A 144,179-nucleotide genomic window follows, 5' to 3' on the forward strand; every position below is an offset into this window, starting at 1 on the left:
AAACATAGTGACAATATACAGCTTTGATGTACTCCTTTCCCAGTTTTGCACCAATCCGTTGTCCCAAGTCCAGTTCTGTTGCTTCTTGTCCTGCACATAGGTTTCTCAGGAGGCAGGTAAGGTGGTCTGGTATTCCCATTTTTTTAAGAATTTCCCAGTTTGTTGTGATCCACACAAAGTCTTTAGCATAATCAATGAAGCAGAAGTAGATTTTTTTTTTTTAATTCCCTTTTTATATGATCCAATGGATGTTGGCAATTTGATCTCTGGTTCCTCTGCCTTTTCTAAATCCAGTTTGTACATCTGAAAGTTCTCGGTTCACGTACTACTGAAGCCTAGCTTGAAGGATTTTGAGCATATTCTTTCTAGCAAGTGCTATGCTGTGCTTAGTCGCTCAGTCATGTCTGACTCTTTGTGACATCAGGGACTATAGCCCACCCGACTCCTCTGTCTATGGAGATTCTCCAGGCAAGAATACTGGAGTGGTTTGTGATGCCCTCCTCCAGGGGATCTTCCCAACCCAGGGATCAAACCCAGGTCTCCCCAGTTGCAGACGGATTCTCTACTGACTGAACCACCAGGGAAGCCCAAGAATACTGGAGTGGGTAGCCTATCCCTTCTCCATGGGATCTTCCTGACCCAGGAATCAAACCTGGGTCTCCTGCATTGCAGGCGGATTCTTCACCAGCTGAGTTACCAGGGAAGCCCGCTAGCATGTAAAATGAGTACAGTTGTACGGTAATTTGAACATTGTTTGGCACTGCCTTTCTTTGGGATTGGAATGAAAACTGACCTTTTCCAGACCTGTGGCCACTGTTGAGTTTTCCAAATTTGCTGGCATATTGAGTGCAGCACTTTAACATCATCACCTTTTGGGATTTGAAATTGCTCAGGTAGAATTCCATCACCTCCACTAGCTTTGTTCATAGCGATGCTTCCTAAGGCCGACTTGACTTCATACTCCAGGATGTCAGGCTCTAGGTGAGTGATCACACCATCAATGGTTATCTGGGTCATTAAGAGCTTTTTTGTACAGTTCTGAGTATTCTTGCCACCTCTTCTTAATCTCTTCTGCTTCTGTGAGGTCCTTGCTATTTTTGTCCTTTATTTATTGTGCCCATCTTTGCATGAAATGTTTCCTTGATATCTCCCGTTTTCTGAAAGAGATCTCTAGTCTTTCCCATTCTATTGTTTCCCTCTATTTCTTTGCATTGTTCACGTAAGAAGGCCTTCTTACCTCTCCTTGCTATTCTCTGGAACTCTTCATTCAGTTTGGTATATCTTTCCCTTCCTCCTCTGCCTTTCTCTTCTCTTCTCAGCTACTTGTAAGGCCTCCTCAGACAACCACTTTGCCTTCTTGCATTTCTTCTTCTTGGGGATGGTTTTGGTCACTACTTCCAGTTCAATGTTACGAATCTCTGTCTTTAGTTCTTCAGGCACTCTGTCTACCAGATCTAGTCCCTTGAATCTATTTATCACCTCCACTATATAATCATAAGAGATTTGATTATGAAGTCATAAAAATTCTTTGAGAAGGCACCTTTCAAATGAAAAGGTGCTTTCTTGATAAGTAAAGCTATCTTACGTGTAAAATAAAAATGACTACCTTCTAAAAATTTCCATAATATCTATGACACCCTCCAAGCATTATAAAAGTTGCTAAAAAGATTTATCTGCTACTACTTTTGAGGTATAAAACGAATACAACTTCTAGCCAACAATTCTTATCATAGTTGAATTACTGGCAAATGAATTTTAGCAAATTTAACAATATAGAATGACACTTCCATTTTATATCTAATATAAATAATGCATTCTGCAATGAATATGAGGATGCAGATATCTTTTTGAGCTAAGTGTTTTTATTTCCTTCAGATAAACACACAGAGGTAGGATTCTGAATCATAGAGTAATTCTGTTTTTAATTTTTAGGAATCTCCATACCACTTTCCATAGTGCCTGTGCCAGTGTTCATTTCTACCATCAGTGGATGAGGCTTCCCTTTTTCCTACCCCCCCATCAGCACTTGTTATTTTTTTGTCTTTGATATCACCTCACACCTATTAGAATGGCTATTATCTCACTGCGGTTTTGATTTGCATTTCCCTCATGTTAGTGATGCTGAGCACCTTTTTATGTACTTGTTAAGTCAGTTTTATATTTTCTTTGGAAATATGTCTATCCAGATTCTTTGCTCATTTTAAAAATCTTTTTTTTTTTTGGCTCTTGAATTATATGAGTTCCTGATATATTTTGAATATTAACCCCTTATCAGATAATATGATTTGCAAACATTTTATAGCATTCCATAGGCTGCCTTTTCATTTTGTTGATAGTTTTCTTTGCTGCATCAAAGTCTTTTTAGTTTGATGTAGTCCCAGCTGTTTATTTTTGCCTTTGTTGTCTTTGTTTTTGGTGTTAAATGCAAAAAGTCATAACCAAGACAGATGTCAAGATGCTTACTGCCTATGATTTCTTCTAGTTTTTATGATTTCAGGTCTCATCTTCAAGTCTTTAATCTGTTTTGATTTTTATGTATAGTATAAGGTAGTGGTTCAGTTTCATTCTTTTGTATATGGCTGCCCAGTTTTCCCAACTCTAATTACTGAACACACTGTCCTTTCTCCATTGTATATTTTTTGCTCCTTTGTAATAAACTGACCATGTATGCATAGGTGTATTTCTGGGCTCTTGATTCCATCCCATTCATCTGTGTTGTTTTTATGCCAAAAATACACTATTTTGGTTACTATGATTATGAAATACAGTCTTTCTCAAGATTGCTTTGGCTACTTAGGGGTCTTTTGTGGTTCTGTGCAAATTTTAATTCTGTGTAGCGCTGGAGCAGTGAGTGGCCGAGAGGACCTACCCCACTTCCAAGGTCAGGAGCGGGAGCAGGGAAGAGATACCCCATGTCCAAGGTAAGAGAAACCCCAGTAAGACAGTAGGTGCTGAGAGAGGGCATCAGAGGCCAGATAGACTGAAACCACAATCAGAGAAAACTAACCAATCTGATTACATGGACCACAGCCTTGTCTAACTCAATGAAACTAAGCCATGCCGTGTAGGGCCACCCAAGACGGACGGGTCATGGTGGAGAGTTCTGACAGAATGTGGTCCACTGGAGAAGGGAATGGCAAACCACTTCAGTATTCCTGCCTTGAGAACCCCATGAACAGTATGAAAGGGCAAAAAGATAGGACACTAAAAGATGAACTCCCCAGGTTGGTAGGTGCCCAATATACTACTGGAGATCAGTGGAGAAATAACTCCATAACGAAGGGATGGAGCCAAAGCAAAAACAACACCCAGTTGTGGATGTGACTGGTGATAGAAGCAAGGTCTGATGCTGTAAAGAGCAATATTGCACAGGAACCTGGAATGTTAGGTCCATGAATCAAGGCAAATTGGAAGTGGTCAAACAGGAGATGGCAAGAGTGAACGTTGACATTCTAGGAATCGGCAAACTAAAATGGACTGGAATGGGTGAATTTAATTCAGATGACCATTATATCTACTACTGTGGGCAGGAATCCCTTAGAAGAAATGGAGTAGCCGTCACGGTCAACAAAAGAGTCCAAAATGCAGTACTTGGATGCAATCTCAAAAATGACAGAATGATCTCTGTTCAATTCCAAGGCAAACCATTCAAGTCTATGCCCCAACCAGTAATGCTGAAGAAGCTGAACAGTTCTATGAAGACCTACATTTCCTTTTAGAACTAACACCTGAAAAACATGTCCTTTTCATTATAGGGGACTGGAATGCAAAAGTAGGAAGTCAAGAAACACCTGGTGTAACAGGAAATTTGGCCTTGGAGGACAGAATGAAGCAGGGCAAAGGCTAATAGAATTTTGCCAAGAGAATGCACTGGTCATAGCAAATACCCTTTAACATCATAAGAAGACTCTACACATGGACATCACCAGATGGCCAACACCGAAATCAAGACTGATTATATTTTTTGCAGGCAAAGATGGAGAAGCTCTATACAGTCAGCAAAAACAAGACCAAGAGCTGACTGTGGCTCAGATCATGAACTCCTTACTGCCAAATTCAGACTTAAATTGAAGAAAGTGGGGAAAAACACTAGACCATTCAGGTATGACCTAAATCAAATCCCTTATGATTATACAGTAGAAGTGAGAAATAGATTTAAGGGACTAGATCTGATAGAAAGAGTGCCTGATGAACTATGGATGGAGATTCATGACACTGTACAGGAGACAGGGAGAGAGACCATCCCCAAGAAAAAGAAAGGCAAAAAAGCAAAATGGCTGTCTGAGGATGCCTTACAGATAGCTGTGAAAAGAGAAGCAAAAAGCAAAGGAGAAAAGAAAAGATATACCAATCTGAATGCAGAGTTCCAAAGAATAGCAAGGAGAGATAAGAAAGGCTTCCTCAGCAATCAATGCAAAGAAATAGAGAAAAACAATAGAATGGAAAAGACTAGAGATCTCTTCAAGAAAATTAGAGACACCAAGGGAACATTTCATGCAAAGATGGGCTCAATAAAGGACAGAAATGGTATGGACCTAACAGAAGCAGAAGATATTAAGAAGAGATGGCAAGAATACACAGAAGAGCTATACAAAATAGATCTTCACAACCTAGATAATCATGATGGCATGATCACTCACCTAGAGCCAGACACCCTGGAATGTAAAGTCAGTGGGCCTTAGGAAGCATCACTATGAACAAAGCTAGTGGAAATGATGGAATTCCAGTGGAGCTATTTCAAATCCTAAAAGATGATTCTGTTAAAGTGCTGCAGTCAATATGCCAACAAATTTGGAAAACTGAGCAGTGGCTGCAGGACTGGAAAAGGTCAGTTTTCATTCCAATCCCAAAGAAAGGCAATGCCAAAGAATGCTGAAACTACCACACAATTACACTCATCTCACACGCTAGCAAAGTAATGCTCAAAATCCTCCAAGCCAGGCTTGAGCAATACATGAACCATGAACTTCCAGATGTTCAAGCTGGTTTTAGAAAAGGCAGAGGAACCAGAGATCAAATTGCCAACATCTGCTGGATCATCAAAAAAGCAAGAGAGTTCCAGAAAAACATCTATTTCTGCTGTATTGACTATGCCAAAGCCTTTGACTGTGTGGATCACAATAAACTGTGGAAAATTCTGAAAGAGATGGGCATACCAGACCACCTGACCTGCCTCTTGAGAAATCTGTATGCAGGTCAGGAAGCAACAGTTAGAACTGAACATGGAACAACAGACTGGTTCCAAATAGGAAAAGGAGTCCGTCAAGGCTGTATGTTGTCATCCTGGCTATTTGACTTATATGCAAAGTACATTGTGAGAAACACTGGGCTGACTGAAGCACAAGCTGGAATCAAGATTGCTGGGAGAAATAGCAATAACCTCAGATATGCAGATGACACCACCCTTATGGCAGAAAGTGAAGAGGAACTAAGAAGCCTCTTGATGAAAGTGAAAGAGGAGAGTGAAAAAGTTGGCTTAAAGCTCAACATTCAGAAAACTAAGATCATGGCATCTGGTCCCATCACTTCATGGCAACTAGATGGAGAAACAGTGGAAACAGTGCCTGACTTTTTTTGGGCTCCAAAATCACTGCAGATGGTGACTGCAGCCATGAAATTAAAAGATGCTTGCTCCTTGGAAGGAAAATTATGACCAACCTAGACAGCATATTAAAAAGGCAGAGACATTACTTTACCAACACAGGTCTCTCCAGTCAAGGCTGTGGTTTTTCCAGTAGTCATGTATGAATGTGAGAGTTGGAGTGTGAAGAAAGCTGAGCGCTGAAGAATTGATGCCTTTGAACTGTGGTGTTGGAGAAGACTCTTGAGAGTCCCTTGGACTGCAAGGAGATCCAACCAGTCCATCCTAAAGGAGATCAGTCCTGGGTGTTCATTGGAAGGACTGATGTTGAAGCTGAAACTCCAGTACTTTGGCCTTCTGATGCAAAGAGCTGACTCGTCTGAAAAGACCCTGATGCTGGGAAATATTGAGGGCAGGAGAAGGGGACGACAGAGGATGAGATGGTTGGATGGCATCACCAACTCAATCGATATAAGTCTGAGTAAACTCCGGGAGTTGGTAATGGACAGGGAGGCCTGGTGGGTTGCAAAGAGTCAGACACAACTGAGTGACTAAACTGAAGTGAACAAATTTTAAGACTGGTTGTATTGCTCTGGAAAATGTCATTGGAATTTTGATATTGCAGAGTCTACAGATTGCTCTGCGTAGTATGGACATCTTAACAATATTCTTCCATCCATGAGCATGAAATGTCTTCCCATTTATTTGAGACTTTTCAATTTTTTTCAATATAGTTGTTAGTGTACAGGTCTTTCACCTTCTTGGTTAAATTTATTCCTAGATACCCTTTTTTGATGCAATTGTAAACGGGATTGTTTTCTTAACTTCTCTGACAGTTTATTACTGTGTAGAAATGGAACTGACTTTTGTGTATTCATTTTGTATCCTTCAATTTTACTAATTTATTAGTTCTAACAGTTTTTTTTTTTTTGGTAGAGTTGTCAGGGTTTTCTATATATAACATTCTTGCCTAATGGCTTTGGCTAGAGCTTCCAGTGCTGTGCTAGATAAAAATGGCAAGGATGAGCATCTTTATCATGATCTTGATCTTAGAGAAAAAGCTTTCAACTTTTCACCATTGAGTATGCTGTTAGCTTGTCATACATAGCCTTTGTCATGTTGAGGTACTATTCCTTTGATACCTACTTTCTTAAGAGTTTATTAAGAATAGATGTTGAGTTTGATCAAATGCCTTTTCTGCATCTATTCAGATGATCATTTTTATATTTCATGTTTTAAAATGTGATTTGTAGATGATTTGCAGATGTTGAGCCATCCTTGCATCTCTGGAATATATCCACTTGATCATGGTATTTGCTCATTTTACTGTATTTTTGAATTTGGTTTGATCATCTTTTGAGGATTTTTGCATTTCTCTTCATTAGGGATATTGGCCTGTAATTTTCTTTTCTTATATTGGCTTGTAACCTTCCTTTCCTTGACTGGTTTTTGTATCGGGGTAACACTAAACTCCTAAACTGAGTTTGGAAGTTTCCCTCTTCTATTTTTCGGAAGAGTTTGAGAAAGGTTGTCATCTGGTCTTGGACTTTTGTTTGCTGAAGAGTTTCAGATTACTGAGTCAACCTCCTTACGTGTAATGGGTCTGTTCAGATTTCCTGTATCTTACTAAATTGTATGTTCTAGGAATTATCCTTTTTTCTCACTTATTCAATTTAAAGTTTTATCAATTTTGTCTTTCCAACAAACCATCTAGGTTTCTGTTGTCTTTTTAGTCTCCATTTCATTTATTTCTGCTCTGATATTTATTATTTTCTTCCTACTACTCTTGGACTTTGTTCTTGTTTTTCTAGTTCCTTTAGATGTAAATCAGGGTGTTTGAGAATTTTGTTTCCTGTTTTCTTTTCCTGTAGGCTTTTTATCACTGTTTGCTTCTTAGAACTGCTTTTGCAGCATCCCATGACTTTTGGTATTTTGCATTTCCATTTTCATTTGTCTCAAGTTTTGATTTTCCTTTTGATTTCTTCTTTGACCCATTTGCTGTTCAGGAAAATGTTGTTTAATCTCCACACATTTGAGAATTTTCCAGTCTTCCTTTTATACTTGGGCTCTAGTTTCCTACCATTTTGGTCAGAGAAAATGCTTGATATGATTTCAAACTTCTTAAATTTACAAAGCCTTGTTTTCATGGCCTAACATATGATCTACCCTGGATAATGTTCTATGTGCATTTGAAAAGAATGTATTTTTCTGCTTTTGGATGAAACGTTAACTCCATCTACCCTAACGTGTTGTTTAAAAGCCCAATGATCACATGAAATGTTTTCCTATCCCTTAGGTTTGTAAAGTAATGCTCAAAATCCTCCAAGCCAGGCTTCAGCAATACATGAACTGTGAACTTCCAGATGTTCAAGCTGGTTTTAGAAAAGGCAGAGGAAACAGAGATCAAATTGCCAACATCTGCTGGATCATCGAAAAAGCAAGAGAGTTCCAGAAAAACATCTATTTCTGCTTTATTGACTATGCCAAAGCCTTTGACTGTGTGGATCACAACAAACTCTGGAAAATTCTGAAAGAGATGGGAATCCCAGACCACCTGACCCGCCTCTTGAGGAACCTGTATGCAGGTCAGGAAGCAACAGTTAGAACTGAACATGGAACAACAGACTGGTTCCAAATAGGAAGAGTATGTCAAGGTGGTATATTGTCACCTTGCTTATATAACTTCTATGCAGAGTACATCATGAGAAACGCTGGGCTGGAAGAAGCACAAGCTGGAATAAAGATTGCTGGGAGAAATATCAATAACCTCAGATATGCAGATGATACCACTTTATGGCAGAAAATGAAGAGGAACTAAAAAGCCTCTTGATGAACGTGCAAGAGGAGAGTGAAAAAGTTGGCTTAAAGCTCAACATTCAGAAAACTAAGATCATGGCATCTGGGCCCATGACTTCATGGGAAATAGATGGGGAAATAGCGTCAGACTTTTTTTATTTTTTTGGGCTCCAAAATCACTGCAGATGGTGATTGCAGCCATGAAATTAAAAGACTCCTTGGAAGGAAAGTTATGACCAACCTAGACAACATATTAAAAAGCAGAGACATTACTTTGCCAACAAAGGTCTGTCTAGTCAAGGCTATGGTTTTTCCAGTGGTCATGCATGGATGTGCGAGTTGGACTGTGAAGAAAGGTGAGCGCCGAAGAATTGATGCTTTTGAACTATGGTGTTGGGAGACTCTTGAGACTCCCTTGGACTGCAAGGAGATCCAACCAGAACCAGTCCATCCTAAAGGAGACCAGTCCTGGGTGTTCATTGGAAGGACTGATGCTGAGGCTGAAACTCCAATACTTTGGCCACCTCATGCAAAGAGTTGACTCATTGGAAAAGACCCTGATGCTGGGAGGGATTGGGGGCAGGAGGAGAAGGGGATGACAAAGGATGAGATGGCTGGATGACATCATCGACTTGATGCACATGAGTTTGGGTGAACCCCGGGAGTTGGTGATGGACAGGGAGGCCTGGCGTTCTTCGATTCACAGGGTCGCAAAGAGTCGGACACGACTGAGCGACTGAACTAAAGTTTGAGACTACCTGTGTCCTTAAGGCTGAAATGAGTCTCATCAGTAGCATATAGTTGGGTCTTGTTACAAATTACATCTTTTTATCTTGTATATCCATTAGGAAATTATTCTAGTTCATTATGGTTACTTTTAACCTTCACAACTAGATTTGTAAATGATAAATTCACCAGTGTTAGAGTATTCCAAATTAACTATATATTTACCTTTACCAGTGAGATTTATATTTTCATGTTTTCCTCTTACTAATCAATGCCATTTTGTGCATGTTCAGTCATGTCTGACTCTTTGTGACCCCATGGATTATAGCCCACCAGGCTCCTCTGTTCATAGGATTTTCCAGGTGAGAATACTATAGTGGGTTGCCATTTCCTTTTCCAGGGGATCTTCCTGACCCAGGTATCAATCTTGCGTCTCTTGCATCAGCAGGCAGATTCTTTCCACTGTGCCACCTAGGAAGCTCTACTGCCATTTTAGTTCGGCTTAAAGAATCTCCTTTAACATTTGTTATGAGGCATATCTAGTGGTGGTGATGTCCTTAGCTTTTGCTTTTCAAGAAAACTCTTCAATTCTGAAGGACAACTTTTGCCAGTTTTTTTTCCTTTCAGCATGTTGAATACACCATGTCACTCCCACATGGCCTGCAAAGTTTCTACTGAAAAATCCATTTATAGTTTTAGTGGGGTTCCTTTGTAGGGAACAATTTTTTTTTTTTTCCTCTTGCTGTTTTTAAGATTCTGTCTTTTGCAATTTAATGATAACTCTTCTTAGTATGGGTCTCTTAGATCGTATTTAGAACTTTGAGCTTCCTGGATCTGGGTGTCTTTCTTTTCCCAGGTTAGTAAAGCTTACAACCATTTCTTCAAAATTTTCTGTCCCCTTCTCCCTTTCCTTTCTGGGACCCCTGTAGTGCAACCTCTGGGTTGCTTGATGGTGTCCTATAAGCTATCTTCACTCTTAATTCTTTTACTTTTTGCCACTCTGATTGAATTCCACCATCTGGTCTTTGACTCCATGTAACCATTTTTCTTAGTCTACTGTTGATCCCTCTGTTGAATTTTTCAGTGATTGTATTCCTCAATTGTGTAATTTTTATTTGCTACATTTTCTATTTCTGTGCTGACATTCTCACTTTGTTCACCTGTCAGGGAGTACCTTTATGGTGATAGTTATCATTTATTTCATTAAGATCTCTTTCTGAAGTTTTCTCGTGTCCTTTGTTTGGAACATAGTCCTTCTTTTCTTCATTTTCCTTGACTCTGTGTTGGTTTCTCTGCATTAGGTAAAACGACCTCTCCCAGTTTTAAAGGAGTACTTTTGTGTAGATAACGTTATCGTTTAACCATGCCCTAGCCCTTGGCTCTAATACCTTTGTGATCATTGAAGCAGACTTTTTTTCTCAGTGGCTCTCAGTAGTGGAGGTGTACCAAGACCTGTCAGTGTCCCAGAGGGGAGGGTCTTATTCAGCACTTGGATGCAGGCTGATTGGAAACTGTATTCTCTGGCAGCGGACTGTAGAGTATACAGACAGACCACTTTTATGGGACGATTGGGAGGCGGTCTTTGCTCTCTTTGCACTGAGGCTTGAAGGGACAGCGCATTATGGACTGTTTGCTACAGTCCTACAGGATCCACAAGCACTGCTGCCCCCAGAGCCAGGTGATCAGTCCCATGGGTGGCAACCACAATAGCTGGGGCACCAGATGTTTGCACAAGCTCCTTCCCAGGAAGTTCTGGTGATCTGGTGTGAGGTAGAGGGACAGCACATGCCTGCACCGTCCACGGTCTCTGGAGAGTAACGAAGTGAGCCCTAAGAAGCCTGTTCTTCAGACTAAAGCATTTAAGATAAGCAAATAGGCCTGTTTTACATTAAGACTGGGCAGCTTCAGGATATCTCCTTTGGGCTAAACCTTGGGGGATTAGCCTCAGTGAGTCCATACAAGCCTGTGAGGAACTGCTTCTCAGATTGCACTAGCTCGCGGGTCTGAGAGAAACCCTTGCTGGCTTTCAAAGCTACATTGTTTTAGGGGCCCATCTCTCCAAGTCTTAAAAGCTGCAGCACCAGCTGTAGGGTCCAAACCTTTTGATCCTTAGGAGAAACTTGTAGTCCTGAGATCCCCCTGGTTGGGTCACTGTGTCAGGTGGGATTTATAGTGAGACCATGTCTTCAGCCTCTCCTACCCATTCCAATGTGGGCTTTTGCTCATCCACCTGATGTGTAAAACGTTACTCAGCTAGACTCTGGATTTCTTTCAGAGAGAACTGTTCTGTATGTAACTGTTATTTAATTTGTCCATGGGAGGAGGTGAATTTGGGAGTCATCTTGTACTGGAACCTGCTGATTTTTTTTTTTTAAAAATCCTTTACCTCCTCAAAATGTTTGGAATAGCAGTTATTTAATGAATTGTTCATCAGTAGTTAAATAACATATAATAATATTTTTGGTGAACATTAGCACAGACTCTTAACAGACTTGTTGGCCCAGAGGGTGGACTGATGAAGAGCATGTTTCTGGGTTTTCCTCTTTCCTACTGTGTCTGGTCATGATGACTAATCCTTGGGTGCTGTTAAATGTGCAGTTGTCTCAGGAGCCCTTGATGGAACAAGTTTCTCGACATACCAGGATCCTTCTGTTGGACTTATTTTTTCTACTGAGCTATTTTACTCATCCACTTTTGAATCTTAGGTAAATTAATTTAGAGCAGAACAGATTGTTTCAAATATGATTACGAATTTTCAGAGCAGGCTGCTAAATCATCCACTCCAGTGACAAGATAATGCAACCAAATGATCAAGACACCACATTTTGGGATTTATTATTGATATGGCCCTGTCTGACATCAGCTTCCATCCATTATTCTGGTGAGTTACTGCTCACAAGATATACCCATCAAGGAGACTGGATGATAGTAGAGCTGTCCCTTGAATAATGTGGGGGTGAGGGGTGCCAAGCTCTAGCAGAGTCAAAAACCCATGTATAACTTCAGAGTTGGCACTATGTATCTGAAATTCTGCATTTGTGGATTTAGCCAACCATGGATTATGTACTGTAGAACCTATTTATTAAAAAAGATCTGCATGTGACTGAACCTGTGTTATTGAAAGGTCAATTGTTGTTGAGTCACCCAGTCGTGTCTGACTCTTCGTGACCTAAATGCAAATCGCGTGTTAAATATATATATAAAAAAGGACTCAATATTTTTATATATGATCAATAATTTATACTTAAGTCACTTCAGTGGTGCCTGACTCTTTGTGACCCCATGGACTGTAGCCTGCCAGGTTCCTCTTCCATGGGATTCTCCAAGCAAGAATACTAGAGTGGGTTATCATTTTCTTCTCCAGGGGACCTTCCCAACCCAGGGATTGAACCTGTGTCTCTTACATCTCCTGCACTGGCAGGTGGGTTCTTTACCACTAGCGCCACCTGGGAAGCCCCAAAATATGGAACAATTCATGAATTTGAATGTCATCGTTGTGCACTTGCAATTAAAACCACTGTCTTTAAATACTGAATGATACTGATATGATTGCAGAAAATTCTGATGTATGTTACTTTTATGATACATATTACTTAATATGTCTCCCAGGTAGCCCTGGCTTTTCAGCTAATTAATTCCACAGGCACGCACTTAGGCCTAATTATGGGGTAGATAATATTTACTATTTCATTTACTGTCTAAAAGATGTTTCTCAACAAGTAAGTCTGGAATTCCTTATATAAATAATACTACAGGTACCTATAAGCTTGTTTATGGATTCTGTGTCAGAACTGTGAATGGACAGACACTAAGGAGACAGGGCTAAGTCTTGTGATTAGTTTACTTTTGCACACTCCTCAGTGTCCAGCATGGTACTTGTACAAGTTCAGTAAATATTAAAAAAACTTCTCTAGGTATTCCATTTTGGAATTCTTGTAGAAACAAGTCAATTTTTGAAAATCTTCTAGTGTTTGTAAATTTAATAAATGAAATACACTTGCCATTACTAATCATAAGTTAAAAAAAAAGCCGATGTAAGATTAAGGTTAGAAGTGACTGTCCTGTATGTGCTTACACGTATAAAGTGGAATTCAAGAGAAGTTAAAAGATACATGAGAAATTATATGGGAGAGAATATGAAGAATAAGGTTAGACTTGATGAAAAAAAAAACCTGATCACTTTTTGGATAAGTTGCACTTGTAAATTAAACCTTTATGAGGACACTTTGGGGAATGGGGTAAAGTGATATTAAAAAAAAAACACCCAAAACTCCCAATATAATAAAGCATAATTCAAATAGGTTTTGGGGAAATTTTAAGTTTTTTAAATAATTTGTTGACCTCTTGATTAACTGGGATTTTTACCATTCCATATACTCTGCAATATAACTAAATAACTACATGTTACAATGTTTTGTTAACGTGTAAGGAAAAAGTAAACAGATTCTTTGACTCTGAACAACTAAGAAATGAAAAGATCCCATTCTTAGATTTTGATATTTGATTTTCTTACAGAAATAACTTCAGTTATTATGCCAATATTTACCTGAAAATGGCAGCCTCCAACAGTAAATAATTAAAATAACCACAGTATCATAAGGAGCTATAGTGAAACAAACAAAAATTTTCCTTCTTGACCAATAAAGTTTTGAAGAATGAAAAACCACAACTATGAAGGAAAAAAGGCAATTGTAAATGGAGGACACGCATCAAAGCCCAGGAGCTAAAAATGAATTATTAGAAAGATGCTTCAAAAAATCAATTACCATCACAGGGAAAAACTATTATGAAAGCAGCTCAAAAAATAAATGAACACTTATCTTTAAAACAGAAATACTTGAGATAGTTTACAATGCCCAGTTAATTACTATATATATTCCACCCCCTCAGATATTTATGAATACTGTATAAGTCAATAGGATTTGTTTACTTACTGTTAGAAAATTTTTTGTCATATGTGAAAAATTACAACCAATTCTTCAACCATTAGAAAGATGGTTTTCCCACATTTTGAATGTTTTTTTAAATGAAATAATACATGGTCAGAGCATCAATCTCAGAGATTTTTTAGAACAGGTGACTAAAAACCAAGTTCTCCTTACAGGCCAGCCCCAAAATGTTAAGTGATAAAATACACTTTTATCTCTTAGGCCAGCCAGCCAAAACACCTTTCTGGGAGTCAGCAATCTGTGGCCCACAGGCTGAATGTGGCTTGTGGCCTATTTGTACACAGCCCTGAGTCGAGAATGGTTTTTACATTTTTTAAGGGGTTGTAACCAAAACCAAACCAGAGAATATGTAACAAAAAACCATACATGGTCTACAGAGCCTAAAATATTTATGATCTGGCCGTTTATAGAAAAGTCTGCAGACCTTTCATTTATATCAATGTTGTACAGATTCAGGCAGTGCAATATTAAGTCCAAGATAAGGTTCATTTATTCCCATCAGGAATATAAGTAACTTTCTGAAAAGGTATCTTCTGATGTCATCTGTCGATTTCTTTTCAATTTTTTCTTCATTTTCAACGTCATTAAAGTTCGTCCTACAATAATAATGTAAAAGTGATTGAATTCTTTTCTCTTAAACATCTAATGTTAAAAGGTAAAAATAATTAACTGACCTAAGTTTTACTTTTTCAAAAATAATTACTTAATATTCTTATTTTATAGATCACATGGAAGTATTCCTTGTCTAACAGTGGGAAAAGGATATCTCACAATTCTCACCTGCCCATGGCATGTAATACAATTATAACTTACCACTTTCAAAGTCATCCTTTGGCACGCTCTTTAACTTAATTTCAGTTATTCTACTTTTGACTAATGTTTGATTTCAAATGTCTAATGAGCTAAAAGTCAGAATTCTAAAGATAAAACATTGTGAGAAAACTTAACATATCCAAAATGTCAGAAAAAATTGTTCACAAAAAATGAAAAAAAAACCTTTCATTTCTATCTTTTAGATTTGGATAAAATAGAATTCTTGAAGTAGGCTGTAAAGCTTTGTATGTGAGGGTATCGTTCTAACATGGCTCTGTAAAGCCAGATTCTCTGGCCCTCTAGAAGCTGTGCTCTTCTTTTGTCCTTTCACCTTACAGGGGAAAGAATCCAAGAAACCTTATACGTGAATGTATTAAATTCCATTCAGAAAGGATTCTACCATTTGTAAACTTGCTGGTCGGTTTCTAAGTGTCTTACAATGATACTGATTTTAAAAAAGGAAAACATGAATAGCCCTCTTTAGAAGAGCAAGAAAGAGGTTGTACCGCTTCTTGATAGATTAGTAATTCAAGGGGGTGGGGCAGGTCAAGATGAATACGGCTCCTAATATATCCTGACTATACCAAGAACAAAAGAAAACTTGCTCTCCAAGAGGTGTTTTAAGGCTCAAATCAATGCTTTTACATTTGACCAAAATTTATGACCATAGTTACTATTTTTCTGTTAAACAGCTTCACTTGTCCACATTTCTAAGCATTTCAGAAGCTACATTCTGATTTTCATAGTTTCCAAAGAAAAAGTTTCTAACCACCTTACTGTTTTTTGAAGCTTCGCTTTACTGTTTGATACATATACTGTACAGTAAGAACACATTTAAATAATGTCTGTCAAAGTCAGTTCTAGATTTAGTCCTTACCTTATCTCTTTTCTCATGATTTTGGAGCTTTTCCAATTTTTCATATATTAAGGTAGCAATCTCTTTTGCATCTCTGGAGTCTATTTGCTCTCCCCAAGTATTTCTCTAAAATTGAAAATACTCTTCTTATAACCTTTTAAGTATCTAAACAAAACTGACATTTCCACCTAAGAAACTTGATTAAATGTTTAAAACTTAAAACTTCTTCAAGGAAATGCTGCTGGCAAAAGCAATCAACCAATAACTTACCAGAAATAAATACTAACAATACTGTTATGGAAACATGTAATTAATTGGTTAAAATGCATTGCTAACTCCAAATGTATCAAAACATCTAAACTGTATAAGAAAAGATGTCCCCAGAGGACTCAAAACATTCTAAAGTCACTGGTTGGCACAGACAAAACTTTGACCAATTACAACCATGCAAAGCCATGTATTTCCTGGTTCTCATCTGCCTATGGCAGGAAGGTGGCTGAAAAGCAGGGGGAAGGGTCAGGTCAATACATCCAGGTCTGTTTATTTTGGATCTGGAGCCACCAGTTTCCTTCTTCCTGGTGGAACTTCAAACTGTGTGCTAGGATTCTGTTTCTGTGAATAGCTGCTCACCTGGTTGGTACTTCTCACTTTGATCTTTATTCTGCTGTGGCCTTGTCTGCTGGACTTCTGGATTCTACCCCTGCCTTTCCATTCGGACATATGGTGACATCATGTTTTCAAACAGTTCCCTGTATGGCTTGGTTAATTCTGTGACTGCTCATTATACTGATATTTCCCTAACATCATTCTACCTGAATAAGACACCTATTTATATATCTAATTCTCAAGGTGTTCTGAGAACTCAGAAGCCAGAGGAATGAAGAGTCAGGCTTTGGTATAAAGTTCCTTTACTCTGAGTTCTGCTTACCCCAGACTTTGTTGAGAGAGAGATACCTTCATCATAAATAAGAATCCTTCACTGAAAAATGTAGGTGTCTGACAAGTCTAGAATTCTGAAATTCATCATCTAGTTTCTTTAGCTCTATTTCAAAATGTATTATAATCACAAATAAATTGCACAAGATCTTAATCTGATATACTTTCTCAAAAGTTATGTATCAAAACATTTGAAATTATTTATCTCAATGTTTTACCAGAAAATGTATGCATAACAAATACTTGTCTATCACAGCTTTATTGTCAAAAATGTCTCAGTCTTTTACTTAGGAAGATGGCAAAGGTCGTGAATCCTTTCGGTTAGCAGTTACACTGGCTAAAAGGTATACACTTTTGTAATAGTGACCATAAAGACTTGGATCTGGAGCCACCAGTTTCCTTCTTCCTGGTGGAACTTCAAACTGTGTGCTAGGTCTAATGGGTTAAACTGTCTTTAAAAAGAAAGTTAAAAACCACAGTGTCAGTGGCCCAAAAAAAAGAAATTATGAATGAATCACAAAACCCTAACTTTAACAGTCTAAACCATTAATGCATATTCCTCAAGATAAATTTTCAGGTACTAAGGCTATTTCAGTTATGACAGTATTCTCTTTTTTTCTTTTTCTTTCCTGGAAGAACTAATCATAAAGGTAATATATGTTAATTCTATAAAAATAGGAAACACAAAACTTCACAGAAAACAATTACCTTGAATTCTACCACCCACACAAAACCACTGTTAGTGTTTTGGTATGTGTATTTAGTAGTTCCCTATTCACGAGTTCAGAAATTTTAAGGCCCTGGAGACCATCGTATCAACTGTGAGGCAGAACAAAATTTTAAAATCACTTCGTGTGTATGTGAAAAGCAGCTGTTTCAGTGGCACGCGACACAGTGAGAAACGACAAAAGGAAAGAAACTAGAAACGCTTTACCTGCTAAAGAAAAGGGACACAGAGGAAGGCATGTACATACCTTTGCCCTTTCATAAGGATACAATCTCACAGTCGGATAGGCTCTGATACCAGCTTTCTGGCAAGTTTGAGCATAAGCCTGACAGTCTACTTTTCCAGCTTTTACTTTTCCTTTAAGTGTCTGAAAAAAGAATAATACGCTTTTGTTGTTATTCTCTTTGGTATCTACTACTCTGGCAACCACAGAGCAATATGATACTAAAAATTCTAAATATTTATAAATGCAAGGATTTGTTACTTAAAAAACCCCAAACCAAAACAACATAGTTTTAATCTTTTCCATTTAAGCAAGACTGCTTCCAAATTCTTACTAGCTCTGAACTCTTATTTACCTAGCACGGCCCCTCCAATAGCAAATAAACTCTCCTTTGCCTTATCAAGAAAATTGAGAAGCTTTACCCTGAAGGACCTCACCTTCTTCCTGTCACCCACAACGCATCTGTCACCCACAAACGTCTGAGATTCTGTCTTTCTGTTCCTCCTATCTCCAGTCTCATCTGCTGAGGTGAGCAACTTCCTCCCATGGAAGGCTGACTATCTCAACATTCTCTGGTCCCTCCCCATCAGAGCTCTTACTCACTCGTGAGCATATACTGTTGCTGTTGTTTAGCATATATACATATGACCAAAAAAGAATCCCTTCCTTAATGGCACTGATTCCTCTAACTGCCACCCTGCTGCTTTTTCAAATTTATTCCTTGACCACTTCCCCATCATCTACTTACTATCAACACATTTTAGCTAGCTTCTGTTCTCACTGCTCCCTCTGCTGAAACTGCTGTAAGTTCACCAATGACTTCTACTTGACCAAACTCAATGAACACTTTTCAGTCTTCTTAGTGACTGTCTGACATGACTGATCACTCCTTTCTCTCCTCTTTTCTTTCCTGGCACTTATCACTAGTCTCTTGGCTACCCGATTCCTCTGGTTACTGTTTTTCATTTCCAGCAAGGGGCACTCCTCCTACACCTGCCCCTCGAAATGTCCAACCAGAGTTCCGTATTTCATCAGCATTTTTTCCCACTGTGAACAATCTCCCAGGGAGATTTTATACATCTATATGCTGCTGAACCCCAACATTCCCTTGATTGCAGTCAACTATGTACTGGCCTGTCTCAGCTAAAGCACCTTAAAGATACCATTTCTAAAATGACTCCTTTCTCCCTTAACCTATCAGCCCTTCTGTCCTACTGTTCACTTAATTCAGGCCAGAAACTAGGGCCACGCTAGACTCCTTTTTCTCCTACACTTATCACAAATAAACATTAACTAAATCCTAGTCATTCTTATCTCTCATATTTGTTTCATTCTTTGTATGACCACTGCCATAATCCTGGTTCAGGTTATCACCTCTCACTTCAGGACAATTACAATATCCCAGCTACCTGTAATTTTGCCCCCAAGGTTGGGGTACTAAAGGCAGACTAACCTGTGCTAGGGCACCGGCAAGGCTGCATGCAGAAGCACGCGTGTGCACGCACGCACGCACACACACACACACACACACGCACACACACACACACTCTCTCTCTCTCTCGCTCATAGTGAAGGTCAGAGAAATCTAGCTGGCTTGTACTCTCAGTTACAGAAGGACACTATACTGGTTTTGGTGCTCTGATCTTTCTCTCGTCTTGACGGCCAGGTTCAGTCTGTTCAGTGTGATCCTTTTACAATATAAAGTGGATCCTGACAAATCCAACAGCTCTCCTCCCATGCGTCTATAGAATACATTCTGAGCAGTATGAGCAGCGAGGAAAAGTGTACAGTGTGAGTGCAGGCAAGCTGACCAAACCAGCTTGTCCTTGCCTGGCCAAGAGCCTCAGTTTTGGCCACGCCCCTTTTATCTCTATCCTCTGGTGACACTGGACCAACAGAGGACAAGCCTGCGCCCGCTCCGCTGTCTGTGTGCCCTGCGTCTCTGCAAATCCTGGCTTCTCTGTTTAGAGCAGCCGAGTCAACCCTTCCAATGGCCACCGTCCTAGCCATGCTGCAATTCTCATCTCAAACACTATCTTTTCCGGGGAGCCTTTTGTCTCCTGGTATGACTCTGACCTGCTCCCCATACTCCTGTTTTGCTCTAATTTCACTAAAGATTCTACTGATTTATATATATTTGCATTTTACCTTCCCAATAGATTAAAATCTCATTTAAAAAACATGCAATATTCATCTTTCCATTTTTTCAGCCCTAATGTTTGGCATAGTGTTTTTTACTTGGTGCTCAGGATTTGCTGAATGACCTTTTAAATAATTTCTGCTATATTCAAGATACAGCTGCATTACAAAATAGCTAAATTAAGTTTTTCAGTACTTAAGAGATAAGGGAATAAAACATTTTTGTTAGGATTACTGGAGAAAAAGAAGCATAAGAGGAAAAAAAGATATAATATGTAGAAAAAAAAAAAGAATAACCTTTTATTTCAAAAACCAGTCAATAACTAAAACTATCTCTTATGGCTCCACAGGAGTTTGAAATCTCTCTGGATGCTCAGCTTCTGTTTCAGGCTGGTGGAACTAGTGCTGGCTTTCTCATTCTAATGAATGTTCTGTAGCCAAAGGCAAAATTCCTTGAGTACAGAGGTGGGGAAGCTAACAATTTAGGACTTATGACAGAAACACCAAAATAAACCACGTTTACTTTCATTTTGTAAGTGTTCATCGAGTTAAGACACCGGGGATATACAGATAGGTACATATACTGCTTTCAAGAAGCTCACAGTTTCTGGAGGAGACAGATATAGTTAACATACAATGTGTAAGCATCCTGAAGGGGTACTGGGAAGGGGAGAGAATACAGAAATCCCACTGGAGCTGGGTTTTGTAGATTAGAGACAAAAAAACAATCCAGATGGCCAAAGTAAGGAAAACGCATTTTAGAGAGGGAACAGCATGTATGTAAAAGCACTTGTTCAGAGAACCTGGAGTATGTTGTCGTGCCTGCAGTATACTGTCAGGGAGAGGGAAAAAGCTAAAGAGGTCAGGAGGGTCAGATTAGACAGCTGTAATCAAGAACGCATGTCAAGAAATGTGGTTAACAGAAAGCTAGAGAAGGCAATATTTCAGAAAGATCATTACAGTGGAACTGAAGAGGGAAGACTGGCAGTATGAGACTAGTTAAGAGGCGCATATAACTAAGTCTAGATGATGAAGGCGTGACCAACAGGCTAGCAGAGGGATGACAGATTTCAAAGAAGTTTAGGAGACTGAACTGACAGGATCTAGTGACAGGACCTAGTGACTGCCTGGAGGGCAGCAGGAAGAAAATAAAGAACAAGGGAAGAAGTGAGGTTTCTGGCTATTTTGGTTAAGTAGATGTTTTCAATCAAGATAGGTAGGTAGGTAGTTACAAGCTTTAGTGAAGAAGCAAGAACCTACTGCAAAGATCAAAATCACAGAAATGGAACAGAGTTTTTAAATTCAGAGGAAACTTTTAAGGAAAAAATTATTATTTACAAAATCTTATCTAATTATTAAAACATGAGTGTGACTACAACTTATTTCAGTAGATAGATAAGACTTACCCTAGCCAAGAGCTCAAACTCTGGAGCAAAGTTCTGGCAAGGTCCACACCAAGGAGCATAGAAATCAACCACCCAATGGTTTTTCCCTTGTAAAACCTTTTCATTGAAAGTCTGAGGTGTTAGATCTATAGATGCTTGAGGTAAAAATCTGTGACAAGGGATCAAAATTATTTATTATACAAGTCAAAGCAAACATCTAGAACAGACTATTGCAAATCTTTTTAAGTTAAAAATAGACTTCAAAGAACGACAATATAATAAAGCACAACCTTATCTTGGTAAATTAGTCCTTCCTAAGTGCTAGAACTTTCCTAAGTAAGTGTTACTTAGGAGAAAAGTGCTAGAACCTTAACTGAGTAAATTTAGCCACAGACATAAGAGGAAGGTAAAGAGCATTGAATATAATTTATACAATTATACATAATTTAATTACTCACCCTAGACCCCAGATTCTTAGAGAATAAGCATCTCTATTCCAACCATTGTAACTACTGAAAGAAGAAAAATATGTAAGTTGTAAACCGTTATTTCTATTATTGGGTATGTTCAGAAAACAATTCCTTTGTAGCAATTTAAAAGTTTAGTTGACTGACTTTATCTGGCACCTCTTTTCTCAGATATACCTTAGCCACAAATACTAAGCTTACAAGGCTTACATTGCTTTCCAAACATATTTTTTCTAGTCTCGACGTTTTTGTGTGTGTGTGCGCTCAAAACAGACCTAAATGTTTAGATGTCTGCTGGACATCTCCCAAAGACCTACAGTAATGGCAAAACTCAAAATCTCCAAGGCTTTGGTTCTGAAACCGTTACCCTGGTTATTACAGTCCATCAAATTCCTATCCACTTTTTAAGACACATGTCAACAGGGACAGCATAAATGCAGCCTCATGATTTCCTCTCATGGTTGTGATCCTTTTCTCTGAAATCCATGGTTCATTTCTACTTTTTAATAATATTTATTATATTCTGTCTTGTATTTGAGTTTCCTACTTGAAATGCCATATGGTGTTGTCGAAACAGCATGGGTGACACCGATCTGAGCTCAAAGCCCAACCTCAAACCTTCGCAGATGTGTGACTTGGGAAAGTTATCCAAGGTCTGTGAAACAGTTTATTTATCTGTAATAGGAAGGGTAATAATTCTTACTTCTCAAGAGTATGTGTGAAGACAAGTGGAAATAATGTGAGCAAAAAGTCTCTAGTACAGTACCTGAAACCAAAGAGGGGCTTAATAAATGTTCCTCCTCTCATTTCCTTCTATACCAGACTGTCAGCTTCACAATCGGTGTGCCCAGGCAGTCCACTTTTCGCTTTGTAAATTCCTCATTCCCACACTATTTTAAATAAGGTGTGGGTTCTCCCAAAATACTGGGTGGTTTAACTTTTATTTAGTTAGCATAACTTTAAAATTTTAACTGTATAAAAATAAATGATTATATAAATGCCTTCAAATTTTAGAGAATACTTACTGATATTCATAAGCTTTATTTGATTTCTGGGGAAAAAATCTTATCTCAGGGTATCTCCGAACATTTTCTTGGGCACAAAAAGAATGATACTGTTGGCAGTCTATACTGCCCACATTGATCAGTCCAATTAATGTCTATAAAAGAAAAAAAAATGAATAGATCAAAGTAATTAGAATTTTTTATGTTTACAATAGAGAAGTAGTTACTGTTAGATGGTTACTATATTATCTACCAGTGATTTTTGCCAAATAGTTTTTGCCAAATGGTTAAGGGCTTAAAACATAATAGAACATTTACAGTAATGAATTGGAAATCTAATTTTGTAGTCAAAAACTTACTAAAATTATTGTAAACTAAATAACTGATTTCATTCATCTATTACATGGGGAAAATTACATATATCTAAAATTTGATGTGTCAGAAACCAAGAACTAATGAATTTCTTTGCAACAGTACTTTAAAATTACTTTTTAAAATGGAAATGTGGATTGCAGATAGCATACTGAGTCATGCCCGAATTTAAAAATTTTATTGAAAAGAGTGGAAAATTATATTATTATGAATTTAAATACTAGAAAGAATGTTAACTCTTAGGTTTATTCATTTTTTACCTTATAAATAAAATAGTAATTGCGTTTTCCATTCTGATATTTAAATAATTTGTTTCCAATCTTTCATGATTTATAATGCTCTGTAGGAAATTTAAAAATCTAACTATTTCATTGATCAAGGCCATTTTTTTCTTTATTATCTTATAATACTGTGAAGAAACTGTATTTCTAAGCTCTAACAATGAAGAGGTAGAAAAAATATTAATATGAAACAAAGAGGATCTTTGTGTTGATGTTGGCAGAAATTTGGTCAAACCAAGTGACACAGAAAAAAGGGTCATTATTGTATACTATTCAGCACCAGACAGAAGTAGAGCTGAAATCTAATCGTTATATAAAAAATGATCAAAACTCTTATTAAGTGACAATCTGGTGGTAGGTTCATTCATCTCAGTTTCAAAGTAATTGTTAAATAAACATTCTTAGTAAATGTTAAGACTTGGACAATAAATTCTTTTACTATACCCGGGCCATTCTTTTCCATTCTGGCATTAAGACTTGACATGGATGACACCATGGAGAATAGAAATCAACCATCCAGACTTCATCATGCTTTCTTTGTTTAACCAGTTCGTTGAAAGTGGTAGGTGTCAAAGAGATCACTGAAGGATTCATAAGATCCTAAAGAGAATATACCATTCATTGTAACAGATATAAAAAAGAGTAGTTCACATAGTCTTGGGCAAATTGTTGGTATATGTCACTTGGAAAAGTTTCTGCTTTTGAATGATCAAAGGATACATTAGGATATTTAAAGAGAATCTATAGTGGATTATTTTAAAAAAGGAAGAAATGATCCTTAATTTACTTTTTAAGTTTGGATTCTGCTCATCAGTCTTATTAAATCAAGGAATATTTTCTTATCTCTATGTATCACTAAAACCATCTTAGGCAGAGAAAAGTGGCAACTTTAAGGTTGTGGGTAGATGAGGCAAGAGATTCAAGAGCTGCCCAGATGTCTACATAGGCCACAGAGTTCTTTTTGGAACCAATAACTGGTTTGGAAAGGACCCTTTAATTATTAATGGAAAGCCTACTATCCTATTTTTCTGACATTCCCACTTGAGATACTGCACAACCTCAGATCACTTGTTTCAAATGCTGTTTTGTTAATAACAAGCTTCAGTCTATCATGACTGGGTAATACTAATCATGTTAGCTTCCCCTGGGGAGACAAAGAACACAAAACAAAACGCTATTATTTTTCAGGAGGAGGAAGAGAAGAGTAGGACAGAGGCTGGGAGGGCAACTGCATAGATAATAAGCTACGATTGCTCATGTTTTTAGGAGTCCCCTGTTAACTATTTTAGTCAATTAAGATTTGTAGTGATTAAAAAAAAAGGTGGGTAGATGCTCCAGTAGAGCACTTCTGGGCTAAGAACACAGTAGGCTTGGCATAAGCTGCTGAGGCGTGCAGAATCCTTCCATTGGTGGCTGAGGTAAGACTGTCCTTAGCCACGTATTTCTTGGAACTATCCAAGAATGGGATTCACTGCTATCTAATCTATATGGGACCAAAAAGAAATAATCTGTGGTAGATTAGAGAAAACTAGAGAAAACGGGGGCGGGGAGAGGGGTGACAAGGCTTTATGTAGAAGTTTTAATTTCACGTATTTAATTGTGTCCACCAAGTACAAGGCCCCATACTAGGTAACAAACAAAACACACACTGGCTATGAACTCTGAGAATAAGTCTATTAATAAAAGAGTAGAAAAGCTAAAAAATAATTTTGTCAGAAGATGTTTTTGGCATAAAAATAACAAATCCTATTATTAAACATTACTAAATACTCATATGAAGTATATACACACATGGAAGGATTTATAGCTATATAGGCTATAACTTAAAATACCTCTACGAACTCCAAGATCTGTTCAGCAGAGTGATGTCCTTCATATTCATGAATGTTGGACTGGTTGAATACCACTGTTGTTGGATAAGCCTGAATGTTATACTGTTAGGAATGAAAATACAAATTAAACATAAGATTCTACATATTTTACCTATTTGCTTCAAATTTATAACCAGCTTGCCTTAAGTAACAGCAACAAGATTTTAAAAGACTCAATGCCTAACTGATGACTGAAAAATTTTAGCCTAGCCAAATTTAACAAAGGAAATAGATTTACTGCTGTATCCTCAGCAGCTGATTCTTATGTATAGTTACTCCATTTGCCATAAAATCCATAGGCACCGAAACACTGAGAAGTGAGCACGGGCATTTATTTATTTATTTTTTTTGATAAAAACAGTCCCACAGCATTTACTGTCATCTGGTAATAACATAAGGGTGAGCAGAACAATATGAATACATGTTTTAGAACTACATCTCTAACAAAGGACACCTAAAAAAACCAACGGTATTGCCAAACAATTTCTCACTTCATCTGTCACTTCTAGTTGGAGACACTTTGGAGCAGAGTAATGTTACCTCCTTTTAGCATGATCCGACCCAGTTGTTTTCTTGACTTTGTTTTAGAATGAATCTCTTCTGCGTCATCTAATACGAGGTTCATACACTCATCAAAACCAATGATACAGCCCTCTATCCGCATATTCACTTGCTCATAAAGCCACACCTGAATCCGCGATCTATTTTGCAAGTATCTGAAGATGAGATTGATGGGCTGCACCATCACCTTCTGCACCTTCTGGCCCTGGCCCGAGCACGGGCATTTATGAGTGCAGTCCTCTCCTACTCGCCTGAACCAGGATGGATGGGATAACAGCAGACTGGGGTCTCGTTTGAGTGTTTTATTATTATTTTTTAAACCATAATAAACACTCCAATTTGTTCAGAAGTAGAAGAAAATCAAGGACATAAAAATAGCAAGAATAAGGAAATAAACTAATAATCCACGTTCACACAGCCATTTTTAGAGAATTATGAATCATGTGCTAAAAATGAGGTCACTTTTTATTCTTTGCACAAAACAGCTTTTATGGCATGTGTGTGTATATATATATACACATACATACATAAACCACTATAATTTCCTTCCTCAGAATTAACATGAGCACTAATTCAGGAAGCACTTCTCAAGCTTTTTATTTTTTAAAAGGTTATAAACAGATCCCTATCTCTAAATTTGCTGTAGCTGAACTATATGAATCCTCAATGCTGACAAGCACTCATTAGCAAACTGAACTTCAAAAATAATTTTAGAAAAAGCAATGGAAATATTTATCAAACTTTTGTAAATGAGCACAAATAACCCATTAGATGGAAAAAACATTTATCTAACATTTGACAAGTCCTTACTATGTGTTGAGCACCTTTTTAGCACTGAAATGTAGTTTCTCATCTGTTCCTCACAACAAGTCTATTTGGAAGCTAAAATTACTGAATCAACTTTATAGATGAGGAAACTGAGGTACTGAGAGGTTCAGGGACTTGGTGAAGGTTAACCAATTAGTGAGTAAGGAATCCTGGCCTCTATTCCAGGTGAATTTGATACCTTGATATTTGATATTTCCAGGTTTAAATATCTACACTCTGCTTACTTATCTACAGAAAATTAAAAACTGAGATGAAAAGTAGAAGAACCATAGGAATTCAAATTACTGTTGAACACAATTCTTCATTTTTGCGTAGCAACTTTTTGAAGTCCCATACAAGACATTTAAAACCAAAGGCCCTACTTATTTCATTTTTTAAACTTATTTTAATGAAATTTCAAACATGATATAGAGAGAGACTCATCTAACAAATACGTATCTCTACTGCTACATTTAAGGACAATTAACTTTTCTGCTGTTCTGGCAGATTTTAGGAGGTTCTCCTTTTTGATCCCATTTCCTTCCCTTCCTGATGCTAGGAGTAACCAATATCCTGAAATAAGCATGTATCCAATCCACTGATGTTTTACACTTTTGCTACATGCACGTGTATTCCTAAACAGTATACTGTAATGTCCGAGCACTTATGAACTTTCTATAATTTTATCACACTCTGTATACTATTCTACAATCTGCTTTTTTCATTATAGTCTTGAGATTTACCAAACATGCTGGTAAAGACAGATCTAGTTTTAAATCCTCTATGATTATTCTACTGTATGACTGGATAATTTATTTATTCATGTACTTGCTACTACACTGGTCAGCTACATTTTTTTAATTTGACGGAGGGAGGGTATATGACCATCGTAATAATTTGTACTTTCTTGAGGACCAGTAAAGTTGAACGTTTTTCACATTTATCGAATTTCTGCCTTTATAAAATGTCTAAACCTCATTCTTTTGCTATTTTAAAAAACTGATCTGTAGTCTTTAAACATTCTGGACAGTAAGGCTTTGTCAGTTGTATGTGCTGCAAATACTTCCTCAGTCTGTTGTTTCGACTTTATAATGTCTCTTTCTTTGGCAATAGTTTAACATTCAGTGAAGCTAAAATCATTCATAACTTCTATCCTCAGTGGATGTGTGCACTGGCAGGCATGAGCATCTCTGTGGAATGAATTATTCCTCACATAGATGCATAAAGATTTCACCCTACATTTATTTCTATTATGGTTTTAAAACACATTACTTCCTAAAAAAATTGAAATATAGTTGATTTACAACATTGGGTAGGCTTCAGTTCTACAGCAAGATGATTTAGTTATATATATATATATTTCAGATTATTTTCCACTATAGGTTATTACCACATATTGAATATAATTCCCTGTGCTGTACACTGTCTTTGTTGCTTATTTTATGTGTAGTAGTGTGTATCTGTTAATCTCATACTTGTAACTCATCACCTCAGGCTTTGCTAACAATGTTTGTTTTGTTTGTGAGCATGTCTCTGTTTTGTATACAGGCTGATTTGTGTAATTTTTAAGATTCCACATATAAGTGATATCGTATAATACTTGGCTTTCTCTGTCTGACTTACTTCACTAAGTATAACATTCTTTGGCCAAGTAATGTCCTTTGTGTACACACATCACCGCCCCCCCCACCCCGCCCCCAACACACACATCTTAAGCCAATTGTCTGCTGATAGCCACTTGGGTTGTTTCCGTATCATGGCTATTGTAAACAGTGCTTCTATGAACTGTATCTCTTCAAATTAGAGTTTGTTTTTTTTGGATATATACCCAGGGTTAGGATCGCTGGATCATATGGTAGCTCTATTGTTAGTTTTTTAAGGATCCTTCATATTCTCCATAGTGGCTGTACCAATTTATATTCCCATCAACAGTGTAGGAGGGCTCATTTTTCTCTATATCGTCTTCAGGGTTTACTATTTGTAGATGTTTGGGTGACAGCCATTCTAAATAATGTGAGGTGATACTGTGGTGATTTATATTTCTCTAATAACCAGAGCTGAACAACTTTCCATAGACCTGTTGGCTATCTGTATACCTTCATCATGATAATTACTGAAAATCATCAGAAATTCAGTGCTCAAGTTTCTCCAATTATATTTTTTTGAGTTGGTTTGTTTGAATACAAGGCCTGAACACTGTATTTGAACGACAGTCTTATCAGTCCTTTTAATATCTTTTTTCCTTCTTTCAATGTGTATGTCCAGTAAACTGCTATTTGTCCCAAAAAGTTCTCTACATGCTGGGATTTGAAGATTGTATGCATACCCGCATATCACTTACTATGTCCTGTAACTGGATTTCCTATACACTAATATCTGTAGGCTTGATCTGATTTAGGATTCCCCCCCCAAGAATATTTTATAATTTCTATTTCTTCCTAAACTGAAGAGTAAACATTTATTAACCTAAGAAAGTATGTTATGTAAATAAAGGTTTAAAAAAGCCTGCTTAATTTCTATAAACTACATTTAGAAGACAAAGAATAAAAACTATGGGTTGCCAAAAAGAAAGCATAGTGAAAGTGTTAGTTGCTCAGTCCTGTCCGACTCTTTGCAACCCCATTGACTGCAATCTGCCAGGCTCCTCTGTCCACAGACAAGAATACTGGAGTGGGTAGCCACACCCTTCTCTAGGGCATCTTCCTGACCCAAGGTTCAAACCCGGGTCTCCTGCATTGCAGGCAGATTACCATCTGAGTGACCAGACACGCCCATAGATTGAAAAAGGTAATATTAAATTAAAAAAAAACCTTAAATATTTGTTTAATTCAATCATAATTTTATATCATTTTGATGAAATTATTTAAGTAATATGTTACTACTCTAAATGTTAGATGTACTTTTGAAAGTTATTTTATTGCTTTAGTGTGAGGTTGCTGAAACATTTTACGAAAACATTACAAGAAATATTTATACTTTGCCTTACCATGTTACAGAGTCCTTCATGAACTGTACAGTCTAATGTACCAAACTTAAGCTGACCATAAAGATGCTTTGATGCTTTTCGCAGCTCTGGCAATAAAGCTCGACATGGTGGACACCACTATTGAAGAAAAAATATTCATAAGCACCAAGCCAAATGAAACCAAAAAACCACATTTTTTTGCAACAAGCAATATGCTAAGATAAACAATATTTATTACTGTTACAAATCTTAAGCATTTATATACTCAGTCCTTGGAAGGGCAAGTATGTCAGCCTTTCTTACAAACAGTATGTAACAGCAGCCAAATTGAGTAACATGATTCTAATATTCATTGTTCAAGGTTACCTAGAAAACGCTTTTTTTTTTTTTTTTTTTGGTCATAACAAGAGAAAACCTGAAAATGTTTAAATATGACAGATAAATATAACTTACAGGGGCAAAAAAATCAACTAGCCACGGTTCTTTTTCATTGGCAGGAAAATTTTGAGGTCCAAGTGTGGTAACATGAGAATTGACACTTTCCTTGGCAAAGGCAAGTATGTCATATAGAATCTTCTTTCCTTTGAAACAGAGAAAAAAGAGAAAAATTAAAATCTACACTTTGTCTTTTTATCCATAGAAACATTTCAAAGCTTTTATACTTGAAATATTGAAGAGAAGATAAACTTATGAACAAACTGATTTGGTGGAGGTTTTAGTGTTCTGTATACTACGTTAAGTTTGCTCTGCCAGAGAAACCTTTGCTTTACACTCTGCTTCTTGCAGGATCAGATAAAACGTCAAGACCTCTTTGAAAATTTCCTTCATCCTCAGTAGGAGAATTATTTCCTCCCAACGTTCTTGGAGTTCTTTTTGCTTGCCTGAACTACTGTTATGGCTTAACTCTGAAGTCAGTTTCTTCAACCTCGACTTCTCTTATGAATTCAAGACCTGAGTTAACCAGTGGAAATATTTACCTGGATGTCATATGGACATTTCAAACAAAATATACACAAATCAAAGTTGAATTCTTCTTCCCTAAACTTGCTCCTTTTCTCACCTTTCCTACCTTGACAATAGTGTAATCATCCACTAGGTGCTAAAAAGATTTCCTAGAGTGATTCTTGCTTTCTCTCTTTGCCTGTATCACAGCTCCAACCATTCTATCTCTTACCATCTCCAACCCCGATTTAGGCTACTGCCTAAATGTAGTCTAGCCTACTGAAATAACCAAGCTGGTCTTTCTATTCTGCCTTCCTTAACTAATTCATTTTCTACACTGCTACCAGAGGCAAGTTACAAAAACATTAATCTGATCATGTGGTCCCCTTGCTTAAAGGCCACTGCTTAAAGAATATACTCCTTGGCTTCGCAAATACTAGCTTTCTTAGGACCACAACATAATCCATTTTCCCATGTGCCCTCTGATTTATTCACTCAATAGTTAATATTAAGTAAAGCACCTATTATGTGTCAGGTCCTGTTTTAAATGCCATAGCACATGCAAAATAAAAGATACACACTTTCTCTTTAAGGAGTTCATAGGCCAATAGAAAAGAAACATTTCATAAATATTTAAACGGTGATAAATGATACCACATTGTCCTGCTCTTTCCTTACTCTTTAGCTACTGCTGCTTGAATTGCTTCATAAATTCTTCTTTCTTTGACAGTCTTAAAAATGATTCACAGGACCCCAATCTTGTCTCTGTATTCACTTTTGGACAAGGTCATCCTCACCCAAGACTTCAATTACCAATGAAAGAGTTTTAGCCCAAACTCTTCTCCTGAGACCAGGCCTATATTCAACTGTGAACCAGGGGTGTGTACTTCATGTCACCTTCTCCCCCAGTGCTCTCTTTCTTACAGAATGGTGCAGTCAGTCACTCACTTGCCAAGTCAGAAACTTGAGTTTCTTTTTCTTATCTCCCTACATTTAAACACAATCATCAAGTTATACTGATTCTGCATTCATTTAAAAACTGTCTACTTCTCATCTACATTACCAATCTTGTCTTACATAAATGACTACATCAGACTTCTACTTGCTTTCCCTCCCTCCAATTCTAGGCATCCAGTTAACTTTCTAAAATGTAGAACTAGTTAAGGCACACCTCTGCTTAAACCCATGAAAGCCTTTGCTCTGTTGCCAGGATAGAGTCCAAACTACTTTATTACCTGACAGATGAAACACACTATTGGGACCCCAGTGCCATTTCCAGCCTTAAGTCTCATTCCTTTCCACACTCCACATTCCAATTATCCTAAAATTCTTGCCTTCTAAAAATGAATAAGGCTCTCTCTTATTTCAGAGTCCCAGAATACACTTAACGGTTCCTGTGCTTGGAACGTATTTAACACCTCTTTATTTGTATAACCATTATTTTTACTTAGATCTCAATGAAGAGACTGCTTTCTCTAACCTCAGAAAATTACTCCATCTATGTATTCTTCCTAAGTGTAACCCATGCTCATATTAGGGTAGATATCTCCAAGATCGCCTTCAATGACCCATACAACTGTTGTACCAGGGCTGGTGTATATAATCAATAGAATATGGTGAGTGTGCTGGTTTATACTGTCTGAGATCAGATTATAAAAGATATCATTGCTTCTGTGTATGTGTGTCTCTCTGATCATTCATTCTGGGATAAGTAAGCAGCCCCACAGAAAGGTCACCTGGTGAGGAACCAAGGCCTCCTGGCTATGCCATGAGTCAGTCTGGAGCCAAATCTGCCAGCCACAGTCCAATCTTCAGATGACTATAGTCCTTACTCACTGGGATTGCAACCTCATGAAAAAACCCAAGCCAGAACCACTCAGCTAAGCTGTTTTCAGCTTCCTGAACACTAGAAACTGTGTTGAGTTAATAAGTGTTCATTGTTTTAAACTGCTTAGTTTATACAATGGAGAAAAGACAATCTCTTTAACAAGTTGTGTTGGGAAAACTTTTCACTTGTAAAAGAATGAAACTAGAACACTTTCTAACACCATACAGAAAAATAAACTCAAAATGGATTAAAGATCTAAACGTAAGACCAGAAACTATAAAACTCCTAGAGGAAAACATAGGCAAAACACTTTCTGACATAAATCACAGCAGGATCCTCTATGGCCCACCTCCCACAGTAATGGAAATAAAAGCAAAAATAAATAAATGGGACCTAATTAAACTTAAAACCTTTTGCACAACAAAGGAAATTATAAGCAAGGTGAAAAGACAGCCTTCAGAATGGGAGAAGACAATAGCAAACGAAGCAACTGACTAAGAATTCATCTCAAAAATATACAAGCAGCTCCTGCAGCTCAATTCCAGAAAAATAAATGACCCAATCAAAAAATGGGCCAAAGAACTAAATAGACATTTCTCCAAAGAAGACATACAGATGGCTAACAAACACATGAAAAGATGCTCAACATCACTCATTATCAGAGAAATGCAAATCAAAACCACAATGAGGTACCATCTCACGCCAGTAAGAATGGCTGCGATCCAAAAGTCTATAAGCAATAAATGCTGGAGAGGGTGTGGAGAAAAGAGAACCCTCTTACACTGTTGGTGGGAATGCAAACTAGTATAGCCACTATGGAGAACAGTGTGGAGATTCCTTAAAAAACTGGAAATAGAACTGCCATACGACCCAGCAATCCCACTGCTGGGCATACACACTGAGGAAACCAGAATTGAAAGAAACACATGTACCCCATTGTTCATCGCAGCACTGTTTATAATAGCCAGGACATGGAAGCAACCTAGATGTCCATCAGCAGACGAATGGATAAGAAAGCTGTGGTACATATACACAATGGAGTATTACTCAGCCATTAAAAAGAATGCATTTGAATCAGTTCTCATGAGGTGGATGAAACTGGAGCCTATTATACAGAGTGAAGTAAGCCACAAAGAAAAACATCAATACAGTATACTAACACATATATATGGAATTTAGAAAGATGGTTAACAATGACCCTATATGTGAGACAGAAAAAGAGACACAGATGTAAAGAACAGTCTTTTGGACTCTGTGGGAGAAGGCGAGGGTGGGATGATTTGAGAGGGTAGCGCTGAAATGTGTATATTATCATACATGAAGTGGATTGCTGGTCCAGGTTCGAGGCATGAGACAAGGTGCTCAGGGCTGGTGTACAGGGATGACCCTGGGGGATGGGATGGGGAAGGAGGTAGGAGGTGGGTTCTGGATGGGAACACATGTGAGTCTGTGGCTGATTCATGTTGATGTATGGCAAAACCACTACGATACTGTAAAGTAATTTAGCCTCCAATTAAAATTAATAAATTAAAAAAAAAGAAAAAACGTTTTGCATGTTCTAGTATGAACAAAAAAATAAATCAACTGCTAAGTTTTGGGGGCAATTTACTACTCGAAAATAGATTAATACTCCTCACGTCAGACATTCAAAAAGTTGCCCATCTACTTGTCTGTTTTCTCTACTTCATAATGTTCTTTAAGATACAGATAAGGATAGTACCTATTCTTTGCCTACTCTCTAATATTGCACCTGGCACATAAATAATCTATTTAAATCCAAAGAAATACTACAAGTTATGCTGTAAAGTTAGTGATAACACACAAAAGGAAGTACTTGGGTATTTATGGTATATTCCAAGGGAGAAAGGCAATGGCACCCCACTCCAGTACTCTTGCCCGGCAAATCCCATGGATGGCGGAGCCTGGTAGGCTGCAGTCCATGGGGTCACGAAGAGTCGGACACGACTGAGCGACTTCATTTTCACTTTTCACTTTCATGCATTGGAGAAGGAAATGGCAACCCACTCCAGTGTTCTTGCCTGGAGAATCCCAGGGACGGGGGAGCCTGGTGGGCTGCCGTCTATGGGGTCGCACAGAGTCTGACACGACTGAAGCGACTTAGCAGCAGCAGCAAGGGAGAAAATGCTTTAAGTAAAGTTTTGAAGGGTGACTTGGAGTTTGCTAAATATTTTGAGGGCCAAGAGATAATGATTACATTGCAGGAGGAAGAAAAAATCTGTGTCAGGCACGGGAGTGAAAGAACATGGTATTTTCAATGATTCACAAGTAGCTGGAGCTAGAATTATTTGCAGCGGCAGAGATGGGAGATGAGGTTGGAAAACCAGGCAGAGGCAGGTTAACTTTTAACAACTGTTTACTGAATTCCTGTTATGCACCACCATTCTGGGTGCTGGAAACACAGTGGTGACTGAGACAAAGTCATTGCTCCTATGCTAGGGAATCTGAAGTTTATTCCTAACGAGATCAGAAGACTCAAGGCAGAAAAGTGACATATGAAGGTATTCTATGGTAATTCCAGGTATTCTATGGTAATAAATCTGCCAAGAAAACAAACAATTGTAAACAAAAAATGCTATGAGGCAGATAATTATACTGGAGGATATTAGACAAGATGGAGATGATGGACCTGAAATAAGGCAGCAAGCATAGACTAGAGAAGGAATCTGAGAAATATTTCACAGGCGGAAAAGAACAGAACACTATGAAACCTTAGGTCATTGCCAGCACTTTTACGAGGATAAAAGTGCTGGAAAAACTGTATCATCTACTGCCTGGGGAAACTGAGTGTTCAAATGTCACCTTAATTCAAATATCACCTCCTGATGCAAAGTCTCTTTATTTGATCTCATAATTTATAATGACTATTACAATGTCCTTCATATTTTCCTAAAAATCTCCCTTTTCTCACCACCCCCTGCACTAGATGATATGGTTTGCATAGTTTAGTGCAGCTATACATCTAGGCTTCGGAGTCAGACATATTTGGATACAACATCTACCTGCACCAGTTATTTTATCTTTCTGAGCCTGTTTTCTGCCTTGCTGTGAAGATATAAATGGATATGCACAATATGCAAATACCTTTAGGAAAACATCTCATTTATAAAAAACACTGAATAAACAGTAGTTACTGTTAAATTTATCTTGTCGTCTTTGCTCACATAGTTCCTTCAGTCTAGGGGACTTCACTTGTTTTCTTGTATTTGCCTGGGGAAACTGAGTGTTCAAATGTCACCTTAATTCAAATATCACCTCCTGATGCAAAGTCTCTTTATTTGATCTCTTAATTTATAATGACTATTACAATGTCCTTCATATTTTCCTAAAAATCTCCCTTTTCTCAGCAGCCCCCACACTAGATGATATTTTAAACTTCCTGAGAGCAGAGTTCATATCTTACAATTTTGCATTCCTAACACCTATAAGAATGCTTGTCACCCTACAGGCACAGTATCAATATCTGTTATTTACTAACTGTTAATGTTGGTAGTTTGTGTCTATCTTTTGCTACACTTGACCTTTTTCAGGACAGAGACAATGATGTATACCAAACTTCAGGAACTGGAACTGTACCTACATGATGCAGGGCTACCGTCCTGAACAAGCTGAAATGCAGAAATACAAATTCTAAATTCAAGAAAACTAACAAAGCAGTTAACGGAGATGTTTGGTTATCAAGTGTTGGAAAAACATCTAATAGACTATCTAGAAATTGCCCATAATGGTTGAGATGCTACATTAGGTACACTGAAATGGAAACAATAGGTGTTGCTTATTTTTGTCAACCAGCAAGACCCTTAAATTCTTTACTAGCCTGACAAGTCACTAGAGTTCGTACTGAAACACTGATCAAAATATTAGGTAGAAGAAAGGGATTTATTTTAAAAAGAATAAAGAAGATAAAAGAACTATATATAATTCAAAATATCTTTCCCTTTAAGAAACGTTTACTAATAAATGAAAGCAAAGTTATTTTATAATAATCATGTCCATATAAAACAAGGTAAAAAGTAAAATTAAAAAATGAAGAAATTTTTTAACCATTTTTTTCCCCCTCTTACCATGATGAATTTCAAATTCTTTGGTTCCCTGTCCTTTAAATACTGCTAGACATGGCTGAAAAACATAGAAGTTACTACAGACGTCTGGTGCAGAGGAACAGTCAAACTTGCCAATCTAAAGGAAAGAGAAAGTTCAATATGTTGAAAATAGAATCTTATCCATTCAATTAAATATTCATAAGGATAATCCGAAAATGACATTTCTATAAAAACAACACAGCTTCTAAACAAGTTAATGGACCACGAAAATAGGAAACAGGAATCATTAATTTACATTTAACACTGAAACTACATTTAGTATAAATAATGTCTCTTGGAGATCTCAAAAACCTGAGTGGAAATTACCAAGAAAATATTAAGTTGTTTATGAAGCCCAACCTTCTAAAAACTTAGAGGATATTTATATTATCTTGACAAGGGGGAAAGAAAGAACGTTTTAAGACTGCAGAAGCAGAGAGATTTCATACAGTGTGGGAACAAACCTAGCAGGCAGATGATAAACCAGGAAAAAATATTTGCAGCATTTAAGATAGAGGATTCCTATTAAGAAATAAAAGATAAACATCCCATCAGGAGAAAGAAAATGGGGCAGAGACATACATAGAAAATAAAGTAGAAAGCAAATAAATAAAAATTAGTAGTATTAACATATCAATTTTGGCCTATCCAAACAGTGCTGATTATAAAGAATGGTAATACCAGGGCTGGCTCTGGTGTAGAGAGGAAATGACTCACTCCCAAGCTGTCAGTAAGAAGGAAGGCTCTGATAATGAGGATAAAAAACTTTTAAGAAAATATAACCTTGGTTCAAAAAATTCCTCATAGTGCATTTTTCCCGTGTATCTTTTTTGATATAAAAATGGAAACAACTTAAAGTTACCAGTAAGAGAGAATAGGTTAAACAACCATAGTGTAGCCATACAGGGAGAGGCTGCTTAGTCTTTGGATGCTGATACATATACATACACAAAAATATACGTATCAATATATACTACACTGGTATGCAGAAAAGTTTTAATCACTAAATGGAAAAATTTACAGAAGAGAATAAAAGCATACACATAAATTTACATGTGTACAATATGCACAGAGGTGCGCATGTATACATATGTGCCAACACATACCCACGTTTACAAAGCCTCAACAGTTTTAACAGTAAATTCTTAACAGTGGTGAAAATATATACAATTTTTAGAAATCTCTAACTCATTTTTGTACTTATTTATAATATCATAATTAAAAATAATGAACATGAATTACTAATATAAAGAAACAAGTACTTAAAAAAAGCTATAGTTTTCTGCATTCCAGAAAAACTGTATCATATAGATTTATCACATACCAACTGCTCAAGAGTAATGAAGGTTTAACTTTTTCAGATATCATTTTAATTTTCAGTAGAAAAAAACAAAATAGAAGAACAAAAGCATTTAGGGGTTTCTAAATTTAGAATTCAACTAAACATCTTTAATGTTATTTAAAACATAACTTTATGTACTAAATTAAGACAGCACAAAAGCAGAAGGGTAGGCAGAATAAATTTTTCTTACTTGAATATGTTCATTTTTAAGTAGAGTTTTTAGTTTCTTCAACTCAGGATCATTTGAATTTTCATTTTGTCCAAATTGAAAAAATAAGAGCCACCGATGATGAGCTAAACGATCCTTAAAAGTGATTAAAAAAGAAAATGATAAAGGGAAAGAAACATCAGAGACGCAAAATCCTAAGAGTGCCAGTCTTTCTTTCTTTGACTTAATTTTAACTATCCTACCCATTACTTCAAAATACTGTCTAAAATTCAGACCCAGTCATATTCTTATTTTGTAGTTTATTTGGAATGATGCTATATAAACCAATTATACAGTATTACAGAAAGAAAAGAGCCACTAAATCATAAAATCTTAAGGTAGATGACTGTGCTAAGAAAAACACAGTTTTAATGACACAGAGCTAAAAAGATGAAAGGTGGGGAAGCCAGATTGCTTTCAGATTTAACATAAAGTTTCAAAGGGATATAGACTTATAAAACTCTGGGATCAATAAGTAGAAGAAACTAATTGATTCTACTACAAACTGAATGCTTCTGAAGCTGCTCTGTAATTCTCAGTGAACAACACAAACTGTTCTGTAGGGAGGAACACAGAGCCCCCGCACAGATTCAAAGCTGCTTTGCGATCAGTATCTTGTCTTTTCTGGTGCTCCTCCTGAACTTGCCTTCAGGACTAGTTACACAAAGCTATAGATCCACTCTCAAGTTGCAATCCCAGCAAATCTGGCATTAGAGTTTAACCTGGAATCAACTGATAAAATTTATCAATATTTGTTACTATTTATTATTAAAAAAAAAATTACCTGTAGTGAATTTGCTGAAAGGAGTTCAAAATCTGGAAGATTATGCATTATTTCCAAATAAATTTCTTTAGCATCCAATGAACTAAGAAACTAAAATAAGAGAATCATATTGTTATTTTTTAAATCAACATTTGAGTATTTCAGTGTCTTAGTTTTTCAGTTTTCAGAGAAAGAACTTTTAAAGAAAAAAACCAAAGAAGTAATACAGTTTTCAAGCTATTTATCCTAAATGTTTTCCTTTTCAAAAAAAGACAGTGTATCATATTTTGGCAATTATTAAAGAGTTATATAACTGGGTTGTTCTTTAAAAATAGTGATGCAAAATAAATTTCATTATTAGGTGTTTTCTTACCTGGAATTTTCTGTTAACTGTGCTGGGTATTCTATGATGGTCCTCAAAATAACCTTGAGTGACCTCTGGCTCACTGGCGGGAAAAGCTGTTATCATATTCAATCTAATTTTAATGCTAACCATGTTTTACAGAATGCCAGTGCTTTAGAATTTTCTAAACATTGTTAGAAATTTAACAATTTTCTAAAAATTGTTAAAACAATAGAATATTTGACGATCTAATAAGATGCTTTATGGGCTTCTCTGGTGGCTGAGTGTTAAAGAATCTGCCTGCAATGCAGAAGACCAGGGTTCGATCCCTGGGGTGGGAAGATCCCCTGGAGGAGGGCAAAGCAACCCACTCCAGTACTCTTGCTTGGAGAATTCCATGGACAGAGGAGCCTGGCAGGCTACAGTCTATAAGGTTGCACAGAGTTGGACATGACTGAAGCAAGTAAGTAGCAGCAGTAGCAGCAAGATGCTTCATATCCCAATTAATAATGGCAGAAAGTGCGGAAGAACTAAAAGTGAAAGAGGAGAGTGAAAAAGTTGGCTTAAAGCTCAACATTCAGAAAACTACCATCATGGCATCCAGTCCCATCACTTCATGGCAAATAGATGGGGAAACAGTGGCTCACTTTTTTGGGGGGGCTCTGAAATCACTGCAGATGGTGACTGTAGCCATGAAATTAAAAGACACTTACTCCTTGGAAGAAAAGTTATGACCAACCTAGACAGCATATTAAAAAGCAGAGACATTACTTTGCCAACAAAGATCCGTCTAGTCAAAGCTATGGTTTTTCCAGTAGTCATGTATGGATGTGAGAGTTGGACTTTAAAGAAAGCTGAGCACAGAAGAATTGATGCTTTTGAACTGTGGTACTGGAGAAGACTAGAGAGTTCCTTGGACTGCAAGGAGATCCAACCAATCCATCCCAAAGGAGATCAGTCCTGGGTGTTTGGAAGGACTGATGTTGAAGCTGAAACTCTAATACTTGGCCACCTGATACGAAGAGCTGACTCATTAGAAAAGACCCTTATGTTGGAAAAGATTGAGGGCAGGAGGAGAAGGGGACAACAGATGACGAGATGGCTGGATGGCATCATCAACTCAATGGACAGGAGTTTGGGTGGACTCCAGGAGCTGGTGATGGACAGGGAGGCCTGGTGTGCTGCGGTTCATGGGGTCGCAAAGATTCAGACATGACTGGCGACAACTGAACTGAACTGAATGGAAGGAATTAAGAAAAACTTACAGGAAAACTGGAATGGACCTTGTTTATTATAGAGGTTTTTAGAAATAAAGTCCCTGAACCAAACCACTGAGGAGTTTTGCAGGGTAAAATGTATATATGTAAAATATGTATTTTAAAATTAAATACACTTTAGATCTAGGTCTCTTATTTAAAACACAAACAACTGAAATAGACACATCTCAATTCTAACAACTGTCTATTTCTGTCCATATTTTATCCTCAGCATATTTTTTTCATGGAACTCTCTTTGCCAGTCTAATTCTCATGGAAGCAGCTGCTATTACCATAAGTATAGCAACAGTTACACCAAGAAAATGTATACAGGGGTTGATCAGTTTACTGTCTATCTTTAAACTATTTTCTTGACAATTCAAATATTACCTCAAAGACAAAACTCTATTAAAAACCTGTAGAAACTATTACTGTATTCAGTTTAATTATGTTCAACATGAGAACACAATCAAATGGATAGAAACAGTGTCTGTAAGAATAGAAAACTCGGTTTTTCTGCTTAAAAAAAAAATCTGTAGCATACTCTCAAAAATATATGAAATAATTTGTTACCAAAGGGCTTAAAAGGTCAAAACAGAAAACTTTCATGTTTCAGTACTATAAAGCTCATTCACTTTACTCACATTCATCAAAAATTTTATGTAATTTATAAATTCACTAGAACTTCATTACAAACCTGTTTTAGAGTAAAATTTGGTAGTTTTATTTACAAGGGTATTGTGCAGCCTCTAAATTTCACCTGCCAAACGTATTTAGCTAGCATAGTGTTTTACATTTTTTAAAAACTTGAATGCTTTCAGGAGGGACAAGGACTTTAATTCATCACCCTGTGTTATCACACTTCTAATATCACTTACTTATGTTTCCTGAGATCATTTCTGAGCTTGCTGTTTTAACCAAAAAGTCCCAAGATCTCACTGAAAAATGAGATTGTTGTACTGAAGGCAAGAGCCTATGTTTAGTGTTAACCAGAGTACAGGTAATCCTCATGAGCTAATGGCACAGTGTAAAATAAACCCAGGTCTTCTGGGAAATCTGGCAACATGAATTGACTTTGCAATTGCTACAGCCATCTCATTCTAAATAGATAATGGAAGAATTGCACAAAGGTGAGCAAGACAGTACATTATAACACTGCTTGTAATCATGAAAAAGTAGAAATTTCAGTATCTATCCAGAGAGGACTGGTTAAACTCATTGTTACATTTAGTCAATGAATTAGTTTCTAGGATTGTTGATGCACACATTCACAGGAATTATTGTATATACTACTATTCAGGGACACACACACATACACACACAGTATAAAGCACTTAAGCAGGCACTAAATGGGCTTCCCTTGTGGCTCAGCTGGTAAAGAGTCCACCTGCAATGTGGGAGACCTGGGTTCGATCCCTGGATTGGGAAGATCCCCGGGAGAATGGAAAGGCTACCCACTCCAGGATTCTGGCACTATATGTAGTACTTATGTGCCAGATACTCTTCTAGGCCCTTAGGATATGTCAGTGAAAAATTCAAACTTAAAATTTACTGCAAGAGAAAAATAAGGAAAGAATAAATATATAAGGTGAGAAGTACAATGAGGTGGATTATGAAAGATTTTAAAGAGATCCAACTATTTTCCTGATGAATAGGGTATAGGTTATAAGGTATGAGAAAAAGAGGGATCAAGAATGACTCTAAGGTATTTGGCCTTAATCATAAAAGATGAAGCTTTCATTAACTGAGATGGGGAAAAAACTAGGGAGAACAGATGTATGGGGAAATATCAGGAATATAGTTACAGACATCTAAATTTGAAAAATTAATTAATATCCCAGGGGAGACACTGAACAGGCTGGAGAATAACCACGTCTATAGTGGAGGGCAGAGGCCTGGGCCAAAGGCAAAACTGGTGAGTTGCTGCATGAAGTCGTAATTTCACACACATATAAGCAGAGAGCTGGAAGGGCATGTACCAAGACTTGATGGTGCTTGCCTACGGGTGATTTAGTTTTAATGAATTTCACATCTTTCTTTACACATTTATATATCAAATATGAATTTCTATAATGAATACATGCAATCTATGTCAATATCAAAAAAAGAAAAATAAAAACAGAAAACTACAGGTAGTTTGTCTTATATTAAAATCTTTTTTTGTGGGTGGGTTCTCTAGAGACCTGTCTGATATCCCAGTATTTGTTTCAGCTCCTTGACAGCTACTTGAACCTCAGCTTCTTCATTTATAAAATTAGGAAGGTGAACCAGACCAGTAGATCATCAAACTAAGTTTATATCAGAGTCAAAGAGGAGGCTTTAAAAAAACCAGATACCAGATTCCAGCTAAACCTACCAATAATCTATATTTTAACATTAGAAAATATAGAAATAAATGGAAACCAATAAATATTCATTTAACCCAAGAATGTATTCCTTACCTTTGGGATTGTTAAAAGTGCAGTTTAAAAATAATCCTTACAGTTTAACTTTTTAAACTGAAGTATTAAACAGAATCCCAAATATTAAGTATTTGTTCTAAATAAATTAAGCGTTCCATAACTGGATGATATAAACTGGTTCATTTTTTTTTTTTGCTCATTGTTTACAAAATGATATATTTGAATACATGTGTTATGTATTTATATGTAAAGAAATTAAAGGGATTCATACCAAAATACCGCTTTTCTCTTTGTTATTTAAAGTGGCTCCAGGAGGAAAATAGGCAGTCGTACTTGTTGTAATATCCAAACTTTTACAAAGGTTGTCCTGGGTGGCACAGTCCACCCATCCCACATTAACAAGACCATCCTAAAATGAAAAGAAAAAATAATATTGTAAGTTGAAAAAAAAAGTTAAAAAGGATTTATAGTTCGCAAAAATACAACTGCACTACCATAAAAATTAAACTTTTAAAAAGAACACAAAAAATGATGCAGATTTGAATAATATGATTAATAAATTTGATCAAATAGATATAAAAATTACACCTCACATAGGAAACATTTTAAAGCATACATAGAACACTAACAATCTTTGCAAAACAAACAAAATCTTGGCAAACTCCCAACACACAAGGACAGTTTTAATAGTGTTAAAGTATCAACACACAAGACTGTACTCCCTGACCATAATGATGAGAGCTAAGTAAGTAAAATAACAAAACAACAAAAAATTAAGGTTTGGAAATGACAAAAACACTAACTCTCTGGTTAAAGAGGAACTCATAATTATGGAATATTTAGGAGTGAATGAAAGCACTACATGTTAAAATATACTGAACACAGCCAATCAGAAAGACGCTTATAACTACTTATAACTATGAATATATTGATCAGAAAACAAGGAAGATTACAAACAAGGGAGTTAAATGTTCAAGAAACCAGCAAAGAAAATATCTGGAATTAGTTTTTAAATGTGTTTCTTAACATGGTGATACAGTTTTGCAAAATAATTGATGCTTACCAACATACCACTTAACCTGAGACGTGTCTGTGAGGTCAAACAATCTGGGGAGGGAAAAGAAACTTATGAGGAAATTTCAGCTATTAAGTATTAAATCTATACTTTCATTTGCTGCAAACCATGATGTTGATTCTAAGGCAATTAACTGGGCTGTGCTGGTAAATACTGAGACTTGTATCACTAGGTAGACACAGAGGTCAATGTCTCATTCTTCTCCCTCCTCCTGACCTCTTCTCCCTCCCTTCCCTTCCCCTCCCTTTCCTCCCTCTACTCTTCTCTCCCCTTAGTGTCTCAGGATTTCTAGGCAAGGAAAAAAGAAGGCATTCCTTCTCAAGCACCTCTTTAAGATCTTATTCTAAAATAGCTCCTCCTATCAACAAACAGCCCCTTTGAACCAAGGAATCTCATAATTTGGGATAATAAAATGTAATGGACCTATCTGATTAACACATATGGCAAATTCTTAAAATACAGTACAATCTTAAATAGCTTCTTCACTCTCTCTTCACCCTTATGGCAGAAAGCAAAGAGGAACTGAAGAGCCTTCTTGATAAAAGTGAAAGAGGAGAGTGAAAAAGCTGGCTTAAAACTCAACATTGAGAAAACTAAGATCATGGCATCCAGCCCCATCACTTCATGGCAAACAGATGGGGAAACAACTGCAACAGTGCTCCAAAATCACTGCAGATGGTGACTGAAGCCACAAAAAAAGATGCTTGCTCCTTGGAAGAAAAGCTATGACCAACCTAGATAGTATATTAAAAACCAGAGACATTACTTGGCCAACAAAGGTCTGTCTAGTCAAAGCTGTGGTTTTTCCAGTAGTCATTAATGGATGTGAGAGTTGGGCTATAAAGAAAGCTGAGCGCCAAAGAATTGATGCTTCTGAACTGTGGTGTTGGAGAGTCCCTTGGACTGCAAGAAGATCCAACGAATCCATCCCAAAGGAGATCAGTCCTGGGTTTTCTTTGGAAGGACTGATGTTGAAGCTGAAACTCCAACACTTTGGCTACCTGATGCGAAGAGCTGACTCCTTTGAAAAGACCCTGATGCTGGGAAAGATTGAGGGCAGGAGGAGAAGGGGATGACAGAAGATGAGATGGTTGGATGGCATCACCGACTCAATGGACATGAGTCTGGGTAAACTCCGGGAACTGGTGATGGACAGGGAGGCCTGGCGTGCTGTGGTTCATGGGGTTGCAAAGAGTTGGACACGACTGAGTAACTGAACTAAACTGAACTAATTTTTGCTGAATATAGGCGCAAAAATCCTCAACAAAAGATTAGCAAACTGAATCCAACAACACTGAAAAAGCATCATATACCATGATCAAGTTGGATTCATTTCGGAGTCACAAGAATGTTTTCACATATGCAAAGCAATCAATGTGATATTAACAAAAAAGACAAAAACCATATGATCACATGATCATCTCAATAGATGCAGAAAAATCATTTCACAAAATTCAACAGCCATTCATGATAAAAACTTTCATAAAAGTGTATGTAAAGGGAACACATTACAACAAAATAAAGGTCATTTACAACAAAGCCACAGGCAAAAACATAATACTCAACAGTGAAAAACTGAAAGCCTTCCCTCTAAATTCGGGAACAAGATGAGCATGCGCACTCTCATCGCTTCTATTCAAGTATTGGAGGTCCTAGCCACAGCAATCAGACAAGGAATTGTTCAGACCAATCCTAAAGAAAAATAAAGCAGGAGGCATCATCCTACCAAACTTCAGACAATGCTACAAAGCTACAGTAATCAAGAGTGTGGTATTGGTACAAAAACAGATATATGGATCAATGGGACAGAATAGAGAGCCCAGAAAGAAACTCACACACCTATGGTCAATTAACTTTCAACAAAGGAGGCAAGAATATACAATGGGGAAAAGATGATCTCTTCCTCAAGTGGTGTTGGAAATGCTGGAGAGCCATAGGTAAATCAGTGAAGCTGGAACACACCCTGTCACCATATATGGAAATAAACAAAACAGCTTCAAGACTTAAATAGAAGATGTAACACCATAAAACTCCTAGAAGAAATCACAGGCAAAACATTCACTGACATAAATCATACCAATGTTTTCTTAGGTCAGTCTCCCGAGACAATAAGAAAAAAAACAAAAGTAAACAAATGGGACCTAATGAAACTTAAAAGCTTTTGCACAGCTAAAGAAACCACAAACAAAACAAAAAGACAACCTACAGAATGGGAGAAAATATCCGCAAACAGCGCAGCCAACCAGGGCTTAATTTCCAAAATGTACAAATAGTTCATAAAACCCAACAGCAAAAAGTCAACCCAATCAAGAAACGACCAGAAGACATAAAATACACATTTCTTCAAAGAAGAAATACCAATGGCCAATAGACACATGAAAAGATGCTCAATATTGTTAACTATTAGAGAAATGGAAATGATAACTGCAGTGAGGTACCACTTCCAGTCAGAATGACCATCATTAAAAAGTCTACAAATAGCAAATGCTGGAAAGGGAGTGGATTAAAGGGGACCTCTGACATTACTGGTGGAATGTCAGTTGGGACTGCCATTATAGAGAACATTATGGAGCTTCCTCAAAAAACGAAAACTAGTATTACCATATGACCAGTAATACCATCCCTAGGCATATATCCAGACAAAACTCCAATCCCAAAAGATGCGTGCAGCCCTATGTTCAGAGCAGCACTATTCACAACAGCCAAGACATGGAATCAACCGAAATATCCATTAGCAGATGAACGGATAAAGATGTGGAATGTATACACAATGGAACACCATTCAGCCATAAAAAAGAACGACATAATGCCATGTGCAGTAACATGGATGCAAACAGAGATCATCATACCAAGTGAAGTCACTCAGAAGAAAGAGGAAGACAGCGTACGATATGGCTTTTATGTGAAATCTAAAATATGACACAAATGAATCTATCTATGCAATAGGGTCACGGATATAGAGAGCATACTGGTGGCTGCCAAGGAGGAGAGAGTTTGGGAAGAGGGACAGAGTAGGAGGTTGGGGTTACCCAGAATGAATGAACAGCAAGGTGCTATTGTACAGCACAGAGCACTGTATTCAGTATCCTATGATAAACCATAATGGAAAGGAACAGAGAAAAAGGATGCATACACATGTATACTCAATCACTTAATTACGGCAGTAGTTAACACAACACTGTAAAACAACTATACTTCAATTAAAAAAAAAAGCTTTAAAGACCTAAATATAAGACATGACATCAAATAACTCTTAGAAGAAAACACAGGCAAAACATTCTCAGACATAAATTATAGCAGTATTTTCTTAGATCAGTCTCCCAGGGCAAACACGATAAACAAGCAGAAGTAAAGAACTGGGACCTAACCAAACCTACAAGCTTGGTTTTCTAAGTATGCACAGCAAAGAAGTCATCAGTAAAATGAAAAGACAACTTAAGAAACAGGAGAAAATATCTGCAAATGATGTGACCGAAAGGGGTTAATAACTAAAATACTAAATAGCTCACATGACAGAAATAATGAAAAAACAAACGACCCAATCAAAGAATTGGCAGGGACTTCCTTGACTGTCTAGAGGTTAAGAATCCACACTTACAATGCAGGGGTCACGAGTTTGATCCCTGGCTGGGGAACTAAGATCCCACATGCTGTGTCGTGCAGCCAAAAAAAAGAAAAAAGGCGTAAGACCTAAACAAACATTTCTCCAAAGAAGACATATACACAGATATCCAGCACATGAAAAGATGCTCAACATGGCTACTTATTACAGAAATGCAAATCAAAACCACAAGGAGGTTCATCTGACACCAGTAAGTATGACTATTATCAAAAAGTTTACAAATAAATGCTGGAAAGTGTGGAGAAAAGGAACCCCACCAAATTGTTGGTGGGAATATAAACTGGTACTGCCACAATGGAAAAGAGTATGGCAGTTCCTCAAAAAAACTAAAAATAGATCTACTGTATAATCCAGCAATTCCACTCTTGAGTATATCCAGAAATGACAAAAACTCTTAATTTGAAAAGATATATGCACCTGTGTGTTCAAGCAGAACTATTTACAATAGCCAAGATACGGAAATAAACCAAGCGTCCATTAACAGACAACTAGCTTAAGAAGATGTGGTATGGATACAAGGAGTAGTACTTGGCCATAAAAAGAATGAAATGGTGCCATCTGCAGAAACATGAATGGACCTAGAGAATATTATACTTTGTGAAGTCAGACAAATATATGATATTTATATGTGAAATCTAAAAAATAATACAAATCAACCTATATACAAAACAGAACCAAACTTGGACATAGAAAACAAACTAACAGTCACCAGAAGGGAGAGAGACGAGGGAAGGGACAAATTTGGGATGTGGGATGAACAGATACAAACTATTACACATAAAACTGATATGAAGGATTTACTGTATAACTACAGGGAATTTTACCCAATATCTTGTAATAACCTATAATGGAAGGTATCCCACAAAAAAGCAAACTGAATGCTGTACACCTGAAACCAACACAATATTGTAAATACATACTTCAACTTAAAAAAAGCAATTAATAATTATACAGCCGTATGTGTAAAATAATAAAGATATTCATTAAATAAAAATTGTAACATTAAATTAAAAAGTATAAATTGTACTCTGAAAATAGACAATAATCAATTATAGTAGCATACTTAAGATTTTCACCTAGTCTAAGAGTACATACTTCCGATTATAAGACTAGTAGCTTCTGAGGACCTAATATACAGCATATAGTGATTATATCTAATAATACTGTATTAAATCCTTGAAACTTGTTCAAAGAGCAGATCCTAAATGTTCTCATGACAAGAAGGAAGTGGTAATTATGTGACAAGATAGAGGTGTTAGCTAGTATTATGGTGGTCATCATCTTCTAACATGTAAGTGTTTCAGATCAACAAATTGTACACCTTAAAGTTACACAATGTTCTATGTCAATTATATCTCAATAAAGCTATGGGAAAAAAAAAGACTGTCACCTAAAAATCAAATGTCATGGTCTCTTCATCATAACAAAACAACAAATAATATTACCGCTTCCTTCGGAACAAAAAGTGATCAGCCAGCCAATACCAGCAGCAAATGCAGTTTGTATGGAGTTAACAAAATTTCCTTAAAAGAAAATAAAGAAAATTTCTGATCACTTACTACTCCACAATGGAAACCATTTTCTAAATGGGATTTCCCATCTAATCTCACCCATTTCCAATCTACTCGAGTAGTTTTCAGGATTCCTAAAAATCCTCTTGAGCATGTCAAATTCCTACCCTGACTTTTTTTTTTTCCCAATCATATAAAATCTAAATTCATTATTAAGAAAGAAACTCAAATTGGCAAGTTAGGCCCCTTGTGATCTGAGCTTTGTCTACCCATTCAGTTGGTCATTCCTTCCCCAAACCACTCTACTCTTTACCCATCTTTTGTCAGATTCATGAAATATTGCCAGCTTCCAAATACGGTGACCTTTTAAGGATTCCTCTTCATTTTCAAGACAGATTGGATCTGATTTCATTCAGGAAGAATTTCCTAACCCTTCCTCCTTTCCCCACCTGAATTCCTTCATATCCTTCATGCTTCCCTAAGCTTACCTCTATCATAGTAGTCACTACTCTGTATTTTAATGGTTTAATAATGGGGTCCCAGAAGGCAAAGATTATACAGTTTATGGCTACAGCCCTAGTACTTAACAGCTTTGGAGACATAACTGGGTTCATTGAATGATATGAGCATCCCTTTAGGGCTTCCCTGGTGGCTCAGATGGTAAAGCGTCTGCCTACAATGTGGGAGACCTGGGTTCGATCCCTGGGTCGGGAAGATCCCTGGAGAGGAAATGGCAACCCACTCCAGTATTCTTGCCTGGTAAATCCCATGGACGGAGGAGCCTGGTAGGCTACAGTCCATGGGGTCGCAAAGAGTCGGACACAACTGAGCAACTTCACTTTCACTTTAGAAGTGAATACTATCATTTCATGGGTAGTACAGAGTAATTACATAACTCCTCTAAAGCCACTTGATGAATTAAATGCCTGAGATTAGAAGAGTTCTTAAACTTCAAAATTAAATTGAATAGGCATAAATTTACACCTGATATAGTATACTTACGAAATCAATAAAACACTTGTTTTACTGAATATTCAGTTGCACTTTCAAAGTTGCCTTTTCACCTAGCCCCATCTCATATCCATATCCTACATCAAACTTGTTTTCATTTCTGTATAAGTTAAATTTATGAAAGGCCTATTATTTAGCAGAGTTCAGAACAAATGACATAATTCCTTTCTAAGAAGCATGGAAAAGATAATATGATCAGAACACTGATATTACTACTGAAAAATCTGAAATACCAATTCAAAGTATCCTTGAAAATTAAGCAAATTATGAAGACAAAATTACCTGTCCATAATTCTGTCACTGTGCTTCTAACATGCTGCATGGCGAAATTCATTAAACTTTCCTTTGATCTGTCACCATGGTATTTCACTGCAGCCTATATTTTCATTTATAAAAAGAGAAACATCTTTTACTTTTTAAGACTCAAACAAATACCTTGATTCTCCATTATTCTGAATAAGTAAGATATGTCTTTCAATGGTAAAGTGTTTTTCTAAATGACATGCTAAGAATCTTGATTGTACAGATTCCCTATCAGATATGTGAATAATATTATTTATAATTGTTTTAGTTTCAGATTTATCACTTAACACTGGGGAAAGAAAGGGAAATTAGAATTTTATATTCAATGAGAGAAAACACCTGTAAAATACTTTGTAAATTATAAAGTACAACATGCATATTGGTTATCATTATATTCCTTAAGATGGAAACTGAAATTGGCAAACATTTCATTTTGTTAAAGTAATGGCATCTAAAAGTATTTACAGTATAATCAAAAATGTTTATTATGACTAGAGCATAGTTAGCACCTAAAATAAGAAAAACCAAAAGAGTCTACAAATTCACATATTGTGTTTTCTCTAGTATTCCTCTTGTTATAATGTTCCATCAAATAAAAAAAAAAAAGCCAATTTTATATCTTACCATTCCAGACCTAAAAATGAAAAGGCTGGGATAACTGTTGACTCCTTTCATTCGGCAAAGCATTCTATCATCGCCACAGTTAACTGCTCCAATTCGAAGCAATCCATCTACTTCTTTTGCAAAGTCTCTCCACTATGAGGGAAAAAAAAGTAGTTCTCTGATAAAATAATTTACGTTTCCTTGAACATTCTTCAAACTATACTTCCTTAAAGGAGAATATATTCATGAAATAAAACCATAAACGTGAAAAAATATGATAGCTATTTCTGATTGTTAAATCCTAACATATTTTTAAAAACACTCAAATAATAGATACACTGTAAATAGTAAAATTTTAATAATCAGGATGTAAAAAATACTTACTGTGGGAGCTAAATCATGGCAGTGTGAACACCCTGGGGAGTAAAAGTTCACAAACCACAGTTCTCCAGAATTAACAGCAGCATCTAAAAATACATAAACCAAACAACTTGTAATTATTTACTAAAGGTTTGTACATGTTTTAGTTCACAATTTTCCTTGAGATCAAAATGAAAAAAATGAGTCATATCTCTCAAATTGCCTTTATCTTTTTCTATACATTTTTAAAAGAAGAAAACATACTATTTCAACTGTCAAACACCACCTTTAAACAAAAAAACAACAAAAAACCTCTTCCAAGCTCTACTTCAATAAGATGCAGTCTTGAACTGCATGATCTATGTCACCAAGAAGCTGTAAAAATAAAGGAAGCAACCTAAGGAAGCAACAGTCAAACCGCACATGAGAGGTTGTGTGGATGAGAAATGGAGAAAGGACCACAGAGACTGGGGTTTAAGGCTGTTCTATCTGCAGCACCGGTTAAGCATACAGTCAAATTCTGACAGCTACTCCAATTACAAAAGAATGTGTTAAGGGACTTACATGACAGTAAGGACTGTGGAGATTAAATCTAACCTTTGCTCTTAATAGGGGTTTCCCTTGTGACTCAGCTGATAAAGAATCAGCCTGCAATGCAGGAGAGCTGGGTTCAATCCCTGGGTTGGGAAGATGCCCTGGAGAAGTGAAAGGCTACCCACTCCAGTATTCTGGCCTGGAGAATTCCAGGGACTGTATAGTCCACGGGGTTGCAAAGAGTCAGACATGACTCAGCTACCTTCACTTTCACTTTTTGCTCTTAATAAGACATTTTCCTTGGAAAACTGCGTTATCTGAAGTATTAGATCAAGGCTTTTAACAATTCAAAACATGAATATATATTTGCTAAAATAATAGACCAAACACTACATAATATCTACTCCACAATTACATGTTATAATCTAACCTATAAAGGACCTGATACAAACAAAATCCATTCATTTAAAAATTTTATGATTGTAAGGATGTGCTCTAACATTCAAGACAAAAAGTTTAAGACAATTTGCTTTTGGCTAACGAGTTTCTATATAATTCCACACTAAAATCAGCAATTTTAAAAGAAAAATCCAAAAGTCATAATAAATCATACTAAGACATCAAAACACACACACTATTCGAAATACATATAACTGATTCAGTTTAATTAGTAGTGTGTGCAGTAATTTTCACCTACATTTCAATGCCAAGATACATGGGTCTGTGGGAAAAATTATAGGCAAAGTGTGTACATTAGGATTTTATTGGCTGTTCTTTGGCAAAGTTTATAAAGTCTGATGAATAGACCACTCTATCTAGGTTGTCAAAATAACTGCCATGCTGCCTTGGACCACCAACTGGTAGGAACAGAGGTAAAATCGTACATGTTCTCGGCCCCATTCTTCTGGGATCTCTATAATGCAAGTGTCAGTATGGACGATGACATCCCAGGGGTTTCTTACACTGTCCTCATTTCTGTGTTCATTTTCCTGTTCAGTTTCAGTGGTTTCCACTGTCTTCCTCTGTATCATATAATCTACTTGTTGACCTCTTTCAGTGTATTTTTTACTTAAGTTATTGCATTCCTCACCTCTGTTTAGTTGCTCTTTATGTTTTCTAACTCTTTATTCAAAAACTTCTAACTTCTCACTCTGTTCATTCAATCTTCTCCTAAGTTCTTTGAACATCTTTAAAGTGATGAGAAGGAAAACCTACAGCTAAGAATACCCAGCAAGGCTGTCATTAAGATTTGAAGGACAGATTGAAAGTTTTACAGAGAAGCAAAAGCTAAGAGTTCATCACCATGAAACCATATTTCCAAGAAATATGGGACTTCTTTTTTTTAAATAGGGACTTCTTTTTTTTAAATTTTATTATTTTTTTTAACTTTTCTTTTATTGGAGGATAATTGCTTTACAATATGGTGTTGGCCTCTGTGATATACTAACATGAGTCAGCCACAGGGGATTTATCTAAGTGAAAAAAGAAAAGGCTACAACTACAAACATGAAAATTACAGAAGGAAAGAATCGCACTGTTAAAGCCAAATATGCAATAAAGGTAGTAAATCTGTCATGTATAAAGCTAGTAGGAAGGTTAAAAGACAAAATAGAAAAATCATCTATATCCACAATAAGTAATTAAGAAACATACAAAAATATGTAAAATATGATGTTAAAATCTGTGAATGTCATGGTGGGAGGAGTAAAATGCAGGGTTGTTATAATGAGTTTGAACCTATGAGATCAGAAAATTAAAATAATCATACACACATATACAGACTGCTATGTAGTGTGAGGTGTATCCTCAGTAACTATACAGTTTCTGTGTATGGTGACATATTGTAATTAGACTTACCATAGCAATCATTTTGAAATGCATAGAAATGACAAATCTCTGTGCTGTGTAACAAGAGCTAATATAGTGTTGTAGGTCATTATACTTCAAAAACAACCTCACAGAAAAAGAGATCAGATTTGTGGTTAGCAGAGGCAGAGGTGGGGGAAAGGGGTAACTGGATGAAGGTGATCCAAAGAAACAAACTTTGAGTTATAAGACAAATAACTACTAGGGATGTAATGTACAATATAATCAACAATGCTGTATATTACATATAAAAGTTGTTAAAAGAAATCCTGAGAGTTCTCATTACAAGAAAATTGTTTTCCACCTTGGTACTTTGTTTTCATAGAGTACTTCTAATTTGCCCAGTTCCCACTATTGTTGACAATATCTGTAAAATTCTATTATCAAAGCGCAATGAGATGTTTTTGTACAACTCAGTGACCCAGAAAAGAAGAAGTATATTTCAAAATGTGATTTTCAATTTCTAAACTATACAGCTAATGTTTGTTAACATTTATACAATTATAGCTAACAGCTTCTGTTAGCCCCAGAAAAATGTTTAAAAAAAAAGCTGAAGTGCTTTGAGTTCCTCTTTCATTTCTTGAGTTTGTCTTCAAAAGAATGCATGTATTGTGTGGGTAACTACTCCAAATAACTGGTGTTAAGTGCAGGATATTCTCTGTTTTTGCAGATACTATCTAGAACTTGTTTTTAGTAACGTTTCTGTGACTTATAAAAAGATAATACAAATCACGTTTAATGGGAAGGATAAGAACTTCAAAGTCAAGTGTATTAATCACATTTTCTTTTCTGTATTACAGTTGAATTCTACTCCTGATAAAAGTGAACTATGTAATTCGAAGAATTGATGCTTTTGAACTGTGGTCTTGGAGAAGACTCTTGCGAGTCCCTTGGACTGCAAGGAGATCAAACCAGTCCATCCTAAAGGAAATCAGTCCTGATATTCATTGAAAGGACTGAAGCTGAAACTCCAATACTTTGGCCACCTGATGTGAAGAACTGACTCTTTTGAAAAGACCCTGAGGCTGGGAAAGATAGAAGGTGGGAGAAGGGGACAACAGAGGATGAGATGGTTGGATGGCATTACCAACTCAATGGACATGAGTTTGAGTAAACCCCAGGAGTTGGTGGACAGGGAGGCCTGGTGTGCTGCAGTCCATGGGGTCGCAAAGAGTCAGACATGACTGAGCAACTGAACTGAAACTGAGGTAATTTGGATTAACTCTCCCACCACAATTGCAGAATTGGACAAAATACAGAAGACTTCTGTTGAAAGCATCAGAGTTACCAATGCAGTTGAAGAATTACGGGACCCCTAGGAACAGGAGGAGGTAGAAATCAGGGGGTTAATGTTTGCCACCTCTTGACAGGCAAGAAACTATGCAGCTTTCAATAGATTCATGAGACAAGAGACAGAAGAATGAAGTTCAGGGCACACGTAGAGAGGGTTCTATATATAAAGGTGAACTGAAAAGAGACTAGTCTTGTATAAGTCCAAAGCTCAGCTTTCCAATCATTTCAATCCCTGGAAAAAACTGATCTAAGGTTGTTAGTGACTTTAGTCAAAAGAAAACAGAATTTCTCTCTGGAGCAAATGAACACAAAATACCTTAAAAATAACCTCATAATTATTAGTTACACAAAAGATAAATTAGGTAAACCAAACCAATAGAAACTACTGGTAATAGGAAGAGACCCACACCAAGTAGGCTAATGTGATATTTACATAAGCACAAACTGATAAGGACTATCCATCCTTTTCCTCCTCCCTTGGCTTCTTCAACTGAAACTCTGGGATCACCCTGTCTTAGTCTAGTCACACACAGGGTAGTATTTGAGTTCAAATGGAATATTGGCCACTTTGCACTGAACCTGTCGAAGTCATTTAATTATTTCTGAATAACTGTCTCTAAGATTTTGTGACTGTAATCTATTTTTAACTACTATTTGGAGTTCTACATGAACTATTAGCAGTTCTTAACCTTTTCTCTGTAATGACTAATCTGAAAAAGTCTGAACCCATGTACGATACAGCCATCAGGAAAGTCTTTCATTCTGGGTAAATTCATGATTTAATCAGCTTGCAGGTTTTGTTCGGTTCCTCTATCTCTAATTCCAAATTTTCTGTCCCATAGGACAAAATACTTACTGATAGACTAGCAGATGAGACAATAACGACATAAAAAGCAATAGGTTCATACAACTACCTGCCAGTAAGTTATGATTCTGCCAGCATGTGATATGAGTATCAATTCTGTCTACCAATAATACAAATAAAATTTTCTTTCATTTTTTTTTATAGAGAAGATATTATTTAATGTTCCTTAGAACTTATTCAGGTATTCACTACAAGACTTTAAACAAAATAATGTACTGAATAGCTATCTCGTAGACCTGAACTCACTATGTTGTAGAAAATACGAATATGATGCAACCTTTGCTTAGAAGGAACTGTACAAAACCCACTGGTTTTAACACATTATTAAAATGAGAAATTACATATACATTTTGCACCTAGTAAGTCATTTTAGTTAATTAAATGAAACTGTAACAAAGCAAAATAAAATTGAAATATGATTTAAGGTAAAATATAGTTTTAAAGTAGAATATTTTACTAAAAGTGTACTAGTTTGAAAGTATTAAGAATACTGAACGTTTTCTAAAGTACACTGCAAAGTACAGAAGTATATTTTTATATCCATTTTCACACAAATCACAGATTAAAGTAAATCTACTTGCAAAAATGACCACATACTTATTTAAAACTCTGAAACACAAAACCAGAAGTATTTCTGCAAGTTTTTTTTAATGATGTGAAAAAATATAGAAAAATAGAATAGATACTGGTTCATTATCTCAAATATGTCAATTATACACAAACACAAGTATAGAATGTTGAGGATGTTGCTAGCACTTCTATGGTTTCAGCTGCCAAATAAGAGGAATAATAGTAGCTAATACACAGGAATGTTCGAAACATTCATTAACATAATAGAAGGAAAGTTGATGATATGCTAAAATCTACAATAAAAGAAACTATGTTAAAATCTAGATGATGATTATAAAACATTATTTAAAATACAATATATACCATTTTGGAGAAGGCAATGGCAACCCACTCCAGTACTCTTGCCTGGAAAATCCCATGGATGGAGGAGCCTGGTAGGCTACAGTCCATGGGGTCATGAAGAGTCGGACAGGACTGAGCGACTTCACTTTCACTTTTCACTTTCCTGCATTGGAGAAGGAAATGGCAACCCACTCCAGTGTTCTTGCCTGGAGAATCCCAGGGACAGGGGAGCCTGGTGGGCTGCCGTCTATGGGGTCGCACAGAGTCAGACACGACCGACGCGACTTAGCAGCAGCATATACCATTTACCTTGCTAAAATTAGAAAAACTTCTAAATTCTAAATACATTTGTCTTTGAGGGAATTTTAGTTAAAGAGACTGGTCTTAAACTAGTTTTGGAAAATCATAAATGCACAAACTTACCAAATTCTCTTCTATCCAATGTTATGATTTCAGGATCATCATCATAAATACCTAATTTTAGAAGTAAATAAAATTATGAAATTAAAACTTCATCATATAAATAAACACATTAAAAATGTCATTTTCTTTCAATCATCAAAAATCAAGATTATTCTAAATCTCAAGTTGAAGAATATGCAACACTAAGAATCTATTCTACTTTTCTAGGAGTAAAGCAAAGAGTAAATAGTAACAGCGGTGATACATTTATTAAAGAGTGATCAAAAGACATTTCCTGATATGTCACAGGTGCCTGTGTTGCGGGTGTGGCTCCTAACAGTCACACAAGTTCATCTCCACAGAAAAGTTTTATTATGTTTTTTTGAAGAAGCTTTTATTTGAAAATAATTATAGACTTTTATTAAGTTGTAAAAATAGTTCGGACTCCCATTTACCCAGCTTCCCCTAATGGTGACATACCATGCAATTTTAGTACAATATCCAAACCAGGAAATTGGAATAGTATATTACTTTCAGATCTCATTCACCTTCAGACTGCATGTTTTTCTTTTTAATGTGCTATCATTTAAAAATGTTTTGTATCACTAAATGTCTTATATAATTAGAGTATTTGCAGAGGTAGAAGCAAACTTAAATATAAAATTTATTTATTATAATAACACCAATGTAAGTTTCTCATTACTATGTAAGATATCAATGAATAAATATTAAGTGACAGATATATACAGAGGTTAGTATTTGATTTTCTGAGACATATGATTTGTCACAACTATGCAACTCTGCCCTGAAGTGTGAAAAATAATATGTACATAGATGAGCAAAACTGCATTCCAATAAAACTTCACAAAACCAGGTGGCAGGCCAGACTTAGCCTGTGAAATACTGACGTAGCCTATGAAATACTGACTTGTAACACTTGTTATAGACTATCAAACGATAGGGAATATACCTGAAAATATTATATTGAAAAGTCAGTTTCAAGAAATAAATACTGCAGATGTAAACTGAAAATATTTTATTGAGTCTAAGATAAAAGCATACTTGAGTTCTCAGCCTGCATTTGAGGCTAATAAATGACCACTGGGTATCAGAACGCTCCCTCTTCGCTTGACACCTGCGTTTACTTTCCCCGCCCTCCATCCCTTTTACTTGTTCACTCTCCCTGCTCTTGCCCTCTCATTCCTGTCACACCTCAAGCCATCATTCATCACCAAGAAGGATGGTATTTCTACTGACGTGACCACTATTAAAGGAAACTTCAATCTTTCCTGGAAAATATGCTGCTCTAAAAATACTAGAAGGCTTCAATAGTTAACTTCTAATACAAATATTTTTAAAAATTAAATGCAATCGTTTTAAGTATTTAACAAGATTATGACCAAAACACCTCCATATTTACTCATGGATCTACATACTACTTGACTTTCCTCTTGAATTCCACTCCCATGTTGCATTAAAAAGAGGGTCTAGGGGATGCACATTAATTACATAAATAAGCTAACTGGTGAAACAAAATTAATTTCTAATTTACTTGAATAAAAAATAACTTCATAAGGAATATCTATTATCTTACCAAAATCATAACGGTAGTAATTCCAGCTTTCATACTGGCCTCCTTGATTATCTGCAAGTCCCTTTTCTCCATATTTGTCGTATTTTTTCCGCAGATCTTCATCTTTGAGTACTTCATATGCTCTATTTACTTTCAAAAAATCACTATGTGCATTTGGGTTATTCTATTAAAAACATTAGATATAATATTTGTTTCAGATACACAATCAACTGATTTAATTCTGAGAATTCTTTGAGAGTAGATACCAAGATGAGGAGTAGTTTAATATGAAATGGGCATCACACATTGAAATTAAAAAGTAAAAAAAGTATTTTTAAAAAACTACAAAAAATTAAGAAAAGTAACAGAGAAATGAGAATTAATGCCTCAAGAGGCTGATCAGAGGTGGTCATAAAATTATGACCTCTAATAGATGCAACAGAAAAAACAGACTAATGAACCCTTGGAAACAATATTGTAAATATTATGTGTGACCTCTAAAACAATCACAAAGAAAATTTTAGGTTACCTATTTGAGGCAAAATCTAAAAAAAAGTATGTAACACAATCTATCATATAATGACATAAGAACTAATACCAGAATAATAACTCAAAACTGGACTGATATGTTTCATTTGTCAGTGTTTCTCATAGAACTGCTTTTCGAAGAATGCTTTCATTTAAATCAGCAAGCCCCAACCATTCTGGCACCTGGGACCCTTCCCAAGGAAGATAAATTTTCAACGGATGGGGTGGGGCATGGGGTGTGGTTTCTCGATGACTTATGCACATGACATTTATTGTTTATTTATTTCTATTATTATTACACCAGCTCCACTTTAAATTTTCAGGTAATGACATTTGAAAATTTAAAGAAAAATTTGAAAAAATGAAAATCCTATACACAACAGAATGTTGATCTCAGGAAAAGATTACCAATTAACAAGAGTTTTAGAGCAATACCAATTCTATTGCTTGGCTTTATGTGATGGAAATAAAATAATCCTACTTAAAATTCTATCTAGGGACTTCCCCGGTGGCCTAGCGGTTAGGATTCCTTTCATTGTGGTGGCCTGGGTTCAATCCCTGGTCAGGGAAGATCCTGCAAGCAGAGTGGTGTGGCCAAAAATAAAAATAAGTAAAAATAATTTTAAAAATAGTTACTGAAGTTAACAATAAAAACTTTATCTAGAAAATTATAGTTAAATCTTTCTTCTTGATGATTATCAAATCTCATTAAGAAAAAGACAAAATGAGATAAATTATAAAAATATCTTAAGAATTAAAAGTTTTGAAAGATTACATTATGGAATACATAACCAAATATTTATGATTGGCATTAACTGGACTTGGCTGCCAAATTTTACTTTGTAATACTTTCTGACTCTGGTTTTAGATTTGTACATAGGAGAAAAAAGTGGAAGCATGCTATTAATAGCTATTGCTGCTGTTTTTAGCAAGACATACCATCTATATGTTCTAAGCAAATACTTTTTCTTACTGTTCTAAAATACTTGATTTTAACCTGCTTTACAAAGAAAACTACTTCTGCTTTATGATTAACATCTGTAACAGAACTGCTGGAAATTAGTTTTCAAATCGAGAGAACTGCATTTTGATACTGACATTCCTTTAACTCCTCTAAATTTAGAATATTTAGCTTCCTCTGTTTTTAGTACAGATTTGAATTATGATTTTTGACTAGTAGTGATTGCTCTTAAGAATTCTGAGCACGAATTTAAAACACATTAATCAGATGGTTAAAAAGAAATTTTTACCTACCGGGTTTTTATCAGGATGTAGCTTCAATGCCAATTTCTTGAAAGCTTGTCTTATTTCTCTACTGCTTGCAGTTTTGGATACTCCAAGTAAACTGTAAAAATCCTGATCTGTACCCACTAAAATGGCCATATACATTACTAGAAAAAAGAGCATGACCCTTTTCAAGTCTCTGACATAGTCATCTTTATTTAACCAGACTCCCATTGTTTTTCTTGTACAAGTTCTGATTTAAATAAACATTAAGATAATGCCACTGGTTCCAGTTGATGTAATATGCAAATTTGAGAACTTCTGTCCACATTACTCCAAAAGTGAAACAGGCATCATAAATTGTCTCCCCAAATGTTAATCTAAAGAGAAAAAATCAGGTAAATTACATTAAAAACAAACAAAAAAACCCCCAACCCATCAACAGCACTATTTACTAAATAATATAACCAGTAATATAATCTCCAGTAAATGGCAAATCAGGGTGAGTGCCTCAGGCTCTGTTCTTTGGGGGCCCGCTTCCTTCCTTCCATTATCTAGGTAGCCAGATTCATGCGATCATTCGTGTCAAGACAGCACTAGATAAAGGTTAAAAAAAAGGGAGCTAGTGCGGCTGCAGCCGTCTAGAACGTTTTACAAACAAATGCAGCAATTCTAAGCATCACAACAGGGGCGGGGGGGGGGGGGGGGGGCGGTGGTGGTGAACAGGAGGTGAGGAGCTACTTCCTTCCTTCTACCCAGTTTAAGACCGGCCCTTTTGATCTGCTTCCTTTTTGGTTATTTCTCCACCCATTTACGCCTATCCAGTTTTCATTTCCAAATATCACTTGTAGGAAATATTCTTTGGGGGTACAAGAAAGCAGCACCAGATCCTTCCAAAGAGTCCGTTATTTTTCACAAAACCGAAGCAAAAACGGCAGTGAATTTCTATCACTGTAACAGATAACGTACAAAGTCGCCCGTTTTTTCTTCTGAATTTTCTCAGAAGGTGCTTTTCTTCTATCTAAGCAGTTACTATTTTATATAACGAGCAGAATAATAACTGCAAGTTATGTGTAATTTCACTACAAAGTTTACATTTGGCATAAATAAAAATAGGAAAAAAAGAGAAGCAATCAGTCATTCAGACACGCTAACCTGGGCAGGATAAAAATAAAATCAAATCACATGCAAATTTGTATATACTTCAGTTCCAAAGATCTCATAATGTTTCGAAAAACCTAACTTTTCTAAGCATTCTCAGTTCCTCCTTTCGTCATTTAATCCTAAATGCCTATTTTAACTTTTTTCTCACCTGTGAACAGTTTTCGATTCATTTCTAATCCTTCCTTCTCACGTCACCAAAAAAACCTTTGTAAAATAGAGCGATGTAGATTAATAAACATCCAGACTAGAAAACATTTAGAATAAAAGAGATCATATTAGCAAACACCACTTGATAAGCGCTATTTGTTCCCTGCCCAGCGCTGGTGCTCAAAGTAGGCGTGGGCGTGCCTGACTTGCTACGCGCCGAGGTGCGGAGACAGGTGGAAGCTGCAGGTAAATTCAACACGAACTCCTTGCTGCCACCACTCCAGAATGGGTTGCGGCGAGTGGGAAAAGATGGGAGTCACTGGGAGTCAAGGGTTGCTGGTGTGTGAGACCTCAGACAGGGTTAGTGAGACAGAAACCTGGATAACTGAGGCTAAAGGGAGAAACTGGAGCAAAAAGCCGGCAACCGCTGAGCAGGAATCGCTGAAGAAAGGATGGTGTAGCTAGCAGGGGGAAAGACGACTGGGAGAGAGAACACAAAAATCCAGCCAGAAGAGCGAAGAGCGGGGGGGAGAATTCCAGCGTACAGGCCATTTCGCCTGTCCCGGAGAGCCCAGGCCGCTACTAGCTCCAGTAAAGCCCCGGCCCCGGATCCAAGCCCACCTCGGTGTTGCGGGGTCGTCTCCTGCAGCTACTTCCCCATCCTCAATCCCCGGGGTTGGACCCCACACCGCCAAACACAACCTATGCGTTCCGGAGGGAAGCACGTACTCTCTGACCGCTGGGCCGCCGCGCCTGTGATGGGGTTGGACCAGCCACACCGGCAGCTACCAGCGCAGCCGGCTCGGGTCTGCTCCTCGCGCGGCGGTCTCCTAGGCGAGGCGGGGCGGGGCCTGGCGCGGTGCATTGTGGGAAAGGCGTGGAGGCCGCAGCTTGGGAGGATTCGCCTAAGGACCTGCGGGCCGAACAGGGTGGGGAGGGCGGTGTAGGTTTAGGTTGACGTGGCCCTCGGCGCGGAATCCGGCTCCGGGTCCGGGTCCGGCTTCAACCCGGAGCTGAAGAACACGCTGTAACCACGAAGCCCGCGCACCCGCACCATTGCGGCGGGTGCGCGCCGCGGTCCGGACGCAGGACGACGTAGCCCGCCCCTTCCTGCTCCCGTTGCTGTGGTTACGGCAACTATTCGGAGGGCTGGTTTTGGCGTGCAGTTTCTCGCTGACTCTGTTCTTAAAGGGAAAGGCAGACCCATAACAGTACTTTTCTGTTTGGTGGGTGAGTGGGCCAGAAAGGGGAAATTTTGAAGGAAAAGGGAAACTAAACTGTAGTGACAATGATAGCAGTGTCAGTCTAGAGTGAAGAGGCAGTAGGCAATTTGGAAGCAATAAAAATAGTTATGAGTGTGTGTGTAGGCGACAAACGTGAGTGTTCTATTGTTTTGCCCGACTTCCTGGTCATTCAAGCTGGAAACTGGGGAGTTGTGCATACTCCTCTCTCCCACCATTTACATCTAAATGATATGGTGTATAAACTGCATTTTGATCTACAGCATTATAACTAGGCTTCCCGGAGTGGTAAATCAGCCTGCTAGTGCAGAAGAGGTAACAGACACACGTTCAATCCCTGGGTGGGGAAGATCCCATGGAGTAAAAATGGCGACCCACTCCAGTATTCTTGAGTAGTAAATCCCATGGACAGGGGAGCCTGGCGAGCTACAGTCCATGGGGTCACAAAGAATTGGACGTGACTGAGAACACTGAGCGCACACACAATATAACTAGAACAGTTGAAGTATGGCTGGATGGCATCACTGACTCGATGGACGTGAGTCTGGGTGAACTCCGGGAGTTGGTGATGGACAGGGAGGCCTGGCGTGCTGCGATTCATGGGGTCACAAAGAGTCGGACACGACTGAGCGACTGAACTGAACTGAGAACACTGAGCGCACACACAATATAACTAGAACAGTTGAAGTAGATGCATTTGCAGCCATCAAAAGAAAAAATATCCTAATGAAAAGAATGCCTACTTACGACAGCAACCTTAATATGAGTGGTAATATTTTCATGTGTAGTAAATCAAATGTCAGCTTGTTAAAAAATGATGAGCATGTAGGATCCATAGCTAAACTAATACCTGACCAGAAAGAAGAGAAAGTAGCCAGAGCAAAGGCAGAAATATTAGAAGTAGCCTCATGTAATAGTAGCTAATGAGTGCCATGAACTGGTCTAAGAACACATGTAATTCAGTCCTCCAAGTTCTCTGATATGATAGGGACTATTATTATATCCAGTTCACAGTTGAGGAAAACAAGGTAAATATCTGACAGAGCTGGGGTTCATACCTGAGCAGCCTTGCTCCAGAGACTGTAATGTTAATCATTATGGCACACTGTGAGCCGCCAATATCTTTAGAGTAAATTGAAAAGCAAAAAGGAAAACTGGAGAATAAAGCAGGGACCACATTACAGTGGGTTTTATGCCATGATGAAGACATAGACTACCTTTCAGGTAATAAGAAAGCTACTAAAAGCTTTTAAGTAAGGGACTGAAATTGTATTTTAGATTATTCTGGTAGCTACTGGAGAAATGGAAAACAGAAAAGTAAATTTGCCAAGAATGGTAATAGTTGGGTGTAGGAGATAAAGAAAAGCTCTAAGGTTAACTTCTGCTTTAGGTGGATGAGTACCACTCACTGAATGAAGATCTATTTAGGGAAAAGATAAAGGTTTCTGATTTGGATATATCTATTTCACATTTCCTATATCATGTCCAAATAAAGACACAGTGGAAGTAAGAAACAGATTTAAGGGCCTAGATCTGATAGATAGAGTGCCTGATGAACTGTGGAATGAGGTTTGTGACATTGTACAGGAGACAGGGATCAAGACCATCCCCATGGAAAAAAAATGCAAAAAAGCAAAATGGCTGTCTGGGGAGGCCTTACAAATAGCTGTGAAAAGAAGAGAAGTGAAAAGCAAAGGACAAAAGGAAAGATATAAACATCTGAATGCAGAGTTCCAAAGAATAGCAAGAAGAGATAAGAAAGCCTTCTTCAGCGATCAATGCAAAGAAATAGAGGAAAACAACAGAATGGGAAAGACCAGGGATCTCTTCAAGAAAATCAGAGATACCAAAGGAACATTTCATGCAAAGATGAGCTCCATAAAGGACAGAAATGGTATGGATCTAACAGAAGCAGAAGATATTAAGAAGAGATGGCAAGGATACACAGAAGAGCTGTACAAAAAAGATCTTCACGACCCAGATAATCACGATGGTGTGATCACTGACCTAGAGCCAGACATCCGGGAATGTGAAGTCAAGTGGGCCTTAGAAAGCATCACTACGAACAAAGCTAGTGGAGGTGATGGAATTCCAGTTGAGCTATTCCAAATCCTGAAAGATGATGCTGTGAAAGTGCTGCACTCAATATGCCAGCAAGTTTGGAAAACTCAGCAGTGGCCACAGGACTGGAAAAGGTCAATTTTCAGTCCAATCCCAAAGAAAGGCAATGCCAAAGAATGCTCAAATTACCGAACAATTGCACTCATCTCACATGCTAGTAAAGTAATGCTTAAAATTCTCCAAGCCAGGCTTCAGCAATATGTGAACCATGAACTTCCTGATGTTCAAGCTGGTTTTCGAAAAGGCAGAGGAACCAGAGATCAAATTGCCAACATCTGCTGGATCATAGAAAAAGCAAGAGAGTTCCAGAAAAACATCTATTTCTGCTTTATTGACTATGCCAAAGCCTTTGATGTGTGGATCACAATAAACTGTGGAAAATTCTGAAAGAGATGGGCATACCAGACCACCTGACCTGCCTCTTGAGAAATCTGTATGCAGGTCAGGAAGCAACAGTTAGAACTGGACATGGAACAACAGACTGGTTGCAAATAGGAAAAGGAGTTCGTCAAGGCTGTATATTGTCACCCTGTTTATTTAACTTATATGCAGAGTACATCATGAGAAATGCTGGGCTGGAAGAAGCACAAGCTGGAATCAAGATTGCTGGGAGAAATATCAATAACCTCAGATATGCAGATGACACCACCCTTATGGCAGAAAGTGAAGAGGAACTCAAAAGCCTCTTGATGAAAGTGAAAGTGGAGAGTGAAAAAGTTGGCTTAAAGCTCAACATTCAGAAAACGAAGATCATGGCATCTGGTCCCACCACTTCATGGGAAATAGATGGGGAAACAGTGGAAACAGTGTCAGACTTTATTTTTCTGGGCTCCAAAATCACTACAGATGGTGATTGCAGCCATAAAATTAAAAGACGCTTACTCCTTGGAAGGAAAGTTATGACCAACCTAGATAGCATATTCAAAAGCAGAGACATTACTTTGCCAACAAAGGTTCGTCTAGTCAAGGCTATGGTTTTTCCTGTGGTCATGTATGGATGTGAGAGTTGGATTGTGAAGAAGGCTGAGTGCCAAAGAATTGATGCTTTCAACTGTGGTGTTGGAGAAGACTCTTGAGAGTCCCTTGGACTGCAAGGAGATCCAATCAGTCCATTCTGAAGGAGATCAGCCCTGGGATTTCTTTGGAAGGAATGATGCTGAAGCTGAAACTCCAGTACTTTGGCCACCTCATGCGAAGAGTTGACTCATTGGAAAAGACTCTGATGCCGGGAGAGATTGGGGGCAGGAGGAGAAGGGGACGCCAGAGGATGAGATGGCTGGATGGCATCACTGACTCGATTGATGTGAGTCTGAATGAACTCTGGGAGTTGGTGATGGACAGGGAGGCCTGGCGTCATGCGATTCATGGGGTCACAAAGAGTCGGACACAACTGAGCGACTGATCTGATCTTATGTGATCTGATATCATGTCCAAATAAAGACACAGAGTATAAAATTCATGTAAAGTGTCTAGACTAGAGAAGAAAACAGGAGATTATCAACTAATCTGTGGTAGTTGGACCCGTGAGCATGAATAAGATTACTCAGAAAAAGTATGCAGAATAAGCAAAGTTGTGGACCAAGGATAAAATCTTGGGAAACTCTAACATCAAGAATGTCTTATAGTCAACGAAATAACAAAATTATAAGGCAATCCATGGAATGAAAGAAAAATTTTGAAAATCATGTATTTGATAAAACATTTATATTCAAAAATATATGAAAAACTCATACAACTGAATAACAAAAAAAACCTCACAAAACAAATTTTAAAAATATCCAATTAAAAGATGGGCAGAGGATCTGAATAGACATTTTTTCCTAAGTACAGATGTCCAATAGGTACATGAAAAGATGCTCAGCTCATTAATTGTTATTGAGTCCAGGGTCATACTTACTGCTTCCTGCACAGCATGCCAATAAATTTAGAGACCACCTTTTTAGCAACTTTATTCAGAAAACCATCAGACTGAGAAAATGGCAGATTTGTGTCCTAAAAATCCATTTTACCTGAGTTAGAATTTAGGCTTCTTTTATACTAAAAGTGGAAGGAGTAAAGTCAAATGTTTCCTGGTTCAGGTCAACCTCCAGAGGGGTTGTGTTAATTTTGTCCTGCCTGTAGACATTCACAGGTGGGCCTGGTCAGGATGTTTGCTGTGAGCTATACAAAGGAATTGTAGCCTAATGCTCATTATTTGGGAGGCAGGGTTCCCATGTATACCTGTGGCAGATTCATTTTGATATATGGCAAAACCAATACAATATTGTAAAGTTAAATAAAATTAAAAAAAAAAAAGAATTGGAAAAAAAAAAAAAAAGACTGTATCCTAAACTTTTCACAGTGAAGGTTCTTTATAAGCAAAAAAAAAAAAAAAAAAGTTTTTAGGCACCATCCCTTTCGTGATTAACTTGTAATGGAATACACAGTTTCTTCCCTATTACATAATCATCAGGGAAATGCAAATCAAAACCACAATGAAATGCCACTTCACACCTGTTAGAATGGCTATTGTTATAGAGATAAATGCCGGAGTGGACATGGAGAAAAGGGAGCCCTTGTGCACTGTTGGTGAGAATCTACATTGGTGTAGCCACTGTGGAAATCAGTATGGAGGTGCCTCAAAAAGCTAAAAATAGAATTATCACAAATCTAGCAAGTCTACCTCTGGGTATTTATCAGAAGAAGATGAAAACACTAATTATAAATAAAATATGCGTCAGTATGTTCACTGGAACATTATTCACCATAGCAAAGATGTGGAGACAGCCTAAATGTTCACTGGAGGGTGAATAGATAAGGAAAAAAAATATATATATATGTAGTGGAATATTATTCAGCCATAAAAAGAATGAGATATTGCCACTTGAGACAAATGAATGATCTTTGAGGGTATTATGTTAAGAGTAATGAGCTTGCAGAGTGTGATTTCACTTATATGTGCATTCTAAAAAAACCCAAAACAAAAGACCAAGCTCATAGATATAGAGAATACATGTGTGGTTGGCTGAGGCTGAGGGGAGGAGGGTGAAATGGGGGAAAGGGGCAAAAGGTTACAAACCTCCAGTTATGAAATAAGTTCCAGGGATGTTAAGTACAGCAGGGTGACTATAGTGAGTAACACTGTTTTGCATATTTGAAAGTTGCTAAAGCTCTTATCACAAGGATCAAATTTTATGAAATTCTTATTATGGAGATAATTTCACAATATATACAAATGTCAAATGTTATGTTGCACAGGTGTGTGTGCTCAGCTGCGCCTGATGCTTTGCAACCCCATGGTCTATAGCCCGCCAGGCTCCTCTGTCCATGGGGTTTTTCTGGCAAGAATACTGGAGTGGGTTGCCATTTTCTCCTCTAGGGGATATCCTTGACCCAGGGAACGAATCCACATCTCCTGTGTCTTCTGCATGAGCAGGTGGTTTTTTTACCACTGTGCCATCTGGGAAGTCCCTGTGTTGTACACCTGAAACTAATATAATACTGCAAGTGAATTTTACCTTAATTAAAAAAACAGAAGAATGTAGTTCCACAAAGAAAGGGATTTTTGTTTAATTACTATTGTATCCCCAGTTGTTCCTGGCCTATGGTAGGTACTAAATAAATATATTTTTGAATAAACAAATTAATTTGTGGAGTAATCTGAAAAAGAAGAGCTCATTAAAGAGTCAAAAATGAGATAGAGATATTCAAAATGAACTAAACATCAAGGAAGTTAGTGAGAAAAATTAAGGTAAGATAGTGACTAAAACTTGTTAATTGGGTCTAGTTGTTTGGAGGTTATAGCCACCACCACTGCTGCTGCTGCTGCTAAGTCACTTCAGTCGTGTCCGACTCTGTGCGACCCCATAGACGGCAGCCCACCAGGCTCCCCCATCCCTGGGATTCTCCAGGCTAGAACACTGGAGTGGGTTGCCATTTCCTTCTCCAGTGCATGAAAGTGAAAAGTGAAAGTGAAGTCGCTCAGTTGTGTCCGACTCTTCGTGACCCCATGGACTGCAGCCAACCAAGCTCCTCCATCCATGGGATTTTCCAGGCAAGAGTACTGGAGTGGGGTGCCATCACCTTCTCCGTATAGCCACCACAGAAAGTACAATTTTAGTGGGTGATAGGGTGGAATTCAGGTTGCAGTGGGCTGGAGATTGGATGGGAGCTGAAGAAATGGAAATTGTAAATCTACAGAAATCTACTGAAAGTTTGAGTGAAGAGAGAAACAGGTAGACTTACTGCAATTCAAGGAGGATGTGGATTCAAGAGAGGAAATGCTGTAGGTTTGAAAAGACTTCAACATGTTTAAATCTGGTTAGGAGCCAAAAAAGAGAGGAAGCCAAAAAAGAGAGAAAAGAGAAGGAGACATAGGAGAGATTCAAGGGCCCAAATGAATGGATTGATCTTAAACAGTTCATTTATTCACTAGTATTGTTTATTGTCCTTTGGGCTAGGTCCTTGGGATAACATGATGAGCAAAGGTATAACTCTACCCCAGAGAGGTAGGATAATGGAAGACACATTAATCTTTTATTCAAGGAAGTCTGTAATTATGAAGGGAAAATGCACAGCACTGTGAGAATAAATAATGGAAAACTGACCTTGGAAAGGCAAAAGTTTTGTAAGGGTATTACCAAAATAAAGACGATAAAAAAGAAATTTAATGTATATGGGCAATGAATTACAGAATGTTTTAGGCAGAGGGAAGACAAGAGCATGAACTTGTACCTCAAAAGTCCATGGTTTGTTTGAGGAACAGGAAGAAGATAATGCAGTGAGCCTAAAGAAGAGTCAACAGGCGACAGGATGATCATGCAAAGTCTTATAGTTCACTTTAAGGATTCTTATCTTTTTTCCTAAAAGTCAGATAAGCAATAAAAAGTCAGATAAGTTTCAGACTGTAGAATACCATCATAATCATCATTGTTATTGTTTTATTTTTAAAAATTTGTGAACAAGCTCAAATTTCCAAAACAATTCAAAGTGAAAGTGAAGTCGCTCAGTTGTGTCCAACTCTTTGCGACCGCATGGACTGCAGCCTACCAGTCTCCTCCGTCTATGGGGTTTTCCAGGCAAGAATACTGGAGCAGGTTGCCATTTCCTTCTCCAGGAGATCTTCCCAACCCAGGGATTGAAACCCGGTCTCCTGCATTGTAAGCAGACGCTTTACGATCTGAGCCACCAGGGAAGTAAAAATATAAGGCAAATAGCTTTGTTTCCTTCAACCATTTGAGAGTAAGTTGCTGATGTTTTCCCGTTATTTCCCAAAACTGTGGTATGTGTTTTTTACATACAAGGGCAATGTCCTATATACCCACAATACAGTCATCAAAGTCAGAGAACTAACACTGGCACTGGTTATCCCTATCTAATGTGCTGCCTAATCCTCATTTCCTTGTAGGCTTTGCCAGTTGTTCCAGTAGTGACTTTGCAGGATCCAGCACAGAACCACTTGTTTAACTGAGTTGTCATAACTCCTTAGACTCCTTCAGTTGGGAATAGTTTTTCAGTTTTTTCCTTGACTTTCAATACTTTGATACATGTGAAGAATACAAGCCAGTTATTTTATAGATGTCTCCCTTTTTTGGCTTGTCTGATGTTTCCTCATGACTAGCTTTAGGTTATACATCTTTGTCAGGAATACGATAGAAGTAACATTATGTTGTTTTCATTGCATGCTATCATTTGGTCCCAAATCTTAATTTGTTCCATTGCTGGTAGGTTAAACTGGACCATTTGATAAAAGAGGTGTCTGTGAAGACTTTCCTTTCCACTGTAAAATTACATTTTTCCTTTTTGTAACTAAGTTGTGCCACTCTCTGAATACCTTTTTTTTTTTTTCAGTCAGTAAGTCATGTCTTACTCTGTGACCCCCATGGACTGCAGCATACCAGGCTTCCCTGTCCTTCACTATCTCCCACAGTTTGCTCAAACTCATGTCCATTAAGTTGGCCATGCCACCCACCATCTCATCCTTCTCCTCCTGCTCTCAATCTTTCCCAGCATCTGGGTCTTCTCCCATGAGTTGGCTCTTTGCATCAGGTAGCCAAAGTACCGGAGCTTCAGCTTCAGCATCAGTCCTTCCAGTGAATATTCAGGGTTGATTTTCTTTAGGATTGACTGGTTTGATCCCCCTGCAGTCCAAGGGGCTCTCAAGAGTCTTCTCCAGCACCAAAATTTGAAAGCATCAATTCTTTGGCATTCAGCTTTCTTTATGGTTCAATGCCCCTATTCCTCACCAAACTTTCAGTTTATTCATTAATTTATGTTATGGATTCATATTTTGTTTAAAGTGTTAAAATATATTACTATCGATTTTAATGCCTGATAAATTATTTAGATGCCTAAGTTGTTCTGGATTTGACCATTTGGAATTCTTTCAAGCTGACTTTCATGTTTCTTTGTTAATCCCCATTATTTTTTGAGTTTGCTTATTTTAGTGCACAGTAAGACATTCTAGACTTATCCAGTACTTTTCCTGCCTCAGCCCTGGTACCAGCCATTTCTACAAAGTCCTGATTCTTTAGGAGAGTGGTAATCAGATAGCAAGATCTTAGTGCTGATCATGATACATGCTTCTGATGAATTGGTCATGCTGGGAAAGAAAAAGATATCTGAAGACAGATCTCTAGTTCAGATAATTGATGCCCACTTGCTTCAGGGAAACCAAAGCTTTGTCAGCTTCAGTATAATACTACATCACAATTTGATACAATAGCTCTATCATATATGCATGAGATATATTATAATGAGGGGACTGTTTTATTTAATTTTAAGTTCCATCTAAGGAACTGCTATTCATCTTTTAAGATCCAGTTCGCGTGTCTTTTAGACATTAATTTTCTGTGAGCCATTCAAGCATATTTGATCACTCCATCCTTTATTCCATTTATCACACCATATTGTAATTACATTTCATTGGTTGGTCTACCATAATGAATTCTTTGAGATCAAGAATCAGATAATATTTACTTTTTTCCTCAATGTCTAGCTGAAACAGTTCTTGGCACTTACTCAATACATGCATTACGATGGAATGAAGAATCAATATTTATCATGTGCAAAGAGGAAAGAATGGCCCTTTGTCTCTAGTCATTATTGTCTGTCCTGGGAGGACAGTATGAAGAACACACACTCACTTGTAGAAATATAGTAAAGGTTGGACGGCAGATAGAAACAATGTATTCCATAGGAACTCAGGTTGGGGCTGAAGTGAACAGAGTAGAATAAGAGGACATTCCCAGGCTTCCCAGGTGGCGCTAGTGGTAAAGAACCTGCCTGCCAATGCAGGGGACATAAGAGACTCAAGTTCGATCCCTCAGTTGGAAAGATCCCCTGGAGGAGGACATGGCAACCCACTCCAGTATTCTTGCCTGGAGAACCCCATGGACAGAGGGATACAGTCCAAAGGGTCACAAAGAATCCAACATGACTGAAGTGACTTAGAACACACATACATGTACAGAGTAGAATGAGGGGACCGTATGGGTGTTTCCAAATTAAAAAGAAAAATTCTTTAATAAATTTGGAATTTTAGAACCAGGTAGAATCTTTGAAATTGTGAAGTTTATTCCTCAAATTCATGGGGGAGGAAACAGAGGCCCAGGAAGGTTGATGAGTGACTTGTATAAAGACTCAAATGAGTCAAAAGACCCTTTATTCAAGCATGAATGAATGAAATAGGACTATAATCTGTGTTTCCTGATTTCTTAGCCAGTATGAAATGATAATCATAATAACTGAAACTTAATATGCATCTTATGTCCCAGGCACTATATCAAGCACTTTACTTACAGTAACACATTTAATTGTCCTAATAACTCTCTGAGGTAAATGCAATCGTTATGTCAGTTTTATAGATAAGCACACTGAGGCTAAAAGAGGTTAAGCTGCTTGCCCAGTGTTGCACAGAGTGCTGCAACCCTGCCCAGTGTTGTCCAGTGAGTGATAGATGTTGGATTCCAACTTGGGCAGACTTGATTTGGAGTCCATAATCAGTTAATTAATTGAAATATTTTTGACAGCATTTATTTAATAAGGTGTTATTTTCTCTCATTTCTTTCCATAATAACCTATCATAAGTGGTTGACTTTTGGGGTATTGTAATACTCTATTAGATCAGACTTAATTTGTAAAGACCAATTGCTTGACATCTTAAAATCACTTATAGAACCTACTGATAGAATTGACATTCATTCACTTCAGTTCAGTTCAGTCACTCAGTCGTGTCCGACTCTCTGCGACCCCATGGACTGCAGCACTCCAGGCCTCCCTGTCCATCACCAACTCCCGGAGTCCACCCAAACCCATGTCCATCGAGTTGGTGATGCCATCCAACAATTTCATCCTCTGTCATCCCCTTCACCTCCCACCCTCAATCTTTCCCAGCATCAGGGCTTTTTCAAATGAGTCAGCTCTTTGCATCAGGTGGCCAAAGTACTGGAGTTTCAGCTTCAACATCAGTCCTTCCAATGAACACCCAGGACTGATCTCCTTTAGGATGGACTGGTTGGATCTCCTTGCAGTCCAAGGGACTCTCAAGAGTCTTCTCCAACACCACAGTTCAAAAGCATCAATTCTTCAGCACTCAGCTTTCTTCACAGTCCAACTCTCACATCCATACATGACCACTGGAAAAACCATAGCCTTGACTAGACAGACCTTTGTTGGCAAAGTAATGTCTCTGCTTTTGAATATGCTATCGAGGTTGATCATAGCTTTCCTTCCAAGGAGTAAGCGTCTTTTAGTTTCATTGCTGCAATCACCATCTGCAGTGATTTTGGAGACCAAAAAAATAAAGTCTGACACTGTTTCCACTATTTCCCCATCTATTTCCCATGAAGTGATGGGACCAGATGCCATGATTTTAGTTTTCTGAATGTTGAGCTTTAAGCCAACTTTTTCACTCTCCTCTTTCACTTTCATCAAGAGACTCTTTAGTTATTCTTCACTTTCTGCCATAAGGGTGGTGTCATCTGCATATTTGAGGTTATTGATATTTCTTCTGGCAATCTTGATTCCAGCTTGTGCTTCCTCCAGCCCAGCGTTTCTCATGATGTACTCTGCGTCTAAGTTAAATAAGCAGGGTGACAATATACAGCCTTGACGTACTCCTTTTCCTATTTGGAACCAGTCTGTTGTTCCATGTCCAGTTCTAACTGTTGCTTCCTGACCTGCATACAAGTTTCTCAAGAGGCAATTCATTATATGTGTTGAATTCAGTTGAATTTGCAGCTGTTTATATTTCTATGGTAATTACAATTTAACATTTTAGTCTCCAATAAACAGGTGTACTCTTAGCTATAACTGATCTTTCTGTTATACTTATTTTCCTATATCCCATTTTTTTTTTGCAGTTTTTAGTAGTAAAGATTCTACCTGTAATGTAGGAGATGCAGATTTGATCCCTGGTTTGGGAAGATCCCCCGGAGAAAAGAGTAGTTACTCACTCCAGTATTCTCTTCTGGAGAACTCTATTGACAGCGGCGCCTGGTGGGTTACCATCCATGGGCCATGGGTCAGAAAGAGTCAAACATGACTGAGTGACTAACACTAGTGTTTAAAAAGTTATGTGGTAATGAAATAAAAAAGTCACAATAAAACATACATAAAATGTATAATACATAAATATACCTGTGTGTATATACAATTACTGTATATATATTTTTTGTATTAATATTTCTTGGCACTAATTCCTATACACATAATGGCTAAGATGAATTGAAGCACATCCCAAATATTTAGAAATGATAGAGAAGTTTTTTTTTTTTTTTTTAATCCAAATCATTGTTGCAAAACAACAAGTGCTCTCTTTGGACCAGAAGGTTTTTCCTTTTTTTTTTTTTGTTTTACACTTAGAAATTTTTTATTTTTCTTAACTTTTTTTTTGATAATTGATTTTTTTCTGTCTTTATTTTAAAATTTATTTATTTTTTAATTGAAGGATACTTGCTTTAGAGAATTTTGTTGTTTTCTGTCAAACCTCAGCATGAATCAGCCATAGGTATACATATATCCCCCCCTTTTGAAACTCCCTCCCATGTCCTGCCCCATCCCACCCTCTAGATTAATATGGAGCCCATGTTTGAGTTTCCTGAGCCATGCAGCAAATTCCAGTTGGCTATCAATTTTACATATGGCAATGTAAGTTTCTGTTACTCTCTCCATACATCTCACCCTCTCCTCTCCTCTCCCCATGTCCATAAGTCTGTTCTCTATGTCTGTTTCTCCACTGATACCCTGTAAATAAATTCTTCTGTACCATTTTTCTAGATTCTGTATATATGCATTAGAATTCGATACTTATCTTTCTCTTTTTGACTTACTTCACTCTGTATAATAGGCTCTAGGTTCATCCACCTCATCAGAACTGACTTGAATGCATTCCTTTTTATGGCTGAGTAATATTCCACGGTGTATATATACCACAACTTCTTTATCCATTCATCTGTTGATGGACATCTAGGTTGCTTCCATGTTCTAGCTGTTGTAAATAGTGCTGTTTTGAACAATGGGATACATGTGTCTTTTTCAATTTTGGTTTCCTTGGGGTACACGACTAGGAGTGGGATTGCTGGGTCATATGGTGATTATATTCCTAGATTTTTAAGGAATCTCCATACCATCTTCCATAGTGGCTGTATCAATTTACATTCCCACCAACAGTGCAAGAGCGTTCCCTTTTCTCCACATCCTCTCCAGCATTTATTGTTTGTAGACTTTTTGATGATGGCCATTCTGACCAGCGTGAGGTGATATCTCATTGTAGTTTTGATTTGCATTTCTCTGATAATGAGTGATGTTGAGCATCTTTTCATGTGTTTGTTAGCCATCTGTATGTCTTCTTTGGAGAAATGTCTGTTTAGGTCTTTCCCCCACTTTTTGATTGGGTTGTTTGTTTTTCTGGTATTGAGCTGTATGAGCTGCTTGTATATTTTGGAATTAATCCTTTGTCAGTTGTTTCATTTGCTATTATTTTCTCCCATTCTAAGGGTTGTCTTTTCACCTTGCTTATAGTTTCCTTTGCTGTGCAAAAGCTTTTAAGTTTAATCAGGTCTCACTTGTTTACTTTTGTTTTTATTTCCGTTACTCTAGGAGATGGGTCATAGAGGATCTTGCTTTGATTTGTGTCATTGAGTGTTCTGCCTATGTTTTCCTCTAAGAGTTTTATAGTTTCTGGTCTTATATTTAGATCTTTAATCCATTTTGAGTTTATCTTTGTGTATGGTGTTAGAAAGGGTTCTAATTTCATTCTTTTACACATAGCTGTCAGTTTTCCCAGCACCATTTACTGAAAAGGCTGTCTTTGCCCCATTGTATATTCTTGCCTCCTTTGTCAAAAATAAGGTACCCATAAGTACATGGGTTTATTTCTGGGTTTTCTGTCTTGTTCCTTTGGTCTATATTTCTGTTTTTGTGCCTGTACCATACTGTCTTGATGAACGTAACTTTGTAGTATAATCTGAGGTCAGGAGCTTGATTCCTCAAGCTCCATCTTCTTTCTCAAGACTGTTTTGGCTATTTGAGGTCTTTTGTGTTTCCATATGAATTGTGAAATTTTTTGTTCTAGCTCTGTGAAAAATGCCATTGGTAATTTGATAGGGATCTCATTGAATCTGTAGATTGCATTTGGTAGTATAGTCATTTTCACAATATTGACTCTTCCTACCCAGGAACATGGAATATCTCTCCATCTGTTTATGTCATCTTTGATTTCTTTCATCAGTGTATTATAATTTTTTCTGTACAGTTATTTTTTCTCCTTTAGAAAGTTTATTCATAGATATTTTATTTTTGTTGCAATGTTGAAAGCGATTACTTCTTTAATTTCTCTTTCTGATTTTTCATTGTTATAGAAATGCATTCATTGTATATAGAAATGCAAATGATTTCTGTTTATTGATTTTGGATCCTGCAAATTTGCTAAATTTATGGATTAGCTCTAGTAATTTTCTGATAATATCTTTAGGGATTTCTATGTACAGGATCATGTCATCTGCAAACAGTGAGAGCTTTACTTCTTTTCCAATCTGGATTCCTTTTATTTCTTTTCCTACTGTGACTGCTGAAGCTAGGACTTCCAGAACTATGTTGAATAATAGTGGTGAAAGTGGGCACCCTTGTCTTGTTCCTGATCTTAGAGGGAAAGCTTTCAGTTTTTCACCATCAAGAATAATGTTTGCTGTAGGCTTATCATATATGGCCTTTACTATGTTGAGATAGGTTCCTTCTATGCCCATTTTTTGAAGAGTTTTAATCATAAATGGCTGCTGAATTTTGTCACAGACTTTTTCTGCATTTATTGAGATTGTCACATGGTTTTTGTCTTTCAATTTGTTAATATGTTGTATCACATTGATTTATTTGCATATATTAAAGAATCCTTGTATCCCTGGAAAAAACCCAACTTGATGATGGAGTATGAGCTTTTTAATGTGTTGTTCAATTTTGTTTGCTAAAATTTTGTTGAAGATTTTTGCACTTATGTTCATCAGTGATATTGGCCTGTAGTTTTCTTTTTTTGTGTGTTGTCTTTGTCCATTTTTGGTATCAGGGTGATGGTGGCCTCATAGAATGAGTTTTAAAGTGTCCCTTCCTCTGCAATTTTTTGAAGGAGTTTTAGAAGATAAGCATTAGCTCTTCTCTAAATGTTTGATAGGATTCGTCTGTGAAGCATCTGGTCCTGGGCTTTTTGTTTTTTGGCGATTTTTGATCACAGCTTCAATTTCAATAATTGTGTTGTTCATAATTTCTAATTCTTCCTGGTTCAGTCTTGGAAGATTGAACTTTTCTAAGAATCTGTCCATTTCTTCCAGGCCATCCATTTTATTGCCATGTAGTTGTTCATAATAGTCTCTCATAATCCTTTGTATTTCTGCATTGTCTGTTGTAACCTCTCCTTTTTCATTTCTAATTTTTTTGATTTGATTCTTTTCTCTTTCTTTTCTTGATGAGTCTGGCTAAAGGCTTGTCAATTTTGTTTATCTTCTCAAAGAACCAGATTTTAGTTTTACTAATCTTCACTATTGTTTCTTTCATTTCTTTTTCATTTATTTCTGCTCAGATCTTTATGATTTATTTTATTCTGCTATTTTTTTGTTCTTTTTTTTCCAGTTGTTTTAGGTGTAAAGTTAGGTTGTCCATTCAATATTTTTCTTATTTCTAGAGGTAGGATTGTATTGCTATAAACTTCCTTCTTAGAACTGCTTTTGCTTTATCCCATAGGTTTTGAGTTGTTATTTTTTTCATTATCATTTGTTTCTAGAAATTTTTTTATTTCCCTTTTGATTTCTTCAGTAACCTGTTGATTATTTAGAAATGTACTGTTTAATCTCCATGTGTTTGTGTTTTTTACAGGTTTTTTTCTTGTAATTGATATCTAGTCTCATAGCATTATGGTCAGGAAAGATACTTGATATTATTTAAATTTTCTTAACTTTACTGTGGTTTGATTTGTGATCCAAGATGGGGTCTATCCTGGAGAATGTTCCATGTGCACTTGACAAGGTGTATTCTTCTGCATTTGGATGGAATGTCCTGAAGATATCAATGAGATCCATTTCATCTAATGTATCATTTAACACTTGTGTTTCCTTATTAATTTTCTGTTGTGATGACCTGTCCATTGGTGTGTGAGGTGTTAAAGTCTCCTACTATTATTGTGTTACTGTCAACTTCTCCTTTTATGTTTGTTAGTGTTTGTCTTATGTATTGAGGTGCTCCTATGTTGGATGCAAAGATTGTTATTGTTATGTCTTCGTCTTGGACTGATCCCTTGATCACTATGTAGTGTCCTTCCTTATCTCTTGTAACATTCTTTAAGGTCTATTTTGTCTGATATGAGGATTGCTACTCCAGCTTCCTTTTGCTTTCCATTTGCATGGAATATATTTTTCCATTTTCTTGCTTTCAGTCTATATGTGTCTTTAGGTCTGAAGTGGGTTTCTTGTAGACAGCTTATATATGGGTCTTGTTTTTTGTATCCATTAAGCCAATCTGTGTCTTTTGGTTGGAGCATTTAATGCACTTACATTTAGAGTAATTATTGATATTTATGCTTCTATTGACATTTTCTTAATTGTTTGGAGTTGACTTTGTAGATCTTTTTCTTCTCTTGTATTTCTTGCCTATGTAATTCCCTTTAACTTTTGTGTAAAGCTGGTTTGGTGGTACTGAATTCTCTTAACTTTTGCTTGTCTTGAAAAGCTTTTGATTTCTCCATCAATTCTGAATGAAACCCTTGCTGGGTAGAGTGATATTGGTTGTAGATTTTTCCCTTTCAGGTCTTTATATCCTGCTACTCCCTTCTGGCCTGCAGAGTTTCTGCTGAAAGATTAGTTGTTAAACATATGGGGTTTCCCTGGTATGTCACTTATTGCTTTTCCTTTGCTGTTTTGAATATTCTTTCTTTGTATTTAATCTTTGTTAGTTTGATTAGTATGTGTCTTGGTGTGTTTCTCCTTGGGTTTATCTGGTGTGGGACTCTTTCTGCCTCTTGGACTTGATTGACTATTTCCTTTTCCATGTTGGGAAAATTTTCAACTATAATCTATTCAAAAATTTTCTCATACCCTTTCTTTTTCTCTTCTTCTTTGAATTATAGGGACTCCTATAATTCAAATGTTGGTGCATTTGATATTTTCCCAGAGGTCTCTGAGACTATCCTCAGTTATTTTCTTTCTTTTTACCTTATTCTGCTCTTCCGAATTTATTTCCACCATTTTATCTTCCAGCTCACCGATTCATTCTTCTTCTTCAGAGATTCTACTATTGAGTCCTTCTCGAGTATTTTTAATTTCAGTAATTGTGTTGTTTGTCTCTGTATGTTATTCTTTAATTCGTCTCGGTCTTTGTTAATTGAATCTTGCATTTTCTCCATTTTTTTTCAAGATTTTTGATCATCTTTACTATCATTATTCTGAATTCTTTTACAGGTAGTTTACTTATTTCCTCTTCATTTATTTGGACTTCCGTGTTTCTAGTTTGTTTCTTCATTTGTGCAGTGTTTCTCTGCCTTTTCATTATTTGTTTTTAAACTTATTGTGTTTGAGGTCTCCTTTTCCAAGGCTCCAAGGCTGAATTCTTTCTTTCTTTTCATTTCTGTCCCCCAAGGCTGGTGCAGCGGTTTGTGAGATTTATGCTGAGTTTTTTTGTTTGTTTTTCCTCTGACGGGCAAGGCTGAGTGAGGTGGTAGTCCTGTCTGTTGATGATTGGGTTTGTATTTTTTTTGTTGTTTGTTGTTTGGATGAGGTGTCCTGCAAAGGGTGCTACTGGTGGTTGGGTGATGCCTGGTCTTGTATTCAAGTGATTTCCTTCGTGGGAGTTCTCACTGTTTGATACTCCTTAGGGTTAACTCTCTGGTAGTCTAGGGTCTTGGAGTCAGTGCTCCCACTCCAAAGGCTCAGGGCTTGATCTCTTGTCAGGAACAAAGACTCCACAGGTGGTTTGTTCTGGTGTTAAGTGAGATTAAAACACATATCCAAAATCGAGAAACCAAAGGTGAACCCCAGACAAATGGCGGTCAAAAAATCAGGCAAATAATAATTAAAATAATGGCATATATACATATACATCCATAATCAAAATCAAAACAGTCCAACAAAAATAATATACAGTATATTGACCTGGTGAACAAAGGAAACCAAAAATTATATCTACCAGTTAAGAACAAAACTAACTAAAGCACAAACTGGAAAACAAAACTCCAGCAAGCTGCCAAGTGGGGAGTAAAGCAATGAAAACCAAACTAACACATATGTTGAGAGGGAAAAAAAGAGTGAAAAGAAAGAAAGAATAGATATGCAAAGTCAAATAGGGGTAGATAAAGAAGTTTTATATACATTAAAGATTAACTGCAAGGGGAAAAGAACAGCAAGGAAAGCAAACAAAGGAATAAATGTAGAAAAAATAATAAAAGGTTTTAAAAAATTAAAAAGAAGAGAAAAAATAAAAAATAAAAGGAAGAGGATAGAGAAAAAGAAAGAAAAAAAGGAGAACTCTACAGAAGCAGAGGTTTATAACAACAATAAAAAGTGTGATTAAAAAAAACTCCAAAGCTTAATTAGATTTCATAGTGCCAATAAAATCAACAACTACAACAGAGGGGGAACAATGAAAAAAAGAAGAAAAGAAAGAAAAAAATCCAAAAGAAACTATAAACCAAGTCAAAACATAAGAATAATAAATATTTTTCTTGAGTCACTGTGGTCTGGGTCCTTTCCCTCGCTGGGAGTCACAGTCCACCTCACCTCCCTAGGATACCCCCTAACACCGTGCTGATCTCCAAACTTGCTGTGGGGGCAGCTCAGATTCTAATCTGCTCCTACTCCTGTTCTTGCCTCCCATGACCACAACTATCAGAACTAGTGCATTTTCATTTGTGGGAGCTCTCAATGTTTTTTATATATTTTGTAGACACAGAGTCTGCTTAGTTGATCGTGTGGATTTAATCTGCAGCTTGTACAGCTGGTGGGAAGGTTTTGGGTCTTCTTCCTTGGCAACACTGCCCCTGGGTTTCAACTGTGGTTTTATTTCCACCTCTGCATGTGGGTTGTCCACTGGGGTTTGCTCCTGGGGCTGCCCTGGAGGACTTGGGTCTGCCCCAGTGAGGGCCAGGTGTGGAGGTGGTGCAGCTGCTTGGGTTGAAGGCGTTTTTGCAGCACCAGGTACTCAGGGGAGTTGGTGGCCAGGGCAGCAGGAAATATTGTGCTCCAGAAGGGTATGACAACCAGTATTGGCCAATACACTCCAGTACTCTTGCATGGAGAACCCCTCTGACAGAGGAGCCTGGCAGGCCACAGTCCACAGGGTTGCAAAGAGTTGGACACAACTGAGGCTACTCCATGTGCATAGACACAAGACTTTTTTTTTTGCCTGTGGCAGCTCTGCCCCAGTGAGGGTTGAGCTTGAAGGTGGCACAATTGTTTGGGTTGAGGGGACCCTGGCAGTACCAAGTGTACAGGGACACGGAGTGCCTCAGCCACAGGAGTTACAGCCCTATCAGAGCCTTTTTTCAAGCCTCTGGTAGCTGGCAATCGGAAGTCTCTTTGGCTGGCCTTTCTCCATAGCTCTGCCATTCAGGCACTTAGAGTGCTCTCTTGCCTGGGGTCCTCTGTTGTTCGGTGTGTCAGGCACCTAGAGGGGCCCTCCTGCCTGGGGTCCTACTCTGTAGATCAGTGCAGCAGTCACTTAAAGGAGCACCCTGGGGTCCTGCTCTGTAGTTCGGTGAGTCAGTCACTTGATGGACCAGCCTCTGTATTGTTCAGCTGCTGATGCTGTTGTGTGGGGAGAGAGAGGTATGGTGATGGCTCCACTCACCACGTGTGACTCAGCAGTATCACCTTGCTTCTGTAGCTGCCTGGTTTTCCTCCACAGGAATATCCCACCACAATCTCCTCCCTCATATCCCCTTGGTCCGTCTCTCCACAGTCAATAGAAGCCCTTACCCTGGGATTGCTCCATGATTCCTAAGCTCCGGTTCCCACCCACTGCACCTTCTAGGAGACCTGCTCCCTGTCTGGGGTATGTATGGCTGCAGCAAGGACCATCTGATGCTCATTCCATTTAGGCTGCCATAAATCAGCTGTTTCACTCTCAGCCTTAAATGTTTCTCCTCTGACTCAGACAGTTGCCCAGACGTAGGGATTGGACCCCTGCTTCCCCCACCTGCCAAGGGCATGTTCAGTCCTGGTAACACTCCTGTTTTCCCTAGTTCCTTCATCCTACTGAGTTTTGAGTGGTTCTATGTGTTCTTTTTTTGCTGGTCAGGTACTCCTGTCTGCTCTCACCTGGTGCTCTGCCTGCACCCCTGTGTCTGAAGGTGTATTCCTGATGTATCCATGGAGAGAGATGCACTCCACACCCACCTACTCCTCTGCCATCTTGTTCTCTGGACCAGAAATTTTGAGGTGCTGAATTGACAGAAGAAATCACTGAGCAAAGCACAAAGGAGAAGAATGTTACAAAATCTGAGAATGGCTCTGGATGTTATTAAGAAGAGAACCATGTTAGAATGAAGGAATTTGGAGATATTAGTTGGTTGAGGCACTGAATTTAGGGTGGCTGTGTAGGCGGGCCCCTGTATTGGGCATCTTCAAGACAATCCCCAAGTTTGATGATTCATTAGAATGACCCATCTGACTAAGAATATAATTGCACTCACGGCCAAGATTTACTACAGGGAAAAATTACAAAGCAGAAAGAGTGAAGGGGAAAAATGCATGAGTAGAGTTTGGAGGAAACCAGTGGAAGCTTCCAAGAATTCTCTCCCAGTAGTCACACAGTCTGCACGGCTTCAGCAATGAGTTGTGATAACATGTGCAAAGGGCTGTGTGCATGCAGTTCAATCGCTCAGTCATGTCCGACACTTTGCCACCCCATGAATCACAGCACGCCAGGCCTCCCTGTCCATGACCAACTCACGGAGTTCACTAAGACTCACGTCCATTGAGTCGATGATGCCATCCAGCCATCTCATCCTCTGTAATCCCCTTCTCCTCCTGCCCCCAATCCCTCCCAGCATCAGAGTCTTTTCCAATGAGTCAACTCTTTGCATGAGGTGGCCAGAGTATTGGAGTTTCAGCTTTAGCATCAGTCCTTCCAATGAACACCCAGGACTGATCTCCTTTAGAATGGACTGGCTGGATCTCCTTGCAGTCCAAACTCTCAAGAGTCTTCTCCAACACCACAGTTCAAAAGCATCAATTCTTCCGCACTCAGCTTTCTACACAATCCAACTCTCACATCCATACGTGACCACTGGAAAAATCATAGCCTTGACTAGATGGACCTTTGCTGGCAAAGTAATGTCTCTGCTTTTCAACATGCTATCTAGGTTGGTCATAACTTTTTTTCCAAGGAGTAAGCGTCTTTTAATTTCATGGCTGCAGTCACCATCTGCAGTGATTTTGGAGCCCAGAAAAATAAAGTCTGACACTGTTTCCACTGTTTCCCCATCTATTTCCCATGAAGTGATGGGGCTGGATGCCATGATCTGTGTTTTCTGAATGTTGAGCTTTAAGCCAACTTTTTCACTCTCCACTTTCACTTTCATCAAGAGGATTTTGAGTTCCTCTTCACTTTCTGCCATAAGGGTGGTGTCATCTGCATATCTGAGGTTATTGATATTTCTCCCGGCAATCTTGATTCCAGTTTGTGTTTCTTCCAGCCCAGCGTTTCTCATGATGTACTCTGCATATAAGTTAAATAAGCAGGCTGACAATATACAGCCTTGATGTACTCCTTTTCCTATTTGGAACCAGTCTGTTGTTCCATGTCCAGTTCTAACTGTTGCTTCCTGACCTGCATATAGGTTTCTCAAGAGGCAGGTCAGGTGGTCTGGTATTCCCATCTCTTTCAGAATTTTCCACAGTTTATTGTGATCCACACAGTCAAAGGCTTTGACATAGTCAATAAAGAAGAAATAGATGTTTTTCTGGAACTCTCTTGCTTTTTTGATGATCCAGCAGATGTTGGCAATTTGATCTCTGGTTCCTCTGCCTTTTCTAAAACCAGCTTGAACATCAGGAAGTTCACAGTTCACATATTGCTGAAGCCTGGCTTGAAGAATTTTGAGCATTACTTTACTAGCGTGTGAGATGAGTGCAATTGTGTGGTAGTTTGAGCATTTTTGTCATCACCTTTCTTTGGGATTGGAATGAAAACTGACCTTTTCCAGGAAGTTCATTAGAGACTGGCTAAGGTTTTTATTGGCAACCAGGCATGTAGCCATCCTCTGCTTAGTGGTGCCACAATTGTACACCCCTAGAAGGAAAATGCGGAGAAGGCAATGGCACCTCACTCCAGTACTTTTGCCTGGAAAATCCCATGGATGGAGGAGCCTGGTAGGCTGCAGTCCATGGGGTCGCTAAGAGTCGGACTCGACTGAGCGACTTCACTTTCACTTTTCACTTTCATGCATTGGAGAAGGAAATGGCAACCCACTCCAGTGTTCTTGCCTGGAGAATCCCAGGGACAGGGGGAGCCTGGTGGGCTGCCGTCTATGGGGTCGTTCAGAGACAGACACGACTGAAGCGACTTAGCAGCAGCAGCAATAGCAGCAGCAGCAGAAGGAAAATGGGGCTTCCCTGGTGGCTCAGGTGGTAAAGAATCTGCCTAGAATACAGGAGACCTGGGTTCAGTCCCTGGGTTGGAAGATCCCCTGCAGAAGGGAATGGCAGTGGGCTGGTGCACATCCAGGGGGCACTGGGCTTCCCAGCTGGTGCTAGTGGTAAAGAACTTGCCTGCCAATGCAGGAGACATAAGAGACATGGGTTTGATTCCTGGCTTGGGAAGATCCTTTGGAGAAAGGCATGGCAACCCACTCCAATATTCTTGCCTAGAGAATCACGTGGACAGAGGAGCCTGCAGACTGCAGTCCATAGGGTCACAAACAGTCAGACACGACTGAAGCAAATTAGCACTCAGAAGAAAAATAAATGTTCAGCACAACCCACTTTGTTTTAGAGTTTAGGTACAGTGAGTAATTTTGTCATTTAAGGAAAGTTTTGTATCAGGAAATTGCTTACCTGCCAAGTTTCCGGACCTCAGACAAAGACCAGCTTCCCAGCAAGAATTTCCAAGGATAGCAGTTTCAGGTTTGCTATGTTAACTATTTTTTGCACAGTGTCCTCTAATTATTCTCCTCCAATTAGTCCCGCAGCACACTGTAGAGGCATCTGCTGCCAGACAGGTACACCGAGGATGTGATATTTTTCAAGGTGTCAAGGAAAGGTCCTGGCTTTGCTAGGAGGGGGAAAAGATGACCTACTCGGAAAATGAATGAACGGCACGTTCATCTTAGCACATTTTCTCTTTCTTTATGAACACAGAAAAGATCCTATTGTACAGAAGAACAGCATATATCCAGGCTCCTCCATCCATGGGATTTTCCAGGCAAGAGTACTGGAGTGGGGTGCCATCGCCTTCTCCATATATATATATACACATGTATAGGCTATCCAAAAGAGTTGCAAAAACAAAGATAGCATACCTAGGAATCACCAAAATTTGAGGATCAACTCAACAAAAAAGGGCACAAAACTAAGAAACAAAAAACAAAACAAATAAAAATAGAACTAACAAGAGTTAATAGTGCATAGAGAGAGCTACATGTACCCCAGGAGACACATAGGTAATCTTTTAGGGGTAGGGAGGAAACTTTTTAACTCTTTATTTTTTTAAACATAATTACAAAAATTTCAATTTTACTTATATTACTAAAATGTCAGCTAAGCAGAGTCAAGGAATATTGTCTGCATTCCCTATATATTTAAGAGGTGTCTGTTTAAAAGTAGATTTTAGTATTTGTTGAAGGGATAGATGGATAAATTTAATATGTGAACTAAGAGCAGCAATGTTATAGTATTTATAAAGAAATATACTGATAAAAGTATAAGCCTCATCCTTGTCTGCCCTGCAGACAAAAAAAAAAAACAAAACTGGAAACCAGGACAGGTTGTTATAAAAAAGAAGTGAATTCATTGCAAATACAAATGAAAAGTATAATTATTAAAATAAAAATCTCAAAGATGGACTGAGTAGAGCGATGGTCACACAAAACCAGCATGCTAGAAGATCAAATGGGGAATTCTGGGAACTTAATAGAGATTCTAAGAAGGGCTTCCCTGATAGGTCAGTTGGTAAAGAATCCGCCTGCAATACAGGAGACTCCAGTTCGATTCCTGGGTAGGGAAGATCCACTGGAGAGGGGATAGGCTACCCACTCCAGTATTCTTGGGCTTCCCTTGTGGCTCAGCTGGTAAAGAATCCACCTGCAATGTGGGAGACCTGGGTTTAATCCCTGGGTTGGGAAGATCCCCTGGAGAAGGGAAAGGGTACCCATTCCAGTATTCTGGCCTGGAGAATTCAGAGTCAGACATGATTGAGCAAGTTTCACTTTCAAGAAGAGGTGAGAGCACAAATGCAGTCTAAGAAGTTTCAAAGACATGTTTTCTACAGTGGAAGTCTCAACTTTTCACATTAATAGAACACACTGTACTGAACAGGATGAATGAAAAACATATTTTGTGATAAAACCAGAGCCTCAATGGAAGGAATAAAGTGTTAAATGCTTCCAAAGAAGAAAAGCACACATGATTTTCAGATTAAAGGCAAACTAAAGGCAAGAAGACATTTTCTCAAAATTCTAAGGGAAAATGATGCTGAGCTTTATTTTTTGATGCTATTATAAATTTTATAATTTACATTTTCAGTATATTTTGTTCATTGTGAGTATACAGTAACACAATTATTTTTACTTGAATTCTACACCATCACCAAATTAATGAAATTTGGTAGCTTTTTTTGTAGGTTATTGAATTTTCTTTAAAAAATATGTTGCTTATGCATTAAGACAATTTTATTTATTCTTCCCAACAAATGCTTCTTATGCCTTTTTCTTGCTTTATTGTACTGACTAGAACTTCAGTACAAGCTGAGTAGAAGTGTTGAACAGATTTTTTTAACCTTAGGGGAAAAGCATTCAGTGTTTCACAGTTAGGCATGATGTTAACTGTAGTTTTTTTGGTAGATGACTTTTACCAAGTTGAGAAAATTCCTTTCTCTTCCTAATTTGATGAGAGGCTTTATTAGAAATGGGCTTCTCTGGTGGTTCAGCTGGTAGAGAATCCGCCTGAGATGTGGGAGACCTGGGTTTGAATCCTGGGTTAGGAAGAGCCCCTGGAGAAGGGAAAGGCTACCCACTCCAGTATTCTGGCCTGGAGAATTCCATGGACTCTATAGTCCACCAGGTCTCAAAGAGTTGGACACGATTGAACGACTTTCACTTACCCTTTATTAGAAAGGAAGTTGTATTTTCTCAAATGAATTGTTTATATTTATTAAGAGGATCACTTTTTCTTTCTCTCCAGTTGGTTAACATAGTGAATTAAGCTGACTGATTTTTGAATGCTAAACTGTCCTGGCATTCCTTGGATAAATACACTTGGTCATAATACAGTTCCTCTTAATATAATATTGGGCTTGATTTTCTGAAATTTGTTTAGGATTTTTGCTTCTCTTTCTATGAGAAATATTAGTTTGCAGTTTTCTGTTCTTGTAACGTCTTAGTTTGGTTTTGGCATCAGTATAATGCTGGGCTGATAGAATGCACTAGGACATATGTAATCACTCCTTTTCAATTTTCTGGAAGAGTTTGTGTACAATTGGTATTTCTTCCTTAAATATTTGGTATAATTTACCAAAGAAGCCATCTGAGTCTAGGACTTTATTTGAGTGAGTGAACATAGCTCAGTTGTGACCAACTCTTTGTGATCCCATGAACTATGCCAGCCTCCTCTGTCCATGGAATTCTCCAGGCAAGAATACTGGAGTAGATTGCCATTCCCTTCTCCAGGGGATCTTCCCAACCCAGGGATTGAACCTGGGTCTCCCACATTACAGGCAGATTCTCTATTATCTGAACCACTGGGGAAGTCGATTTTATCTGTGAAAAGGTATTTAACTTTTAACTCAATTAAAAAAATAGATACAGAGCTCTTAAGTTTATTTATTTATTTTTTAACTTTTTATTTTAAACTCATGATAGATTAATAAGAAATTAAAAAAGAAAATACAAAAATGTCCTCTGAAGCCTTCTTCCAATTTTCTTCAATGGTTATATTTTATGTAATTTTAGTACAATATCAAAACAAGTAAGTTGACATTGGTATAACATTTGCATAATTCTGTACCATTGTTGGCACTCAAGACATAGAACTATTCCATCTCACAGAGGTCTCCTTTCTGCTACCCATTTAGCCACAAGATTACCAGCATTGCACCCCCCCCCCCCAACATCCTATCACCTCTAACCCCTAACAACATATTTCCATCTTTATGGTTTTGCCATTTTGAGAATGCGACAGAAACCAGCGTGTGACATTTTGAGATTTGATTTACTCTTAGCCTTAAACCCTTGACATTTATTCAAGTTGTTGTGTTAACAGTTTGTTCCACTGATTTTATTTCTGAATGGTATTCTATGATATGCTTAATCATCCATCTATTGTAGAACATTTTGGTTGTTTCTAGCTGCCATGAATATTTGTGTGTAGTTTTTGTGTGTATGCATGAATATAAAATTTAATTTCTCTAGAATAAATTCCCAGGAATGTGATTGCTGGGTTGTATGGTAAATGTATGTTTATTTTTTAAAGAAACTAGCAAACAGTTTTTCAAAGTGGCTGTACCAATATGCATTTTCACCAGCAATTACTGAGATTTTCTGTTGCTGAAACTCTCATCACAAAACCAAGAGATGGGACTGCATTCCCTGCTCAGGAACAAATGGATTTGCATTCCTTCCTCGGTTGTACAGTGATTAATAAGCTTCCTAATTTCTGGTGGCAATGTCAGCAGAGCTAAGTGCATAAGACCGAGAAGAGAAAGATGCCACATTTCTGGAGTTAGACTCAGAATTGTACCACCCATATAGGACAGGAGCCCTGGGAGACACTGATCTACCAATGGAGAGCAGGTTCTGGGGCACATACAGATTTGAAATAGTACTAGAAGGAAGGGCAAACGAGGGAGAAAACTTCCAAGAAAGATGAGCTCTGATCAAAAATTGTAAACCTGGTGCTTGTATAGTAAAGACATCAGCCATAAGAGACACATGAGAAGCGGGTTTGTTTCTTCTTCTAAAAAACCTAATTTAAAATAAAAGGTGGAGATATGGTAAATGAAAGGAACCAACACTGTTCTACATCATAATATGATATACTTACTCTGTTGTGACAGAAATAACCTTATACATTTTGTTGCAGTCAGGTACTTTTTTCTATGAAAGAGCCAGTTAGATTAAAAAAAGGTGGAAGATCTTACACAAGAGGAAATGGGAAATCTAAGTATTACAAAAAGACTTTAAATATGTAGGTTGAAAATACACAAAAGAATAAAGCAGGGTGAAAGGTTGGAATAAATTTATTTGAGACTTATTTTTTGCAGATTCTCTTCTCAGAAAAAATTTAATCTTTTGCTTTTCCATGATTTCCACAGGAATAAGTCATAGCTGAGTGTTTAAGGATCTCAGTGCTGGTAGAATTCTCTGGTGATAGATGAAGCAACTGGTCCAACATCTGTAACTACAAGGTTTAAATCCAGAACCCTGATTGTGACAGAGAGGGGCTAGTGTTTTCCCAGTCAAATCCCCACAGCACCCAGGCCGGGATGCTCTTTCTGAGTCTAGAGTCTGCCCTTCCAGATGCCTGGGGTCCCAGCCCAGGATGAGCTAGGCAGTGGAGGAGCTGCCCACCTACTGCTTCTTTCGTAGGAATTTTATACAGGCCTGGAGTGTTTGATGTTGTTTGGTAACTAACAACTGGCCCCAAAAGTAGGGCATCTGCCCAACATACTGAGGCACCACAGATTAAAGACCTTACTCTGGAAGTGGGAAAAGCCCAAACAGGGCAGCATGACTTGCTTCAAGGACTGTGATGGATAATTACCAACTCATTGCAGGAAATAGTCCTTTGAAGTCCTAAGTTTCTTAAACAATTAAATTTGCTAAGAATGTCAAGACCTGGGGAGATACAGAAACAGATATTTTCATATTCCATGGCTGTTATTAAGGCCTGAGCAGGAGTTATACAGGAGGTGACACGGAAGAGGAAGGGTGGACTGGGACTGGAGGTGAAACTACCAGCTGAATATTCTGATGGGTGGAACGGGCAAAGAATTTCAGATAATGTAAGAAGAAATAAATGAATTATTTCCCTAATCCACTTCCTGTAATTAAAGCAATGTAGGTTGTCATGAAACCATGTCAAGATTAGGGGCCATGTGGTCTGTTAAGATTAGGTCGTATGAGACAGAGAATATTGTTAGGGCAGTATGTGGAGCTAGAAAAGGGGGGCGGTGTATAAAGTGTATGACCCTTATGGTCATCCACACCGCCTGCTTCCATGGAAGAGATAACTTTAAACCTGACCACATGAACTGGCAGAACTGCTGGGTGGACCTCCACTCTGAGGGTGCCTCTTGGAGGGCTAGGTAGTTATGGCATCTAAATAAAGGGCCCAAATAGAATAACACAGAAAGTGTCCCCAACTATTTCTATGAGAGAAATTAGGGTTTAGGGACCCCTTCTTGTTAAAACCAGACTGAGTGCTCAGTATGTGAGACAAGGAATATCAGGGGAGGGTCCATACCATCCAGAAGATGAGAACAAGGAGGAACCAAAAATTATATCCCATCATATGACATTTGGGCTTCTCTCGTGGCTCAGCTGGTAAAGAATCTGCATGCAATGCTGGAGACCTGGGTTGGGAAGATCCTCTGGAGAAGGGAACGGCTACCCACTCCGGTATTCTGGCCTGGAGAATTCCATGGACTGTATATTCCATGGGGTTGCAAAGAGTCAGACGTGACTAAGCAACTTTCACTTCACATGACATTTAAATAATACAAAAGTTTTTCTGATAAGGTATGTGTCCTCTAGGTAGTTGCTAACCCATCATGACTCCAGAGTAAAGCAGAGGCACTGGCTGTCCAGTTGCAGATGCTCATACACATGGTTGGAACATTGATGCTGTAGACTCTTAAGCTGTCCAGAGACCCTCCAATCAGATGCTAGATTATACTTCATGGCCCAGGAAATATTAAAGCTGGGCATCCGAGCATAGGCTATTCCATGCATATATCACCTGCAGACTGTGTGGAAGTAAAATGCTGGAACAGGTCTCTGAAAAGGACAAATTTCATCAGTCTGCTATTCATAATCCCACTGATAGACTGGATGGGTCACATGCCTAATGCTGTATCTCCTTTAGGTTCATCTCTCCAAGAGTTTATCTGTTTTTAGCTATCTTCTGGGCTTCCCTGGAGGCTCAGATGGTAAAGAATCTGCCTGCAATGCAGGAGACCCAGGTTCAATCCCTGGGTTGGGAAGATCCTCTGGAGAAGGGAATGGATACCCACTCCAGTATTCCTGCCTGGAGAATTCCATAGACAGAGGAGCCTGGAGGGTGTTATAGTCCATGGGGTTGTAAAGCGTCGGACGTGACTGAGTGACCAACACTTGCACTTTTCAGTTATCGTCTAGTGACCCAGAAGTGGGCATGGAAGCCTCTGGAGTAGAACAAATACAAGGCAAGACCCAAGCTTGGATATGACTTCCCGCAATCTCTCCTCTCCCTCCTCCCTGACTTGATCAATCAGTTAGGAATCGTAGACTGCATCCTGTGCCAGTGGGTGAAGGAACACCAACCTAGAGGCACTGCCTTCTCCCGGCCCACTGCTGTAGCCACTCACCCAGCGCCATGATCATACTTTACATTGACCCTTATAATACTGCACTTCTGGGCACAGACACTGCTGTGAGGATGCTACACTTATCGTTCTTGTTACACATGCATTCATTCTTAGCTGTATAAAAGGTGGGAGAGTGTGGTGGCAACAGGGGAAGTTCTAGATCTCGGAGAAATTGATTTATGGTTTGACAGATCAGATAACACTCAGTTTATGATTCAGTTTACTTGATAGGCTAGGGTCAGGCATTTGGTACTAGGGTCTAGGAGAAAACTGAGAGCTAACTTCACATTGATAGTATTTATTACAAGAGGATATCATTGCCGTATAACAAAACTCTAAAGGCCTAGGCTGTGAGTCTTCTATTGGGACATATCAAAAGCACTTTATAGTATCTCTGTCTGCCAAAGGTACTTTCAATTTTGTTAGTCTGCTGGTCATAAGTTCCAAGTGACAGGACCATTTGCATCACAGTTTAGATCTGTTGGGTTGGCCAAAATATTCATTACATCCTATAGAAAAACCTGAACAAAGCTTTTGGCCAACCCAATATTTGAGATACTTTCTTAATCCAGGTCCGTCTGAAATTGTCCAGTCTCATAAATGAGTTGGTAAATGAGTTGGAGTAACACATCCAAATGTTATTAACATTTCCTTCAAAATTCAAGAAGCCACCAAACATTTAACTTCTTCTTTCACAATAGGTGCAGCAACTCACATCATTATACTGCTTACGCCATTGTAATTTATATCAATTCATACTGTTATACTACTTTAAAAGAAATGTTTCACCATGTCCTAGACCACTGGACCTCTAGAAATTTTACAAGTGTAGCCGAGCCTGAAATCTATCTCCTATTCTCTGGCATACTTATGACTTGGTAAGGATTGGTATATTCTACTTATCTGTTCCACATTAATAAAGTGGGTCAGTATGATAGACATTAGGATATCAGGATGATTAAGGACCCTCCAAACCACAATATGACAATAAGAGGTTTGCCATAGTTCTGAAATAAGGTACTATATTGTTGCTGAAACTGAAACTATACTGATGCTGAAGCTGGAACTCCAATACTTTGGCCACCTGATGTGAAGAACTGACTCATTGGAAAAGATCTTGATGCTGGGAAAGATTGAAGGCAGGAGGAGAAGGGGATGACAGAGGATGAGATGGTTGGATGGCATCACCGACTTGATGGACATGAGTTTGAGCAAGCTCCAGGAGCTGGTGATGGACAGAGAGGCCTGGGGTGCTGCAGTCCATGGGATTGGAAAGAGTTGGACACGACTGAGAGACTGAACTGAACTGAACTGAACTGATATTGTTGCTGGTGCCAGGTACATGCAAATTGCTTCTGCTTTCTCTTATCCAAGTGAAAAAAAAAAGCATTTAAACAGCTACACACCATGTGCCAAAGACTGCTAGGTTTTTCAGCTAAGAAAACATACTTGCAAATGTAACTTCCTTTGGCATCACCATTTTATTCTCCGAGAGTCAATGACTTTTGACCCAGTTAAAAAGGCAAGTTAAACGAGGATATATTAGGAACTACTAACCCAGCCTGTCTCAGGCCTTTAATGGTGATGTTAATGTTTGAAATTCACCCAGAGATGTGACCCTGCTTTTGGCTTGCTTACTGTGTGACTGTACGCAACAGCTCAGATGCTTCCATTTGGCCCTTTCTATCGTAGAATCCCCACCTCCCCTCAAGGAACCGGTTCTTGGGATTGTGCCAGGTACTGAGCATATCAGTTTATACTATGCGTTTGGGGACTGGGAAAATAACCACGGAATGGGTTCACATTCTCTTGGGCTTACTCGTAGACTCAGCTCAAAACTCCATGCGTTGTACCTTGCTCAGTAGATCATGGAGATATGTTGAGTTTCCAGGAATCAGCAAAAACTCAGAACTAGTATCTGAAAACTCTCAGAATATATGGCTACTTCCCTTTCACAAGGGCAGTGTCAGTCTGGGAAAAGGGCTCTGGATCCCCTGGGGAAGGCCCAAGGGGAAAAATCACAGTGTATTTCTGTTGTCCTGTTGCAGGCATCTATCTCAGTTGAAGGACTCTGTATTTGGGGGCTGATTCATTCTGGGAGTGAGGAAAGAGTCTGTGAATTCCAGCTATCATTCAGTGCATCTGTGGAAGGAGGGAAGTTCAGGAGACTCCTGTGTCCCCATTGTGGTCTCTCCTCTGCTATCAAATTCTAAGTACCAATTTAGTGGCATGTGTGTTTTATTCTTCAGTTAAAAATATTTTTAATTTCCCTTATAATTCTTATTTGGCCCTTGGATTATTTATGTTAGGTAGGAAGTCAGGGATGAGCAATGAGGGGTGGCCTAGCTGAAAAGGATGCAAGCTCATCTCTAAACCCTATCCCAGACATAAGGAGGAGAACCCACAGATATGCTACAAAAATAACCACAGGGACTTTTCCAATGTTGCACATGTACCCTAGGCACACAGTGGATACAGACTAACCACAGGGGCTTCTCCAAGTAACTTTAGGCAGCCAGAAGCCCATTAAGGGTTCATAAATATTGTATACATATATATATCTGATAATAACAGATTGAATTATGGGAAGACATACACAACAGAGCCTGCTGTTACATAACTTGCAATTGCAATTGGCTTTGAGAACATATGCATTCCTTTTCATTGATTGGTGGTGGGTACAAGCCCTATTTTGCATAGGGGACAAGCAAAAGGAGGAGACAGGAAGTTTAAAAAGGGGAGAGCCAAGAGGGATGAGGAGGACAACTCCTTTAGGCTCAGCCTGCTCCCGTGTCTTGAAAGTGTCTGCTGTAGATCTACCTGCTTGAGCTGAACTGAGCTGTAACTTGTCTGTTGTCCACTGTTCCAAACTTTTGTTGCAGAGACAACTAAGGAAGAGAATTAAACCAACCTGACCTTTAGATACTCATTTGTTGCTATCAGTGTAAAATCAAAATGCTTTGAGGGCCCAGTCTTTCTTACATTGCTAACATACAGTTGATCTCTAATTAACCAGATGTTTTGCGGGTAAGAGAAAACCATTATTTGTTTTGTGCAACTTCTGCTTGCTTTAGCAGCCATGTGCCCTTTAAAATTTTGTGGTCAGAACAAGAAAACAAACAAAAGAATATGGGTGTGGTGTTTTAAAAAGAAATCTTGTTACTTCTTTGATAGCCTTTTTCAATCAGAAAAGTATACTTTGGCAGTGTTGGAATGTATTACTCATTGTAACCAGCTTCAAGTTATATGACTCTTTGCTTCTTGGTAAATTCATTTTATTTCTAAAGGAATTTCTTTACTGAATGTTGTTTCCAGGGGTTATTCATGTTTCCCTCCTTAACATTTTAAAACATCAAATAAAACTGAGTGAGCCTTTTCCCCAAATTAATATACTCAAAACTGAGATTAAATAAAACTGTTAACATTTCAGTTGCATACTAATACAGAGAGACTCCTCCTTGCTGTTGAATGGAGTTGCTAAATAAAAAGGACAAGCATAAAATAAAATGAGGGAATAGGATTTCAGGGAAGGGAGTAGACAATGAAAGGCTCTGAGATTTTTAAACATTGAACCACTGTTCCTATCTGTCTAGATACAAGTGTCTGACCTGGTTGATGACACCTTTTGGGCTCTATCTCTCACATGGTGCATAACAGCAATATCACATAACAGCAGCCTCTCACATATTGAAACAGGTTTCTATCCTGTTCCCCACTGAAAGGTTTTAGGTTCTACAATAGTCAGACTTTTCAACAGAAGTTTAGTGTTAGAACAACAATTTGTTTAGCAAAGCTGACCATGAAAATCTGTTAAGTTTCCTCTCAATAGCAGTGGATATTTTAATGTAGTTATTCCATTTATAAGAAAATCTTAGAGCATTATAGTGAAACGAGCAATATTCTGCAGTTAAATAGTATTGTTTAATTCTGTTGTCATAAATTTTTCATTTGAAGAGTTAGTCTTTATCAAGGTCAATTTATATCCCAAAGATCTAATCTACTTCTTGTAAAAATGTGCTCCTCAGTGGCTTTTCCTTTATTTATTAGCAATGTTAATTAGCTGAATAATTTTTTACTTTACAAAACTAAGGGGCAGATGGTCACCAAGTTGATGGCAGCAAACATATTGTCACTATGCTATCTCCTCCTATCTCCATTACTATTGTTTTTGTTCAATTCATAAAAACACCACCGAGGCAGCCAAGTGTCACTCACTATTAATTAGGTAAGATGAACTGCCAAAGTATACTGGGGAAGAAAGTGTCTTTCTATTCAGCAAAACTTCCCTTTATATAGAATTTTTGCTAGAGAAATTACTGTACATGATATCTGGTCCTTCAGGATACCTGGAGGTTTTCTATATTCTTAAAGGTAAACACTAAAAGTTTTATTTGATTTTGTTTCTACTTGATCAATTTGTCAGTTGCAAAAAAAAAAAAAAAAAAAAAAAGAAAGCCACAGGCTATGGTTTGCCACATTCTCCTGGACATATCTGGGGGAAAAAAAAGTCTTTGAATGCTTCAGTCAATCATTAGGACAGGAAGTATGATCTAGGGACTCTTGCCGATTCCAGACTCCAGCATCTTTCCAGCTATTCATGAGGTCAAAGTCATTTTCATAACAATGAGATATTAACTGTGTTTTGCTCATTCTCATTCTGTCACAAGTATACAGTGAAATTTTCTAGAGTCTGTATGATATGTCGTATTGCAGTAGATTGAATACCGAGACATATATGAAAATCTAGTCCTCTTTTGTAAAGCTAGACATTAAAGAGATTTATAGAAACTTAAAATACTGTCATCATCATTAATTTGGGGGGGATTTTTCATAAACATGTATTTTAATATGTAAAGATTTGTTATTTTTAAACTGAATTAACAAAAGATTTTGAATTCCTCAGTTTAACTTCTAATATGGTAAATATCAATACACATAACAGACAAACAAAAGCTCTTTGAAGTTCTCAATTCTTAACGTAGGAAAAGATCCTGAGGCAAGAGTTTGCAAATCACTGATAACCTGAGTGCCAAGAAGACTTCCTAATTTTCCCACTTTATCTCGAGAATTGTGTACTTGAATATTTACCTAATAACCTTACTCATTTGAATGACCTCAACTCCGTTTTTAGTTCATGTATCTTATGTTCTCCCATCTCTTGCTCCAGCTCTAGATTTACTGCCAGATCAATTACCTTGTGATCTTTCAGACAGGTAAATCACACAAAGTACTTTCTAAAAGTAGCCATTACTTTGTAAGATTTCAAGTCATAACAACAGTGATGAAAGTTTGAAAGTGTATTTTCAGTTGGTTGTTAAAGTGGCACAGAACCAACCAAATTGTTCAAAAGACTAATAAAAGGAAGATAACATTTCTTTTCAGGAGGGAGTATGGGAAAGCATTTATATATATATATATATATATATCTATATATATATATATATTTCATGTTATATAAAAAATCCTACCTGGGATTTGATTTTACTTCTAATAACTCTTCAGTCCCCAATATAAAATTCTTAAATTTTACAGAAGTCTGAATACCTGAAGCAACTTGATGACTGAAAGGCAAAATTGATTGGAGAGGTATGAAGATGTAAGAGTAGGAATGGTAAGCATCAAAGAACTGAAGTTTTATGAGTGGTGGTATTAATATTTCTCCTATAATCCCTACATTCATGTAACCAAGGTAATGAAACTTGACCAGAGCTGCTGCTGCTAAGTCACTTCAGTCGTGTCCGACTCTGTGTGACCCCATAGACAGCAGCCCCCCAGGCTCCCCCGTCCCTGGGATTCTCCAGGCAAGAACACTGGAGTGGGTTGCCATTTCCTTCTCCAATGCATGAAAGTGAAAAGTGAAAGTGAAGTTGCTCAGTCATGTCCGACCCTCAGCGACCCCATGGACTGCAACCTTCTAGGCTCCTCTGTCCATGGGATTTTCCAGGCAAGAGTACTGGACCAGAGCTAGATACCTATAAATGGTTTGTAACATGGCATTCTACTAGCTACTTCATGTCTTTCATTATTTTTGGTCCTCAGGTTTCTTTAGAGGTATTCATAATTGACTCATTTCATGGATGAGGAGACCTAATTCAGGAAAGTGAAATGCTTTGTTCAAGACAACACAGTTAATTGGTAGAGGTGGAATTCCCAGCCTGGCCTGGTTAGCCTCCCAGGCCACGTGTGCAAGAGGTGCCTTTCAATTTATTGTATAGTCTTTCTTCTTCTTTAGGTATTATATTGTGGGAGGTCTGGACCATATAGATATTTAATAAAACAATTTTTGCAGAATGGAGGCATACATTTGACCTAACTGAAGAGGTGAGTCCTGCTTAACCTTGTTAAAATTCTTTCTGTTTTCTTTCAGATCATTCCAGCCCCCTGATCAGAATCAGAATTTCCAACTGTTTCCTCTGCTCAGAAAAGCATTTTAACCAGAGACCTTTTAGCAGGGGAAGTCACTAACTTTTCAAGGGCTGTGAAAATTAATGAGTGGAAGATAGGCCTGTTTCATCCAGAATGTAACTTAGTCTAAGAGAAAATGAAAAATAAATTGCCACTGGGCACTGAAGGCTTATTAGAAGTAAAATCAAATCCCAGGTAGGATTTTTTACATAACATGAAATATATATATATTGAAATGCTTTGCCTACTGAAAAGAAATGTTATCTTGCTTTTATTAGTCTTTTGAACAATTTGGTTGGTTCTGTGCCACTTTAACAATCAACTGGAGAAGGCACTGGCAACCCACTCCTGTACTCTTGCCTGGAAAATCCCATGGACGGAGGAGCCTGGAAGGCGGCAGTCCATGGGGTTGCGAAGAGTTGGACACGACTGAGCGACTTCACTTTTACTTTTCACTTTCATGCATTGGAGAAGGAAATGGCAACCCACTCCAGTGTTCTTGCCTGGAGAATCCCAGGGATGGGGGAGCCTGGGGGGCTGCCGTCTATGGGGTCGCACAGAGTCGGACACGACTGACGTGACTTAGCAGCAGCAGCAGCAGTGAGTGCCTCTTTAACAATCAACTGAAAATACACGTTCATATCATTAACTTTCATCACTGTTGTTATGTCTTGAAATCTTAAAACGTAATGGCTACTTTTAGAAAGTACTTTGTGTGATTTACCTGTCTGAAAGATCACAAGGAAGTGAATGAAAAGTTCACAAAAATCCAAACTGACATATTTTGATTGCCACCTATTTACTCATTTTGTTTCTAACAGGAAAAGACTTGAATTTACACTAGTCACATCCATAGTGTGGTGAGGGTGCACCACCAGTTACTTTGCTAGTATTTTTAGATTAACTGAAAGCAAAAATTTTTAATGTGGCCTCTGATAAATAGAGTAACCTAAATAATTAAGAAAATAGTTTTAAAAGCATTGCTCTCATTTAATATTAATGACATACATTTCCTTATTCAGAAATGATTTTTATAGCTTTTATAATTACAAAAAATCAGACGAGTCTCTATTTTCTCTGACTCCTTCTGAAAATTCAGTGCAAATACTTTATGATGAGCATCCCATACAACCTAGTGTACCTTTCACTGGAGAATAAGGTCTTGGTCAGTTTTCTTTGGGAGAGAAACAGGGCTTGATGACTAGTAGCACTGACAGCAGCCTCAGGACTATGATCAAGAGCAAAGATCACAGGATGATGAGAAAGACCTGGGTTTGAATCCCAGCTATGCTGTTTAGGCCTTGGACAAATCAGTTAACCTCTTTTATCCTTTTCTGTAAAGTAGTCATAATGATGATCTCACAAGATTGTTTTGAGAATTATAATAGATCATGTCTTTAAAAAGCCTGGTATGTGAAAAAAAAAAAAAAGCCTGGTATGTGATAAGCATTCACAAATGGTAATGCACAAGGAAAAAGCAAACAAACTTGTTCTTTCTACAGGAATAGTCCTTACAGCAGAAAATAGTATTTCATCAGGCTGTTTAAGCTTACTGGAAATGTTTCTTAAAAGTTTGTTAACTATCATCTGAAATTCCACATACTCTAAGTAACCTTCTATATTCCATTATTTTTGAAAATGAATTAAGTGAGATAATTATCTTACAGTGTAAAATCATATATCTGCATTCTTGACTTTAAATGTTTCCTGTAAAATATATTATGTATATCAAAATTATGGTGCTTTATTAGCTCCTCAGTGAAGTGATAATATCAGTTTTAAGGAACTGAAAATTAAGAAAAATTTGATCCTGAAATTTGGTATATTAACCCAAATGCAACACCTGTGAACCTGAAATAATCAGCAGGTCATGCTCATTTCTTTACTGGGAATAAATTAAGTAAATTGCCTCCTGAGAGTGCATAGTCAGCTATTTCATACAGAGCTTTGTCTAGAAGCATGAGTTATGTTGATGAGTGTAATTTCTAGCCTGACTTCCTTTGTGAAGATTCGGGGTGTGGGCTGAGGCCTTAGTATTACCACTTCTCCCTTCTCCTTGAGTTACGATCAAAAGAGAATAATCACCGAGATTTGAGTCAAACAGAAATCAAAACATCAACATTATTACTGACAAGGGCTATGTTAGGGGAAGTCATGCAGTCTTTAAAACTCAAGAATAACTGAAATACATTATTGCCTGATCCACCTGTTATTTGACAAGTGCTGCTAACTGTCTGTAGACATTTATTGGGAACCAGATGTCTCGGGGCCAAATACACTGTGTTCTCAGGTTCTCCCACATGAGTATATTTAGAGATGAAATCAGCTTGAAATGAACATTAAGAACAGCCTTAAAGAGGAAATGAATTCATAGCCATGTTGTTTTATCCCCTTGCCTTGATGATAGGGTATGTTAGGTACTCACTGTATCTAATGTCTCTGGGCTTTAAAAAGAAATATATATATATATATATATATATATATATATATATATATATATATTTATTTATTTATAGTAAGAATAGGCATGAAAAGAAGTAGAAAAAGATGATGCTCATCTTCCACCACTCAAATAAAAGTACTATTGTACTATTAGCACTTTTTATGTCTCGTTCTGTTTTTACAGATCTGTAAAAGTATTTATTCTGTTCTTTCTATTCAAATTCATAACAAATTTTTCAATATTACAACATGATCTTTATAAATATATTTAACGATACTGTAGTTTATAATATTTCACCGAATGGATTTAGCATAATTTATTTAAACAGTCACCCCATGGTTATTTCCAGTTTTTAAAGCTGCTTCCAAATTTCCCTTTACTAATATAAACAATGCTGATATAAGTATCATTCTGGATCAAACCTTTGCCATTTTCTATTTTGTACCCTTAGAATCTCAGGAGTTGAATTTTAGAATTCAAAAGTATATTTAGGGTCTAAGGTGAGTAGAGGGCAAGGACCCACTTTTTCCTAGTAAAAACCTAATCAGCTTTCTAAAATGCAGTGCTTGAAAGTCGTCCTGAGGAGCTAGCTGTACTTTGGGAATAGTAACAGAGTGTATGAGACTTTATATGGGTGTTGCATTCTGTCACTGATAATAACCATTTAGCAGCACTGTTACCAGAGGAAGATGCTGACTGTCTTTGTTGCTCTTCTGATGCATGTTGTTCAGTCGCTCAGTTGTGTTTGACTCTGCGCGACCCCATGGACTGCAGCTTGACAGGCTTCCCTGTCCCTCAATATCTCTCAGAGTTTGCTCAAACTCATGTCCATTGAGTCAGTGATGCCATCTAATTGTCTCATCCTTTGTTACCCACTTCTCCTCCTGCCTTCAATCTTTCCCAGAATCAGGGTCTTTTCCAATGAGTCGGGTCTTTGCATCAGGTGGCCAGAGTATCGGAATTTCAGCTTCAGCATCAGTCCTTCCAATGAATATTCAGGACTGATTTCCGTTAGGATTCACTGGTTTGATCTCCTTGCAGTCCAAGGAACTCTCAAGAGTCTTTGCTAATGTCACAGTTCAAAAGCATCAATTCTTCAGCACTCAGCCTTCTTTATGGTCCAATTCTCACATCCATATGTGACTACTGGAAAAATCATAGCTTTGACTATACAGACCTTTGTTTGCAAAGCGATGTCTCTGCTTTTTAAAATGCTGTCTAGGTTTGTCATAGCTTTTCTTCCAAGAAGCAAATGTATTTTAATTTCATGGCTGCAGTTACCATCTGCAGTGATTTTGGAACCCAAGAAAATAAAGTCTGTCACTATTTCCATTGTTTCCCCCATCTATTTGCCATGAAGTGATGGGACAATAAATTCACATAGATGTAGCCATCATCACTATATAATTTCAGGACATTTTCATCAGCTCAAAATCTCATTAGCAGTCACTCTCCACCTGCCCCCACCCGCCCCCCCCCCCCCCGCCACCACCCCATAGCAGTTCCTGACTTTTTTCCGAATCTATAGATTTGCCTGTACTAGACATTTCAAAAAATGAAATTGTACAATATAGGCTCTTTTGTGTCTGTTTCTTTCATTTAACATAATGTTTTCAAAGTACATCAATGTTGTATCATATATCAGAACTTTATATGGCCAAATAAGATTCAATAATATGGACACACCTCATTTTGTGTACCCAGTCATCAGTTAATATACTTTGGTGTTGTTAATACTTTTTGGCTACTATGATTAATACTGCTATGAACATTTGTGTATGAATTTTTGTATGTACATATATTTTCATCACTTTGGGGTACATATCTAAGAGTGGAATTATGGGAGTACATGGTAACTCTGTTTAACCTTTTAAGAAATCATTACAAAGTAGCTGCATTATTTTACATTCCCACCAGCAATGTATGAGGTTTCTGATTTTCTACACCTTTGCTAACACTTCTTATGTCTTTTTTATTCTAACCATTCTAGTGGGTGAGAAGTGATATCTCTTTGATTTTATCTAATAATGTAACCTCAGCTTCAGTGTCCTCATAGTTCATTTGTACCTCTTCTTTGGAGAAGTATGTTTGTTCATTTGTTAACTGGGTTATTTGTCATTTCATTGTTGAGTTGATGAATTCTTTATATATTCTGAATACTAGACCCTTATCAGATATACATTTTCAAATATTTATCCCATTCTGTTTGTTGTGTGTTCACTTTAAAAATAGTGTTCTCTTAAGCATAAAAGTTTAATTTTGGTGAAGTCTATTTGGTGGGGGGCTTGCTTCTGATTTGGGTGTTATATATAAGTCTCTAAGAGACTCTTGTTAATACAGGCAATGAGGATTTACATGTATATTATATATGTGCCGAGTTACTTTATTTGTGTCCCTCTCTGCAACTCCATGGACTGTAGCCCGCCAGGCTCCTCTGTCCATGAGATTCTCCAGGCAAGAATACTGGAGTAGGTTGCCATTCCCTTCTCCAGGGGCTCTTCCTGACCCAGGGATCAAACCCGTGTCTCCTGTGGCTCCGGCATCATAGGTGGATTCTTTACTGCTGAGCCACCAGGGAAGACATATTATATATATTTTTATATGTATATATATTATATATATATATGATTATATATTATATAATCTTAGCTTTTACATTTAGGTCCGTGATCCATTCTGAATACATTGTTGCATATGGTGTGAGGTAGGAATCCACTCATACTTTGCATGTGGATATTCAGCGTCCTAGCCTCATTTGTTGGTTAGACTACCCCCGTCCTGATTAAATGTTTTGGCACCTTTGTAGAAATTCAATTGGTCACAAATGTATAGATTTATTTCTGGACTCTCAGTTCCATTCCAATGATATATATGTTGATTTTTATGTCAATACCATGCAATGTAGATGATACAATGAGCTTAGATGAACACCATGCATTTAGAGTGTTTGTGTTGAGGAACACTGGGCTTGCGGAATTCACTGCTTTTACAGCAAGCGGTAATTAAGCCTACTCTTTGTCTAGAGGATGATGTACCTCATGTCTTAAAGTATTGTTAATAGATACACAAACACCCCTGAGAAATGACCCAGGTGAAAGAACAGTCAGGACATTGCAGTTTTGGCACACTCAGGAGACCAGAGATCCATGAAGGACTGTCTTTCCTGACAAGGGGAGGGCTGCTTAGAGTTGGAAATGGCCGATGGGTCTGTGTTGGGACAAATGCTGACATAAAGGACACATACCTTTAACTAATACAACCTGTTCATATGCTTAAAAATAACCCAGAGAGAAGAAAGCGTAACGATTCAGGAATAAGAGGAGTAACTAACGGAAGAAACTCTTGAGAAGATAAATTATGGAACCTGGAGCTCTAGTAGGAGAAAATGAAAGACTATTGATTTTATGTAGAGAAAAAAAATGGGCAAAAAAATTTTAAGACAAGAAATACAAAAGAAATTTAAAAAGTGATTGTGTACAATTATGGGATTATTGACTTGCTTTACTTCATTTACCTTTCCATTTTTGAAAGCAGATTATTTTTCTAATGTAGAAAGCAATCACTGTTATGGAAAAATTTTAAAGTCTGAAGAAAACATTCATACTATAAGATTTAAGAACTTAATAGCTGTAACTAATGAAGGATTTCTTTCTTTGAAAGGTATCTTCTGGAATTTCATTTCTCATATGATTTAAAGACCAAGCCTATCTTCTGAAATATATGTAGCTTGAAACAATACTATTTCTTATAGGTCATTGTTATAGTCATGATTTAAGTCATAGAAGTCAGACAGTAAAGAATCTGCCTGCAGTGCCGGAGACTTGGGTTCAATCCCTGGGTCAGGAAGATCCCCTGGAGAAAGAAATGGCAACCCACTCCAGTATCCTTGCCTGATGAATTCCACGGACAGAGGAGCCTGGCGGGCTACAGTCTGTGGGATGGCAAAGAGTAGGACTCACCTGAGCGACTTTCACATAGAACTCAGCAATATTTATGTATAGTTTTTTAAACATTTCTAAATGTATTTTTAGAAATACACACAACCCAGATAATCATGATGGTGTGATCACTCACCTAGAGCCAGACATTCTGGAATGTGAAGTCAAGTGGGCCTTAGGAAGCGTCACTACGAACAAAGCTAGTAGAGGTGATGGAATTCCAGTTGAGCTCTTTCAAATCCTAAAAGATGATGCTCTAAAAGTGCTGCACTCAATATGCCAGCAAATTTGGAAAACTCAGCAGTGGCCACAGGACTGGAAAAGGTCAGTTTTCATTCCAATCCCAGAGAAAGGCAATGCCAAAGAATGTTCAAACTACCACATAATGGCACCCATTTCACACACTAGCAAAGTAATGCTCAAAATTCTCCAAGCTAGGTTTTAACAGTGAACCGAGAACTTCCAGATGTTCAAGCTGGACTTAGAAAAGGCACAGGAAGCAGAGATCAAATTGCCAATATCCGTTAGATCATTGAAAAACCAAGAGAATTCCAGAAAAACATCTGCTTCATTGACTATGCTAAAGCCTTTGAGTATGTGGATCACAACAAACTTTGGAAAATTCTTTGAGATGGGAATACCAGACCACCTTACCTGCCTCCTGAGAAACCTGTATGCAGGTCAAGAAGCAACAGTTAGAACTGGACATGGACTAACAGACTGGTTCAAACTTGGGAAAGGAGTATGTCAAGGCTGTATATTATCACCCTGCTTATTTAACTTATATGCAGAGTAGTACATCATGAGAAACACTGGGCTGGATGAAGCACAGGCTGGAATAAGATTGCTGGGAGAAATATCAATAACCTCAGAAACGCAGATGACACCACCCTTATGGCAGAAAGCAAAGAACTAAAGAGCCTCTTGATGAAAGTGAAAGAGGAGAGTGAAAAGTTGGCTTAAAGCTCAACATTCAGAAAACTAAAATCATGGCATCTGGTCCCATCACTTCATGGCAAATAGATAGGGAAACAATGGAAATGGTGACAGATTTTATATTTTGGGGCTTCAAAAATCACTGTGGTCAGTGACGGTAGCCATGAAATTAAAAGATGATTGCTCCTTGGAAGAAAAGCTATGACAAATCTATACAGCGTATTAAAAAGTGGAGACATCACTTTGCTGACAAAGGTCCAAATAGTCAAAGCTATGGTTTTCCAGTGGTCAAGTATGGATGTGAAAGTTGGACTGCAGAGAAGGCTAAGCACCAAAGAACTGTTGCTTTTGAACTGCGGTGTTGGAGAAGGCCCTTGAGTGTCCCTTGGACCGCAAAGAGATCAAACCAGCCAATCCTAAAGGAAATCAACCCTGAATATTCATTGAAAGGACTGATGCTGAAGCTGAAGCTCCAATACTTTGTCTACCTAATGCAGAGAGCTGACTCATTGGAAAAAACCCTGATGCTGTGAAAGACTGAAGGCCAAAGGATAAGCGGATGTGAGCAGATGGGTTGGTTATAATGTCACCTACTCAATGGACATGAATCTGAGCAAACTCTGGGTGATAGTAGGGGATAGGGGAGCCTGGCGTGCTGTAGTCCATGGGGTCACAAACAGTAGGATACGTCTTAGTAACTGAACAACAACAGCAAACTTTTCCTTACATGTAGATAAATAATACAAGTATTTACGATGACATGATACTGTATTTCTTACTTGCTTCAAAATAATACAGGGTAGGGTAAATGACTACATTGATGAAAATTGTTAGCTTTTGAAGTTGGTGATGATAAATGGAGTTCACCAGACATTTCAGTGATTTTTATATTTGAAATCTGAAGCAAAGTTTAACAGGACTCCAGGGAATTATTATAAAGACTGAAAATTTTCCAGATATTTAGGGAAATCAAAATGGAAAATGGATTAAAAAAATAACTAGGTAATCAATGATTAAATTGGATATAAGCACAGATATTCAAAAATATAAATTTCTTATAATGATCAAAGAAGGAATTATTACCCTAAAATAATAATCTGCATTGATTACTATGTATGAAATGGAAAATGTTTTTATGGTAATAATAAAAAGTTACCAGGTCCTGATTGTTTTATACCTGAGTTCAATCTAACTTTCAAAGAACAAATAACTCCTCTATTATTTACTATTTCAGACCACAGAAAAAGACTATTTTTAGTTTTTCAAAGATAACCTTATTAATTAATACTAGTAAGAACTGTTCAAATAAATTTGTGAATACAAACACAAATATCATAAAAATTAGTGAGTTAGATTCAGCAATGTATTCATTTCAGTTCAGTTCAGTTCAGTCGCTCAGTCGTGTCCGACTCTTTGCGACCCCATGAATCGCAGCACACCAAGGCCTCCCTGTCCATCACCAACTCCCAGAGTTCACTGAGACTCACGTCCATCGAGTCAGTGATGCCATCCAGCCATCTCATCCTCTGCCATCCTCTTCTCCTCCTGCCCCCAATCCCTCCCAGCATCAGAGTCTTTTCCAATCAGTCAGCTCTTCGCATGAGGTGGGCAGAGTACTGGAATTTCAGCTTTAGCATCATTCCTTCCAAAGAAATCCCAGGGCTGATCTCCTTCAGAATGGACTGGTTAGATCTCCTTGCAGTCCAAGGGACTCTCAAGAGTCTTCTCCAACACCACAGTTCAAAAGCATCAATTCTTCGGTGCTCAGCTTTCTTCATAGTCCAACTCTCACATCCATACATGACCACTGGAAAAACCACAGACTTGACTAGACAGACCTTTGCTGGCAAAGTAATGTCTCTCCTTTTGAATATGCTATCTAGGTTGATCATAACTTATCCTCCAAGGAGTAAGCGTCTTTTAATTTCATGGCTGCAGTCACCATCTGCAGTGATTTTGGAGCCCAGAAAAATAAAGTCTGACACTGTTTCCACTGTTTCCCCATCTATTTTCCATGAAGTGACGGGACCAGATGTCATGGTCTTCGTTTTCTGAAAGTTGAGTTTTAAGCCAACTTTTTCACCCTCCTCTTTCACCTTCATCAAGAGGCTTTTTAGTTCCTCTTCACTTTCTGCTATAAGGGTGGTGTCATCTGCATATCTGAGGTTATTGATATTTCTCCCGGCAATCTTGATTCCAGCTTGTGCTTCTTCCAGCCCAGCATTTCTCATGATGTACTCTGTATATAAGTTAAATTAGCAGGGTGACAACATACAGCCTTGACGTACTCCTTTTCCTATTTGGAACCAGTATGTTGTTCCATGTCCAGTTCTAACTGTTGCTTCCTGACCTGCATACAAATTTCTCAAGAGGCAGGTCAAGTAATCTGGTATTCCCATCTCTTTCATGTATTCAGATCAGATCAGTTGCTCAGTCATGTCCAACTCTTTGCAACCCCATGAATCGCAGCTCTCCAGGCCTCCCTGTCCATCACCAACTCCTGGAGTTGACTCAGACTCACTTCCATTGAGTCAGTGATGCCATCCAGCCATGTCATCCTCTGTCGTCCCCTTCTCCTCCTGCCCCCAATCCTTCCCAGCATCAGAGTCTTTTCCAATGAGTCAACTCTTCGCATGAGGTGGCCAAAGTACCGGAGTTTCAGCTTTAGCATCATTCCTTCCAAGGAACACCCAAGGCTGATCTCCTTCAGAATGGACTGGTTGGATCTCCTTGCAGTCCAAGGGACTCTCGAGAGTCTTCTCCAACACCACAGTTCAAAAGCATCAATTCTTCGGCGTGTTTTTTTTAGTTTTCAGAGTTGAAAGATAATTTAATATCATGAAATCTATTAATATAAGACATTACCTTAGCAGATTAGATAAGAAAACCCATGTAATTGTGTTAATTGATATTTTTCTTTTCAGTATTGCCGACATATTTGGAAGGTATATTTTAGTTCAGTTCTCACTCCAGTTTGCAGATAGCTTCTGGAGCAACCAGAACATTTTCCAGTCAATAAACTTGTGTAGTGCAGTCAGGAAAGGAAGTGTGTAGAAAATCTTTTTCAGTTCCCCTGGAAGAGCAGGTTGCTAAGGCCATCCAAATAAGTTCAAATTGGTTTAAACCAAACTGTAGTATGTAGTATAGAATCATTATATGTATGATGATTAAGATTGCTCTAATGACTAATGGAATAGATTTTGTATCCAATTAAAATGCAAATTATCTCAGCAGGGATAATGTATTCAGCTCCACTTGCCAATTACAACAAAGGAGACTTCATTAGGAAAGTGGAAAGGAGGACAAAGATATTGGACACTTAAGATGGGGAGAAGGGTGCAGCATCAAGAAGGCAATAGTATTTCAGGACAGCAATTTTACTGACCTAACACTTTGGCTTAGCGTGAACCCTGAATGTCTATGCTCTAATCACAGAAGCCTCATCAGGAAAGAGAAGGGCAGATTCAGAGGGAGGGCAGACAGGAAGGGGATTAGCATTCACAAAGTTTTAATACTTTCCATGGTGCCAGCTTTTGACAGGTATTTAATAATGCAGGTACTATGATCACAATTTTTAAATGAGGAGACAATTTTAGGAAGGTTAATATCTTAAAATGCTAAGCATAACTTTAATTCAAGTTTGTGTGACATCGAAGTCATTATTCCTTCTCCACTGACATAAAGTAAAGAATATTCAACTATATAATTTTCTTCAATAATGAGAATATGAGATGAGTAGTATATATACATATTATGCAAAGTATGCAAATATTTCATTAACTGATTCATTAAAAACTTTAGTGAGATCTAGAAGCAGAAAATGTCCTTTTTTTTTGTTAAATAATAAGAGAACAGTTAGCAAGAATTATTTTGTTTCTTTAGGCATTAAATTTAATTTAATGTTCAGTTCAGTTCAGTCACTCAGTCGTGTCTGACTCTTTGCGACCCCATGAATTGCAGCATGCCAGGCCTCCCTGACCATCACCAACTCCCGGAGTTCACTCAGACTCACGTCCAATGAGTCGGTGATGCCATCCAGCCATCTCATCCTCTGTCGTCCCCTTCTCCTCCTGCCCCCAATCCCTTCCAGCATCAGAGTCTTTTCCAATGAGTCAACTCTTTGCATGAGGTGGGCAGAGTACTGGAATTTCAGCTTTAGGATCAGTCCTTCCAAAGAACACCCAGGACTGATCTTTAAAATGGACTGGTTGGATCTCCTTGCAGTCCAAGGGACTCTCAAGAGTCTTCTCCAACACCACAGTTCAAAAGCATCAATTCTTCGGCGCTCAGCTTTCTTCACAGTCCAACTCTCACATCCATACGTGACTACTGGAAAAACCATAGCCTTGAATAGACGGACCTTTGTTGGCAAAGTAATGTCTCTGCTTTTGAATATGCTATCTAGGTTGGTCATAACTTTCCTTCCAAGGAGTAAGTGTCTTTTAATTTCATGGCTGCAATCACCATCTGCAATGATTTTGGAGCCCCCCAAAATAAAGTCTGACACTGTCTCCACTGTTTCCCCATCTATTTCCCATGAAGTGATGGGACCAGATGCCATGATCTTAGTTTTCTGAATGTTGAGCTTTAAGCCAGCTTTTTCACTCTCCTCTTTCACTTTCATCAAGAGGCTTTTGAGTTCCTCTTCACTTTCTGCTATAAGGGTGGTGTCATCTGCATATCTGAGGTTATTGCTATTAATTAGACATAAAAACCAGTCAAGCCAACTGTCTCTTTTTGATAGTCAAGGTTTTACAAAATTATTTTCGGGATAGGTATATCTTTTTCTTCCTCTCCCTCTCTCTGAACAATAGATATATGTATATATGTATGTATGTTACATATGTATCATGCATATGTATCATGCACTCCTGTCCGACTCTTTGTGATCCAGTGGACTGTAGCCCGCCAGGCTTCTCTGTCCATGGAATTTTCCAGGCAAGAATACAGGAGTGGGTTGGCCATTTCCTACTCCAGGAGATCTTCCTAACTTAGGGACTGAACTGGTGTTTCTTGAATCTCCTGCCTTGGCAGGCAGATTCTTTACCACTGTGCCATGCATGTGCTGTGCTGTGTTCAGTTGCTCAGTGGTGTCTGACTCTGTGACCCCATGGACTGTAGCCTGCCAGGCTCCTCTGTCCATGGGGGTTCTCCAGGCAAGAATACTGGAGTGGGTTGCCGTGCTCTCCTCCAGATATATATGTATATGTGTGTGCAAATATATGTATATATGTATATCTGTGTATATATGTATCTCTCTCTATATATAATTCATATATATAGCCTCTCTAATATATCATTTAATATATCAGGATTTTAACATTTATCTGGGCAATTAAAAACTACATGTTGTGAGTTTCAAAAATAATTTTAAACATTGCTTTTTCAAGAATGTCTGTCCTTGAAATAATTACCTACATAAGGGTTTGCAGGTTGAGTTTTTGTCTTTAAAGCAAATAAGGAAATAAATTAGTCAGTTTTTCTTGGTTAGAATTGTTTAGCTTAAATGCGTGTGGAGCTTATTTTTCTCACATATTTAATTAGCAGTCTACATTAGTTAGAAAATAAAAATATAAAATACATATAGTATATAAAATTATATTATGTATTTTTGTATATGAGTATATTCAAGCAAATTATCTTAATATTTTGCCACTTTATCTTTGTAATGAAGTTTTAGAAATAGTTTGGGTGTGTCATTTATACATAATTTTTAAAAGATATTGTTACAGTATTTTGCATTCTTATCACAAATTTCTTCAAAACCTTACCAACAGAAGATGTTGTCATATTTTGATCCCTAATTTGGAATAATCAGAATTATAGAAGTTTCCATAATGACTGAAATGGTATGTGGCTGACTATTAAATAGTATATCTTCACTAATATTTGGTAGTAACTGTGTTCTGATAATAATATGGAAGTTGTTATGTTTCTTTTTCTGACCTATTATCATTCTTTCCACTCTGGAAAAGTTACTCTGATGTTTTCTAAAATTCAGTCCTGGGGCTATGTCAATATCTGAATGACAAGTCTATTGGATTGGTTAATAATCACTGAGTATAGTACATGCACATAAGGCTTCCCTTATGGCTCAGCTGGTAAAGAACTTGCCTGTCAATGCAGGGGACACGGGGTCAGTCCCTGGGTTGGGAATATTCCCTGGAGAAGGAAACGGCAACCCACTCCAGTATTCTTAAATGGAAAATTCCATGGACAGAGGAGCTTAGTGGGCTATAGTCCATGGGCTCACAGTCAGACATGACTGAGTATGCACTCAGGAGGATGAAGAAGAAATGGACAATGCTTTACAATGGGGATTCCCAATCTGGAGGCCATAAAATCATTATTACAAGTTAGAGTGAAGATCAGGAATTGTCTAGAGAATTGAGAAATTATCAGTGGGCAAGTGGTGTAAGTTTAGTTTAACTAAAGTGGCTATGTTAACAGAAGAGTTCTGGCAGACCTTACTCAGAGGCAGCCTGTCATGAACTCTGCTCAGCTAAACTCTTAAGGTTTCTCAGAGAATCCAGAAGTAACTAAAATAGTTTTTACTAATGACTAGCCAACCTGTTCCAGGGCAGACTGCCCAGACTTATTTTTTTTTAAATGGTTTCCAGCCAGTCAACTTACCCAAAGAAAAGTAAAACAAACACATTAGTCTCAGACAGTCTGTGTGTTTTTAAATACTTCATCTGCTCTTTGTTTTACAGATTCTGTTTCTGCTATTGTTCAAAAGTGTTTAATGACTTACTCATAAAAGAAATCTTTTGTGTGAATATTAACTAAATGTTTCTGAGTTATTTGTTCATAGTCTGAATTCATAATATTTCCTGTGTGTAAACTATTTTAAAGTGTATATGTGCTATTTTATTAAATAACAGTTTATATAAAACATTAATACATTTACAGATATTTTAATTGTATATTTTCTCAATTAACTGATAATAATGAAGACAACGGTTCTTATCATAACCATTAATCAATAAGCTAGTATTTTAAAAATGACTTTTATTTACTTAGCATGGTCTCTGAAGACAGGGATACCAGTAACACAAAATGTTTAAATAATTGCTAATTATTCTATTGAGTATGAAAATGATCAGTTTAGACAAATATTCTAGCAGTTCAGAGGAGAGGTTTAGCAGGCAGAGGTGGAAGGATTGTGGAATGTGTGGTCATGAAGAAAGTAAAGAACATTTTGTAAAGTTACAATAACCAGAGCAAAGAGGCAAATGATGCTAGTAAGGAAGATGGAAGAAATACATGTACAGGAAACATGGAGTTTGTATAGCCTGAGTGCTTTCTATTGACAAAGATTCTCTCATTGGCCAAATTCTACTCAGACTCCTCTGAACTCCTTTCCATCTAGGCCTGACTTTTGGACTTCCATGTTATCTTCATTGTTCAATTTTAGCAAGTATCCTGCTAAGTCAATTAAAAAAAAAACATTTATTTATTTGGTTGTGCTAGGTCTTAGATGGTGACTGCAGCCATGAAATTAAAAGACACTTACTCCTTGGAAGGAAAGTTATGACCAACCTAGATAGCATATTCAAAAGCAGAGACATTACTTTGCCAACAAAGGTCCATCTAGTCAAGGCTATGGTTTTTCCATTGGTCATGTATGGATGTGAGAGTTGGACTGTGAAGAAGGCTGAGTGCCAAAGAATTGATGCTTTTGAACCGTGGTGTTGGAGAAGACTCTTGAGAGTCCCTTGGGCTGCAAGGAGATCCAACCAGTCCATTCTGAAGGAGATCAGCCCTGAGATTTCTTTGGAAGCAATGATGCTAAAGCTGAAACTCCAGTACTTTGGCCACCTCACGCGAAGAGTTGACTGATTGGAAAAGACTCTGATGCTGGGAGGGATTGGGGGCAGGAGGAGAAGGGGACGACAGAGGATGAGATGGCTGGATGGCATCACTGACTCGATGGACATGAGTCTGAGTGAACTCCAGGAGTTGGTGATGGACAGGGAGGCCTGGCGAGCTGCAATTCATGGGGTTGCAAAGAGTCGGACATGACTGAGTGACTGAACTGAACTGAACTGAACTGACCACGGATTGAACCCAGGCCCCTTGCATTGGATGTGCAGTCTTAGCCACTGGACCACCAGGGAAGTCCCCTCTATGGAGTCGAATTTTAATCAGTATTCCTCTCCCTGGATATCTGACTGGGTTTCTCATCCTCTGCTGCTGCTGCTGCTAAGTTACTTCAGTCGTGTCTGACTCTGTGCAACCCCACAGAAAGCAGCCCACCAGGCTCTCCCATCCCTGGGATTCTCCAGGCAAGAACACTGGAATGGGTTGACATTTCCTTCTCCAATGCATGAAAGTGAAAAGGGAAAGTGAAGTTGCTCAGTCATGTCCAACTCTCAGCGACCCCATGGACTGCAGCCCACCAGGCTCCTCTGTCCATGGGATTTTCCAGGCAAGAGTACTGGAGTGGGGTGCCATTGACTTCTCTGCTACCATCCCTCAAATGATATCTGATCACCTTACCCTGTCTTAAATAAGAATCCTATTAAGTTGGTTTAATCAGAGTTTCTATAATCCCTGATGTTTCCTTTCAGTAATTTTCCATCCACTTATTCCCACCCAACTCTTTGGCCATAAATACCCTCTTGCCCAAGCTGTACACAGAGTTGAGCCAGTCTCTCTCCCCGACTTCAATATTCTATATTCGCAGTCCCTATACACATCTTGATGATCTCCTTCTGCCACCCTTGAATAAAGTCTTCCTTATTGTGTTTTAATAAATGTCATTGAATATATATTTTTTCTTTAACAGTACTCAAAAGTGTGAATCATAGACCAGCAGTATAGCCATTAACTGAGAGCTTATTAGAAATACAGAATTTCAGATTGTATCCTACATTTAATGAATTAAAACAACAGTTTTTACAAGATTTCTCATGTGGTTTATACGCACATTAAGGACTGAGAAACATTGCTAGGTGATTGGTTTCCAAAGCTTGTCACTCAACCAGGACCATTTTGGCTAAATAATGATACCTAGAAAGCTTGCTAAAAATAGAAATCCTCAGAAACCTCCACCGAAAGTTATAATTCACTAACCTGAAATTCAGGAATGTTAACAAGCTTCCCTGGGTGATTGTGGTGCACCAATGCCCTAGGCCTAGGACAGTATCTTCTAACTTTGACTTGATCTAGTTCCAGTCCACTGATTCTCAACCTTGGCAGCACATTGCAGTCACTTGGCAACCTCTTTAAAAATACTGATCACTGAGCTCCAGTCTGAAAGTCTGATTTACCTGTGCTGCTGTGGGACTGAGGAATCCATATATTTTTAAAGCTCCTCAGGGACTTTCTTGTCCACCTAGGATTGAGAAATTTGTTGTTCAGTTGCTCAGTTGTGTCCAGCTCTTTGCGACCTCATGGACTGCAGCAAGCCAGACTTCCCTGTCCTTCATCATCTCCCAAAGTTTGTTCAAACTCATGTTCATTGAGTCAGTGATGCCATCCAACCATCTCATCCTCTGGACTGAGAAATACTATTTCTTATAATTTGGTTAAATAGTGTTAGGTGGGAACAAATGAAAGGAACCTTGAATTTTTTCAAAACAGAAGAGTTACCTATGAGGTGGACCTAAGTGGGAGATTATTTTCATGGTGGCATCAAAAAATAGATTAAAAAGAGAGAGATAAGCAGAGTGAAAACCACTCATAATAGTGCAATGGAGAACTGTTCCACTGAGGCACTAACAGTAAAAATAGAAAGGAAGATTTTGAGAGAAGAAATATTTAGAAGGAAGAATTATCAAGTCTTTGAAACAAAGTGTTAGTAAGAAATAGGTTTAACAACAAGAGAGACTGTAGAGAGGTCAAGAAAACTGAGTGTTGAGAAATTACTATTGGATTCGATGGTGAGGAAATCATGAAGATTTTTTAGAGTATTATTTCAATGAGGGGGTGGGAATAAAATTAAAAATGTAAGAGACTGTAGAAAGAATTATCGATAAAGAAAATATGGTTGTGGGGTGACTTCATTTAAAATCCTTAACCAAGAAAAAAAGAGTGAAATAGCATGTTTCTAAAAAGGAAAAACAGTCTAGTGGAGGCCGTTGTTTTAAAGTGTGAAATTAACATGTAAAGTGAAGTTAGAGAAAAGACTGAAAATAGAAAGCAAACCAAAACAATCATTTAATTTTCTTCTTGAACATTAAAACTATGGAAAAAATTCAACACATATTGGTTGGCTGATGGGAATATTTTCAAAAGGTGCTGTGGGTTTGAAAAATGCTTCAGATGTTGTCAAAACAACTCTCATCACGTTAATCCATGGCACAGGAGCACCTGAGACCACTGGGCCATAGTATGATAACAAAAACTGCCTTAAAAACACAACTGAGAAAGAATAACTTCTCGTTTTGAGAACTGATCTTTCTTTGTGATTTGGTAAATGGTGGGTCTGGGGTGGGAGGATTTTGCATATTAAAGATCACTTAGTCTCTTCGGTCTAGAATAGCTTCTTTGGGGGAAATTGTCAATTAATTTAGAGTTCAAATTTCTTTTTTTTCTTAATTTTATTGAAGTATAGTTGATTTACAATGTTGTGTTAATTTCTGTCGTACACTGAAGTGATTCATTTATGCATATATATATATTTTTTCTCATCATGGTTCCTCACAGGATAGTGAATATAGTTCCCCATGCTATACAGAGTAGTTACCTTGTTGTTTATCCATCCCACATATAATAGCTTGCATCTGCTAATCCCAAACTTCTAAATCCTTCCTTCTCCATCCTTTCCCCCCTTGGCAACCACACATCTGTTCTCCATGTCTCTAAATCTGTTTTCTATGTCTTTGAGTCCATTTCTGTACTGTAGATATGTTTGTTTGTATTGTATTTTAGATTCCACATATAAATGATATGTGGTATTTGTCTTTCTCTTTCTGATTTCCCTAGCTAAATATGATAACTGCTGGGTCTATCCATGTTGCTGCAAATGACACGATTTCATTCTTTTTTATGACTGAGTAATATTCCATTATATACATACCACATCATCTTTATCCATTCATTACTGACGGACATTTAGCATGTTTCCATGTCTTGGCTATTGCAGATAGTGCTGCTATGAATGAAGGCATACATGTATCTTTCCAAATGGTAGTTTTGTCCGGATATGTGCCTAGGAGAGAGATTTCTCGAGCATGTTGTTGTTCTTCAGTTGCTCAGTTATGTCCAACTCTTTGTGGCCCCAGGGACTACAGCATGCCAGGATCATATGGCAACTTTAGTTTTTTGAGGAACCTCCAAACTGTTTTCCATAATGGCTGCACCAATTCATATTCCTCCCAACAGTGTAAGAGGGTCCCGTTTCCTCCAAACCCTCTCCAACATTTATTACTTACAGACTTTTTGATGATGGCCATTCTGACTGGTATAAGGTGGTATCTCACTGTGGTTTTGATTTGCATTTCTCTAATAATTAGCACTGATGAGCATCTTTTCATGTGATTATTGACCATTTGTATGTCTTCTTTGGAAAAGTGTCTGTTTAGGTCTTCTCCCCATTTTCCAATTGTGTTGTTTTTCACTATTGAATTGTATGAGCTGTTTGGAAATTAAACCCTTGTTGGTCATAGCACTTGTAAATATTTTCTTCCAGTCTGTAGGTTGTCTTTCTCATTTTCTTTCTTTATTTTATAAAAATTTTATTTATTTTTTACTGTGCAAAAATTTATGCATCTGATTATGTCCTGTTTGCTTACTTTTGCTTTTATTTCTATTGGCTAGGGAGACTGGCTTAAGAAAACATTGCTATGATTTATGTCAGAGAATGCCTTGGTTTTGTTCTCTTATAGGAGTTTTACGGTGTCATGTCATATATATTTAAGCCTTTAAATTATTTTGAATTTATTTCTGTGTAAAGTGTGAGGGTGTGCTCTAACGTCACTGATTTGCATGTGACTGTCCAACTTTCCTGACACCACTTGTTGAAGAGAGTCTTTTCCCCATTGTGCGTTTTTGCCTCCTTTGTTGAACATTAATTGACCGTAGGTGTGTGGGCTTACTTCTGGGCTATCTATTTTGTTCCATTGGTCTATAAGTCTGTTTTTGTGCCAATACCACACTATTTGGATTATTGTAGCTTTGTGGTGTTGTCTAAAGCCTGAGAGGGTGATGCTTTGTGCTTTGTTCTCTTCTCTCATAACTGATTGGGCAATTCTGGGTCTTTGCTGGTTGCATATAAGTTTTAGGATAATTTGTTCTAGTTATGTGAAAAATGTCATGGATAATTTGTAAAAAGTTTTAAAATTTCTTGACGTCTTCTGTGTTTTTCCTCAAAAAGTTTAAAGCTTTGCTTTTAATATGCAGGCTTTTAATTATCTTGGATCTATTTTTCTGCTATTCCAGCATTTTTTTTTTTCTACTTTAACTTTTCTTCACTGTGCAACATTGTTTCCCAAGACATATATGTTCCTTGGTTCTCCATTCTGTTCTATTTGTACTTCTTAGGGCATATCACACCATCTAAAACTATATAATAAGCCTGATACTAGATAGAGTAAGCCCTCCCCATGTTCAATTTTGTTTTCAAAATGATCTTTGGCTTTCCATATATATTCTTTTTAGAACCAGCTTGTCAAATTCATAAAAAATTCTTTGAATTTTTGGTTGGTATTGTAACAGTTTTATTGACTAATTTGGGAAGAATCTCTGTCCTTGTGTTATTTAGCTTTATTTTCCACAATCTTTATAGTGTCTTACATATCCTCTGCCAGATTTGTTTCTAGGTTCCTTAGATATTTTTTGTGACATTACAAACAATATCACTTAAAATTCTATGTTTCAGATAATTATTGGCAGTGTTTAGGAATGCATTTGGTAACTTATATTTAATTAATTGTAATGATTTATTAATCTCTTAGAGGACTTTCATGTAGACAGCTATATTGTTTGATAATAATGCCACTTTCCTCCCTCTCCTTTCCAATACTTACATCTTTTATTTCTTCTTACCTTTCTTTATGAGTAAGGACAATGTCTAGTACTATGTCAAATAGTGTAGTGATAAGCAGTATTTTGTCTCCAATTTTAATGGTAATGATTCACCATTAACTGTGAAGTTCCTAAATATACACAATGATTGGGAATATGTGATTCTAGAACTTAACCTTGTATCTGGTATATAGAAGGTATTTATTAAATAATTGTTGATTTAATTTTCATTATTTCATTATTCTGTCTGGTATATGGACATGCATTGGGTAAGAGCATTTCTGTTAAGCATAAAAACATCTTAGAAAATTATATGCTTAAGTGTAAAGTGATTACAGCTTGCATGGCAACATCTTAAATTATCCAGAGTGGGTGTCAACTTGATATTTAAGAATCTTTTTAAAACAATAAAGAATCTTTCTAATCTCTTTGATAAACATGAGGGAATTACCCCATGACTGAGGAGAATAGACTTATAACAAAATTGCTATTTTTAAACAGCTGTTAATACCAACCCACCAGGCATAAGCATTCAAATGGTAAACATTTCATTCACATGCTATGTTTTTGTGCTTGCCTTCTTCATAAACCATGGTTCTTCAAACTAGGCATTAAGAGAGGGAAGGCAAATTCTGTAATTTCGCTTCTGTATTAGTTTTCAATTGCTCTGCAAAAAGTTTTCATAAATTTAGCAGCTTATAACAACAGTAATTTATTATCTTAGAATTTCTGTAGGTCAGGAGTCTGGCACAGGTTAGCTGGATTTTCCACTCAGAACTCAAAGGGCTGCAATGAAGATATCGGCTGTGCCACAGTTCTCATTGAGGTTATTGACAGGATTCAGTTCCTTGCAGCTTCAGGATTGCGGTCCTCATATTCTTGCTAGCTGTTGGCTGAGGACAACGCTAAACAATTGAAAGTCATTCTTTTCTGTAGGCAATTCACAACATGGCTTCTTTTATCCTAAATCAACCAGAGAAAATTTTTGCTTTTAAAGGATCACCTAATTAGGTTAGAACCACCAAAGTAATCTTCATGTTCTGATTTGGAACCTTGATTACATCTGAAAAACTCTTTTTGCCAGATAATGTACTGTAATCACTGGAATAATATCTCATCATAGTCACAGGTTCTACACACACTTAAGGGAGAGGAGTAACCAAGAGTTAGGGGTTATTGGGGATCATTTTAGGATTATATCACAGCTACTACATAATCATATGTAAAGCATCACTTTCCTTTTTCCATTGTTTCAGAAAAACTTTTTTTTGCTGGCTTTATAACATCATTTTATGAGTGTGAACAAATCTTTCTCTTTTTCAAATATTTGCACATACCTTAAAACTTCCATGTGCCTTAACTTGATAGTTTGATTTTAGCCTTATTTCTTGGGTAAGCTCGGGACTATCTTTTCCATGTGCTTCAATGGCAACCCACTCCAGTGTTCTTGCCTGGAGAATCCCAGGGATGGGGGAGGCTGGTGGGCTGCTGTCTATGGGGTCGCACAGAGTTGGACACGACTGCAGTGACTTAGCAGCATAGTATTTGGATAATTGATGAATTTTAACCCAAGAACTTCTGGGTTTCACTAGTTTTAAGCTTTCCAGCTATATTCAAAGCCATATGGACACACACATTCAATCACATACATAGCCGTATTCATAATATTTCTGGTGATTTGTCCCAGAGTTTTGATATTGTCTTGCTCTTAGTCAGGTATAGATCCCTGGCATAATTTTTTTCTCTTCTAGGTGGAATATATAGAATGTTTTAAAAAATTATGACAGCGCTGCCCTGGGGGCTCAGTGGTAAGGAATCTGTCTGCCAATGGAGGAGACATGGGTTCCGCCTTTGGTGAGGGAAGATCCCTCATGCTGCAGGGCAACTAAGCCCACGCACCACGAGTACTGAGCCTGCGCTCTGGAGCCGGAGAGACACAGCTACTGAACCCAAGCACCCTGGAGCCTGTGCTCCACAGCAAGAGAAGCCACCACGATGGGACATTCATGCACGTCAGCTAGAGAGTAGCCCCCACTTGCTGCAACTGGAGAAAAACTCATGCAGCAATGAAGACCCAGCACAGCCAAAAATAAATAAATATATTAAAAAATGATGAGCAGCTTAGAAAACCCTAAAATGACAGAAAAAATCATTTTAAAGGTATTTTATCTTACCTTTGGGAGATGTGCATATTATTAGCAGTCAGATCAGATCAGATCAGTCCCTCAGGCATGTCTGACTCTTTGCAACCCCATGAATCGCAGCACGCCAGGCCTCCCTGTCCATCACCAACTCCCGGAGTTCACTCAGACTCACGTCCATCGAGTCAGTGATGCCATGCAGCCATCTCATCCTCTGTCGTCCCCTTCTCCTCTTGCCCCCAATCCCTCCCAGCATCAGAGTCTTTTCCAATGAGTCAACTCTTCACATGAGGTGGCCAAAGTACTGGAGTTTCAGCTTTAGCATCATTCCTTCCAAAGAAATCCCAGGGCTGATCTCCTTCAGAATGGACTGGTTGGATCTCCTTGCAGTCCAAGGGACTCTCAAGAGTCTTCTCCAACACCACAGTTCAAAAGCATCAATTCTTCGGCGCTCAGCCTTCTTCACAGTCCAATTCTCACATCCATACATGTCCACAGGAAAAACTATAGTCTTGACTAGACGGACCTTTGTTGGCAAAGTAATGTCTCTGCTTTTTAATATGCTATCTAGGTTGGTCATAACTTTCCTTCTGAGAAGTAAGCGTCTTTTAATTTCATGGCTGCAGTCACCATCTCCTGTGATTTTGGAGACCAAGAAAATAAAGTCTGCCACTGTTTCCACTGTTTCCACATCTATTTCCCATGAAGTGATGGGACCAGATGCCATGATCTTCGTTTTCTGAATGTTGAGCTTTAAGCCAACTTTTCCACTCTCCACTTTCACCTTCATCAAGAGGCTTTTTAGTTCCTCTTCACTTTCTGCCATAAGGGTGGTGTCATCTGCATATCTGAGGTTATTGATATTTCTCCTGGCAATCTTGATTCCAGCTTGTGTTTCTTCCAGTCCAGCGTTTCTCATGATGTACTCTGCATATAAGTTAAATAAACAGAGTGACAATATACAGCCTTGATGTACTCCTTTTCCTATTTGGAACCAGTCTGTTGTTCCATGTCCAGTTCTAACTGTTGCTTCCTGACCTACAGATATCTCAAGAGGTAGGTCAGGTGGTCTGGTATTCCCATCTCTTTCAGAATTTTCCACAGTTTATTGTGATCCACACAGTCAAAGGCTTTGGCTTGGTCAATAAAGCAGAAATAGATGTTTTTTGATGTTGGCAATTTGATCTCTGGTTCCTCTGCCTTTTCTAAAACCAGCTTGAACATCAGGAAGTTCACAGTTCACATATTGCTGAAGCCTGGCTTGGAGAATTTTGAGCATTACTCTACTAGTGTGTGAGATGAGTGCAATTGTGCGGTAGTTTGAGCATTCTTTGGCATTGCCTTTCTTTGGGATTGGAATGAAAACTGACCTTTTCCAGTCCTGTGGCCACTGCTGAGTTTTCCAAATTCGCTGGCATATTGAGTGCAGCACTTTCATAGTATCATCTTTCAGGATTTGGAATAGCTCAACTGGAATTCTATCACCTCCACTAGCTTTGTTCGTATGATGCTTTGTAAAGCCCACTTGACTTCACATTCCAGGATGTCTGGCTCTACGTCAGTGATCACACCATCGTGATTATCTGGGTTGTGAAGATCTTTTTTGTACAATTCTTCTGTGTATTCTTGCCATCTCTTCTTAATATCTTCTGCTTCTGTTAGGTCCATACCATTTCTGTCCTTTATCGAGCCCATCTTTGCATGAACTGTTCCTTTGGTATCTCTGATTTTCTTGATGAGATCTCTAGTCTTTCCCGTTCTGTTGTTTTCCTCTATTTCTTGGCATTGATCTCTGAAGATGGCTTTCTTGTCTCTTCTTGCTGTTCTTTGGTACTCTGCATTCAGATATTTATATCTTTCCTTTTCTCCTTTGCTTTTCGCTTCTCTTCTTTTCACAGCTATTTGTAAGGCCTCCCCAGACAGCCATTTTGCTTTTTTGCATTTTTTTTCCATGGGGATGGTCTTGATCCCTGTCTCCTGTACAATGTCACAAACCTCATTCCATAGTTCATCAGGCACTCTATCAGATCTAGGCCCTTAAATCTATTTCTCACTTCCACTGTATAATCATAAGGGATTTGATTTAGGTCATACCTGAATGGTCTAGTGGTTTTCCCTACTTTCTTCAATTTAAGTCTGAATTTGGCAATAAGGAGTTCATGGTCTGAGCCACAGTCAGCTCCTGGTCTTGTTTTTGCTGACTGTATACAGCTTCTCCATCTTTGGCTGCAAAGAATATAATCAATCTGATTTCGGTGTTGACCATCTGGTGATGTCCATGTATAGAGTCTTCTCTTGTGTTGTTGGAAGAGGGTGTTTGTTATGACCAGTGCATTTTCCTGGCAAAACTCTATTAGTCTTTGCCCTGCTTCATTCCGTATTCCAAGGCCAAATTTGCCTGTTACTCCAGGTGTTTCTCGGAGAAGGCAGTGGCATCCCACTCCAGTACTCTTGCCTGGAAAATCCCATGGACGGAGGAGCCTGGCGGGCTGCAGTCCATGGGGTCGCTAAGAGTTGGACACGACTGAGCGACTTCACTTTTGCTTTTCACTTTCACACATTGGAGAAGGAAATGGCAACCCACTCCAGTGGTCTTGCCTGAAGAATCCCAGGGACGGGGGAGCCTGGTGGGCTGCCATCTATGGGGTCGCACAGAGTCGGACACGACTGAAGCGACTTAGCAGCAGCAGCAGAAGCAGCCAGGTGTTTCTTGACTTCCTACTTTTGCATTCCAGTCCCCTATAATGAAAAGGACATCTTTTTTGGGTGTTAGTTCTAAAAGGTCTTGTAGGTCTTCATAGAACCGTTCAATATCAGCTTCTTCAGCATTACTGGTTGGGGCATAGACTTGGATTACTGTGATATTGAATGTCTGGAGGTCAGGGGGGCAGCTGAGAGGAGATACCCAGCGTCCAAGGTCAGGGGCGGCGCCTGGGAGGAGCTACCCCACGCCCCTACGCCCGAGGCCAGGGGTGGTGGCCGGGAGGAGCAACCCCACATCCAAGGAGCTGTGGCTGCTTGGGCGCAGGAGGGCCTAGAGGAGCTATCCCACGTTGAAGGTCGGGAAGGGCGACGGTGAGGAGACACCCCTTGTCCAAGGTAAGAAGCAATGGCTGCGCTTTGCTGGAGCAGCCGTGAAGAGATACCCCACGCCCAAGGTAAGAGAAACCCAAGTAAGACAGTAGGTGTTGCAAGAGGGCATCAGAGGGCAAACACACTGAAACCATACTCACAGAAAACTGGTCAATCTAATCACACTAGGACCACAGCCTTGTCTAACTCAATGAAACTAAGCCATGCCTGTGGGGCAACCCAAGATGGGCGGGTCATGGTAGAGAGATTATTAGCAGTACCTACATTTTATTAGCATTTTATAGTTTACAAGGCGTCACACCATGTGTTTATGCTTAGCAACACTGTTGTAGAGTAGGAAGTAAGGCCTACATTGGGATTAGGCAGAACTGAAAATTCAAGCCAGGACTTTTGCCTTCAGATAAAGTTTTTCATATAGCTGCTTCACTACCACATGAGTAGAAAGAGTTTATAAACATACCTCTTATATTTGCATTAAATAATACAGCTTTCTGGAATTGAAGGGATGCCCTTTTATATAGTCTTATTTTGTGCAATTCTGAACTGATTTCAGAGGATGAATCTGTCATTTTCCTACAATTTATGTGCAAATTAAATTGTTTTTGAATTAGTTTTATTTTATATTATGAACTATCATTTATAATCTGGCATATGTTTCTTGTCTGCTTCAGGCTGTCCTTATATATCTATGAAGCTGTGTATCTTCTCAGTTAAAAGAGGGAACAAATGGAAAACATGCCAGTTAATAGATTTACTCAAGGATTTCACAGCCTTTCATACTGACTCTATTCCTATCATCCACATTTCATTGACTGATGACAAATTTTCTAACAAAAGAAGGATAATAGTAACCACAAAGGAAATATTCATGAGGTCTGGAAATTTATGAGGCTATTATACTATGCAAGTAGCTTCTTCTAGGTAGATGGAACTTACAAATATAATAACAGATGGTATAAACTGGTAGATATCAGGTGATTTTTAAAATAAAATTATTTTGTATAAGTAATATAGACAGATGATTGTTGTCATTGTTTAGTTGCTTAGTTGTGTCCAACTCTTTTGTGACCCCCATGGACTGTAGCCCACCAGGCTCCAATGGTCCATGGGATTTTCCAGGCAAGAAAACTGGAGTGGGTAGCCATTTCCTTTTGCAAGGGATCTTCCTGACCCAGGGATCAAACCCAAGTCTCCTGCTTTAGCAGGTGGATTCTTTACCACTGAGCCACCAGGGAGGCCAGATACATGATAAATTCAAATAAATGAAAAGAATGAGTAGTGAGAAGTGAGCTCTTTTCCTGATCCCATGTTCCAGACCCTGTCAATAGTTTAGAGGCTTGCAGTGAGTACTTGGAGAGGTTTAGTCCTTCTTCAAAATGGGAAAAGGGATTTGCTAATGTTTGAAAGTATAGCCTAGCAGGAGTTAAGAATGAGAGGGAAATGGCAGTAAAAAAAGAAAACTTATGGGTATACAGTGTCAAAAACAATATTGCCTTTAAATCTGACACAAAGCTGAATGACTAAGAGAACATGCCACTGTTTTTGCATTCTTGGATTTAGCACAACATAGCAAACATTGCCTGAAGAATCCCAGGGACGGAGGAGCCTGGTGGGCTGCCGTCTATGGGGTCACACAGAGTCGGACACGACTGAAGTGACTTAGCAGCAGCAGCAGCAGCAAACATGAACAAAGCAAGGGAATTCCAGAAAAACATCCACTTCTTCACTAACTATGCCAAAGCCTTTGACTGTGTGGACACACCAAACTGCGGAAAATTCTTAAAGAGCTGGCAGTATCAGACCACCTTACCTGTCCGAAGAGAAACTTGTATCCAGGTCAAGAAACAATAGTTAGAACCAGAGAAGGAACAAATGACTGTTTCCAAACTGGGAAATGAGTACAATGCTGTATATTGTCACCCTGCTTGCATGCCAGCTAAGTCACTTCATTCCTGTCTGACTCTTTGTGACCCTCTGGACTGTAGCCTGCCAGGCTCCTCTGTCCATGGGATTCTCCAGGCAAGAATACCGGAGTGGGTTGCCATGCCCTCCTCCAGGGAATCTTCCTGACCCAGGGATCGGAACTGCCTCTCTTATATCTCCTGAATTTGCAGGCAGGTTCTTTAACACTAGTGCCACCTGGGAAGTTTTTGACTGTGTGGATCACAACTGACTGTGAAAAATTCTTAAAGAGATAGGAGTATCAGACCACCTTACCTGTCTCCAGAGATACCTGTATGCAGGCCAAGAAGCAACAGAACTGGACAAGAAACAACTGACTGGTTCCAAACTGAGAAAGGAGTATGACCACTCTGTATATTGTCACCCTGTTTACTTAACTTCCAAGCAGAGCACATCATGTGAAATGCCAGGCTGGATGAATCACAAGCTGGAATCAAGATTGCCAGGAGAAATATCAACAGCCTCAGAAATGCAGATGATACCACTCTAATGGCAGAAATTGAAGGGTGACTAAAGAACTTCTTCATGAGGGTGAAAAAGGGGAATGAAAAAACTGGCTTGAAAGTCAACATTCAGAAAACTAAGATCACGGCATCTGGTCCCAACACTTCATGGCAAATAGGAGGGGGAAAAGTGGAAACAGCGACAGGCTTTACTTTCTTGGGCTCCAATATCACTGTGGACGATGACTGAGCCAGGAAATTAAAAGACAATTCTCCTTGGAAGGAAAGCTATGACAAACCTAGACAGCATATTAAAAGCAGAGACATCACTTTGCCAACAAAAGTCTATATAGTTAAAGCTATGGTCTTTCCAGTAGTTATATATGGATGTAAGAGTTGAACCATAAAGAAGGCTGAGCACCAAAGAATTGGTGCTTTGAATTGTGGTCCTGGCTGCTGGGAGATCAAACCAGTCCATCCTAAAGGAAACCAACCCTGAATATTCATTGGAAGGACTGATGCTGAAGCTGAAGCTCCAATACTTTGGCCACCTGATGCGAAGAGCTGCCTCATTGGAAAAGACTCTGATGCTGGGAAAGACTGAAGGCGAAAGGAGAAGGGGCAGCAGGGGATGAGATGATTACAGAGCATCACCAACTCAATGGACTTGAATCTGAGCAAACTCTGGGAGATAGTGGAGGACAGAGGAGCCTGGCATGCTGCAGTCTGTGGCGTCATAAAGAGTCACACATGACTTATTGACTGAACAACAACGGCAAACATTTATCACTGTGTTGAACTGCTTCTACAGTGTTCTTGCTCACTTTGTTAACAGAGTCCCATTCCTTCAGTTATTTTCACTTGAACTAATCTCTTAGTTATGGTAGGGAAGAATCTTATGTCATTATGAAACCAGGAGGTGTCATGTGTTGGATTGTATACACCAAAAAGATAACCTCTGGTACCTGGGGGATGTGGTCATATTTGGAAATAAGGTCTTTGCAGATATAATCAAGTTAAGATGATATTATACTGGATTAGGGTAGGCTCTAAACCCACTGACCAGTGTCCCTATTAGAAGGCAACATGCAGACACAGCCGCACACAGGGAGAAAGCCATACCATGATGGAGTTTAAAAATGGAGTGATGCAGCTGCAAGCCAAGGAATGGCAATGATTGCTGGTGATCATCAGAATCTAGGAGAGAAGCACTGAACAGAGCCTCCTTCAGAACCTCCAGAAGTAATCAATCTTGTTGCCACATTGATTTTGGACTTCTGGTTCCAGAAATGTAAGAGAATAAATTTCTGTTGTCTTAAGCTACAAAATTCGTGGTATTTTGTTATGGCAGCTCTACAAAATTAACCAGGAAGAAAGGCATAAAAAACTTTTTTCCCCACTAAGATCCTACTTATAGCTAGGCACTATAATACATGCATTATCTCATTACTGTTCCTTTCATAATAGCCTTGCAAGATAAATATTATCCCTGTTTACAGAGGCAAAAACTCAGGCTTATAAGTCTTGACTAATCTTTCCAAGGTCACACAGTAGATATTCTTTGATAAGGAAGCCATTGCACCACCACACTATTATTGATGATCATCCATTTACAAAAAAAGACAGCTAAACTTAAAAATGGTTTTATCATCTGGGCCCCCCACTACATGGTCTGATTACAGAAGCATTAGGAGCAAAAGTTATGTCTCCTACTAATGCTTGAAATTTCACTCTTTTCATAATTAATATTTCTTTTAAAATATGATTACCCTAGAAGGATATTATGCTTATGAAAATATAAATTTTTCAGAGAGCTTTTTCTTTTCTGATATCATAGGAGATCTATGAGCTCAAGAACATTGTTTATTTGGTGATTAAGATTAGAGTGCGATAGTGAAAGATACACAGAATGAAGAAAGAGGGTAGCAGCATAAAATAAATTCTTTCACTTCAAAATTTTGCTGAGTTTTGGTAATATTTCTTACATATCTTTTGTCCAAATCAGTTTTGTTGTTAGAGCTGACACTGTCATCACTGGAGATTTATATTTGTAATAGTGTGAAATAGGAGGACTAAATGGGACTATTTGGTAGGTAAAAGGCAGTAGATCCAACCAGTCCATCCTAAAGGAGATCAATCCTGGGTGTTCATTGGAAGGACTAATGTTGAAGCTGAAACTCCAATACTTTGGCCACCTGATGCGAAGAGCTGACTCATTTGAAAAGACCCTAATGCTGGGAAAGATTGAGGGCAGGAGGAGAAGGGGATGACAGAGGATGAGATGGTTGGATGTCATCACCAACTCAATGGACATGGGTTTGGGTAAACTCTGGGAGTTGGTGATGGACAGGGAGGCCTGGCGTGCTGCGGTTCATGGGGTCACAAAGAGTCAGACATGACTGAGCAACTGAACTAAACTGAAAGGGTAGTAGAATATAAATGACACATCACTTGTCTCAAGCAACTGTTTGGCATTCTAAATCTGGTTGCAAAATAGCTTTTTTTTTTTTTTACTACACATAATACATTTTCATTGCAAAATATTTAGAAACCATAGATAAGATGAAAGAAGAAAATGACGACTAGCTGTAATCATACCATCCTAGGTCTAGCAGTACTATATTTTGGTATACATTTCCAGGACTTATTGTATAAATACTTAAAAACATTAAATAGGATGAAACTAACATGTGTTTTTAAGCTATTTTCAAGTTTTTAAATATAATGAAAATATATAATTTAAGAATAGATACAGAAAATTTTATTTGCCATGCCTAATGTAGTTAGTGGAGAAGGCAATGGCACCCCACTCCAGTACTCTTGCCTGGAAAATCCATGGATGGAGGAGCATGGTAGGCTGCAGTCCATGGGGTCGTTAGGAGTCAGACACGACTGAGCGACTTCACTTTCACTTTTCACTTTCATGCATTGGAGAAGGAAATGGCAACCCACTCCAGTGTTCTTGCCTGGAGAATCCCAGGGACGGGGAAGCCTGGTGGGCTGTTGTTTATTGGGTCGCACAGAGTCGGACACGACTGAAGTGACTTAGCAGCAGCAGCAGCAAAAGCAATGTAGTTAAAAGATTATTTGAATTTCTGTTAGTTATGTCTTATATTTTAGGTGCAGATACTCTTTGAAGACTAAGAGAAAGGACATTTTAAAGGATCAGTTTCATTTTGTGTAAAAGTTAACATCTCATCCTAGGGCACGAGAAGAGAGGAGCCTGATTCACTTCACTTGCTGTCAGTTTATAACTCTGACACAGGCTCACCCCAAATAGATATATGATGATTTTCTTGTATTTTTTCCTCAGTTCAAGCACATTAAAATGGTTTGAAAATGAAGTTATAGAATGTGTACTATAAATAAACCTCAAGCTGGCTGGCTGATAAAAGTCAGATCAAGTCAAATCATTCAGATTTTCAGAGATTTTAATTATAACCAATGTTGTTTTGCTACATAAATATGTACTTCAGGTGTCTAAGTTTTTTTTTTTAGGAGAAAAGTGATGTATTGGTGCTAAGTGAAATGAGGATAACTCGTGGCATGATGTGGTGTCACTGTGGCTAAGAAGCTCACCTGTCGTGGACTGGGTGTGCAACAGGTAGAGGCAGAATACTGGGTAGTTCTAGTCATTAAGTGATGTAGGGGTGAAGAGGATTGTATATTGTCTGGACTATGTTAACTGCTTTGGATGTCTCGAAGAAGGAGGATCATAGGCTCAGATCAGCCAATTACCAACTCAGGCCACTGAGAGCCAGAAGGCCTTCACAGCAGTGTTTAAAGTGACTCTCATCTCTTAGGGCCAGAGGCCGGACTGAGACTGGAACTGAATTGTGATGGTAGACAAGATGCAAAAGAGGTGGAGAGAATAGCCAAGACAGGTCTAAGTTGGAGTCAGGGCCCTGAGAGCGAGGACTTGAGAAATAGGATGAGGAAACTGGTTGGATGTGCCAGAGATTTTTAAACTCTTAATTCTCTTAGCCTGGCAGAAGTGCCACCTATCCATGTGCTAGAAAAGAGCAGAATCTCTTTACCTACATGAGAGACCTCAACAGAGCCAAATGCCTTGAAAAATGATGCTTTTCCTCCTTAAGATGTATTCCTTTCCTTTATTGCCTAGAGATGAGACTCAAGTGTCAAATCTAAGCATAACTAAGATGGAAGGCCTGGGGGAATAGTTCACTTTTCAAAGAAATGTAGGATCTGGATATGATGTACCAGCTGGAACTGGGAACATGTGTGGCTGTAGGCCTTAAGGGGCTTGGTCTCAGGCTTGTGCAGAATATAAGGCTGGAAAGTGGAGAGTTGACTGACTTGTCTTTATTTTCTCATGACTCAACGTTTAACAAACTCTCCAAGACACCTGGGGCCCACCCCGATGGTCTTTGTGATAGCTCTTTGAAGCTAGGTGTAGAAACCAAAACTTCCTTGACAGAATATTGAGGAATGGAGTCAGAAGTTCATGGAGGTTGGCATGTTAGAACAGGTTTATTATGAGAGACTAGAGAACCCATCCCTGCCTCTGTTTCCTGGGGAGTCCAGGAAGCATGCCATTCACTAAAGCAATATGGAATGTGCTGTTGAGGGAAGCATCGATATCTTTGAGAGGTTGTCATGGCTGCCCTCTCAAGCTGCGGTTGACAGGTGGACACTGCCATCTGTGGCTGCCTGAAGAAAATGGGAATGACAGAATTCCAGAATATCTGAAGCCAGATGACGGCGTATGTGCTAAGTCATTTCAGTTGTGTCCAACTTTTTGCGACCCTGCCAGGGTCTTCTGTCCATGAGATTCTCCAGGCAAGAATACTGGAGTGGGTTACCATTTCCTCCTCCAGGGGAATCTTCCTGACCCAGGGATCGAATCAGAGTCTCTTACATATCCTGCATAGGCAGGTGGGTTCTTTACCACTATGGTCACCTGGGAAGCTTAATGATGGCATATGTTGTTGTTGTTCAGTCACCCAGTCCTGTCCGACTCTTTGGGACCCCATGGACTGCAGCACACCAGGCCTCCCTGTCCCTCACCATGGCCTGGAATTTGCCCAAGTTCATGTTCATTGCATCAGTGATGCCGTCCAGCCATCTCATCCTCTGATGCCCTCTTCTTCTTCTGTCCTCAATCTTTCCCAGCATCAGAGACTTTTCCAATGAGCTGTCTGTTCACATCAGATGACCAAAATACTGGAGATTCAGCTTCAGCATGAGTCCTTCCAGTGAATATTCAGGGTTGATCTCCCTTCAGTTCAGTTCAGATCAGTTGCTCAGTCGTGTCTGACTCTTTGCAACCCCATGAATCGCAGCACGCCAGGCCTCCCTGTCCATCACCAACTCCCGGAGTTCACTCAGACTCACGTCCATCGAGTCAGTGATGCCATCCAGCCATCTCATCCTCTGTCGCCCCCTTTTCCTCCTGCCCCCAATCCCTCCCAGCATCAGAATCTTTTCCAATGAGTCAACACTTTGCATGAGGTGGCCAGAGTACTGGAGTTTCAGCTTTAGCATCATTCCTTCCAAAGAAATCCCAGGGCTGATCTCCTTCAGATTGGACTGGCTGGATCTCCTTGCAGTCCAAGGGACTCTCAAGAGTCTTCTCCAACACCACAGTTCAAAAGCATCAATTCTTCGGTGCTCAGCTTTCTTCACAGTCCAACTCTCACATCCATACATGACTACAGGAAAAAACCATAGCCTTGACTAGACAGACCTTTGTTGGCAAAGTAATGTCTTTGCTTTTTAATATGCTATCTAGGTTGGTCATAACTTTTCTTCCAAGGAGTAAGTGTCTTTTAATTTCATGGCTGCAGTCACCATCTGCAGTGATTTTGGAGCCCAGAAAAATAAAGTCTGACACTGTTTCCACTGTTTCCCCATCTATTTCCCATGAAGTGATGGGACCAGATGCCATGATCTTTGTTTTCTGAATGTTGAGTTTAAGCCAACTTTTTAACTCTCCTCTTTTACCTTCATCAAGAGGCTTTTGAGTTCCTCTTCACTTTCTGCCATAAGGGTGGTGTCATCTGCATATCTGAGGTTATTGATATTTCTCCCAGCAATCTTGATTCCAGCTTGTGCTTCTTCCAGCCCAGCGTTTCTCATGATGTACTCTGCATGTAAGTTAAATAAACAGGGTGACAATATACAGCCTCGATGTACTCCTTTTCCTATTTGCAACCAGTCTGTTGTTCCATGCCCAGTTCTAACTGTTGCTTCCTGACCTGCATATAGGTTTCTCAAGAGGCAAGTCAGGTGATCTGGTATTCCCATGTCTTTCAGAATTTTCCACAGTTTATTGTGATCCACACAGTCAAAGGCTTTGGCATAGTCAATAAAGCAGAAATAGATGTTTTTCTGGAACTCTCTTGCTTTTTCCATGATCCAGTGGATGTTGGCAATTTGTTCTCTGGTTCCTCTGCCTTTTCTAAAACCAGCTTGAAAATCTGGAATTTCATGGCTCACATATTGCTGAAGCCTGGCTTGGAGAATTTTGAGCATTACTTTGCTAGCGTGTGAGATGTGCAATTGTGCGGTAGTTTGAGCATTCTTTAGCATTGCCTTTCTTTGGGATTGGAATGAAAACTGACCTTTTCCAGTCCTGTGGCCACTGCTGAGTTTTCCAAACTTGCTGGCATATTGAGTGCAGCACTTTCACAGCATCATCTTTCAGGATTTGAAATAGCTCAAAAGGAATTCTATCACATCCAGTAGCTTTGTTCGTAGTGGTGCTTTCTAAGGCCCACTTGAGTTCATATTCCAGGATGTCTGGCTCTAGGTGAGTGATCACACCATTGTGATTATCTTGGTCGTGAAGATCTTTTTTGTACAGTTCTTCTGTGTATTCCTGCCACCTTTTCTTAATATCTTCTGCTTCTGTTAGGTCCATACCATTTCTATCCTTTATCGAGCCCATCTTTGCATGAAATGTTCCCTTGGTATCTCTATTTTTCTTGAAAAGATCTCTAGTCTTTCCCATTCTGTTGTTTTCCTCTATTTCTTTGCATTGATCGCTGAGGAAGGCTTTCTTATCTCTCCTTGCTATTCTTTGGAGCTCTGCATTCAGATGCTTATATCTTTCCTTTTCTCCTTTCCTTTTTGCTTCTCTTCTTTTCACAGCTATTTGTAAGGCCTCCTCAGACAGCCATTTTGCTTTTTTGCATTTTTTTTTCCATGGGGATGGTCTTGATCCCTGTCTCCTGTACAATGTCACGAACCTCATTCCATAGTTCATCAGGCACTCTATCAGATCTAGGCCCTTAAATCTATTTCTCACTTCCACTGTATAATCATAAGGGATTTGATTTAGGTCATACCTGTATGGTCTAGTGGTCTTCCTTACTTTCTTCAATTTAAGTCTGAATTTGGCAATAAGGAGTTCATGATCTGAGCCACAGTCAGCTCCCGGTCTTGTTTTTTCTGACTGTATACAGCTTCTCCATCTTTGGCTGCAAGAATATAATCAATCTAATTTCGGTGTTGACCATCTGGTGATGACCATCTGGTGATGTCCTTTATGTTATGGGTAAAGGAGGTATGAAATTGGAAGCTGGAATTTGGATCCAGATTCTAGGAAGTAGGTTTGTAGAGGTAAATTAAAGGTATTGTCAGACTGTAGAAAGTATTTTAAGACATTGGAGGGAAGGAGCTTCCTTAGGAAGAATTTCAAGTGAAAAGAGCAAGATCATGGGGAAATGTCCCAAAGAATATGTAAAACATTTATAATTGAGGAACAGTTACTATGTGTGCGAAGAGGGAAAACTGGCAAAAATCTTGAAAAGTGGCTTGTGATTATACCAGAAGAATGCTTGATGTTTTCTTTTAAGCATGGTCTTACTTAGCCAAACTCACTAATCTTCTCAATTTTATATAGAGAACAGAAATAATACACACACATGTATACACAGAGTTCTTTATAGTTTATGAAGTCCTTCTATACATTTTCACATTTGATCCATAAAAATATATTAAACAAGCTCAGATTTCAAAATTATCCCCATTTTAGAGATAAGAAAATTGGATCCCTGACATTATTGATGAAAAGTGAATAGCTGGATGTTAAAGCAAAGTCTACCTCTTTTAAGACTGTAGGAAATAAACTGTTCATCCTTTTAGACTGAATTTTAGTTTCTGGTTTAAAGTCTACAGCTCCAGCCTTCACATGTTGTTTATAAACCTGCTCCTATCATGCCTTTTTTTGAGCCCTCATCCTGACCTGTGTGTCTTAAACTGGCCATTTGTAGTCACAACTCTATTTTAATCAGTGTAGGTTGATTCATTTATTTGTAAAAGAATTTATTAGTTATTCTCGTGCATTGTTACAGTATAAAGTAAAGGCTTCAGATGTTACATTAACAAAGAGTAGTTTGGGAGCTTACAGATTGAAATGGACTTAATATTAATATAAACTGTTGAGTCCTGCCCCAAGGCCATGGGTGCGAGGCCTTGTACCAAAGCCACAGAAGAGGAGCCAGAACAAAGGTCACCTCTGAAGCTGACTGAGCCCCTTTGTAACTGTTGTCAAAGCTCCCCTGTCATCACTAACAGGATCCCTGAACCCAAATTAGGCAAAGCTATCCACTCCATTAAGTCAATGTTTAGCACTCTAACCAATCATCTAATGCTAACCTCCCAGCAGGAATTTTCTTTGTCATGAGGCTATAAAAATTGGCTACTACCGCACGAAAGCTGTTGGCCCTCCCTGGCCTGTCAGAAGTTGTCGGCCTACTGTGCTCACAGTGCTGACATTACCTGTGCTCTTTGTTCTTAATAAACGTACTCCTTTCTGCACTATGCTGTGTCTGGAAATTCTTTCCCAACGTTCCTTTTGACAGCCTCAGCATAAACAAATAACACGTCTAAATAAAAGATGAAACTAGTTTACTGGCATTAGATTTGCTTCAAATAAAGTTGTATGTGTAGAGCATAGCAAAAGTAAAATAAAAAGGCATACATTAAAAAAAATTTTAGTTTTTTGATTCTATGTAAATAAGTAATATTAAAAGATTTCTGTTGGGGGAAATAATTATACTAATTTTTATAGATACATAATTTTTTTTTTGTAGAAGCAATAAACAAATTTGCCACATTTCTAGATTGTAACGAACATAGCCAGAAATGGTCAAAACAATTTCCCCTTGATTTGGCATTAAAAATACAAGCAAGACTCTAGAGGGCAGTCTAGTCCTGTTGCTTTTCAAGAAGTACAAATCCTTTCAAATGCAGCAATGAATGTACGTCTAAAATTCATTGTGAATACTTCCAAAGAAGCTTAGAATTCTTATGCAAGATCTTGAAATTAGTATGTGTTAGTTAAATTTTGTGTCTTATTTTACGTGCTTTCACTTGGGATAGTTTATGTTCTTTAATGCCTAGGATGTTCTCAGGAGAATATTTTAAAAGTTATGTATTCTAACATGCATAGGTCTAATTGTTTTCTCTGCATTGCCTACTTATGTTTAATATTTTTACTTAATTGTTATTACTAGTAATAACATACTATTGTTACTGTTATTATTAAAACTCTTTTGTCAGGGTTTTGGGATTTTTCTGGCAGTGAGGTCTAAACGTATATGGAAAGTGCTCATTTGGTTCTTTCCTAATTACATGCACATTAAATATATATGGAAAGGGCTCATTTGGTGCCTGGACTACACTATGTGTTAAATGAATGTTCCTTAAATCTGAATCTGAAGTTTAAAAAATCTTTCAATATTGAGATGTTTATGTCTGTGCCCCCTTCCAACGGCCATTCATGGGTTTGGTGATGGTAAGAACCTCGTCACTCAGGGTTTACTTTAGCTCCCTGGAGTAGGAAATGTCACCCACTCCAGAATTCTTGCCTGGAAAATTCCACAGGCAGAGGAGCCTGGCAGGCTACAATCCACAGCGGGTGACAAAGAGTCAGATACTTAGCGACTGAGCACACGGTTACAAAAACTCTGAAGTTGATTGCATTTACTCCATTGCATTCTAAATTCTAGTCACATTCCCTTGCTCTTGTACCTTACCTTCCTGCTACCTAAACAGTTCTGTGTTCTAAAAACCTCTGGATACATCCAGAATCTTTTGCTGGTAGCAGATGTCTCTGTTAAACATTATTTTGTGTGAGTAAGTGTTGCCTCCGTTGTTTGGTCTATCGACTCCTGTGTATAAATCTCTGGCTTCCTGAATCCCTCCACTTTTTAAGCTGAGATCTTATTTCCATTTGTGCCCTTAGCTTTGCCAGACTTGACCAAGAAGAACTGAAGTTTTAGGAATAACTCACTTTTGTTTTTCCTATTCTGACTTTGCTTTCAGGGCTAACATCTTGCGTTGCACAAAGCTCCCATCATGAGTTCCATCCATTTCCAGAAAGTGGGCAGCTTCAGCCTTCACATGTTATTTATAAACCTATTCCTTATTATGCCTTTTGTTGTGCCCTCATCCTGACCCGTGGCCCCTCCCGCCACCATATTTCTGAATATTTTCCCCCCCGCCATATTTCTGAATATTCCCCCCCCCCGCCATATTTCTGAATCTTATCTTAGTAACTTATCAGCTACCCAATTCATCCCCAAGTAACTGGAATCTTGCTTCACTCTTTATAAAAACAGTACAGCACCTGGAGATGGTAGTTGCAGGTAAACTACAGGCCACTAGAGGGGGGTACATTATCTCATTTTGTCCCTAAGTAATGTCTGAATTTTTGCAACCCCATGGATTGTAGCACCTTAGGCTTCTCTATCTTCCACTATCTCCTGGAGTTTGCTCAAATTCATGTCCAGTGAGTCAGTGATGTTATCCAACCATCTCATCTTCTGCCGCTCCCTTCTCCTCCTGCCTTCAATCTTTCCCAGCATCAGGGTCTTTTTCAATGAGTTGGCTCTTCGCATCAAGTGGCCAAAGTATTGGAGCTTCAGTTTCATCAGCATTCCTTCCAATTAATATTCAGGATTGATTTCTTTTAGGATTGACTGGTTTGATCTCCCTGAAGTCCAAGGGAATCTGAAGAGTCTTCTCCAACACCACAGTTCGAAAGCAGCAGTTCTTCGGCACTCAGACCTCTTTATGGTCCAGCTCTCACATCTGTTCATAACTACAGAAAAACCGTAGCTTTGACTATACGGACCTTTGTCAACAAAACAATATTTCTGCTTTTTAATACGCTGTCTAGGTTGGTCATAGCTTTTCTTCCAAGGAGCAAGTGTCTTTTAAATTTCATGGCTGCAGTCACTGTCTGCAGTGATTTTGGAGTCCAAGAAAATAAAATCTGTCACTGTTTCCATTTTCCTTCCTTCTATTTGCTGTAAGTGATGGGACTGGATGCATGCAATGATATTAGTTTTTTTTTTAAAATGTGAGTTTCAAGCCAGATTTTTCTCACTCTTCTTTCATTCTCATCAAGAGGCTCTTTAGTTCTTTTTTACTTTCTGCCATTAAAGTGGTATCATCTGCATGTCTGAGATTGTTGATATTTCCCCCAGTTACCTTGGTTCTAGCCTGTGACTCATCCAAACTTGTATTTTGCATGATGCACTCTGTGTAGAAGTTAAATAAGCAGGGTGACAATATACAGTCTTGACATATTCTTTTCCCAATTTAGAACCAGTTCATTGTTCCATGTCTAGGTCCAACTATTGCTTCGCACACAGGTTTCTCAGGACAGGTAAGGTAGTCTGGTATTCCCATCTCTTTAAGAATTTTCCAGTTTGTTGTGATCTACACAGTCCAAAGCTTTAGCATAGTCAATGAAGCAGAAGTAGATGCTTTTCAGGAACTCCTTTATTTCTTCATGATCCAATAAATGTTGGCAATTTGATCTCTGGCTCCTCTGCATCTTCGAAACTCAGCTCGTGTATCTGAAAGTTCTTTGTTCATGTATGGCTGAAGCCTAGCTTGAAGGATTTTGAGCAGAACTTTGCTAACTGGTGAAATGAGCACAATGGTACAGTAGTTTGAGCTTTCTTTACATTGTCTTTCTTTGGGCTTAGAATGAAAACTGAGCTTTTTTAGTCCTATGACTACTGCTGAGTTTTCCAAATTTGCTGGCATATTGAGTGCAGCACTTGCACAGCATCATTTTTTAGGGTTTTACATAGCTCAGCTAGAATTCTGTCACCTCTACTAGCTTTGTTTTTAGTAATGCTTCCTATGGCTGAACTTGACTTCACACTTCAGGATGTCTGGCTCTAAGTGAGTGTCCACACCAATATGGTTATCCAGGTGATTAAGACCTTTTTGTATAGTTCTTTGTGGATTCTTGCCACCTCTTCTTAATCTCTTCTGCTTCTGTTAAGTCTTCATTATTTCTCTCCTTTATTGTGCACATCCTTGCATGAAATATTCCCTTGATATCTCCAATTTTTTTGAAGTGATCTCTAGCCTTTCCCTTCTATTGTTTTCCTCTGTTTCTTTGCAGTATTCATTTAAGAAGGACTTCTTATCTCTCCTTGCTATTCTCTGGAAATCCGCATTCATTTGGGTATATCTTTCCTTTTATCCCTTGTCTTTCCCTTCTCTTCTTTCCTTAGCTATTTGTAAAGCCTCCTCAGACAATTACTTTGCCTTCTTGCATTTCATTTTCTTTGGGGCGGTTTTGGTCACCACTTCCTGTACAAGGTTGTGAACCTCAGTCCATAGTTCTTCAGGCACTTTGTCTGCCAGATCTAATCCCTTGAATCTATTTATCACCTCAGCTGAATAATCATAAGGGATCTGATTTAGGACATACCTGAATGGCCTAGTGGTTTTTCCTACTTTCTTCAGTTTAAGCCTGAATTTTGCAGTAAGAAGCTCATGATCTGACCCACAGTCAGCTTCAGGTCTTGTTTTTACTGACTGTGTAGAACGTTTTCATATTTGGCTGCAAAGAACATAATCAATTTGATTTTGGTATTGACCATCTGGTTATGTCTATGTGTTGAGTCACCTGTTGGGTCGTTGGAAAAGAGTGTTTGCTATGACCAGAATGTTCTCTTGACGGTAAATACTCTGTTCGCCTTTGCCCTTCTTCATTTTGTACTCCAAGGCCAAACTGTCTGTTATTCTGGGTATCTCTTGACTTCTGACTTATGCATTCCAATTCCCTATGAAGAGGACATCTTTTTTTGTGTGTGTGTGTTAGTTCTAGAAGGTGTGGTAGGTCTTCATAGAACTAGCTAACTTCAGCTTCTTCAGCATCAGTGCTTGGGGCATAGACTTAGATTACTGTGATTTTTTTTTTAATTTAAATTTGTTTATTTTAATTGGAGGCTAATTACTTTACAATACTGTATTGGTTTTGCCATACATCAACATGAATCTGCCACAGGTGTACAAGTGTTCCCCATCCTGAAGCCCCCTCCCACCTCCCTCCCCATACCATCTCTCTGGGTCATCCCAGTGCACCAGCCCCAAGCTTCCTGTATCCTGCATCAAACCTGGGCTGGTGATTTGTTTCTTATATGATATTATACATGTTTCAATGCCATTCTCCCAAATCATCCCACCTTCTCCCTCTCCCACAGACTCCAAAAGACTGTTCTATACATCTCTGTCTCTTTTGCTCTCTCTCATACAGGGTTATTGTTAACATCTTTTTATTTTTATTTTTTTAAATTTTATTTTATTTTTAAACTTTACAATATTCCATATATATGTGTTAGTATACTGTATTGATGTTTTTCTTTCTGGCTTACTTCACTCTGTATAATAGGCTCCTATTTCATCCACTTCATTAGAACTGATTCAAATGTATTCTTTTTAATGGCTGAGTAATACTGCATTGTGTATATGTACCACAGCTTTCTTATCCATTCATCTGATGATGGACATCTAGGTTGCTTCCATGTCCTGGCTATTATAAACAGTGCTGCGATGAACACTGGGGTACACGTGTCTCTTTCAATTCTGGTTTCCTTGGTGTGTATGCCCAGCAGTAGGATTGCTGGGTCATAAGGCAGTTCTATTTTCAGTTTTTAAAGGAATCTCCACACTGTTCTCCACACTAGTGGAGTGTACAGTAGTGGCTGTACTAGTTTGCATTCCCACCAACAGTGTAAGAGGGTTCCCTTTTCTCCACATCCTCTCCAGCATTTATTGCTTGTAGGCTTTTGGATCACAGCCATTCTGACTGGTGTGGAATGGTACCTCATTGTGGTTTTGATTTGCATTTCTCTGATAATGAGTGATGTTGAGCATCTTTTCATGTGTTTGTTAGCCATCTGTATGTCTTCTTTGGAGAAATGTCTATTTAGTTCTTTGCCCATTTTTTGGTTGGGTCGTTTATTTTTCTGGAATTGAGCTGCAGGAGTTGCTTGTATATTTTTGAGATTAGTTGTTTGTCAGTTGCTTCATTTGCTATTATTTTCTCCCATTCTGAAGGCTGTCTTTTCACCTTGCTGATAGTTTCCTTTGTTGTGCAAAAGCTTTTAATTTTAAGTAGGTCCCATTTGTTTATTTTTGCTTTTATTTCCAATATTCTGGGAGGTGGGTCATAGAGGATCCTGCTGTGATGTATGTCGGAGAGTGTTTTGCCTATGTTCTCCTCTAGGAGTTTTATAGTTTCTGGTCTTACGTTTAGATCTTTAATCCATTTTGAGTTTATTTTTGTGTATGGTGTTAGAAAGTGTTCTAGTTTCATTCTTTTACAAGTGGTTGACCAGTTTTCCCATCACCACTTGTTAAAGAGATTGTCTTTTCTGCATTGTATATTCTTGCCTCCTTTGTCAAAGATAAGGTGTCCATAGGTGCGTGGATTTATCTTTGGGCTTTCTATTTTGTTCCGTTGATCTATATTTCTGTCTTTGTGCCAGTACCATACTGTCTTGATGACTGTGGCTTTGTAGTAGAGCCTGAAGTCAGGCAGGTTGATTCCTCCAGTTTCATTCTTCTTTCTTTGGCTATTCGAGGTTTTTTGTATTTCCATACAAATTGTGAAATTATTTGTTCTAGCTCTGTGAAAAATACCGTTGGTAGCTTGATAGGGATTGCATTGAATCTATAAATTGCTTTGGGTACTCATTTTCACTATATTGATTCTTTTGATCCATGAACATGGTATATTTCTCCATCTATTAATGTCCTCTTTGATTTCTTTCACCAGTGTTTTATAGTTTTCTATATATAGGTCTTTAGTTTCTTTAGGTAGATATATTCCTAAGTATTTTATTCTTTTCGTTGCAATGGTGAATGGCATTGTTTCCTTAATTTCTCTTTCTATTTTCTCATTATTAGTGTATAGGAATGCAAGGGATTTCTGTGTGTTGATTTTATATCCTGCAACATTACTATATTCATTGATTAGCTCTAGTAATTTTCTGGTGGAGTCTTTAGGGTTTTCTATGTAGAGGATCATGTCATCTGCAAACAGTGAGAGTTTTACTTCTTCTTTTCCATTTTGGATTCCTTTTGTTTCTTTTTCTGCTCTGATTGCTGTGGCCAAAACTTCCAAAACTATGTTGAATAGTAGTGGTGAGAGTTGGCACCCTTGTCTTGTTCCTGACTTTAGGGGAAATGCTTTCAATTTTTCACCATTGAGGATAATGTTTGCTGTGGGTTTGTCATATATAGCTTTTATTATGTTGAGGTATGTTCCTTCTATTGCTGCTTTCTGGAGAGTTTTTATCATAAATGGATGTTGAATTTTGTCAAAGGCTTTCTCTGCATCTATTGAGATAATCATATGGCTTTTATTTTTCAATTTGTTCATGTGGTGTATTACATTGATTGATTTGTGGATATTGAAGAATCCTTGCATCCCTGGGATAAAGCCCACTTGGTCATGGTGTATGATCTTTTCAATGTGTTGTTGGATTCTGATTGCTAGAATTTGTTAAGGATTTTTGCATCTATGTTCATCAGTGATATTGGCCTGTAGTTTTCTTTTTTTGTGGCATCTTTGTCAGGTTTTGGTATTAGGGTGATGGTGGCCTCATAGAATGAGTTTGGAAGTTTACCTTCCTCTGCAATTTTCTGGAAGAGTTTGATTAGGTGATAGCTCTTCTCTAAATTTTTGGTAGAATTCAGCTGTGAAGCCGTCTGGACCTGGGCTTTTGTTTGCTGGAAGATTTCTGATTACAGTTTCAATTTCCGTGCTTGTGATGGGTCTGTTAAGATTTTCTATTTCTTCCTGGTCCAGTTTTGGAAAGTTGTACTTTTCTAAGAATTTGTCCATTTCTTCCACGTTGTCCATTTTATTGGCATATAATTGCTGATAGTAGTCTCTTATGATCTTTTGTATTTCTGTGTTGTCTGTTGTGATCTCTCCATTTTCATTTCTAATTTTATTGATTTGACTTTTCTCCCTTTGTTTCTTGATGAGTCTGGCTAATGGTTTGTCAATTTTATTTATCCTTTCAAAGAACCAGCTTTTGGCTTTGTTGATTTTTGCTATGGTCTCTTTTGTTCCTTTTGCATTTGTTTCTGCCCTAATTTTTAAGATTTCTTTCCTTCTACTAACCCTGGGGTTCTTCATTTCTTCCTTTTTTAGTTGCTTTAGATGTAGAGTTAGGTTATTTATTTGACTTTTTTCTTGTTTCTTGAGGTATGCCTGTATTGCTATGAACTTCCCCCTTAGCACTTCTTTTACAGTGTCCCACAGGTTTTGGGTTGTTGTGTTTTCATTTTCATTCGTTTCTATGCAAATTTTGATTTCTTTTTTGATTTCTTCTGTGATTTGTTGGTTGTTCAGCAGCGTGTTGTTCAGCCTCATATGTTTGCATTTTTAATAATTTTTCTCTTGTAATTGACATCTAATCTTACTGCACTGTGGTCAGAAAAGATGCTTGGAATGATTTCAATTTTTTTTGAATTTACCAAGGCTAGATTTATGGCCCAGGGTGTGATCTATCCCGGAGAAGGTTCTGTGTGTGCTTGAGAAAAAGGTGAAATTCATTGTTTTGGGGTGAAATGTCCTATAGATATCAATTAGGTCTAACTGGTCTATTATATCATTTAAAGTTTGTGTTTCCTTGTTAATTTTCTGTTTAATTGATCTATCCATAGGTGTGAGTGGGGTATTAAAGTCTCCCACTATTATTGTGTTATTTTTAATTTTCCCTTTCATACTTGTTAGCATTTGTCTTACACATTGCAGTGCTCCTATGTTGGGTGCATATATATTTATAACTGTTATATCCTCTTCTTGGATTGATCCTTTGATCATTATGTAGTGTCCTTCTTTGTCTCTTTTCACAGCCTTTGTTTTAAAGTCTATTTTATCTGATATGAGTATTGCTATTCCAGCTTTCTTTTGGTCCCTATTTGCGTGGAATATCTTTTTCCAGCCCTTCACTTTCAGTCTGTATGTGTCCCCTGTTTTGAGGTGGGTGTCTTGTAGACAACATATATAGGGGTCTTATTTTTGTATCCATTCAGCCACTTTGTCTTCTGGTTGGGGCATTCAACCCATTTATGTTTAAGGTAATTATTGATACGTATGATCCCTTTGCCATTTACTTTATTGTTTTGGGTTTGAGTTTATACACCCTTTTTGTGTTTCCTGTCTAGAGAAATCCTTTAGCATTTGTTGGAGAGCTGGTTTGGTGGTGCTGAATTCTCTCAGCTTTTGCTTGTCTGTAAAGCTTTTGATTTCTCTTTCATATTTGAATGAGATCCTTGCTGGGTACAGAAATCTGGGCTGTAGGTTATTTTCTTTCAT

The 144,179-nt window shown here is 38.2% G+C and overlaps 2 protein-coding genes across 3 annotated transcripts; both read right to left on the reverse strand.

The window, feature by feature from the left end:
* Positions 1–12,926: 12,926 nt before the first annotated feature.
* On the reverse strand, positions 12,927–62,735 carry DNAJC10 (DnaJ heat shock protein family (Hsp40) member C10). Of its 2 annotated transcripts, none has more exons than XM_019969749.2 (24): positions 62,366–62,735; positions 61,638–61,693; positions 60,356–60,705; positions 58,595–58,757; positions 57,022–57,072; positions 51,153–51,235; positions 50,790–50,921; positions 50,145–50,238; positions 48,786–48,863; positions 43,707–43,750; positions 42,915–43,052; positions 38,664–38,753; positions 37,862–37,975; positions 36,312–36,426; positions 29,913–30,040; positions 29,481–29,597; positions 25,088–25,189; positions 23,700–23,855; positions 22,624–22,757; positions 21,590–21,643; positions 21,153–21,300; positions 17,632–17,751; positions 15,743–15,847; positions 12,927–14,648 (listed from the first exon to the last, which is right to left on the reverse strand). In XM_019969749.2, exons 3-24 carry the CDS (start codon positions 60,557–60,559, stop codon positions 14,637–14,639), a joined length of 2,382 nt encoding a protein of 793 aa, XP_019825308.2. In that variant the 5' UTR covers positions 60,560–60,705; positions 61,638–61,693; positions 62,366–62,735; the 3' UTR covers positions 12,927–14,636. The 2 variants fall into 2 exon arrangements, with proteins under 2 accessions (XP_019825308.2, XP_019825300.2); XM_019969741.2 differs by having other exon boundaries at positions 62,258–62,735.
* On the reverse strand, positions 25,477–26,030 carry LOC109574804 (small nuclear ribonucleoprotein E-like; the record flags this gene model as incomplete). The annotated part of the gene is made up of 1 exon (XM_070802648.1): positions 25,477–26,030. A coding segment is annotated over one exon (399 nt), but the record flags the coding sequence as incomplete, so codon positions are not given.
* Positions 62,736–144,179: the final 81,444 nt, after the last annotated feature.

Source organism: Bos indicus, chromosome 2 (genome assembly GCF_029378745.1).
Source record: "Bos indicus isolate NIAB-ARS_2022 breed Sahiwal x Tharparkar chromosome 2, NIAB-ARS_B.indTharparkar_mat_pri_1.0, whole genome shotgun sequence".
In the NCBI taxonomy this organism is placed as follows: Eukaryota; Metazoa; Chordata; class Mammalia; order Artiodactyla; family Bovidae; genus Bos; species Bos indicus.

What these genes read in the sequence shown, in the direction of transcription:
- DNAJC10 (XM_019969749.2), bottom strand. Translation starts at nt 60,559, where the DNA reads ATGGGAGTCTGGTTAAATAAAGATGACTATGTCAGAGACTTGAAAAGG. An exon ending in TTTTTGTTCCGAAGGAAGCG is followed by an intron (nt 43,751 to 48,785) that starts GTAATATTATTT and finishes TTCCCTCCCCAG; the next exon opens with ATTGTTTGACCTCACAGACA. An exon ending in ATCCTTATGAAAGGGCAAAG is followed by an intron (nt 15,848 to 17,631) that starts GTATGTACATGC and finishes TTTCAATTTTAG; the next exon opens with AGAAATACTTGGGGAGAGCA.